Below are 127218 nucleotides of genomic sequence, written 5' to 3'. Positions count from 1 at the left end.
AAGTCCTGGCACAGTCAAGGAATTATGATGTGATTGGAATAACAGACTTGGTGGGATAACTCGCATGACTGGAGTACTGACATGGATGGATATAAGCTGTTCAGGAAGGGCAGAAAAGGTGGGGGAGTTGCACTGTATGTAAGGGAGCAGTATGACTGCTCAGAGCTCCGGTATGAAACTGCAGAAAAACCTGAGAGTCTCTGGATTAAGTTTAGAAGTGTGAGCAACAAGGGTGATGTTGTGGTGGGAGTCTACTGTAGACCACCGGACCAGGGGGATGAGGTGGATGAGGCTTTCTTCCGGCAACACGCAGAAGTTACTAGATCGCAGGCCCTGGTTCTCATGGGAGACTTCAATCACCCTGATATCTGCTGGGAGAGCAATACAGCGGTGCACAGGCAATCCAGGAAGTTTCTGGAAAATATAGGGGACAATTTCCTGGTGCAAGTGCTGGAGGAACCAACTAGGGGCAGAGCTCTTCTTGACCTGCTGCTCACAAACCGGGAAGAATTAGTAGGGGAAGCTAAAGTGGATGGGAACCTGGGAGGCAGTGACCATGAGATGGTCGAGTTCAGGATCCTAACACAAGGAAGAAAGGAGAGCAGCAGAATAGGACCCTGGACTTCAGAAAAGCAGACTTTGACTCCCTCAGGGAACTGATGGGCAAGATCCCCTGGGAGAATAACATGAGGGGGAAAGGAGTCCAGGAGAGCTGGCTGTATTTTAAAGAATCCTTATTGAGGTTACAGGGACAAACCATCCCGATGTGTGGAAAGAATAGTAAATATGGCAGGCGACCAGCTTGGCTTCACAGTGAAATCCTTGCTGATTTTAAATACAAAAAAGAAGCTTACGAGAAGTGGAAGATTGGACAAATGACCAGGGATGAGTATAAAAATATTGCTCGGGCTTGCAGGAGTAAAATCGGGAAGGCCAAATCACACCTGGAGTTGCAGTTAGCAAGAGATGTTAAGAGGAACAAGAAGGGTTTCTTCAGGTATGTTAGCAACAAGAAGGTCAGGGAATGTGTGGGCCCCTTACTGAATGAGGGAGGCAACCTAGTGACAGAGGATGTGGAAAAAGCTAATGTACTCAATGCTTTTTTTTGCCTCTGTCTCCACGAACAAGGTCAGCTCCCAGACTACTGTACTGGGCAGCCCAGCATGGGGAGAAGGTGACCAGCCCTCTGTGGAGAAAAGTGGTTCGGGATTATTTAGAAAAGCTGGACGAGCACAAGTCCATGGGGCCGGATGCATTGCATCCGAGAGTGCTAAAGGAGTTGGCGGATGTGATTGCAGAGCCATTGGCCATTATCTTTGAAAACTCATGGCGATCCGGGGAAGTCCCAGATGACTGGAAAAAGGCTAATGTTGTGCCCATCTTTAAAAAAGGAAGAAGGAGGATCCTGGGAACTACTGGCCAGTCAGCCTCGCCTCAGTCCCTGGAAAAATCATGGAGCAGGTCCTCAAGGAATCAATCCTGAAGCACTTAGAGGAGAGGAAAGTGATCAGGAACAGTCAGCATGGATTCACCAAGGGCAAGTCATGCCTGACTAATCTAATTGCCTTCTATGATGAGATAACTGGCTCTGTGGATGAAGGGAAAGCAGTGGACGTGTTCCTTGACCTTAGGAACGCTTTTGACACGGTCTCCCACAGTATTCTTGCCAGCAGGTTAAAGAAGTATGGGCTGGATGAATGGACGATAAGGTGGATAGAAAGCTGGCTAGATTGTTGGGCTCAATGGGTAGTGATCAATGGCTCCATGTCTAGTTGGCAGCCGGTATCAAGTGGAGTGCCCCAAGGGTCGGTCCTGGGGCCGGTTTTGTTCAATATCTTCATAAATGATCTGGAAGATGGTGTGGATTGCACCCTCAGCAAGTTTGCAGATGACACTAAACTGGGAGGAGTGGTAGATACACTGGAGGGTAGGGATAGGATACAGAGGGACCTAGACAAATTGGAGGATTGGGCCAAAAGAAATCTGAGGTTCAACAAGGACAAGTGCAGAGTCCTGCACTTAGGATGGAAGAATCCCATGCACCGCTACAGACTAGGGACCGAATGGCTCGGCAGCAGTTCTGCAGAAAAGGACCTAGAGGTTACAGTGGATGAGAAGCTGGATATGAGTCAACAGTGTGCCCTTGTTGCCAAGACGGCCAATAAAATTTTGGGATGTATAAGTAGGGGCATTGCCAGCAGATCGAGGGACGTGATCGTTCCCCTCTGCTCGACATTGGTGAGGCCTCATCTGGAGTACTGTGCCCAGTTTTGGGCCCCACACTACAAGAAGGATGTGGAAAAATTGGAGAGAGTCCAGCGGAAGGCAACAAAAATGATTAAGGGACTGGAACACATGACTTATGAGGAGAGGCTGAGGGAACTGGGGAGATTTAGGTTGGATATTAGGAAAAACTTTTTCACTAGGAGGGTGGTGAAACACTGGAATGCGTTACCTAGGGAGGTGGTGGAATCTCCTTCCCTAGAAGTTTTTAAGGTCAGGCTTGACAAAGCCCTGGCTGGGATGATTTAGTCGGGGATTGGCCCTGCTTTGAGCAGGGGGTTGGACTAGATGCCTCCTGAGGTCCTTTCCAACCCTGATATTCTATGACTCAGGACCTTCTGAGCATGGGGGGCCCCAATCCTTCCCGGAAAGGTTTGGAAGGACTTGGTGATGTCTGGGAAACTTATTAGCAGGTTTGGGGTTCTTCTATTGTTTTAATATGTTTTCTTTGTAATGCTTTCACCTTAAGACTAAATGTGCTTTCTTAGAAAGGGCTGAGTAGACCTTAGAACTGTGGGCAATTACAACTGTTCAGACTCTGAGGAGAAAGCAAAGTGCAGACCGCCTGCTTAAGCAGTGTGGCTTGCTGGGGAACTCAGTGTACGCAGGGAACTGTGCAGCCTGGAAAAACCCAGGTCAGAAGAGAGAGGCAGGTTTCTGCCCAAGAGAGATGGCTCCTGGCTTGTCAGCCATCTAGAGTGGGTGCCCTTGCTGGACCATGGATTGGGAATACAAGTGCAGTTGCCCTGAACTGTGACAATCCCATTAAATCAGTGGGTCTGTTCTGAACTTCATGGGTCTACTTGTGTGCTTAAAGTTAATAACAAGGGTCTTGACAGGATTGGGGCTTCAGCTGCCTGTCTTGTATATTTCTGTTTTACTTCACAGCTGCACAACCAGCATCTGGATAAACTGTGAAATGCTAAAAACTGGTCACTGACTGAATCTTGATTAACATGTTTAATTTGCAGCACAGCCTGAGAGAATTGTGAAGGATACTATGTAAAAGAGAACATGGCACAATACCATGTTTTTCATTATTATTAGTTTGGACGAACTTTTCCTCCCCAGCCAATTCTGAATTCTAACAAATGAACAAAATCCAGTGTCTTGGAAGCACGTATTACGGGATGACCAGAAGAGCAAGTTCCAGTTCCAATTTTTTCCCCAGCGCAAAATATAATATAATGCAGTGCCCATGGACATAGTATCCTTCCCAAGTGCCTCAGGGTATGTTGTAAACTACACATACTTTTATCATGGCTTTCAACTTCCAGGGGGTTTACAAAGATTAAAGCAAAACAGTCAATGTTTTAAAAATGTGAGTAAAAGTAGTTTCTGGTCTCATCCCTCCCAACGTGTGGGGCTTTGACATATATTTTCCTCCCCTCTCCACTTCATGTTTTTCTCTCCCCAGCTGCTTTGTGAAAACCCCACACAAATAAAAGGAGAATCTGACAAAGGCCCCAATTCTGCACTCGGATCCCCAACGTGCTTATGCAGAACCCTGCTCATTTCAGCAGGACTTCTCCCACGTTTGAGAATGTCTGTCTGTCCGGTGCACCTGAGGCTCCTGCCCAGTCAGTGGAAGTCAGGGCTTCCCTTACCACCTACTCCTTCAAGGGACTGGGCTGGGCCAGGCAAAGAGGAGGAAGGAAGGGCTGTCTGATTTTTTTGATCTCCAGTCCTGCCCTTGCTGCTAAGCTCATTCACCTTTTGTTTTCGGCTGGCTTCAGGGTGCCTAGGCAGCCAAATGGGCCCTGCAGTGCTGCCCAGGATAGAGGGAGATGAGAACACACTGCAACTGGAACTTGGATCCTGATTTCCCTCCACCCCATCAACCAGAACTCAGATAGTGATCCCTCTCCCTCTCCTGACCTGAACACAGAATGCACACCCTAAATCTCCTCCTGATCTGCACCGAGAATTCGGATACCAATTCCCCTTTGGCCTGCACGCAGAACTTGGATTTTGATTCCTCCCAACCTGCTTGCAGATCCTCCCCTGAAACGTACATGCAGAACCCAGATCCAAATTACCTCCCACCTCATGACCTGCACAGAACTCAGACCCTAATCCCCTCTCCGAATTTGGATACCAACCCTCCCCCCTTCTCTCTCTAATGCACCCAGAATCTGAGAAAGAGTATGGTTGAGTGTGATAGCATCAGATCATGCAGCTATATGTATTAGGGACTGGACAGCTTGGTGGTTCTAAGTCACATGAATTATTTTAAATGAAGAAACATAGTTTTCTCTGATTTGTTAATCAGCAAAGCTGAGGCATTGGCTGGCTTTTGGATCTTGAGTAGGGATTTGAATTTGAGTAACTGCTAGAGATTGGGTGTCAGTCCTTTGTTAAATATGGAAACCATATTGGTTCCGTTTATTGATCAGAGCCATAAGAACTCAAGCAAAACCAAAATGATTTCCACCGCATCTTCTGTAGTCAGTGTTATGGTGGCATATGGCAGAGACTATTGGTCAACAACAGCTACTCTGCTATAAAAGAATGTAGGTGTTACAGATATATATTGTTTGTGCATATAAAATATTTCACCTCTTTTCACCCACATACATTTACCAAACCCAGGCAGAGCCATCTTGACACAACAGGCACTGGCTATTTTGATCCTGAATTTCATCACCTGGCTCACAGCTGGGGACTGTGAGGAATCCTGGCTGAGCTCAGCCCTGGATCTTGTGCACTGACTCCTGCTGGAAGAGGCTGATACTTGAGGAGCTGAGAGCTTCCACTAAAGTCACTACTCTTCTACCCTCCCTTTTAGCACCCACTGCTGGCAATGTCTGCAAACCAGTGCCGTGAGTTCCCGCACAGGTAGCACTTTTACCGCATTCCCTATGTGGCCTCCTGCAGAAAAAGGATAATGGTCCAGTAGCTGTCCTTCACTGCCTTCATGCCAACTCCATCCCCATACAGTGCCTCTTGATGGGGGAGGCAGAGACAAGTAATTGTGAGCTTCTCTAGCTGCCACCCTGTTCTGGGATTGGATCAGCAGCCTCTGCTGGCTACAGAATGTATGACAGAAAGCTAAACCCAAATTCCTGAGCTGCAGGTTATTCCAAGTATGACTGGGAGCATCACAGGAAAGCAACTAATAATCTCTTAAATTCACTATAAAATTGCCAGTGTTGGCAGTCCTGCAATTCTTATCGGATTCTGAGCTGGCAGGAAAACTTGCTTTGACACCAGAAGCCAAAACCATGCCAATATGAACTTTCAGGGCACACGGAATAAAGAGACATGCACCATCCCTTTCATTTTAGATCATTAGATAGGCATTCACCATAAGATACTTAAAGAGAGACTGAGGTTTTCAGTGTTGCAGCATCATGGAGTAGCTGTGACTGTAGGGACTTTTTGCTACAGTGCACTGAGCACTAACATGGGGTTTACCACAGATTGCATACAGCCGAAGAAGGTGTCAGCATCTTGCAGAATTGCCAACCCCAAGCATTCAAAAATCACGAGTCACCTCCCAACCCATCATGAGATGGGCTCAAAATTAATGAGATTTTAATAATAAATATTGGGTTCTTGTTATTTGTTTTCAGGTTTCCGAGTCTTTACGGTTCACGCAGGTCACGTTTCCCCACTTTTTCTCTTTAACCCTCAGCACTATAAACTTACTGCAACAAAACAAAACAAAACAGCTGAGATTTTCATGTAATCATGTGACTGCAGAAGCAGGCCATGTAGGAAACAAACCAAATATCGGTGAGTTGCAATAAAAATCGTAAGAGCGGATACCACTGGGTCGACTGTGCAAAGCTAGATCTTCTGGTGCCTCACTGCACAGAGACATCCGGTACGGTTACATGCCATGGCTGGGCGGCAGAGTAACCATTACCCCCGGCTTCTGCAAGGAGCCGTGCACCCACCAGTGCCAGCCACTGTGAAAGGCCAGTTGACAATGGCGGGGAGGGAGGCTGGGTGGTAGAATACGACCCCGGCTCTCAGACCTGTACTGTGTCCACACGAGGCCTGGCTCCGCTTTTAGAAATTGGGCCCAGCCAGCAACACGACCAGAGGACACCACCGGCGATACTAGTGGCTGCCCCGTGGGCACTATGGCAACAGCGCCCTGGAGATGATGATGAAATTGTGTCATAGCTCTCAATTGGGACACCCCCCATCCCTGCCAGGCCCCAAACCCAGTCATGGGCCCACACCCCCCTGCCAGCCCCTCAAATCCACCCCCCCAGTCCCACAACCCCCCATCAGCCGCCCAAACCCACCCCCAACGCCCTGAACCCACAACAGCACGCCAGTCCCCCAAACCCACCTCCAGCCCCCTGAACCCACAACTCCCTGCCAGCCCCCCAACAGGACCCCAACCCCCCCCCCAGCCCCACGACCCCCCCAACGGTCCCCCAAACCCACATCCGATCCCGTAATCTCCGCCAGCCCCCTGAACCCACAACTCCCCGCCAGCCCCCCAACAGGACTCCGACCCCCTCCCCAGGACCCCAACCCCCCCCCCCAGCCCCACGACCCCCCCCAACGGTCCCCCAAACCCACATCCGATCCCGTAATCTCCGCCAGCCCCCTGAACCCGCCAGGCCCCCCGAAACCTCCCCTCCGCCTGTCCCCCGGCGGAAAGACTTTCCATGGAGGCCCTGCCCCTGCCCCCGCCGGGCGCCGCGAGGCCTCAGTGGTTGCTCGGGGCAACGAGCGTCTTGCCTCCTTCCTGTATTGATTCGAACGGGCCGAGGGGGAGGAGGCTCCCGTGATGCACCGCGCGGGGAGGGGGCGGAGTCTCGGGGAGCGCAGGGGCCGGGCAGGGGCGGACGCCATATTGGGGAGCGCTGAGGGCTGAGGCCGGCGGAGTGACAGGAGGAGGCGGAGCAGGAGCCGGGCTGGCTGGCTGGCTGGGTGGGTAGGTGGGGGGCTGCGTGCGGCCGTCTTGGGGGGAGGCCTCTCTCCCGGGGTGGGGGGCCGGGGCCCCCTTACCACGGGGGCGAGGGGCCCAGGCCTGGGGGGGGCGGAGGGGCCCGGGCCCCCTTACCACGGGGGCGAGGGGCCCAGGCCTGGGGGGGGCGGAGGGGCCCGGGCCCCCTTACCACAGGGGCGAGGGGCCCAGGCCTGGGGGGGTGGAGGGGCCGGGGCCCCCTTACCACGGGGGCGAGGGGCCCAGGCCTGGGGGGGCGGAGGGGCCGGGGCCCCCTAACCACGGGGGCGAGGGGCCCAGGCCTGGGGGGGCGGAGGGTGCAGGGCTCTGGTCTGTGTGCTGCGCGGGGGGGTTAGATCCAGGTTAGCCCCTCTCCCCACTTACATCACGGGTCAGCCTGCGGGAGCGAAGGGGTCAATTGCGCCAGTGCCCTGAGCTCAGGGGGCCCCAGGAATGTCTGGAAGGGAGGTGAAATGGCTGGAGTCGGGCCCCAGCAAGCCGGGGGCCTAGCCAGCCCTCCCCTCGAGCTGGCTCTGGAGACAGTTTGGCTGGCAGATGTGCACAGGGCCTCCTTATTCAGGTTGGCGAAACACAAATCTGCTCCAACAGAGATAATGCAGTGCCTTGTAGTACAGGGGTTCTCAGCCTGGGGGTTGGGATCCCTCAGGGGGTCATTACATGGGGGGTCGTGAGCTGGCAGCCTCCACCCCAAGCCCTGCTTTGCCTCCAGCATTTCTAATAGTGTTAAACATATATTAAAAAGTGTTTTTAATTTATAAGGGGGGGGTCGCACTCAGAGGCTTGCTATGTTAAAAGGGTCACCAGTACAAAAGTTTAAGAACCACTGCTCTAGTACTTTGGGGATGATTTATTTAAGAATTAAAATTTACAGAAGTAGTTCTCATCGCCTTAAGGTAGGGCTGTCAAGCGATTAAAAAAATTAATTGCATTTAATCACGTTAATAGAATACTATTTTAAAAAATATTTTTGGGTATTTTCTACATTTTCAAATATATTGATTTCAATTACAACACAGAATACAAAGTGTACAGCGTTCACTTTATATTTTTTATTACAAATATTTGTGCTGTAAAAAACAAAAAATAGTATTTTTCAATTCACTTCATACAAGTACTGTAATGCAATCTCTTTATCATGAAAGTTGAATTTACAAATGTAGAATTATGTACAAAAAACCTCCATTCAAAAATAAAACAATGTAAAACTTTAGTGTCTACAAGTCCACTCAGTCCTACTTCTTGTTCAGCCAGTCACTAAGGCCTGGTCTACACTGGGGGGGGGAATCGATCTAAGATACATAGACTTCAGCTACGCTATTCTTGTAGCTGAAGTTGCATATCTTAGATTGACTTAGAATCACTTACTTTGCATCCTCGCGGCGCAGGATCAACGGCCACCGCTCCCCCATCGACTCAGCTCTGCCGTCAACTCCGGAACTCCACCATGGCAAGAGGCGGAGCTATCAGGGATCGATTTATCGTGTCTACACTAGACACGATAAATCGATCCCCGATAGATCGATCACTACCGGCCGATCCGGCGGGTAGTGTAGATGTGGCCTCAGACAAACAAGTTTGTTTACATTTGCAGGACATAATGCAGCCCACTTCTTGAAAGTGAGAACAGGCATTCACATGGCACTGTTGTAGCCAGCATTGCAAGATAATTACATGCCAGATGTGCTAAAGATTCATATATCCCTTCATCTTCTGCCACCATTCCAGAGGACATGCGTCCATGCGGGGAGAGGGATAGCTCAGTGGTTTGAGCATAGGCCTGCTAAACCCAGGGTTGTGAGTTCAATCCTTGAGAAGCCCATATAGGATGTGGGGCAAAAAAAATTGGGGATTGGTCCTGCTTTGAGCAAGGGGTTGGACTAGATGACCTCTTGAGCTCCTTTCCAACCCTAATATTCTATGGTTCTATGCTGATGATGGGTTCTGCTCAATAACAATTCAAAGCAGTGCAGACTGATGCATGTTCACTTTCATCATCTTGAGTCTGATGCCACCAGCAGAAGGTTGATTTTCTTTTTTGGTGGTTTGGGTTCTGTAGTTTTTGCATCAGAGTGTTGCTCTTTTAAGACTTCTGAAAGCATGCTCCACATCTCATCCCTCTCAGATTTTGGAAGGCACTTCAGATTCTTAAACCTTGGGTCAGTGCTGTAGCTATCTTTAGAAATCTCACATTGGTACCTTCTTTGCGTTTTGTCAAATCTGTGTGAAGGTGTTCTTAAAACGAACAACATGTGCTGGGTCATCATCCGAGACTGCTATAACATGAAATATATGGCAGAATGTAGGTAAAACAGAGCAGGAGACATACTATTCTCCCCCAAGGAGCTCAGTCACAATTTAATTAACACTTTTTTTTTTTTTTTTTTTTTTTTTTTACAAATGTCATCAGCATGGAAGCATGTCCTGTGGAATGGAGGCCGAAGCATGAAGGGACATGAATGTTTAGCATATCTGGCACATAAATACCTTGAAATACCGGCTACAAAAGTGCCATGCAAACACCTGTTCTCTCTTTCAGGTGACATTGTAAATAAGAAGTGGGCAGCATTATCTCCCGTAAATGTAAACAAACTTGTTTGTCTTAGTGATTGGCTGAATAAGAAGTAGGACTGAATGGACTTGTAGGCTCTAAAGTTTTACATTGTTTTGTTTTGAATGCAGTTATGTAATAAAAAAAAATCTACATTTGTAAGTTGCACTTTCACGATAAAGAGATTGCACTACAGTGCTTGTATGAGGTAAATATATTATTTCTTTTGTCATTGTTTTTAACACAAATATTTGCACTGTAAAAATGAGCACTGTACATGTTGTATTCTGTGTTGTAATTTAAATCAATATATTTGAAAAACATCCAAAATATTTAATACATTTCAGTTGGTGTTCTATTGTTTAACAGTGAGATTAAAACTGCAATTAATCGCAATTAATTTTTTTGAGTTAATCGCATGAGTTAACTGCGATTAATTGACAGCCATACTTTAAGGTAATCGACAAGACTTTTGGTTATAACGGTGCATGATGTATCTGAACATTTTCTTTAACTGCTTATTTCTTATACGCATCAACTGCTTGAGAACGTGTTTTTTGGCAAGTGGTTTTGTGTCACTGGTAGTCAAACCGAGTTTAAGAAGGGGCTGACTTTGATTAGTGTGTCAACACTATTTTCAAACACGGATCCTTCTGAATTGAGCCTGGGAGCCAAAAATCGCTCTCGTGCATTTTCAGCATCCCTTGTGAAATGAATTTGTCCAGGTGCTAGTGTGACAAGTGTCCCCGTTATGAAAAATATCAACACATTTGGCACTGGCTGTCAGTTTAGTTGGCCATCTCAGCAGAAAGACCAAGACTATACTGGGCTATCGGGGACTGAATTTGCTCCTTAGACCTAGAGATGGGGCAGTGTGAGGGGAAACTTGTGCTACTGCTGCCTGTACTGTGTCAATTCTACACACAAATAGAGGATTCTACTCTCCAAGAATATCAAGCCAGCACCATTCAATAACACAAAACTATTTCCTTTTTTATAGGGGGGTTGTCAAAGTGGATAGGCTCAAAATTTAATCTCACTTAAAAACAGCTGTTAAAAATTGTCTCACTGGAATATCTATTAGTCTCCATAACAAGGGCAGCACACTTAGGGTGTGTCTTCACTAGCAGTGTTAAAGCGCTGCTGCAGTTGTGGCACCACGAGGGTGTTTTTTCACACCCCTGAGCAAGAAAGTTGCAGCGCTGTAAAGTGGCAGTGTAGACAAGGCCTTAGTGTGTGGATTTGCTTGACTGCATGCATGTGTCTTCTGCTGTTCTTATTTCTACGCTAATCAGTCCTTATGAACAATGGGTATGATCTTGAAACGTACTACAAGAATCTAGACAGATCCTTGAGCAGAAGTGTGGTGCATCCATGTTCCTAAGGAAATGAAGCGTGGTATATGTACATCTAAACCAAAACAAAGTTCACAGACTTCTATTTTGAGGCTTCCCTACCCAGCCAGTGTACCTCAACCTGACTTGGAAAGCGTCTCTGTTAGAAGCAAAGAGGGTAATTCAGTTTCTGTGGCCTCTTCAATCCTTGGTATCATTGCCAAAACTGCTAACAATGGTGGTAATTGTGATGGTGGTTTTCGTGAGGTGAACACTTTGTCAGCTGGGGACTAGAGCCAAATTCAGTTCCCATAAACCACTGGACAGCCATCGGAAGGCAACAACACAGTGTCATTAGCCCCTAGGCTGTATATAAACAAGCAACCTAGAGGCAAAAGGCTCTATAGCTTTTCCAGACCTGAAGAAGAGCTGTGTGTAAGCTTGATAGCTTGCCTCTTTCACCAGCAGAGGCTATTACAACACCCACCTGGCCTCTAGACCTTATTGTCAGTCTCCTTACTAACCATTCCCCCCTTTCATTTGTTTTAAGATTAGAATGCCTTCTTTTAAGATGGTGGTGCACGTGTTCTGTAATTCATGGGTCTAGAAATCCTAAACTCAGCTTCTTTGGAGGAGAAGGAGGGAGAGTCTTTTCCTTTGGAATAGTCATTAAAATGAAATGAAACCTCTTCGATCGTTTTGGAGGAATTTGACACAGCCCCAATCTTGACATTTTATTGCTTAAATGAATTTTACTTGATTTGTAGCTCTCTGAAGGCACTGTGCTCACACTTTCCTGGGGAGAAGAGCTGAGTCTTATTGAAATAGTGTGTTTGGTGCTAGCACAGTGCTTCATGCTTAAGAGTTCATCACTAATAGTAATTCCCATGCTGATAAGTTTCTCATATTTAAAAATTGTGTTTTATGTACAAATAGAATTTTGTGAAGTTGTGGATTGGGGCTGCTGCATATATGTATAAATGCTATGATTTATTATTTTTCTTTATGGCTGGGCCTGGATTGTATTCTAAGTAGTTAAAACATCAGGTATATTGATCTGTGTTTTGTTGTTTTTAATGGTTTGCTTTTCAGCAAAATTCTGAAAGTATTACAGACTTAGTGCATTTTACAACTTTGGTTTAGATTTGCAGGTGTCTGGTAAGACTCAATTACAATACAGCAGATCTGTTTTTGTAGGCTGGCACTGTTAACAGTTCCGTGTCTTTTTTCTCATGAGGCATTAGAAAACAATAAGTACAAAATATAATTGTCTGAGTAAAAACTCTTGTAGCGCCTTCATGGAGCTCATCTTTTTACAGTATATGCTTGTGAGTATTTGGGATAACTACTATGAGACACATGGGGCTTGTACATAAGACTGCATGTGGGAGTTCATAGAATCATAGAATATCAGGGTTGGAAGGGACCTCAGGAGGTCATCTAGTCCAACCCCCTGCTCAAAGCAGGACCAATCCCCAATCAAATCATCCCAGCCAAGGCTTTGTCAAGCCTGACCTTAAAAACTTCCAAGGAAGGAGATTCTACCACCTCCCTAGGTAACGCATTCCAGTGTTTCACCACCCTCCTAGTGAAAAAGGTTTTCCTAATATCCAACCTAAACCTCCCCCACTGCAACTTGAGACCATTACTCCTTGTCCTGTCCTCTTCTACCACTGAGAATAGTCTAGAACCATCCTCTCTGGAACCACCTCTCAGGTAGTTGAAAGCAGCTATCAAATCCCCCCTCATTCTTCTCTTCCGCAGACTAAACAATCCCAGTTCCCTCAGCCTCTCCTCATAAGTCATGTGTTCCAGTCCCCTAATCATTTTTGTTGCCCTCCGCTGGACGTTTTCCAATTTATCCACATCCTTCTTGTAGTGTGGGGCCCAAAACTGGACACAGTACTCCAGATGAGGCCTCACCAATGTTGAATAGAGGGGAACGATCACGTCCCTCAGTCTGCTCGCTATGCCCCTACTTATACATCCCAAAATGCCATAGGCCTTCTTGGCAACAAGGGCACACTGCTGACTCATATCCAGCTTCTCGTCCACTGTAACCCCTAGGTCCTTTTCCGCAGAACTGCTGCCTAGCCATTCGGTCCCTAGTCTGTAGCTGTGCATTGGGTTCTTCCGTCCTAAGTGCAGGACCCTGCACTTATCCTTATTGAACCTCATCAGGTTTCTTTTGGCCCAATCCTCCAATTTGTCTAGGTCCCTCTGTATTCTATCTCTGCCCTCCAGCATATCTACCACTCCTCCCAGTTTAGTATCATCCGCAAATTTGCTGAGAGTGCAATCCACACCATCCTCCAGATCATTTATGAAGATATTGAACAAAACCGGCCCCAGGACCGACCCCTGGGGCACTCCACTTGACACCGGCTGCCAACTAGACATGGAGCCATTGATCACTACCCGTTGAGCCCGACAATCTAGCCAGCTTTCTACCCACCTTATAGTACATTCATCCAGCCCATACTACTTTAACTTGCTGACAAGAATACTGTGGGAGACCGTGTCAAAAGCTTTGCTAAAGTCAAGAAACAATACATCCACTGCTTTCCCTTCATCCACAGAATCAGTAATCTCATCATAGAAGACGATTAGATTAGTCAGGCATGACCTTCCCTTGGTGAATCCATGCTGACTGTTCCTGATCACTTTCCTCTCGTGTAAGTGCTTCAGGATTGTTTCCTTGAGGACCTGCTCCATGATTTTTCCGGGGACTGAGGTGAGGCTGACTGGCCTGTAGTTCCCAGGATCCTCCTTCTTCCCTTTTTTAAAGATTGGCACTACATTAGCCTTTTTCCAGTCATCTGGGACTTCCCCCGTTCGCCACGAGTTTTCAAAGATAATGGCCAATGGCTCTGCAATCACATCCGCCAATTCCTTTAGCACTCTCGGATGCAACTCGTCCGGCCCCATGGACTTGTGCACGTCCAGCTTTTCTAAATAGTCCCTAACCACCTCTTTCTCCACAGAGGGCTGGCCATCTACTCCCCATGTTGCGAGTTGTGGCATAAAAGAAGCATAGATCAGGGGAGATTCCAGTAAAGCAAGATAATGTAGTCCTGGAATGTACAGGCCAGGAGATAATGTTTCCTTCAAAACATGGCATCTCTAGGATGCTTGGTTATCCATGCAGTAACTGTTTTTCCCCTCAATCTCTGTCAAAGTGCTACTTGAGTATTAGTACACACAATCACCCAATTCTCCTTGGATAAATGGGATTGTACTATATACAGTAGAACCTCAGTTACGAAACCTCAGAAATGGACATTGTTTGTAACTCTGAACAAAACGTTATGGTCTTTTAAAAGCTTAGAACATAAGAACGGCAATACTGGGTCAGAGCAAAGGTCCATCTAGCCCAGTATCCTGTCTTCTGACAGTGGCCAATGCCAGGTGCCACAGAGGGAATGAACAGGTAATCATCAAGTGATCCATCCCCTGTCGCCCATTCCCAGCTTCCGGCAAACAGAGACTAGGGACAACACCCCTACCCATCCTAGCTAATAGCCATTGATGGACCTGTCCTTCATGAATTTATCTAGTTCTTTTTTGAACCCTGTCATAGTCTTGGACTTCACAACGTCCTCTGGCAAGGAGTTCCACAGGTTGACTGTGTGTTGTGTGAAAAAATACTTCCTTTTATTTGTTTTAAACCTGCTGCTTATTAATTTCATTTGGTGGCACCTAGTTCTTGTGTTATGAGAAGGAGTAAATAACACTTCCTTATTTACTTTCTCCACACCAGTCATGATTTTATAGACCTCTATCATATCCCCCCTCAGTTGCCTCTTTTCCAAGCTCAAAAGTCAGATGAGAACAAAGGGCCACCAAATGAAATTAATAGGTAGCTGGTTTAAACCAAACACAAGAAAGTATTTTTTCAAGCAACGCACTGTCAACCTCTGGAACTCCTTGCCAGAGGGTGTTGTGAAGGCCAATACTATAATGGGGTTCAAAAGGGAGCTAGATAGGTCCATTGATGACTATCTTCCATGAATCTATTAGCCAGGATGGGCAGAAATAGTGTCCCTAGCCTCTGTTTGCCAGAAGCTGGGATTGGGTGACAGGGCATCGATCACTCGATGATTACCTGTTCTGTTCATTCCCTTTGGGGCACCTGCCATTGGCCACTGTCAGAGGACAGGATACTGAGCTAGATGGACCTTTGGTCTGATCCAGTATGGCCGTTCTTATGAGTCAAACCCTGAGGTTCTGTGCCACTTTGATGAATGGGGGCTGTGAGACTTCAATGGAAGGTGGAGACGCTTGGCTAATTCTTCAAGGTTTTTCCCCTTTCAGACCAGCATTACGTTGGTCTTTGCTGAGTTCAGATTTAGCCAGCAGCTCATCATGTAAGAGCTGACTTCTTGCAGGCACTGCAATGTTTTAGTGGTGGTTCATTCATCAGCTGAGAATGAGATGTGTAGTTGAGTGTCATCTGCGTCCTGTTGACAGCTGAGCCCATGGCATCTCACTATCTCTGTCAGTAAGAGGAGAGGGGGTATCATGGATCTTGTGGGTAGAGCCCTGCAAATCTGCAGATATCCGCTTTATATCCGTGGACCATGTTTGCAGATCGCAGATTGGATGCGGATACAAATTTTGTATCCACGCAGTGCTCTATTTGTGGGACTCGGCAGGTGAGAGGGCCTTTGGAGAGGAGGAGCAGTTACCTATCCATGCTGAGCTCTGCTGGAGAGTGATGATTGGAGTCATGGTAATGCAAGACCACCTACTCCTGTTGTGTTCTGTAGGTGGGTTAGCTGTACCGTTTGGTGCAGTGTGTCAGAGGCTACAGAGAGGTCCAGCACCGTGGGCATGGAAATATTGCCTGTGCCCATGGCCATAAGAAGGCTGCCTCTTCTGAACCACTAGAGCTGTCTCTGCTGTGCCCTGGTTTGAGGCATCCAGGATGTTAGCTGATGTCATATGTGGCTGAAGCTTGTTACTACTTCCCTCTTCAAATATGCTGTTATAGATCATTTAATTTATGGTGAAGCGTGGGGTATGCAGTGACAAATTCTGTGCCTTGGTAGCCTGGTGAGCTACCCAAAGGCCAGTATTGGTAAAACAGTTACTTGCCAGACACTAGCTTTTTACAAAAGCTGGTAGCACTCGGCATCTTTCAAGGGAAATCAGTAATTTTATTCCATTTCTTTAGAGCAGCGTTTTTCAAACTTCGGATTGGGTCACGGTATGTCAGGCGCTGGGTTGCTCTGGTCAGCACCGCCAGCCGGGATGTTAAAAGTCTGGTCGGCGGTGCTGCCCAGCTAAGGCAGGCTAGAGCCTACCTGTTCCTGCACTGCACTGCACCCTAGAAGCAGCCAGCAGCGGGTCCGACTTCTAGGCAAGGGAACCATGGGGCGTGTGGGTGAGAGTCACACGAAGCCACTTGTGTGCCTCTTCCCAGGAGCTGGACCTGCTACTGGCTGCTTCCAGGGCACAGCACGGTCCGTGGTGTTAGGACAGGTGGGAAGCCTGCCTCTGCCACCCTGGCTGCGTCACTGACCGGGAGCTGCCAGAGGTAAGACCGTGCCCCAATCCCCTGCCCTGAGCCCCCCAAACCTCGAGACCTCTTACTACACCCCAAACCCTCATCCCCAGCCCAGAGCCGTAACCCCCTCCCACACTGCAGCCTTGAGGGCCCCCCCCCAAACCCGGAGCCCCTCCTGCTCCCCAAACCTCTCATCTCTGGCCCCAGCCCAGAGCCTGCACCCAGAGCCCTGACTCCCTCCCTCCCTGCCCCAGCCCAGAGCCCCCTCCCACACCCAGAACCCCTCATTCCTGGCCCCACCCTGCAGCCCTCACCCCAACCCTCTGCCCCAGCCCTGAGCGCCTCCCACACCCTAAACCCCTCATCCCCAGCTCGTTGGGTCGCAGGCATCAACGATTTTCTTCAATTGGGTCCCCAGAAAAAAGTTTTTTAAAACCACTGCTTTAGAGTATCAATTATTAAGACACACAAGTGTAATGCTCCAATTTCAGATTTAAGCCAGAATGATAAATAAGAATATCTCCATTGACTTCCCGAAGAGTCACACTAGTGTAAATCCAGTATATTTTATTAGCAGAATTTCTCTTTTTTTGTAAAACTTGGTTTAAACAATATGGAGCCAGTTTTCAGTTAAACATAAGTTTGTACTTTTATTATTATTATTATTTTATTAAATCCCTACTGGTTGAGATCTTGTTGGCTGTATTTAGCCGATGCTGACTTTTTATGTCCAGTTTCTAAAAATATAAGAGACAGGAGGAGTCAATAATGACCTGATACAATTTTTAACACCACTCTTAATAAAGTTTGCAGTTTAGCCTCATTATTCCAGTTACCTTGCTACACCTTCTTTCATTTTGTTGCCTGATAATAGTCTTGATTGGAGACAGCATTGTCTAGTGATTTTAAAACATGGGATTGGGAGCCTGAAGACTTGAGTTGAACTCTGCTTTGCATGACCTTGGGCAAATCACTTAATCTTTTTCTTACTCAGTTTTCCTCACAGTAAAATATGGGAATCATATTTTGTGGTAAAGCTCTTTGAGAGCTTCAGATGATATTTTGAATTTCTTGCTATTATTCAAGATTTATACTAAGGTATAATTAAACACACTAATTCAAGCCGAGAGCAGTTTTTCTGTTTTTAATTTTTAAAAAAGCTCTGTTTTAAACTTGGTTTTGCTATAAAAATTCTTGGGATGTAAACTGCAAAACATATTTCTTTTGAAGATATAAAAGTGTAATCTGAAGAACAGTGCGTGTTGGTGTATACTCTAATGGGCTGGAGTATTTATTTTTTTCTAATTAAGCAACTGTTAACTTGTACCCAGGCTGACCAGTGCTGCATATGAAAAATAAGTATTGAATTCACTGGGGGGCATTATTATAACTTTTTTTTCCTCTAGTGGCAAAAAAAAAAAAGCAGAAGTTAAAACAGACAACTTTGACTATTTGAAAAGGCTCTTTCTTGACTTAAAATCTGACTGCAATTTCATCTTAACTTCGACAAGAAATATAATATGTTCTGTAGTCAGACATTTGAAATAGGATCCTTTTTCATTGGTATGAAGATCACTTAAATTATAGACCAGGAAAGAGCATATCCATGCATTTAAAACTTTTTCCAATGGTATTTGGAATGCCAGTTTAACTAGCTGACAAAATAACTGCATTTGTTTGAATGCTGTTCTAATTACAGTAGAACTTCAGAGTTACCAACACCTCGGGAAAGGAGGTTGTTCATAACTCTGAACAAAACATTATGGTGGCTTTTTCAAAAGTTTACAACTGAACATTGACTTAATTCAGCTTTGAAACTTTACTATGCAGAGGAAAATTGCTGCTTTCCCTTTGTATTTTTAGTAGCTTACTTTTAACACAGTACTGTATTTACTGTATTTCTCTCTCTCTCTCTCTACACCTCTCTACCTCTCTCTACACCTCTCTACCTCTGCACTGCTGTCTGATTGTGTATTTGCGGTTCCAAATGGGATGTGTGGCTGACTAGCTAGTTCAGGGGTCTCAAACACGCGGCCCGTGGGCCATATGCAGCCTGCAGGGTTATTTTCTGTGGCCCGCCAGCTCCTCCCCCCCCCCCCCCCCAGCATTTACCTAGAGCGGCTCCAGTGCGCACCTAGGGCAGCGGCCAGGACCTGGGGGAGGGGGGACACAGGGGTCTGTGTGTTGCCCTGGCTGCTCCTCCAGGTACCTCCCCCGAAGCTCCCATTGTCCGTGGTTCTCTTTCCCCCGCGCCCCCCCCCCCCCGGTGCTGCTGGGCCAGACCCGCCCCGCAAACCCCTCCTGCACCCCGACCCCCTGCCCTGAGCCCCCTGCTAACCCCACACCCCAGCACCCTGCCCTGAGCCTCCTGCCGCACACGTCCTGCACCCCAACTCCCTGCCCTGAGCCCCCGACGCACCCTGCACCCCCTGGGGGCAGGGAGGGGGCAGAGTTGGGGTGGGGATTTCAGGGAAGGGGTGGGAATGGGGGCAGGGGCAGGGCCTCACGGAAGGGGTGGACTGGGTGTGGGGCTGTGGCAGCGGGTGGGGGGGCAGTCAGTGGTGCGGCCCTTGGGCCAATGTGCTATAGTCCTCATGTGGCTCTCGTGGTCATTTGAGTTTGAGACCCCTGAGTTAGTTCGTAACTCTGGTGTTCGTATCTACTGTATATGCCTTGCTGCCTTGTGGAATATGTATCCTGACACGTGGGCTGTATCTACCCTGGACTCTTTATTCCTGGAGGAATTCTGCGCCACTGCATGTGCGCAGAATTCATGTCCCCAACAGGTTTCTTTGCTTCCCTGCAGAAAAATGACTTTCTGACGGAAGCAAAGGAAGCTGCAAGAGCAGTCACGCACCACTCCCAAGCAGTGGAGGTACATTGTTTAAGGTACCCGGAGCAGCCAGTGGAGAGGTAAATCACTGTGTGGCTGGGGACACCCCAGCCCATGGCTCCTACCCTGAGCCAAGATCACCTAATAGTCCCATCTGGGCTGGAGGTAGGAGAGGACAGGACTTTCTCAGCCCCAGCAACTCCTTGCAGGGGAAATGTCAGATCCATCCCCAGAAACCTCCACCAGCTGCAGGAAGCTCAGCATCCTCCCATTTCCTGTCCCCATCACTCCTCAGCTGTGGGGAGGGGGGAAAGGGGTGACTGTACGGGGAGCTGCTGCCCTTTCCACCCAACCCATATGCGTCCAGACTTCCCATACCCAGACACCCCTGCCAAGCCTCACCCGGTATATCCAGAACTCCCCTAGCCCTCTACACCTGAACCCCAGCCAATGAACCTCAACCCCTGCATCTGGAGCCCCCCTGTACCCAGGCTCCCCTTCCTCTGGACTCCCACCCCTGCACCCAGACCACCTCCCACTCCCTGCACTCAAACCACGACCCTGATGCCCCACCCCCGTACCACCCTGAGCCCCCACATACAGACCCCCATGCCACTGACCCCCAACTAGCTGCACCCAGACCCCACACCCCACCAAGCCCCTCTCCCTCAGCACCCAGACCCCCCCGCTGAGAACCCCATACCCAGAGCCCTCAGCTGAGCCCCAACCACCTTCACCTGGAAGCCCCTGTGGAGTCACATTGCATCTGGAACCCCCACCCAGCCCAATGAGCCTCTGTGCATCCAGAGCCTCCTACACCTGGACCTCTCACACTTGGATCCTGCCTGATTTGAGTCTGTCTGCCCCACACCTGGTGTGTCTGGTGCAAAGGGGCAGGGCTCCAGGGTGTTTCTGGGGTAGGCCCAGCCCTTGTGTTGTGTCGGGGTTGGGTGCAGCCTCACCGCTGAGTCTGTGTCCTGCGGGTGGAGGGGCTGCAGGGAGATCTCCCACTTTTGTGCAGCCAATGGCCTGTGCTCCCCACTGTCATGCTGGAGCCTCTGCATTTATTTACTGACAAATAAAACTTGTAGAATTTTAAAATATTGTGTGCAGAATTTTTAATTTTTTGGTGCAGAATTCCCTCAGGAGTAAATCTTTAGCAATGTTGACATTGGGTATCAAACACAGGTTTCTCCACCGCCTCAGCCACAGTTGAACTCTCTTGACCCTGATCACACCAGCAGGGCAAGAGTTGAACATTTGGCTTTAACAAACCCTGCCTATCCATTTCATTCATATAGAAGTTGGCGGTGATCCTTTTAAAATGGGTACTAAACTGTTTATGTAGGTCCAAACACAGGTTATATTTATGCTATTCTTGACAGTAGGAATACCAAAGCCAGTGGAATTCATAAACTGCACAAGCAGTCTACCTCTATTTATTGTTCTCTTTGTAATTAAAAAAAAAATTCTAGTCAATTAAATGCACACACCTAATGTTATGGTTTTGGTTTCAAGCACACACAAGCTGGAAAGTTAGACAGCTGATTGAGCGCCATTAGCACTTTTTGCCCTGATGCTTCTGTGCAATATTTTCTCTTCTCCCTTCCTTGTAAAATGTGTTAAAGCTACTCTTTTTGTTATTTAAGCGTATCATAAAATACACAAGATGTGAAGTGTGGCTGAGGTGCTGGTTTTTCACAGCCTTAATTTTGTGAACTTCTTCACTGAGTCCCAGGTCTTGCAAACTTAAGTTTACTTTTTGTATTTAACTTGTTATACAACTGACAAATCTTGTGTGTAACAGTGATTTGGATTTAAAATCTTGAACAGTTTTAATACCATGATTAAAAGTAGATGGAGTGTTCTTATGCTGGATTACTCTAGTTTTATTGCTACATATACAGACGATGGTCTCCTACTAAGTAGTGTGAAAAGTGAATATTTTTCTGGAAATCCTTGTTTTGATACTAGAGTGACTGCCATGGAATCTTTCAAACATACCAAGCCAAAAGAAAGCTTAAAGGGACAATGTCAACATAAAGCTTTGAGAAGTGCAGCTTTTTTAACCTATCTTTGTTACAAGTAACACTGAAGATTACTGTAAAGGAAAGATGAGTGAAACATCCATTTTTACAGACTTTATGCAGAAGAGACAAACTCAGTGCTGTCAGATGCAGGCAGTCAGGCTTCCTCTGTTTCTGCTTCTGTACAAAAAAACTGACATGGGAGAAGTATTTTATTGGAAAATGTAATGGTAAAATTGGGCAGTGGAAGGAACTCAAGGCAGATATGGTACCTGGAACAGTTCTGAATTATTTTTAAAGTGACTAGATTTCGAGTAGGCAGTGTCCTAGAATGTAGGTTATAGTCGTTACAGAAGAATTCTTTTGAAATACGTCTAGAAACAGCTATCCTAGTGAAATGTGGGTACTTCAGTAGCAGTAAGACATTGGGGGTTTATTTTTTTAAAGCTTTCGGAAGTTGTTAGTGACTCTTAATTTTGCAAAAAGTATGGCCTCTTCCAAAGTTTTGTGAAGTCAATTGGAGTCTTTCCACTGACTTCAGAGGGTTTTGAATCAGGTCCTGGTGGCCGTACTTTCAAGAGTTCAGCCCCAAGTTGCTGCCACTGAAAACAATGTACCATTTTTACCTGGTTTTATTAAAATAAAAATTCCTTTAATTTCTGGAAGGTTAAAAAGAAATACACAAACTTCTTATTGTTACTGAAAGTAGCAACACATTTTACTTGGGTAATGTTTTCTAGCCTTAATTTTCGGGATCACACAACCTTGAAATGAAAGATTATGATAATTACGGTAATGTTATGAATCTAATGCAATGCTTTATGTGTGCAGAGCGTTACAATACATGCTGAGTGTTGAGTGAACTCAAAAATCTGGCTATATGTTTCAAGGTTTTGGTGTGTTCTGTTAGGCAAACTGACTTTGTTTTTAGAAGTAAATGATGTGTATCCATGATCAAAAATATCTTCCCTTGAATAGCTTTTGTTTGTATGTGTTACAGGTTGAGCACTGTAAATTGGGACATAGCTGATTTCAACAGCAGTGATTGGTTTAAAGTTTAAATTAACCTTATTGATACATATGCATGTGGAAACATGGGTTTATGTTTTCAGACCATTCTCATTTATGTTAAATTCACTTGACACCAAACTAGCAGTGTTTTTTTGGCCTATTTTAAGCAAAGGATAGTAAGTGTGTTAACATTCCCAAATGAAAACCTTCATCTTTCAGTGATTAACTGAAATCATGTTTTCTGCAAAACTTCAACATCTCCGTCTGTATTGAGATTGATCAGTGTATATCGTGCGCAAACAAGATTTCCAGTTTTTGCTTTGGTCAGGATTTAACATAAAATATGAGACTCTGTATGTTCCCAACAAACTGCTATTGCCATTTTCTGTATATTGTAGCCACAGAGTCCTAAAATGCATCCTTTATTCACTGGTCCGTTTAGGAAGCAACATTAGTGTGACAATGCAGTAAATGAGAAAAATTTGTCAGATGAATGATGTCTTTAGTTGTCCTTTCTCATGCCTGAAAGAAAGGGGAGTTCCGTTTAAAAACAGATGATAAAGTGTGATCTTGTAATCTAATGGTATAAATTCTGTAGGTAGCTGAAAAGCTATAAGACTGAGAATAGAACTTGAAAGTTAATGCTATTTTTCAGTGTAAGGCAGGCTAATATGTCTGATTTTTGTATGACACGTTTGATAAAATCTTACCAACCAAATGTAAATGAATATCGGTTGTGAAATCACATTGTTCCTGATCTTATGACTGAAAGATAGTCAGGGCATGGCTACTCTACTGCTGCTACAGCTGTAGCACGTAGTGTGGATACTTCCTCATTGACAGATGAGGTTTTTCCATCAATGTAGTTTAATCCATTTCTCTGAGAGGTGGTAGCTAGATCGACTGAGAAGTTATTCCACTGACCTAGTTGTGTCTATACTGGGAATAAGGTCAACCTAATTGCGGTTTTCAGGGTGTGAAATTTTTCATAGCACTGAGCAACATAGCTAGGTAGATCTAATTTTAAGCATAAACCAGGTCCCAGTGGAGACTGGGACCAACCGTCCGCCCAGAATTGTAGAGGCAAGTGGTATCAGCAGCCATGAGGGTAATAGTGTGGTGTAATGTTCCTAACCAGCTAGTGCGCTGATTCTGTGCTGTGCTTTGCCTATTGAAATTCTGAATACTGTGCGACTGAGAGGCAAAATGGTCTTGTGTCTAAAGCACAAGATTTGGAGTTGGGACATCTAGCTTCCATTTGTGATCCTGCTACTCACTTAGCGTCTCTGTGCTTCCCTTCACAGATTGTGGTAGAAACTTGGTGTGCTTCTCATGTTGGTTGGGTGTAAAGTGCTTTGAGCGTCTCCCGTGGGCAGTGGTATAGAAATTAAATTTGGTGGTGGCAGTGGGTTTGTACATGGGGCTGTGCACCATTTCTTGACTTTCTTCCTGTTTTGTTGCAGCAGACTGATTCCTGGCTAGACTTCATGAACAGAAGGTCCTGCGACCGTTAGACTCCCCAGCCCCCGCCCTTTCCACCATGGACCAGGATTATGAGAGACGTCTCCTGCGCCAGATCAACATCCAGAATGAAAACACAATGCCTTGTGTAAGTCAGCACATTTACACTGTGCTTAATGATTCTCCTAGTGACTTACCCAGTTGCCCCTGCCCCTCCCAGCATCCCCCAACAAAGACCAGACTTTATTCTGTGAGCTGTAATATGCTTTCTTGACTGTCTTTCAGACAGGCTCTCTAGCTTCCTCTATGAGCTACTTAATAGCATGGAGGCCTTTAATTAGAAACTAAACCAAACCTTGGTCTGAAATGCTCTACTGTCGGAGTTTTTGAATTATCTTGGGAAACAATTGCTCCAACAACTTCATAACTTGGCCAGTTTTGTCAGCTAAAATGTGTTTAAATCTCTATATGTATGTAATACTCAGAAGCCTAAGGGGGTTATAATATCTTTATTATTCAGTACTTGACATCAGGAAACTACATAATCTCATTAGGTACTACGGGAATATAGACAGTTGAATTTTTTTAAACGAGCAAATCTTCTGAATGCTGGGGGTATATGATAGGTGGACTTTAGATGCATGCAGATCTTCCAGCTTTTCTGTGGTGTTTTATGTCATAAGAGCATAAGAATGGCCATACTTGGTCAGACCAATGGTCCCTCTAGCCCAGTATCCTGTCTTCTGATGCTGGCTAAGGCCAGATGCTTCAGAGGGAATACTCTGAACAGGGCAATTATCGAGTGATCCAGCCCCAGTCATCCAGTCCCAGTATCTGGCAGTCAGGGGTTTAAGGCCATGTAGAACATAGGGTTGTATCCCTGACCATCTTGGCTAATAGCCATCGATGGACCTATCTTCCATTAACGTATCTAATTGAACCCAATTATAGTTTTGGGCTTCACATCATCTCATGACAATGACTTCCACAGGTTAACCGTGTGTTATGTGAAGTAATTCTCTCTCTTTTAAATCTGCTGCCTATTAATTTTTGTTGAGCGACCCCTAGTTCTTGAGTTATGTCAAAGGGTAGATAATGTTTCCTTATTCACTTTCTCCACACCATTCATGATTTTATAGACCTCTATCCTATCCCTCTTTAGTCATCTCTTTTCTAAGATGAGCAGTCCCAGTCTTTCCTTATATGGAAGCAGATCCTTATCCTTAATTATTTTTATGGCTCTTCTCTGTATGTTTTCCAGTTGTAATCTATCTTTAAGATAGGCCAACCAGAGCTACACTCAGTATTCAAGGTGTGGGCGTACCATGGATTTATATAGTGGCATTATATTATCCTTTCCTTAATGATTCCTAACATTCTGTTTGCTTTCTTAACTACCACTGCAAATTGAGCAGGTGTTTTCAGAGAACTATCAATGATTACTCCAAGATCTTTCTTGAATGGTAACAGCTAATTTAGACCCCATCATTTTGTATGTATAGTTGGGATTATGTTTTCCAGTGTTCATTACTTCTCATTTATCAACACAACACCTGTGCTGAGAGAATTGTCCTCCAGCTAGCCCAGGGGCGGGCAAACTTTTTGGCCTGAGGGCCACATCGGGTTTCTGAAATTGTATGGAGGGCAGGTTGGGGGAGGCTGTGCCTCCCCAAACAGTCAGGAATGGCCTGGCCCTAACCCCCTATCTGACCTCCCGCACCTGCTTCTCGCCCCCTGATCCCCCCCCCCCCCCCGGGACCCCTACCCCATCCACCCCTCCCTGTGCCCTGACTGCCCCCAGACCGACTGCCCCCTGCCACCCCATCCAACCCCTCCTCTCATTCCTGACTGCCCCCGGAACCCTTGCCCCGGAATGTGCCCCCGCTGCCCCATCCAACCCGCCCCATCCTTCCTGACTGCCCCCCTGGGATCCCTGCCCCCATTCAACATCCCTGTTCCCCGCCTTCTGACTGCCCCGACCTCTATCTACACCCTTGACCACCACCCCGAAGTCCTTTGCCCTCTATCCATCCCCGCCCCCTTACTGTGCTGCCTGGAGCATCGGTGGCTGGCGGCGCTACAGCCATGCCGCCCAGAGCACCAGGACAGGCAGCCTGCTGACTGGCTGGAGCCAGCCACGCCACTGCGTGGCACAGAGCACGGGGTCAGGCCGCAACTCTGCAGCTGTGCTGCCTGGCAAGAGCACGCAGCCCTGCCGCCTAGAGCATTGCACCAGAGGCGCAGTGAGCTGAGGCTGCGGGGGAGGAGGAACAGCAGGGGAGGGGCTGGGGGCTACCCTCCCAGGTCAGGAGCTCGGGGGCTGGGCAGGACGTTCCCACGGGCTACACATGGCCTGCGGAGCATAGTTTGCCCACCTCTGAGCTAGCCCCTAGTATTTTAAGGTCCTTCTATGCTGTGAAAGGGCCCCAAATTGCACCCTCTGTCTCTACTTGGATAGGCCTTCAAATCGTTACAAGCCTGTGACACGGTCTAATCCATGTCATCCACTTATTTTGGTATTTCACTGTTCTTGCTTTCTTTGCCTTGGGTAAGGTATGTAAATATTCTAAAGACCGTGATCTCTGATCTTCATATCTTACTGAGTCTTGGAACAACGAGTCCTCAGCTGACATGATGCACGTAAATGGCTTTTAACTGAAGTAAAACTCCCACAGGAGGATTCGTATATTGGTACCGGTGCATATCTGCTACGAACTCCATAATATCTTTTGTCATTACTAAGATCTCAAAATACACACTTAGCTGTAGTTCTGCCAGATTCTACTTGATGTAATTGATTTAGGTTCAGTGCTGAATTTAAATGACTATGCTGAATGCACATTGAAGGGATACTGCTGGGTTACACATGATATCTCTAGTAAAACCAAGAAATATAAAGGAGGTCCCTTTACGTACCCCCCACAAGAACATTAGCATTATGGAGAAAACAAACAAATGTTAGAAAACCAGGAAGTAGTGTTAAGGGGACATTTTCCCACACAACACGGCAGCCATGACTCTACTTCCATAGGAATGCCAAGAGGACCTGGAAGCATTGCTGTACTTATCTGACCTTAATAAAACCTGCTGTCTTCAGTGTGCACACACCCACTCCAAACTCCTGTTCATACGCTGCAGCAGGCCCTTGGCATACTTATGGCAGCAGCATGGCAATGGCAGAGATCACGCTAGCCAAAAAGCTTAGGGAGGAGCAAGATACTGGGATCTCCCTGCGGGACTCTCAGGGATCAACGTGCTCCTGTTCTGGAAGGACAGAAAGAAGACCAGGCTGAGTGCCTGCAACCTTAACTAGAACATGTTTTGTGTGTGAGATATTCTTATAAGGTACCGTACACTGTATGTTTACGTGAGGCTTGAATTGCTAATATTTGGGTCTTTCAGACCAACAGGGGAAGGGATTCCAGTCATACCTATACCTCATAGTGCCCTGCCTCCAGCTGCCCAGATTTCAAACCTCGGGACCATTGGCAAGAGCATACCAGCTGATCTCCACTATTGAGAGGGTGCATGTGGAGAGAGAGGTTCTTTAAGTGCTCCTGTTAGCACTTGTCAGTGGGAATTGTGCCTGTGTAAGGAGTGCTTACTAGGGTTTTAAGGTGACAAACCATGTGTTCTGTCATTCCAGGTTTATTTGGCCCTAATGAAAGCAGATTTCTGGAGTCTGTCTTTCAGAGCCCACTGTGATACAACATTTTTCCTGTCTGGTTCTTGCAGTGTTTCTCCATATGTAACTTTTTAAACTTCAGGTAGTGGAGATGAGACGAACGCTGACACCTTCCAACTCTCCAATGTCCTCCCCCAGTAAACATGGAGACCGTTTCATTCCCTCAAGAGCTGGGGCCAACTGGAGCATTAACTTCCACAGAATAAATGTGAGTATTACCCCCGTGTTACACAGCACAAGGTATTTTTCTTATCAGGAAGGGGGAGTTTGCACGGAGTTAAAGAAGTTTGTTTGGCAGGAAAACTACTTCAGAGGACTAGTAGAGCATTGCCTTCCCCCTCCGCTCCCCACTGCTTCACCTTCTGCTCTCCATCTCTTTTGCTGCTTCAGTATTTGATGCCTCAGCATCACAATTATTGTTGCAGATTTTTCAAGATGGCTGTGCTTTTCCCATTGCTGTGGGGAGTGGGGGAAGAAAAGTAAATTTTGTGAGATCTTTGCAGTGACTGGAGTGTTTGTTAGCATATATTTTCCCCCCCTAGGAAAACGAAAAATCACCAAGTCAAAACAGAAAAGCAAAGGATGCTACCTCAGACAATGGCAAAGGTAGATGTGTTTTGTACCACTTGTTCCTTCGTGTCTAGCTTTTGATTCAACACTGAATTCAAATATAGCATGGGCAACAGCAGTGCAAGCATCTCGCTTGCTGCTCTAGCTATTGGGCCACAGCCCTGACCTGGAGGCACCATCACAGGGAATATGATAACTTGGTCTTCACAGCCCATTCAGATGAGTTGACGTACCCCCCTGCAAGACCACTGCATACCCTGGTTGAGAACCACTAGCGTAGGACTCTGCTCAAGAGCTCGTTTGTATGTTCGTACAGATGGCCTTGCTTACTCGGCCTTGCTGAAGAACGAACTGCTGGGAGCAGGGATTGAGAAAGTGCAGGACCCTCAGACAGAAGACAGGAGACTGCAGCCATCCACACCAGAGAAGAAGAGTCTCTTCACGGTAAGTTTGGCTAACAATTCATTGGTCTGCATTGCTTATGCAAGAGGAGTTGGGCACTCCTCAAATATGCTAGTAGGTGCATAGTGTAGTAGCTTTATTAAGAAGTCTAGCCAAGGTTTAAAGTGGGTCATCAATAGTGTGGAATGACTAGGGTGGGTTGTATTAGTAACAAAATCCAGTGGACGCTGTCCACTGACTCCACAGATAGCAGGAGGAAGTGCTGCTTGCTGCAGAAATCCTTCTTTCCTGAGTTATGACAGAGGCTTTGAAAGACTGTTTTGGAAAAAATGTGGGCAACTTAACACATGGTCTTGATGTGCTCCCTAAATGAAGGAGAGGTTTTGAGATTCAACAGAAGTTAGTTTCTCAGTATTGCTGTAGAGCAAGATTTAAAGGAATCTTTAAGGGAAGGGACTGAAGAGGGTAGAAAGTAAAACACAGTGGGCCACCACAGGGCAGGGTTTGGAGGGACCTCTGACTAGGTAATGTATGTTTAATTAATTACATTGTAGGTGATCTTGTAAACCTCTGGCATGTCAGGACCTGTACTGTGTGGGGTTTTTGTATCCAATGCTTTCTTCTTTGTGCAGTACTCCCTCAGCACCAAACGCTCTAGTCCTGATGATGGCAACGAGGTCTCCCCATATTCCCTGTCACCTGTCAGCAACAAAAGGTAATGCTACCTATGGGTGGGGGAAAAAATGAGGGCTGGGGTTCTTAAGGCGCTCTCTGACTAATGTCATAATTGGTTGCTGTACAGCTATGGGATTTCAGGAGGGGAAGTAGGCAGCAGGAGTTGTCCGACACCTAAGGAGCAAGGATCTTGTCTCTGTGCAGCCAGCCTTAGAAATACAGTAGATTCCACTTGTTAGCAACCTCTTGGTTCCCAGCAACTGCTATTATTATCCAGAGGCTGCCGGTAAGCGAAAGGCAAGTTTGCAGGGCTGCAGCCAGGGAAGGCAGTGCTGGCAGCTGGGAGGGGAGGCTGTGGGCAGGGAATCATGGGGAGGTTTGTGAGGCTCTAGCCAGCTCTAAACCTGCCTGTGGCTGGTGCTCGGCATGTCTCAGTGCTCTCTTCTCTGCCACATCCCTGAAGGCAGGTGTGCAGGGCTATAGCTATAGACAGGGAAGGAAGCACTGGGATGTGCCAAGCCTGAGCCTCTGGTACCAGGGCAGGGCACAGCCTGGAGAGTACAGTGGCACCGTGCAGCCCCTTGGACACACACACACCCCTGCTCCCATGAAAAGCCCGGCATCCTCCTCCCAAACAGCAGGCAGATTTGCAGGCCTACAGCCAGGAAAAGCATGTCAAAAGGCTGTCCGAAAGCAGCATGCCTGTTAGTGTCTGAATCCCATTAACATTTTAGTCTAATGAGACAGGATTGGTCCCCAGCAAAATGTTGCTATTAACCAGAAGTTGTTAATATCAGGAGTGTTATTAAGCAGCCTCCCCTTTTTGGGCACGTGATTATGGTCGGTGGAGGGGCCACACGGAGATCGATCAGTCAGGGCAAACTGCAAAGGATGGGGCAGACAATCCCCAAAACTGGTGTTTTATTCTTATAATTAGATTCACCAAGCCAGTAACAAAACAGCTTCTGTAATACCACACTGGTTACCCAGAAGCTAAAACACAGTTCCCCTTAAGCAATCCAGCCCTGGGCTCCCACCCGGAGAGCCAAATCCAATATAGTGAAGATTACTTAAAATCTTATTCACCATATATAAAGTTCTACCAATCCCAAGAGACCAGACACATTACCCACCAGGTCAATGAATATTTCAGATCTTACCCAAAATACATTCTTACAGCCAATTCTTATTAATTAATTTAAGTTTTATTTTAAAAAAGAGACAGTTGCTATGGTTAAAAGATCATTATACATACAGATTACTCCTGGGGGAATTCTGCTCCCCAAAATTCAAAATTATGCGCACAATATTTTAAAATTCTGCAAAATTCTGCATGTGTTATTTGTCAAAGTAACACAATATAGTCACACCAGTTTCAATTATTTTTGGTCATTTATTTCAAAATACCTGTCAGCAAGTATGTGTGTAACAATACAGACAACAAAAAAGAGTCAGGAAATGTTTTTTGAAAAATAGATTCCTTACTAGGCATATTAATACAGAACTCTGAGTAGTAATTCATTTAAACTATAATACAGAACTGTATTTCTTGCACCCCTCAGAAGCAGTGCAAAGGGTTGGAGAAGTCAGGGATAATGGAGGAGCTGAGGGAGAGGGAAGTAAATTGCTGGGAAGGAGCCTGGGTGTGAACTTGGAGGGTTGTTGGGTATGGCTGGGAAAAGTATGGAACAGGTTTTTTGTGGGGGGTGGCGAGGAGGGATTGTTAGGGAGCTTCCCCGATGCAGACGCTGGTTGTCTCCTAGCCTCTCCCATTCAGTCAGGCACGTCTGCTCCTGTCCACGTGTCCCTCCACTCCCACTCAGACACCACCTCCTCACATCCCCATGTGGCCCTGCACTTCCCTCCCCCTGTGGCTCTGTGCCTCCACTCCCATTCAGCCCCTGCCCCAGTCTGTCCTCTTCCACTAGCCCTTATGAGCCCGTCTGACCCCCTCACCCAGCACCCATGCTGTCTTTTTCCCCATAGTCCCTGTCTCCTGACAAGCTTCGTGAAGAAGGCAGGCTCTTTCTCTTCTCTAGCTAGCTGGGAGCTGCTGCTTTGTTCTATTGCCACATCGCCCTCTGGTGGGCAAAAGGGAACTGCAGCAACATTTCAGCAGAAGCTTTTTTCTGAACAAAAAATTAAAAATGTGTGGCAAATTAATTATGCACATGCACAATAGTGCAGGATTTCTCCCAGAGTAAGATATGAATAAAGTTCTCAGGTCAGTTTCATAGCAAAGATGGCAAGCTGCTCATTTGTAAAAGTCCTTTTGGAATCGGTTCAATAGGTTAGTCCATGTGTAGAATTCCAGGAGAATTTGCAAGGATAGTCCAGGGCGCACCTGGAGACCTCAGTCTTGTGACTTGAACTTCCCCTGACGAAGTTTGAGCAGATCTGAGATGAAAAAGTTTCAGGCCCTAGAGTTATTTTATAGTTCTTTCCACTAAGCTACATCTTGACAGCAAACATCACAGCAGGCATTCCTTGGATGAAGAATAGGTAATATACATTGTTGCTCTGAAGTAAATCTGTTTCTTAGTCACACACTAGTAACTAGCTGCATTCATTAGCATAAGGTAATTAACCATTCAAGCAGTTCATAGACCGTCTACTACACACTTCAAAGAGAAATGTAGACAATGATATTAGTACACCACAAGTTTCCTCTAAATGTTAATATTCCTTTTTGATCTCTTAATCAATAGAATATAGTAACAGACAAGAACAGAAGTTTATCATCTACAAACTCATTAGATCACATTGATAAACTTAACAGATATACGTAAACACAGACAAATACAGTTAGTATCTACTTCTAATTCTCTGACAATATAGGTTTACATTTAAAAGAGTTGAGGCTATATCTACACTACAGACTTTACAGCTGTGCTGCTGTGAGGTCTCCCATGTAGCCGCTCTATGCCGGTGGGAGAGAGCTCTCTTGCTGGCATAATTAAACCACTGCTAACGAGTGGCAGTAGCTATGTTGGCAGGAGAGCGTCTTCCGCCGAGATAACGCTGTCCACACCAGTGCTTTTGTCCGTGAAACTTATGTCAGTGACGGGAGTGAGAGGTTTGCACGTTCCTGACCGACAAAAGTGCTAGTGTAGACAAAGCCTAAATCTACTTAACCTGGCTTTGATAATGATCTACAAAAAATAGCCCTGTTTACCATTTCAGTACTCCTCTAATGTATTATTAAAGGTTGATTTTGGGTCACTTAGCCTGCTGGTTGCTTAACCCTCACTGGCTCAGTGGCACAGGGCGGCTTCCCTCTTTTTCATTTTGTGTCCATTACTTCCCTGTAGCTGCTCACCTCAGTACTATTCCTTCGGAGCTGCAACCCTCCTATCTCTTTGAATCTCTAAATTTCTCTAGAAGGGAAATGATCAAAACAGGAGGAATTTCTCTAAATCTCTTTGTACCTTCAAAACCTCATTAAAAAATCACGTCTCTATTTGTGTGAACAGTCAGAAGTTGCTAAGATCACCTCGAAAACCAACAAGAAAAATCTCCAAGATTCCTTTCAAAGTGCTGGATGCTCCAGAACTGCAGGATGACTTCTACCTGAACCTAGTGGACTGGTCTTCTCTCAATGTTCTCAGTGTTGGCCTCGGTACCTGTGTTTACCTATGGAGTGCTTGTACTAGTCAGGTAAGGCATGGCCCTTTCCTTGCAGCTATGGGAGAAAAATGGACAGCAGGTCAGTTGGATCGGCCTTTCTGTTTCATATTCTGCTGCCGTACTTTTTCCAGTACCCTGGAATGTACCATCTATGCCAGGAGTGGCCAGCCTGAGAAGGAGCCAGAATTTACCAATGGACATTGCCAAAGAGCCACAGTAATACGTCAGCAGCCTCCTATCAGCTCCCCTCCCCCCCCCCCCCCCCCCCCCGCTCCCAGCACTTCCTGCCCACCAGCAGCCCCACTGATCAGCACCTCCCCGTCCATCCCCGCACCTCCCAATGAGCTGTTTCGTGTCGTGCAGGAGGCTCTGGGGGGGAAGGAGCGAGGGCATGGCAGGCTCAGGGGAGGGGTGGGGAAGGGGTGGAGTGGGGACAGGGCCTGTGGCAGAGCCAGGGGTTGAGCAGTGAGCCCCCCTCTGGCACATGGGAAAGTTTGCACCTGTCGCTCCAGCCCCAGAGTCGGTGCCTAGACAAGGAGCCACATACTAACTTCTGAAGAGCCGCATGTGGCTTCGAAGCCACATGTTGGCCACCCCGATCTATGTGGTGCAACATACTAGTGCTCTTAGTTCCAAATACCTAATCTGCTAGGCAGCTAATCTCTTTAGTCCTAATTTCCATCTTATTTCCTAATTTTCAAGGTGACCCGGTTGTGTGATTTGTCTGTGGAAGGCGATTCTGTGACATCAGTGGGCTGGTCAGAACGGGTCAGTATAATACTACCACACAGACCGTTCTGATTCTTTTCAGAGGTTCTGAGCACCCAAAGCTCCTGTTAACTTCAGTTGCATTTGTAAGAGCTCAACATTTCAGAACATCTGATCCTCAACGCTAGAGACCGATAGGAATACACCGTGTCTCATGCTGGAGTGAGAACCACCTAGATTAAGTTCAGTGAGCAGTACGTGACCTCAGTCAAGAGACGCCGAAGAGCATTTCTCTCTCCTTTTTTGTTAAAGCCTAAGATGTATGCGCTTGAGGCATGTGCATCCTCTCCCTCCCCCTCAAAAAAAAAAAAGAAAAAAGCACCTTATCTGGATAGCAGGGATGGACCTGGACTGGTCTGAGTGTAGAACTGCCTCCTAAATTGACTACAAATATATCTGTATGTGAGTGAGCCGTGCTCTTAGAGAGAGGTTATGGTCTACTGCTTGTTCTGGAGAGATGGTCTGCATGAACTGATGTGCTTAGTGTCTTTGCTCCAATTACTCTCCGTAGTCCTGTCATGCCAGATTTGTCTTCCTTGTTCCAGGAAAGGCTTGGGGTAAAAGAGCCCAGAATCCTACTAAAAAGTCTCTTGTGAGGCAGAACCTCCAGGTGCTCTATTTGATGTTCTGCATAGTGCCATGAAATCCTGCCTGGCTGGTTGGTTGAGGCCAAAGTGATGTATCCCATTGCAGAAGAATTCAGCAACATTTCCCCCATCCTGTTTAAACCAATAGCTTCTGTGAACAGGTATTCGCTGTCCCTTTAGCAAGCACTCAAATGGAGTTTAGAGTGGAAGACAATGAGTCAAGACTGCCTCCTGGCTTCTGTTTCCAACTCTGCCAATAGCTCACTGTATGATGTTGGGCAACTTTTTCACTAGGAGGGTGGTGAAACACTGGAATGCATTACCTAGGGAGGTGGTGGAATCTGCTTCCTTAGAAGTTTTTAAGGTCAGGCTTGACAAAGCCCTGGCCGGGATGATTTAGTTGGGGATTGGTCCTGCTTTGAGCAGGGGGTTGGACTAGGTGACCTCCTGAGGTCCCTTCCAACCCTGATGTTCTATGATTCTAAGTCACTTAATGCCGATGCCTCAGTTTACCCTATCTGTTAAAAACGCGTGGGGGTGTAAAAAAGATGTAATTAGGTAATGATTGTAAAAATCTTAGAGGGCCTTGGGGAAAATGTGCACTAGAAAGAAGTGCCAGTATATCTGTCTTTAAAAGGATCTATTGATACTTTTCAGTTTTCATTTCTACAGCAGATCTTCTTTTAATAGTTGTGTCTTAAGTTACTGCAGAAATTGCATCTTCATTCAACTCATTGCTGATTAACAGATGGAGTTCCTTTGAGCAGGACAGATCTTACAAGATGTGTAATCTCCAGAGATGATACTCCTACCCCCATCCGTTTGCCTTTTAGGGACTGAGGGCTAGTCTTCACTATGGGGAGATTGACACTGCTGCAATCAATGCACTATGGATCGTTTTAGAGGGTCTAGTGAAGATCTGCTAAATCAACGGCAGAGATCCCAGAAGAGTAAGGGAAGTCAACTGGAGAGCGTCTCCTGTGGACATAGCACAGTGAAGACACCGGGATAAGTCGACCTAAACTGCATCGACTCCAGCTACGTTATTCACATAGCTGGAGTAGTGTAACTTAGGTCGACTTACCCCATAGTGAAGACAAGCCCTCAGAATCTGTTGTGTGGCTCTTGGATCTCTTTGTACATCTACTTACTGACTTTATTGATTGCAAGTTTTCTTTTTGTGCATTTAGGGGAACTTGGTAGCAGTTGGAACTCACAAGGGCTTTGTACAGATCTGGGACGCAGCTGCAGGGAAGAAATTATCCATGCTTGAGGGTCACACAGCCAGAGTGGGTAAGGAGGAACAGGAGGCAAGAGGGCTGAAATTTACCATTTGAAAGTGGCATTTGCTAACATAGAAGAGGGATCCCTTGAGGCCATGTTAATATTGCAGTATTGCTATAATTTATGATCCAAAAGGGAGCGTGGGAATTGTCAGTCCCGTCCCACCCCCACACGCCATTCCTTCCCCAAGCCTTCTGAAATAGCTTTTTGTTTGTTTATAAGAGTCCTTTTAAATTGCACTTGCCCGCTCTTGGGGGTGGTGATACTATGAATCATCGCCACATACAGTTGCGGAAGGTGTTGTGTGATGAGGCATCCTAGGTGTATCCTGTTAATACACCTTGTTGAATGTCATTGGTTTCAACTTTCCAGGCTGGCTGCTTGAGGATTCCAGTTCATCCTGCTTTTCAGGGAATAGCTTTTACAAGTAGGCAGTGTGGATTGGTGACCAGGTCAGGGGTTGGGAGTCAGGACACCTCATAAGTTCTGTTTTGATGACCTCACACAAGTTGTTACACCATTTGTTCCTCAGTTTACCCTGCTGTAAAGTGGGTATAATATGAACTCCCATAGGTTTTGTATATGTTAAAAGCTTTTTGATCTCCCAACAAAAGTTGCTCAAGAAGAGATTTGTATAGTCCTCCTCTGGTTATAGTGGCTTGATACTTACCCCTAGGAATCCTGCACTAACAGCTGCATGGAATTTTCACTCTGTTCCTTTGCCTGCATTACAGGTGCTTTGGCATGGAATGCAGACCAGCTTTCTTCTGGCAGTCGGGACAGAATGATCCTTCAGAGAGACATCCGGACCCCCCCACTACAGTCTGAGCGACGGCTTCAGGGCCACAGGCAGGAGGTGTGTGGGCTGAAGTGGTCCACAGACCACCAGCTCCTAGCGTCGGGTGGAAATGATAACAAGGTAAAGTACTGATTGCTATTGGTAGAGGCCTTGGCCTCATCTCTGAACCTGCACCCCTAATCTTAAAAGCTGCCTTCTTTCAAAGATATGTCAACTTCTGAATTCCAGCCTCTCTGTTTTTTCTGAAGATGCCTTTTTGTTACTAATGAGACGATTGACAGACCATCCATATTCCCCCCACCCCAATGTGGCTAAATTAGACTATCCTACAACTTTCTAGTATCCGTCTTAAGTAAAAATTAGTAGGGCAACTTAACTATCCTTTGTTGCTCCAAATGTGCTTGGGTACCTACACCTGTATGTTTGGCCTGAAGGGTGTTAGATTTCAGTGAAGCTGGTTTAAACTGTCTCCACTTAAACTTGAAGTTAGGCAGTGTGCAGTGAAGGAAGTTTTCAGTTTTAGATAACTTAGTTTACACTGAAATTCCCTTCTGCACGTTTGTTTTGTTTTAGCAGGCACAACTCAGGTTTACTATTTACCAGCGAACAAATAATGGTTACATATGGTACCAAGAACAATTCTGAGAGCACCTTGGGATAGATTCCTGCACAATTAACTCCCCAGACACTGGTGTGATGGAATATACTGTATCCCAAGCTCTTTCAACTTCTTCTCTCTCTTCCATTCCTTTCCCACTGCCTGCCCACCCCCCACCGGTGAATGAGAACAGATTATGGCTGGATTATTTACAAAGTCTTGCATGTTAAGAGACCAGAGCACTGCACGTAGCCCAGGTGACATGAGTTTGTAGCTCTTAGTCTAGACCCAAAAGGACCCCTGAGTTGAGCAGGTTTGGCGATCCCTGAGGGAGAGGCCCCAGTACAGGAATCGCTAATCATTAAGATGTAGGTGCATTGGCTGAGCTGTGCAGGGCAGTCTTCGCCAGGCTGGGCTTTAGCCGGTGCTGTCTCCTCGGTTTGGAGGGCAGGGGAGCCGAGGTTGGAGTTGTGTGTTAATTAGTCTTGTTTCTTCTCTCCGCCAGCTCCTTGTATGGAATCACTCCAGCTTGAGTCCTGTCCAGCAATATACAGAGCACCTAGCAGCAGTGAAAGCTATTGCGTGGTCTCCACACCAGCATGGTCTGTTGGCCTCTGGTGGTGGGACAGCTGACCGCTGCATTCGGTTCTGGAACACACTAACTGGGCAGCCCTTGCAGTGCATTGATACTGGGTCACAAGTGTGCAATCTGGCTTGGTCCAAACATGCTAATGAACTAGTAAGTTCAACCACGGGGTTGGAGTCCTGCTGCTGAGCTTTCATGGATCAGGAACTGTCAGCGCTGACTCTCTCTTGTAATTCTTGTCTTCCCCCTACAGGTGAGTACCCATGGATACTCGCAGAACCAGATTCTCGTCTGGAAATATCCCTCATTAACCCAAGTAGCAAAACTAACAGGGCATTCGTACAGAGTCTTATACCTGGTAAGCTATAACCCATGCCCTTTGCTTAGTGATCTCTCCTATTGCTTCTGGTTCTGCTGCGACTGGGTTGTGCACTGAGACCGAACCCAGACTGGCTAGTACTGGTATCTGCTGGTTCCTAGCTATCCAGGGTTTGGTTAGTGAAACAAACAAAACTAAACTTCACTGCACTCAACAGGAGCATTTGGGATCTGGCAGTCCCTGCTTGCTGACACTGGAGTAAGGGATTCTTCTGCACTGCTTGACAAAAAGTGACACAAATTAACCTTTGGACAAGCCCCAGGTTGTCAAACTCCAACTCCTCTCACTTCTGAGGAGCACAGATACCTGGTACAGCAAACAGATCTTAAGGGAAATTTATAAAAGCCAAAAGCTTCTTCAGAGTTAGAAGGCTTTTTTTTAATCCTCCCCCAGATTCCACCTGCTATTTTTCCTCTTCATGGTTGTGCATTAAAACATTCAGTTCTGTTTAATCCAGTTCCATCTCTTGATAGCTATGTCTCTTACCTGCTTTGTTCTCCCTTTCATGGTACTTGAGGAAGCTTCAGCACAGAATGGGATCAGCTGAGCTTGTCTCATACTGTTTTAGACACTGTGGCTAGTTCATTTGTTAACAATGTGTAGGGTGATGTTGGCATCTTAACAGCTTACTTCTGGCTTTATAAAGAGAGGTGCAATTCCAGAGATAATGTGAATGACCCTGTGTACTCTATAGCAGCATAAACTGAGACTTGTTTCCATAATTCTGTATCTTACCTGTGGCAATGGTGATGAGGCAGGAGGAAAGCAAAGGCAGGTGAGCCTGGTTCACCTCCATTAGAGAGAAGGAATCGAACGTTTGTATTCTGGTGTGGGGGAGGCCTTCATTTTAAACTACCATTTAGCAACCTGTGAACATGTATTTTGAAGACTGTTTGTGTTTTCTCTCTTGCCTTAGGCAATGTCTCCTGATGGGGAGGCCATAGTTACAGGAGCAGGAGATGAAACCCTGAGGTTCTGGAATGTCTTCAGCAAAACCCGCTCAACAAAGGTAAACTCGCTAGTGTATGTGGATAGTTAGTTCCTGTTTCTGCGGCAAGCGCTGCCCAGTGAGGGAAGCTGTGGATCTTCTATCCAGCTCTAGTCACTTGCTGTGTGACATTGGACAGTCACTTCACTGCTTTTGTATACCTCCACTTACCTATGTGTATAATGATCAGACACCCAATGCTTCTCTCTTAGCAGCTCTGGGGATTGAGTCTTGATCAATTGCTAAGGGGTTTGTGATTCTCACTTGAAAGTAGTGATTTGTGAGGCCTCTGTGCACAGAATACGTGAAGTAACTAGCACAACTAAAGGCACATAGGTCTCCATTTCAGGGTGGGTATGTACATTCTTAAAATTGAACCGTTGGTAGTTATGCTGGTGCCATGCCACACCACTGATTTTAAGTAGCAGTGGTGTAGGGTGTCCACCTTAGCCTATTCCTTGCTAGCATTTTAATACACTGTTGCAGTGTCATTTGTATATGTATTCTTCAGTTCTGGCACAATGGCTTTAGGAGACAGGATCAAACTCCCTTAAGTCCCTGAGAACTGTCACCATTCCAGAGATGACTTCTCAGTGGGGGTCTGGAGGGCTCTTTTTGAAAAGTTAGTCTCCAGGCACCTTGAGCAGATGTGGAGAGACAGCAGAGGATGCCAGGAACCGAGATATTATGTGGAGGGACCACAGAGAGACAGAGACCAGCAGTTTCTTCATCTGGTTTCTGGTGGCTCTGCTGTAGGATATATGCAGCAATCCCTGTTTCACAGAAACTTGTACTGCAAAACTAGCCCATACCATCTTCTGCCATGCTCACACTCACCATGCACCCTGTATACGTGCATGGGCACAGGAAGGTTGATCTCTGACCAAGATCAGACTCGGGCATGCTTATGAATATGGATATGAGTCAGTAGTGTGCCCTTGTTGCCAAGAAGGCCAATGGCATTTTGGGATGTATAAGTAGGGGCATAGCGAGCAGATCGAGGGACGTGATCGTTCCCCTCTATTCGACATTGGTGAGGCCTCATCTGGAGTACTGTGTCCAGTTTTGGGCCCCACACTACAAGAAGGATGTGGATAAATTGGAGAGAGTCCAGCGAAGGGCAACAAAAATGATTAGGGGTCTGGAACACATGACTTATGAGGAGATGCTGAGGGAACTGGGATTGTTTAGTCTGCAGAAGAGAAGAATGAGGGGGGATTTGATAGCTGCTTTCAACTACCTGAGAGGTGGTTCCAAAGAGGATGGTTCTAGACTATTCTCAGTGGTAGAAGATGACAGGACAAGGAGTAATGGTCTCAAGTTGCAGTGGGGGAGGTTTAGGTTGGATATTAGGAAAAACTTTTTCACTAGGAGGGTGGTGAAACACTGGAATGCGTTACCTAGGGAGGTGGTAGAATCTCCTTCCTTAGAAGTTTTTAAGGTCAGGCTTGACAAAGCCCTGGCTGGGATGATTTAATTGGGGATTGGTCCTGCTTTGAGCAGGGGGTTGGACTAGATGACCTCCTGAGGTCCCTTCCAACCCTGATATTCTATGAAGGTTTGTCCTCTAATGTCGGGCAAGCCCCAGACCATTTCCCTTGGCTTGGTTTGCCTCGAGCCCTGGCTTCGTGGCAGAAATGAGTGTGTGGGGGAAAGGGCTGAGGCAGTGTGGTGGAGCTGTCTGCGCTCAACCCATTTTCTCAGTGAATATTTAGAGTGGGGATCTTGGGTTCAAAACTTTTCTCTTCATTTTTTGCAGGAGTCTGTGTCTGTTCTGAATCTCTTCACCAGGATACGGTAAACCCTGTAATTGCACACCAGGGGACCCCGGCACGATGTGCCAGGAACGAACCACTAACTTGGCGTGTATGGAACCTCTCGCTATCAACCAGAAGAGGGGAAGGGGAGTGCCAGTGGGTTTGGAGGCTGGACTTTCAAGATTCTTCTTAAATACATGATTGCGAACCATATTGGACAGTATTTGGGGTGGGGCTGGGAGGGTGATGCAATTATCAAAGGGTTAAGAATTCATTCTTCATAAAGGGGAACAGGTGCAAGAGGGAAAAACTAAAGTATCTAATTTTATACATAGGGTAGAACTTGTGTGATGTGGACCATGATAAGGAAGACTAGGCCAAGGGCATCCCAACTGCAGCTTTGTAACCTCTGTGAGAGATGAGTATTGTGGGGGGTGGGATTTCTTTGTGAGGCGTTTGGAATGCTGCTCTGGGTTCTTCATCATTCTCTGATTTGACACAAGTCTGAGTTAGTCAGACTTGATCAAATTTTATTGGTGGGAGAGGACAAAAGTTAGAGCTGGGAAGAAGCCTCTCAAATGTAGAGTGGGTATTGTTTTTGCTTGGCACTAATATTCCAAGTAAGAAAAAAGAACTGCTTATTTTCCTCAGACACACAGTTTTCTCTTCCGTTTAAAAAAATGACTAATACTTGACATGGACGTTCACCTAAGAGTTTAATTTTCAGCACACTTAGTATCTGGCTAAAAAAATTGAGCTGAGAATTTTTTAAAAGATTTTAATAGCAGCTGCCTCTTCTGAAGGAAAGATTACTGCACAATCCAAAGAGATGATTATTTTTTTTAAAAAGAATTATTGATATTACACATTCAAAGCTGGTCTCAAGACTTTTAGTTTAATGGGGAAACAATGGCTTTTTTTAAAGACCCAGGAGTATTTATTTAGAGCTTTATGCTGTGCCAATTATTGCAGACTGATTGCTGCAGTGTCTTTCTGAGGACAAAAGCAGTTGAGATGGATTTAGAAAGAGAGACTATTGTGGATCTGTTTTCAAAGACAAAGGTTCTGTAAGATTGTTGCCTGTCTTCCACATGGGACAGAAGAAACATCATGTGTTTGGAAGTCTGTGTGCGAGGGGTTCTAGGCAAGGGAGAAATGTTGCTTTTTTTTTTTTTTTTTTTTTTAAACTTCAATTAGGTCAGAGCCAGAGGCCCATTTTTAAGTTTCAGGAAGAGAGAGATCCTGCCAGTTTGTTGAAATAATGCAGTGAGGTGTGATGCTAAGCACTTGTGTGTGTGTGTGTGTGTGTGTGTGTGTGTCTTGCTTTTAATTTAAAGAGACGCTGTTATGCTTGCAGCAGCCAGTTCCTGTCTACTTTGTACATGTGCCAATGCTCGTCTGCTGTGCATCGGGCTGTTCGGCCCACCACCTCACCTCCTTTTGTAAAATGTTTGGATGTAAGTGCTGCCTCTTTCTTCTCTTGGCTGGTGTGTGTGTGTGTGTATATATAGACCTTGTCCTGTTGTACATAGTGTCTAGGCAGATACCTTCTTGTGAAACCATACTGCCCGGGTTGCAGGGGGGGAGGTGTGGGAGGCAGCTGCTTCTCTAGAGCAGCAGTGACCCCTTTAGAAAGGGCAAATTTCAGGTAGCAAGTCTGGCAAAGAGAATTGCCTTGAACTGTGATTCCATTTCACTACAGCCTTGACCAAGCGTGCCCTTTACAGCTAGTGCGTGGATGTTGGTCTCTGGGTGCTACAAGTGCTTCTCAAGGCTTGAGTGTGCCCGGAATATGCTGTGTTCCTTAGCAAAACTGATGGCCTTGGAGCTCTTGAAGCCAAAAATGGGACCTGCATATTCCCATCGCCTCCTTCCCACACTCCTCCGAAAAAGCGTTTCATCACAGATCTGCTTTACTCTGGTTCTCTCCACAAAATTCTGAGGCACTGTAAAAATGTTCTGCAATGGCCTCCTGATTCCTCTCTTGCTGCTTGTTACATGTTTGGCATCCTTAACCATCACATCGCTAACGCACTGAGGAATTGTTACCCTGTCAGATCATTAAGCCAGGCACGCATGTCTGAATTGAAGGCATCACTTGCAGTGAAACATGGTCTGTCACGGGTGCCTGTTCCACCCCCTGGGGCAATTATGATGGAGAAAGGACCAGAGGAAAGTAATGCATGTCTTAAATCAGTGACTGGGAGGAGGGGGAATATGGCTGCAAGTTACTTCTGTGGCTTAGTTTCTCATTTGCGATCTGTGCTTTGGGATAACTGTTCCCCAGTCCCCTAGCTCAATGTCCAAACCACCCACCAAACGTTTTCCTCCTGGAGAAAAATCTGTAAATGGAGAGAAACCAGGAAACCATCCCTGAAAGGGGAGTAAATTTGTCTCTGCTCAAGCTGTGTAAAAGTGCTCACTTAATGAGGAGAGAAACTCGGAAGGTGTCTGATGGTGTGTGCAGGCATGGTGAGGGGCGGGAAGGAGAGGTACAGGCTAGGTTGTGCAATGGTCCTGGTAACTATACTGACAGTAATCCCCTCTGCCCGCCCCAATACCACAAGCTGGAGAGGAGCAAGCTTTACTGTTTGTCAGGCATGTGATCAGCCTAGGCTTGTGCGCCCTACATCAGAGAGCCACCCTTGCTGAAGCAGCTGGTAAAAGGAACATTTGAACCCATGGTGAGACGAGCTTTGCTTTTTATTGGGGAGGATTTGCTTTGGAAAGGAGAGGGGAGCAGACCCTCCCCTTCCTTTAGGCCTGCAGCGTTGGGTTTGGTTTTGAAGTAATCCCCAGGAATATAATGGGGCGTGGAGGGAAATCTAGAAATCTAGGTGCTCTGGCATCTGTGCTGCAGTTACGCATGGGAGCTTTCTTGTGTGTTGCACTGAAATCTCAAGCAGAGAATTGCATTCGACAGAGATCTTGGTCAAGAGGGAGCATCCTTCTGTACGCTCGATTTGTCATTCTCTGCTTCTAACAACATGGCCCTTATTTCTGTCACGCCGTTTCAAAATGATCGCGTCCTAATCCTCCCCCTGCTCGGAAGGCTGGGCTAACGCCTGCCTTGGGAGCAGGACAGGTTACTTTGTGTTCTATTGTTCTGCTTAGCAGGGATGGATAGTTGATTCCTGATCCCATAGCTGGTTTATGGTTGAATGTATCAGCTACCTGGTTGGAGGGGAGGAGAGCAATGTTAAAGACCGTCTTTAGTGGACATAAAAAAATACCAGCACAAATTTCCCCGTTTCCCGTGCAGTTGCCAAAGGAGGTAGTTTGCTGGGGCCAGTGGAGTGTCCTCAAAAGGTATCTTTTGGGGGGGAGGGGGTGCTGGGGGCATTTGTGTCTAGAATCTCATGTATGCAACTCGTGTGAAGCGATTGGCTGTCTGGAGTGTGCTCAATAGTGTTGTAAATGGAAGAAGAAAAACTTGCGTACACTTATTTCAATGTATGAACCATAACGTTTCTGACTTGTACAGTTCAGGCAGTTTGAAAGGTCTCCCCAGAGTTTATGCAGGTAAATTCTAAGAACTTGTGGCATTGTTACATATAATTCATCATATGGTGGGGGGGGGGTGGAATATGGAGACCGTTGTAACTTTTCATGTAAAGCAATGTAACTGGCATTAAATACATTGTGAATTTAAGCCTGGTGTCACTTTCTTTAAAGCTTCATGTGAAACTTGTGAGTGATGTTATGCTTTAAAGTGCTGTGTGGATCCTGGGCTGATGTTCCGAGTCCCGGTGCCCCTCTGGTGGGGCTTCAGCCCTGTGGGAAATGCGCCTGGACTCAGGGCTTCAGCCCCACGCGAAGCACCTCGGGACTGAAGCACCCCCTTGCAGGGCTGAAGCCCTGAGCCTCTGTGAGCCCTGCAGTCCGCTGAAAAGTCTCCAGATTTGGACCGGGGACCACCTATTGACTACCCCCACTGTAGATGTTAAGCAGTGTTTGACAGAGGATTTTTGCATCCACCCTGCATAAAGAAATGAGTGTCACTTTTGTCAAAGGAAAGATTTAAGAGACCAGATGGGCGATACTACTGGGGAAATGGGCAAGTGCCCCGGACAAGGCACCGCACACCGGGAGACAGAGCCTGTGTTGTGGTGGTGGTTGAACACTAAAGGGCGGGTGACATATTAAACAACGTCTGCAGACTAGTTGTAGCCTATTGCGTCCCAGGATATTAGACAGACATGGTGGTAGTGGTCAGGTTATAGATGGTGAGACCTCCCCATATTATCTCACCCACCCTTGTCTTACTAAGAATAGTAATCCATGCAGCTGTGTGCGCCAAGATGGGGATAACCAAATCCTCATGCTTCAGTACATAAACAGATCACAGGGGTCAGGAAGGAATACTTTTCACAGAGGTGCTGCTGGGCACTGTGTATAGATTGGGCCGTTGTCTCCCTTTGAAGGAAGAAGTGCAGATTTCAGTTTGCCCGTTGAGAGCGCGAGCGCCCTTTGTGGAGGAGGGAGGTTTGAAATGGCTGGCTAAAGCACCAGAGCTAAAGGAGGGTTTAATCTTCCCTTGTGAGTTGGTAACTGGCTCAAATACTTTGTGCTTGCAAGAGAGAATTTAGGGAGCTGATTGCTGCTGGAGTCCCCGTACCTCACTTTTCTCCTGTGCTTGGCTTGAGCTGCGCACTATCTGCCCTACTCTGATGGGTGCGATGCCGTACTAGGCGTCCTGTCTAGGCGGGTGGGGTGCTGCCAGGAGGCTTCTCTGCTGGAGGGAGGATCTGGTCATTGGGGTGAAAACTGAATTCCCTGCAGCAAGAAGGCTACCCAGCTATCCTGCCCTCCTGGCTCTGAGGGTTACTGACGGCAGGGGTCTGTGCGTTGCCCCACAGGCAGGAATGGAGCAAGAAAAGCGACTGACCAGAGAGTGTCAGTCAGGTAGGCTGCCCACTGCTATAATACCCCCGACACACACACCTTAGCGGGGGAAGCATTGCAAATCCTAGCGGCCCAGCCAGAAGCGTACATGTGCAGGGGGTGGGAACTGAACGAGGCAAACTCACAAGGTGTAATCGAGCCGGGGGTGGATCTGACAGCCCAGATCGGATCCTAGGGCACCCTGCCTCGTTGTACTGAGAGGAGCCAGAAGAAAATCTTCCCATTCCCCCGGAGGGAATGGTCCTGAATCCCGCCCCCAGGGCGGCTGCCCTAAACCTGCCACTCCTGGCAGAGTCTAGCTGCCTCCTGCTTTGCCAGCGTGGTTGCTAGGGGATGGTTGCCATGCTTTGTGTTGGGCAACAGTAGCCCAGAAGGATGACTGGCAGCAGCAGTGAGCCGGCAGCAGCCCGGGCAGGGGCAGCGTGGCCTGGACGAGGCGGGCACAGGGGACATGGATTTGGGGGCAGACCGACCATACGTCCCTCAGGGGACGCTGGAGACAGACTTCCCGACACCATTGTACAGGTGAGAGGCTTGCCGGCGTCCGACCGCAGGTCTCGGTCTCTTGTAATACCCGGAATCCCTCGCTGGCTGGTGGCAGCGAGAAGCGGGGCTGGGAGCCAGGCCCTCCTGAGTCCCAATCTCAGCTCAGTCACTTTGCCTCTCTGGGCCTCAGTTTCCCTGGTGGTAGAGTGGGGATGATGATCTGCTCCCAGAATGCAGTGAGAGGGTCTGTGACGGAAGGTGAGTAGCACTGAGTCTGCCAGGCAGCCAAGCTGGCGGCCAAGAGGGAACCAAAATACCTCTTTGGGATGGGAAGCAACCCTGAAACCAACGGGCTGCTGTACCCCTCACTGCTGGCTGTTCTCCCTCATTACCAGGTTCTCAATGGACCCCCTGCCCCCATTCCATGTAAATCTTGGGCTCTTGCATGTTGCGTGTGGCTGACAGGCATCCTTTGCCTTCTTTAGACAGCAGTTGGTTACTCACTAGCGTGTGCGTGTGCCCTCTGACCCCTGGCCAAACCTAGGACACGTGTGTGCATGCGTGTTCTGACTGCTAGCTGAGCCCATGTGGGTGTCCTAGGGATCCCCCATTCTCCACTGTGGGGAGCAGCTTTCTCTGAGCTCCTGCCCCAGCTCGCTGAGCCCTGACCCCAGCAGCCTGGCTCTGAGTTCCCTGTGTGCGCTCCCTGGAGCAGGAGCCAGGTTGGCCCCACGTGTTCTCTCCCTGTCCCACTGGCCATGCGATCCCTCCCTCGGCGGGAGATAGTGCAGTGACGGCTCCTTTCCGCCCGCAGTGACGAGTACCTCACGCTGCACGGGCCCCGCAATGCCCCCATCCTGAAGCAGGCCGTGCGTTGGAAGTGCACCCCCATGGGCCGAGATGCCATCTCCCAGACCTGGTACACTGGGCTGACCAACAGCAACAACCGAGACGCCTGGTACACGCTCACCAGCGGCCTGAGCCGCGAGGCCTACCACCGCTGGGCTTGCTCCCATGCCGAGAGGGAGCGGAAGACCTTGCCCCCTGGTAAGGAGGTGGGGCTGGGAGTGGGGGCCGTGTGCGGAGACAGAGAGCGCCGGTGTGCGGAACTTGAAACCCGCCCTCGGTCTCGTGTCCTGCACTCTGCCTGTCTGCAGATCGAGACCGTTCCCAGAGCCGTTCACCACAGCGGGACCCACCAGCCACTAAACCCTGCAGCTGCCCCGTGTCTGCCCGCAGCCCGCGGGAGCCCCTTGCAAAGCCCTGCACAGGGTGACAAGCCACTGTCAAAATGCCTCCCCTGGGGCAGGGCACCAGCCACCTGCTTCCAAAACTCATCCCATTGATACCAACAGCTGGCTCCTGTCATCGCCCGGGACGGTTCTGGGGAAGGTCTTGCTCTGCAGACGGGCCCGGTGCTGAGCAAGGCCAGGCGAGTTTTCCCCCAGTAGAGTGCAGCGCCAAGAACCGTGGGGGTGACCCCAGTGTTCCTAGCACCTTGCCCAGGGGAGTGCAGCCCCAGTGCGGACTCAGTAACTGGGGGTGAATGTGCAGGGTGGCTGCTCACTTCTGGGTCTTGCACTATGGCAGAAATCCTGGGTTCCATTCCTAGCTCTGCCCCCAACTCGCTGTGTGACATGTGGGCCAATCACCTAACCACTCTGTGCCTTGGTTTCCCTCGCTGCCGGGCAAGGGAGTCGTGAAGCTAAATGTTTGTACAGCCCTTTCCATCAGAGGATCTCAAAGGCCGATAATGATTGATAGGAAAGTTTAAATCGTATTTCCACGCCAGTCTCTCTGAATGCTCCCCTCACGCCAGGTTCCCAGCCGGTGCTACGCTGCTCGGCACTGGAATCCAGAGGAGAGCAGGGGCCTAAACAGAACCTTCCTTGAAAGCTTTCTGCTCTGACGCTCATTAGTGCTGTATTCCCTGAGGCATTGGGCTCTTGATCGCAGCTCGCTGGCTGGCTACTTATGTGTATCGTCCTTAAGACGAGTTTGTAGGATGCTGGGAAATAGAACATTGACTAATCATCCTTTTCAAAAAGAAAAGGAGTACTTGTGGCACCTTAGAGACTAACCAAAAGCTTATGCTCAAATAAATTGGTTAGTCTCTTGACCTACGTCCTTTTCAAAAATCTCTGCTGAGGCTTGCGGCGGCAGGGGACTGGCCTCGTGTTCTGTGTCCCCAGCCCCCAGCGCACAGAAACTGCGGTCACGGGCCCGGACTCCAATGGCATGGCAACAAAACCCTGCAGCAGCGAGTCTGAGTCCAGGGCTTCAAACTCAGCCTTGTGCTCCAGGGCTGGAAACAGCTGTACAGATACTCCCATTTGCCTTCTGAGACCCACCCCTTCGCCGGGTCCCAGAGCTGGAGTGGGAACGTCAGCACAGCTGTTTTCGGCCGGGGAGTGCAAACCCTGGGGGCATAGGGCTGTAGATCTGGCCTCTTACACTCACTGCCAGGTGGGGGTGGGAGGATTTGCAGTGGAGACATGCTCCAAGGCACTTCGCTAATTAAAAAAAAACTACTAATAATGTCACTAAGATGTGCTGAAAGAAACCTGACTGATTATCTTGCAGATTCTCCTCCTCTTGTTTGGCTAAATATGTGCTAAACACACGATTGGAGCAGCCATTTAATAACAGCCCCAACCAATGCCCTAAAAGCTCCGGGGGCTGCCTGCTGCCCTGTGTCTGCACAGCACCAGTGCAGGGCAACGGGGCGTCAGGCCAATTAGCTTTCAGCCCAGTTCTGCGCTCGCTCGGCCCTGGCATGAGTGCCGATGGGGTCGGTGCAACGGGGGAATCAAGTCGGTAGTTTTATAGGCCACGGGAGTCTCATCTCTACAATGAATACAGAGGTGATGTGGGTAAATTCAAATTAATGGCATGGGGCATCTTTCCGTGCCAGGCTCCTTTAGGGAGTGAGCCGAGCGTAGCAATGGCAACCTGCCTACATGATGAGTTTTTAGTGAGTGTGTTATCCTAGCACCTGGGACCCCACTGTGATGGGCGCGGAACAAACACCGACCAAGGGGACGCTCCCTGCCCTGAAGAGCTGACTGTCCAAGATGAGACCAGTGGCCTAATTGCTGTCAGGCTTTTTGTAAAGGAACGTCTTGAGCTGACCTTGATTCCCAGGCAGGGCCGATGGGACCCCCTCTAACCATGCGTGTGCGCTGGAGCCTGGCTAACCGGCCCTCGTGGGAGTGGGGGAAGGGATTGCTCCAGAGCTGCTGTAGCTAAGGCCAGGGGAAATGCAGGATTTCCACAGAGGCAGCGTCAAGGCCGCGCCGTACGCAAGCGAGGCTGTGGGCAGTGATTGGGGGAGGGAGGTCGAGGGTGCCCCAAGGTTATGGGAAGTGGGAGCAAGTTGAGGCTTTGATGCTCTGCATGAGTCACACACCCATCGCTGCTTCTGCGCATTTGCCCCTTGTGGGAACGTGCCAGGGCCCTCGGGGGCACGTTGGGGAATCAGGGCCGTGCTGGACACTCGGGGTCAGTATGATGCACCAACAGTCCAGTAGGGGGAGCTCACATTCTTTGTGCAACAGCTGGAAGGACCTGGACAGCTGTGCAGGGAAGGTTGGTACCTGCGTTTTGGAGGTGGAGAAGGAGCTCTCCTCCTCACTGCGGCAGGAGGCCCCGGGGCCAGGACACCACGGATCAGGGCATGAGGCAAGTCAGCACGGACGGATCCATGCTGACAGATGCACGCTGACTGGGTGTGATGCAAAATTGCATCAGCTGGGCCTGAGTTTCTGCAATGCAGGGGCTAAGAACTCCCTCTGCCCCCTTGCCCTGGCTGCTGCTTTGCACATGCCCCAACCTAACCCCATCTTTGCAGAGCCCCGCTCCTCCCTCTTTGGGGAACGCGGGCTCAGCTCGCAAATCTCTTGCGCTTCACGTGGGGGTTGCAAGACACAAAGTCACTCGCTTGTGACCTCCTGGGAAAATCTCCTTGGGGGCTGAAATTTTCCGTGCCAGGCCCTGTCCCCCCTGGTGACTCCTTGGGATGTTTTGGGGAAATCAGTTTTCAAGTAACTGACAAGCTGAGGCAGTGGGGAGAGGGGCCAGGGAAATATCTTTTCTATGCATTTAAAACCAGTATTTTGCACGAGGCTGATTGCACTATGATTGAGGTGTAAAATGTTACCCTTTGCATGTGACGGTGCCTAACCAGCCAGTAGAACCCCTTGCCACAAGACATTAACGAGGCCTGGAGTTTACATGGTTACAAGAAAAGGATCACATTATTAAGACTAGCCAGAGCTGTGTTAAGTAGGATAAATAATTATAAGGCAGGGGAACCTGCGGGTTTCAAGGCACTAGCCCCTCGCTGACTGGCTGAGCTCAGCAGGAACATTGCCTGCTGTGAAGATTATTCCCACACAGTCTGTCGTGGGGTTTGCTGGAACATGCTTTGCATCTCCTCTATCCACGCCTCGGCCCCATCCCGGTGACTCTGCTCAGCTTGCTTTTCTCCAACAGCCTATGCCCAGCACCTGCAGGAGGTATCGTGGTATGACCCAGTGGTCCCAGCTCAGTACTTGGAGCCCAGTACCAGGTGGGGGGCCTTCCTGTGGAAAGACAGACCCATCCTCGGAAAGGAGTATGGTAAGAGCTTGTGGCTTTGATCTCTAGGGCTGGGGGGAGTGAGTGGGCAAAGCAGGTCACTGACTCCCACCCCCTATGGACCTTTTGCTGCTTCTGAGTCTTCTCCTTGTCCCCCACTCCCCATGTCCCCCTCCCCACACACACACGCAGGGGGCCCAGAGCCAGTGTGCTGGGGGACTCCTGGCTTCTGCCCCTCATGCTGCCATCAACTCCCTGCAAGACCTTGGGCAAATCGCTTTCCTTCTCGGGGCAGGGCTAGTGATCTGGCCCCTCCTTTGCCGGGGGGGCAAGGCCCGGAGCAGTGCTAAGTCTCATGTCATTAGCCTGAGTATGTTTGTAAAGGGGGAGGTGGGTTTGGGTGCAGCTTGGCCCCTGTCCTGTTCCCATGGCCTCTCACAGGTGGGGCACGTCCCTTCTCCTGTCCCCCAGCTGCGAAGCAGGGTTAAGATCCGCAGCACCCCGAGCGCCCTGGGGAAGGCGTGTGAAGGGGCCAGCAGCGTTAAATCAATGGGCGAAGCCTGGCTGCTCCCAACGTGGTTCTCGGAGTCTCTCCCATGCCCCCCACTCACTTGTTGTCTTCTCCCCTCGACAGTTGTCAACCGTAACCGCGCCAGCCGTGAGCTGAAGGGACACGCTGGCTACGTCCCCGGCTTGGCCGCCCACAGGCCCGCCTTCACCACCCGGGACCTCCACACCTGGCCGCTCTTCAGTGCCCAGCCCTCCACCGACCAGTAAACGCTGCTCTGCCACAGGCTGCCTCTGGGGGGCTGAGGGGAGCGAGCCGGGCTGGGCGGTGAGCCGCCCCCAGGGGCAGGGCTGCCAGGGGCTCTCCTGGGAGTCCTGCTGCAATGAGCCTGGCTCTGGGCTCGTGGCCAGCAGCCCTGGGGACATGGAGTACCCGCGGCAGGCCTGTGTCTGCGCAGGCTGAGCTGGCAGCAGGCCCTGCCCACCCATGCGCCCGCCTCCAGTGCCATGCCACCCCCAGCGGGCTCCCCCTCCCGCCAGGAGCACACAGCATCGCCACACGGGAAACTCCCGGCTGCCTTCCCTCCTCTGCCCAACCCCTGCCCCTCGGCCGAGCCCTGGGGCCGGAGTGGGCGGCAGCCAGAGGGGTTAACAGCGACCCCCTCCCCCCCCCCCCCCCCCCCGCAACTTTCGTTTCTGCCCTGGGCAGGCACCGGCGCTGCGTGTGGGCAGGGCAAGAGGGCTCCTGGCTGGTTGTGCTCCCAGGCTGGGCCCAGGTTCCCCTTGACATGCACTTACTAGGGTGCTCTTGGGCTCACCCACCACCCCTAGTCCCCTGGCCTCCCTTCCCCTGGCAGAAGGTGCCAAGGGCAGAACCTGCTCTGGGCTCCTCCCCACCCTGGCTTGGGGCCTTGTAGGGGATACAGCTGATGCTGGGCCCCCAGGCTTGCTGCTCTGTTCTTCCTCTGCAGCATCATTGCTGCCCTGAGCTGGCCGTGCCCGGGGCAGGGCTCACCCACCATCTCACCCCTGCTTTGTTCCCGCTCCAGGCAGCCACAGGGGCTGACAACGGTTCTGCCCCAGCCATGAAAGGATGAGCAGGTCCAGCAGCTTCCTGAGACTATCCCCCTCCCCCCCCCCCCCCCAAGGACTCTCCTGCCTGGGCAGCTGGGTTTACCTGGCCCTCCTCCCCACCCCCGCTCTCTCAAGGACCCACTCACTCACCAGCGCCCCCATGCCTGGCTTCTCCCTCCTCAGAGCCAGTCCTGGGAGCCGGCAAGGCAGGGGCCCAACGTCCCCCGGGGTCCAGGCTGGAGGGTCCTGCTGCAGGGCAGGGGAATAGCAGGGATTCAAGTGGCCCCCACCCCATGGGATCCCTCTGTCCTGGGCTCCTAGCCCTCCCTGCAGGCCTAGAGCTTTGCTGCAGACACACGAGTTGGAGCGTGAGGCTGGCTTGTCTTTATTAACAACAGACCCCAGCCCTTTACCCCACCCTCCTCTCATGGCCCCGGGGGCTTGTGGGGGATGGACACAGGCAAGCTGCCGGGGTCGGCCGACAGCAGCACTGGGCTGTAGGAAATGGCTCATCCTGCTGGTTGAACTCCAGGGGTAGGCACAGTGCCCACATGGGCATGGGCAGTGTCTGGCGTTGCCCAGCCTGGGGCATAGCCCTGCGGTGCTGCCCCAGACCCTCCCCAGGCACCACCTGGCTACCCGGACTCTGAGCGCTGGCCTGCAGCACTGGAGGAAGGGACTGTGCCAAGCTCAACGGAGAGCAGGGGAGGGGCTGGCTAGTCTGGCCCATGGGGACAGGGCACGAGTCTGACCTGGATTCTCACCCCAGCCTGGGGCGGGTGGCACCAGCGGGTGGGTTTGGGCCCTTGTTCTGCTCTTGGAGCCAGCTGGGCACCGGGGTGCTGGGCTTGGTTCCTGAAGGAACGGGCGGGGGCCATATCCCCCGGGTTCAGTGCTATGACGCGGACCCCCAGCCCCCTGCCTGTAACTGACCGGAACCCACGGCCCACATGCTGCCACAGTCCTCCCAGCAGCTGCAGGGGCTGTGACCAGCGGTGCTAGGGGACCCCCCCCCCCACGGCTGTAGCAGCAGCCCCATCTCCCCCAGGCCTGGCTGGGGCCCCTGGAGTCTGACAGCAGCAGCCCGTGCCCAAAGGGAGCCCCGAGCGTCCCTGTGCCACTCAGTGCTGGAGGAGTGAAACGCCATAGGGAGGTCAGCAGGAGGCTTGTCCTTGCCTCTGGGCCTGGCAGGCCAGCGCCCTTGCACAGCTTCTGCGACAGCCACGCAACTGCTCACTCGGGACAGGGCTCCCCTCCCGGCCCGGCTGGAGCTGTGATCTATGTTCTCACCAAGGGCCCCAGGCGGAAGCCAAAAACGCCCGTTTCCTTTTTGGCACAAGGATGCAGCAGCCGGACCGATTCCATCACGGTTTTGCTGCCTCAGCTGAGGTTTGTGTGAAAGTTGCTTGCTCAGTGCAGTTCAGTCCCTCGTCCGGTACGGCGGAGGTTGCCAACCGTGTGGCTGAGTGGGAAGCCCAAGTGCAACGAAATCAGCTGCACCAGGGCTTCTGCAGGTTACTATGAAACGCAGCACAGGGGGGTCTTTAAGGCACAGCATTGAAGCTCCCGACCGCTCAGAAGGAGAAGTTCAGCTTGTCCTCTGCATCCGCACTGCTCTGTCTGCATTTCAGCAGCGAGGAGTGGTTCCTGGTCCAGGCCTTGTTGGTTAATTTCCCTCCCCTGGTCTCCTTAAAAATCAGCCCCAGCTCTGCTGAGGGCAAGACACAGCTCAGGATGGGGGGGAGAGCTGATGTGTGGCCATGGGATTCCAGCCCATTTTTAAGGGTGGCATCTGCCAGCAGCAAGCCTGGTCCTTCGGGGGCACAAGGCTCTGGCCCTGAGTGCAGCCTGACTCCGCCCTGGTTTCAGGTTGTCTTGTATCTTCACATAAACAAGAGAAAACTGGTTAAGCAAATGATCGGGGCAAATTACTACAGCTGTGGGGGGCAGCAACATTGTGAAAAGACAGGCTGGCTCAGAGGGCACCTGGCGTGGGTTCAACCCCTCCTCCGTAAACAAATGGAATCCCCCCAGTTACTGGGGGGCCAAGAGCTGAAACTGCAGCCGACTCTCCCCACCAGGGGGTGGTAATGCCACCTTTCGTCCAGCTAACAAATCCCCCAGCAGGGTCCTGAGGCTGCGGCTGGAGAGTAACCCGAGGGCCAGCTGCAGACGAAGCATCCCACTGGTGCCATGCCCGCAGCCCATGTGGGCCAGGGCTCCTGGTGCAGCCAAGCCTGCCAGCCTCGGGCTAGTGGCTGCTCACACGGTGCCACAAGCGGGCGGGCTGTGGTGGCTGCAGGGACACGGCCTCCCAGCCCACTGGGGATAACAGCCCGGTCACTTCTCATCGCTCGCTGCTGACTAAATGGGGTGTAATGACTGCTCCAGTGACGACCCCAGCACCCATCACAGGCGCTGTTCTCAGTCCCACCCTGCCTGCCCCCCACAACCCGGAACTGCCATTGACCAAGGGGCTGGCGTGGGGGGTGATGAGTGCCCCCCTGTTTGGCATGGAGCTGGGGGCACAGCGCAGCAGGCCAGGAGCAGGTCCAGCCCCACCAGTGGGGGCTCTGGGTGCCCCCTCGCCTTTGTTTCCCTACACGGTGATCGGGTGCTAGCGAGGCAACCTCCCGTTAACCCCAAGCAGGTGGTGAATCGCACCCGGAGTGGGGCCGTGGCTCTCTAGGAGGGGACGGGGAGGCAGAAAGCCAATTGCTCTGCAGCTGGGGCCTCCCCCCCCGACACACCCCGTGTGAAATGAGCATAAAGGGAACAGCAGGAAAAGGCCAAGCGGCTCCACAGCCATGGGCCCAGAGCCAGGGACTTGACACTCATTTCCGCCCGGTAAAGAACGACGCAGCCTGCACAGCACTGACAGGAGCATGGCTACCTGCTGCGCCCTGGGCCTGGGAGCCCGGACTCCTGGGTTCCATGCCTGGCCCTGCACCCAGCGCCTGCCCTCCTAGGGCCAACAGCTGCAGGCTCCAGTGAGGCCTGCGTGCCTCGTACCTTGGCGCCCAGTGTCGGTCGGAGACCTGGGGCGGCTCCCTGCCCGTTTGCCTTTGCTGAGCCTCTGCCAAAAGCAGGGGTTAGCGCCCTGGGGAATCCTGCCTGCTGCCAGGGCGTCGGCACTCTCCCCCGTTCGTCCTGCCCCCCTCAGACGCTGGGCTGTGCGCACAGCCCCGCCGGGCTCCCTGCAGCACTGCCCTGGGCCTCGTGATGGTGGCTGGGGGTGTGACTGGGGCTGCGTGTGTCCAGTGGAGGCCCGCAGGAGCTGGTGGATGTGGGAATACAGCGCTGGGCTGGGGGAGCCCCCTCACCACTTCCTGGGGGCAAATCATTAATCTCTGGGCCTCGGTTTCCTCATTTTCCCCTCCCCCTCCCTCATGGGGCCTGTGCCGGGCTGCGGGCCCCGCCCCGGTTCAGGGCCGAGGGCGATGGGGAGGAAGGGTGGCCACTGTTCCCTGCCAGGGCCAGGGCTGAGTTTGGGCCTGTCCCTGGCTGGAGCTGCAGCCAGGTAGCAGGGCCCCAGCAGAGCTTCCAGCTGGGAGCAGGAGCCAGGCACGGGCAGGGGAGGCAGAGACGGGCTGGGCCGGGGGGAGGAATCCCCCTGCTCCCCTGGTCTCTCCCAGCGAACCCCACTCAAGCAAGGGGCTCCCGTCTCTGGCAGCTGCTCCCCTCCCTGCCCCCGGGCCTGGAGGCCCAAGTCCCCAGCTGAGCGTGGAGGGCACATTCAGCAGGGAACCGCCGCGGTGACCTCCTCCAGCGCGGCTGTACCGCCCCCAGCCCTTCCACACTCATCTCCTGGGTCTGTACAGCCCCGCCGGAGGACGGGGCTGGGGGTGGTGTCCGGCACAGCAGGAGGGCAGAGCCCCCCCAGGTAACGCGGGCTGAGGCAGGGATGGGGAGAGCACTGAGGCCCCAGGCTGGGTGGGGAGAAGTCACGGGGGGAAGGCCACGTGCCCCCCTTGGTGTCCCGCTTCCTTGGCTCGTCGGGGAATTGAGATTTGGCTGCATGGACGTTACCGGCCCAGGACCCGATGGCAAACAGAAAATGGCAGGCAGGCAGTTCCTCGCACGCCCCTTACTGCACGCCCAGGCTGCGTGCCACACACCAGGAGACACCCAGCCCTGCGGGGGGCAAAGGACTGAGGGGCTTTCACTGGAGCAGACACCGAGGAGTCCTTTGGCCGACCAGGATCTAGGCATTGCCTTCCCCAGCCCCCCAGCAAAGCCCCCTGCAAACGGTGCAGTGCCACCCCTGGGGTCCAGCTGCCGTGGCTCTGGGTGGGAGTCTTGACTTAAGGGCCCTGTGTTTTCCACCAGGGGGGCTGGGGGTCCCCCAACACGCCCAGCCAGTAGGGGCCGGCTGGCTGCTCTCTCTCCCCTTGTGCCAGGCCCAGCACAGACACCCGAGAGACAGCAGCCGCCCCTCAAACAGCCCGAAGAGGGGACGTGACCTGCCCAAGGGACCCAGGGTTTGGGGTCCCCACTGTTGCCCTGGACCATGGCTGGGAGCGGGGGCTGGGGCCCTCCCCGCTTGCTGGTTCTCTCCTCTCCCAGCTCCCCCCGCGGGGCCCTGCTACTCACTGGTGCTGCAGGTCGAGCTCTGGCCAGGCCCCCATTGACATCAGCTGCTGCTCCAGGGCCACGATCCTGAGGCCGATGTACCCCGAGGACAGCAGCAACACCACCACCCTGCGGGGAGGGCAGTGTGAACAGAGAGAGCCGGGCCAGCTTGGCACACCGGGCAGGGGCATTCACCCTGGCGAAGCTGGGCTGACAAATAGCTGCTTAGTGCCTGGACCCCAGGGCAGGCTGCCCACAGGAGCTGGGCTTAGCCAGAGTAGAATCGCAAACTCCAAGCTCTCATGTGACGGCTGGGGGCCGCCGAGCTCCGTCTGGGAGCTGCTGGGTGTGGCATAGCCCGGCAGGGAGCTAGGGAATGCAGCAGGCTGCTGCCCCCAGGTGCCACGCACACAGTGAGAGGGTCAGTCTATGCAAGGCACAGCAGGAGCCGGCAGCCAGGGCACCAGCCGGCTGGGGCTTCGGCGCACAGAACCGGAGACCGGCACGTTCTGCCCCAGTGCCACATCTCCCCTGTGCCAGGAGCACCAGGCTGAGTCTGCGGGCACTGGAGCTGGGGGGGGGCAGGCACTAGCATATGGTGCCCTGCTATGAGCGCTGCCCAGTGCCACACTTGAATAGGCCCTGTTGGTGCCCGCTGGGCTGACTGCCCCGGGACTCACAGCAGCAGGTAGATGAGGATGATGACGTTGAGGGTGCTCAGTTGCGCCCACCAGCCCCTGGGCGTCTTCTTCGTCTGCCTGCCTGGCCACGCCCCCTCTGCCGGGAAAAGGAGCCGTCACTGATGGGGGGAAGGCAGGGCAGTGGTCCTTAGCTACCCTGGGAGGGATCGGGGGGACCTGCCACTGCACAGCCCCCCAGGACTGCCAGCCCCCCTCAGAAGCCTGCATAGCAGCCACCCTCTGCAGCCAGGAGATGACCCCCTCCAGGGACTGGCTTCCCTGCCTGGTGCCTGGTGTGTGTAACGGGTGGCAGCCAAGGGAGCTGCAGGACAGCCTGCGCCAGGTCCATGCCAAGCGCCTGCAGAGGGGCCAGCTGGCCCAGCTCTGCCCCCGCTGTCAGTCTGGGGTGACTGCAGTGAGGCCAGCCTGGTCAGACTCGCCCTGACCCTGCAGCAGGGCTGGCGAGGAGGCGATGTGCCAATGCCCTGGCAGCAAACACCACAACAGCAGCTCTTTGCCCTATGGGCAGAGGTGTAGCTGGGAGGCACATCTGGGGCCTGCTAGGACCAGCTGGGATGGGGTCTCAGCAGCCAAGGGATGCCAGCTACCTCCCTTCCCAGCTGCCCAGAGCTATAAGGGACACACCTGTCACAATGTCCTGAGTGGCTGCAGACGGGTGCCCGTTGACATGTGCCAGGGATGGCCACCGGGGAGGGCCCATGGAACCACCTTAGCTCTGCATCGGGGCACAGTGCCCACAGGAGAGCAGGCACAGGGGCTCCTGCCTGGGCACCCCCACCCTGAGCTAAGCCAGTGACCCTGAGTGGGCCTGAGGGATCCACTCACCTTTGCTCGGCACTGCCATCTCCTCGCCCTCTCTGCTCTGCTTCGGGCCCAGCCCGTCTGCACACACAATAGGATACCCAGTCACTTGGTGCTGCCTGTGCCCAGCCAGGTGCCAGGCTCCCGTGTGCTGCCCCCAGGGAGGTTGGGGGGCCGTGGCTTGTGGGCCGGGCATGGTGTGTTCTGTCTGCCTTGGGGGGTTCTTGTGTCCCAGACAGGGCAGGAGATTGGGGCCACAGTGCCAGCCGTCACCAGCTCCGCCCCGCCATGGTGCTGGAAGGGGCTGAGTGGAGGCTGGTCAAACTCATTCCACCTAATACAAGCGGCTGTCACTGGAGCCATGCTCCTGGCCGGACGCTGTGACACTCAGAGGCAGGCCGAGGGCGCAGGATGCTGATTGGAACGGAAGAGAAAGGAGGCCCCTAGGGAGCTCCTCGCTGCACGCTCATTTGCACGTGGGCTGCTGAGTGTGCGAGGGCTGCGGGGCCAGGCTCTGGGCAGGGGGCGCGGCTGAGGGCCCTGACTCACCTTGCTGGTCCAGGAGGCCGTCAGACTCGGGTGGGTTCAGCTCCAGGTCCGACTGGCTCGAGGTCTGAAAGGAGAAAAGCTGCAGGTCACAAAAGGGGCCCCGGGCTCTCTCCCCACCGCTCGCTGGTCTCTGCCTCCTCCTGCCATCTCACCAGCCCCAGCTCCAACCTGCTCCCGAGTCGCAGCACCGCTCAGGGCCGGCTGCTTAGAGCAGTTAGACGCCCAAGTCCTCGCTCTGGCCCCTCGGAGGTGCACAGAACTCCTGCTTCACCCTGCCAGTGCCTAGCCTCCCTCAGCACCTCAACTTGCCGGACAAAATTCCCTCGGCACCTAAGTTCCTGGGCCTGGGCACCGCTGCCTCCCTGTGGGCACCTGGATTCCAGCCTCCTGCCTGCACCCCGGAGCGAGTCACAAACCCAGGGGCGGCGGGCGTCTGGCGGGGCCCAGCCGGTGGCATGTTTGGGGGCCCAGGGCCCACTCAAAGCTGCTGCCACCCACCTTAGCCATTACCCCGGGGGTCAGAGCTCCCTGATGGGATGTGGGGGAGCCCCAGGTTCAGTTCCCCCATCTCTGGCCGAGGGGCAGACAGAATCTGAGGAGGGGTCTCGACCCACTGAGCTAGGGGACAGTCTGACATGGGTTGAACTGCAGCCCCCAGTCCTGGGCAGCCCCCGTCCAGCAGCTCCGCCAAGGCTCCCCCCAGCCAGGGCGGCTTCTGAGCCACTCGCGCTGCTCCTGGCGCCCGTGTCTGAGCCAGGCCCTGCCGCGCCCCTCAGGCAGGGCCCTAGTCCGATAACAAGCATGAGGCCAGCTCGCAGCTCCGGGCCAATCAAACCCAGGGTGGGGGTGATTCATGCCCTGTGATCTGGCTGGGATTGCCAGGGGCTTTGTGGCGAAGGGCAGGGGTGCCAGAGCCCTGGGTTACACTGGGCAGGGGGCTGCTGAAAACAATGGGGCCCCTGCTGCATTCAGAAGTGCCCTGCTCAGTGTGCTCCCTGAGCGCTTTGCAAAGACACTGGCAGTGCCAACGGGTTTAAGTGGCAAAGGAGAAGCCTCGGCTTAGGGATCCCCAAGGCAGGGAGGGAGGGGCCGCTGAGGAGCAGGGGGCCAGCTCGGGGGTCTGGCTCAGCCTGGGGCTTGGATTCAGAGCCCCTCCCACTCCTGGGAGTTTAGAACCGGGGTTGGGCTTTGCCCACAGCTCCATGTGCCCTGGGTTCACAGGTCCCAGCTCCAGCTGCCCCACAGGGAGTGTCTGACTGCGGCAGCCCGGCAGAGAGCGGCAGAAGGGGGCACGGAGAAGCCCCAGACAGCCAGGATTGCTGGCCCGCAAGCCACCTCCACCCAGACCAGACAACACGAGTTCTGGGAAAGCCCAAGCCTCTGGAGCTGGGCAGCAGCCGGGTGACCAAGGGCACGTCCAAGCCACCAGGGTGCCCAGGCAGGTGTGTTCCTGCGCACACAGGGCTTAAAGAGTCACCCCCACCCACTTTGTGACCTGGCAGCATGGCGCCAAGTGGGCACTGGGCCGCCTGGCAGCGCAGGCCCAGCCTCGGACCGTGCAGAGCCCCGGGCGCTGTCGGGGCCTCGGGGCAGCTGGCCCAGCTCTCAGGAATCTCCATGGTTTGCTAACAGCGGCACCAGCCCCTCTGCCCTGCTGCCCACAGTCTGTGCCACCAGCCGGGGAGTCAGGGACCTTACCAGAGACTTCTCGCGGAGCTGCTCGGAGCTGTTGTTGGCGGGTGAGGCCAGGGGGCTGGTGCTCGTGCTCCCGTCCTGGACAAGAACAACGAGGAGAGTGAGCCCCCGGCAGGCAGCAGAGCCTGCTAGACGCTGGCCAGCCCAGCCCTGTGATGCACAGTGCACAGGCAGGCCAGGAGACGGAGGCTTCCCCTGACCTGGGGGACGGCTCCCAGGCACAAGCAGGCCCAGGATCGGTCACCTCTGGGACCTTCTTCCTCAGCGTGTACATTAGCTTGACTCACTCCCTCTGGTCTGGAACACAGGGGCCAGGGGCGGAACGAGGGGCATCAGCCCAGTGCTTGGGGGGTGGGGGGAGGGAAGGTCTGGCATGGCCGTGGGGACTGAGGGGCACCGACAGAGCTGCAAGAGTAAGGGGAGCCTGGGATGGACTAGCTGGGGATCAGGATGGGGGGGCATTAGCAGATGGGCATTAGCATTTCAGCCCCTTCAGCCAGAGACATGGGAGAACAGGCACAAAAGCCTGGCACAGTCCCCACCTGCAGGTGTTTGCAGACCGATCGCAGCAGCTGGTACGTGGCCTCCCGGGTCCGCATCGAGACAAAGAGAAACTGCAGGAGGAGAGAGGGAGAAGGGATTGGCCTGATTCCTGGGGAGCGCATAGCCGCAGCGTCCACCCTCCCACCGCTCCCGTGCCCACCCCACCCATGCTGGGAGCTGGTTCCCCACCCATGTGGCTGTCTCTATCCCAGGCTGGTCAGAGGAGCTCGCTTGTCCACCCACTGCCCATCAGTTCACCCCTCCAGCCTCTCACCACTACCGATGCTTTTCACTGCACTCCCCCCGTCCTCAGTGGGGTTCATGCTGCTCCTGGTGCCATGGGCGGGGGGCACTGCATGATCTGCCCTGTGCTTGGGACTCGCTCTGCTCCCGGTGCCAAGCGGGGGAAGGCACCGCATGGGCTACCCCGGGCTCACTCAGCTCCCGGTGCTGTGGGTGGGTAGATGCACCACGTGCCTTGCCCTCTGCTCGCACCTTCTCACCCTCCATGGTCCGAATGCTGAGGGCATTGGGCACCAGCAGCGCCGTGTTGGCCTTCTTGAGGACGGCGATGGAGGAGACGGGGATCACCACCTGCAGGGCGAGAGGGGTCCAGTGGGTGATGGGCCCATCGCTCATGGCATCACGCCTGCTCTGGGAGGGGCGAGGCCCCAAGGCCAGGGACATGCCCCTGATTGCTTCGGTCCCCAGGACCCAGGGCAGGTGGGGTGTTGCACCCCACGGCGGCAGAGACAGGAGCTAGGAGCCGCTGGGGTGCCAGAGCGGCGAGGGTGGGGTCGGGCACATGGGGGTGGGGATTGCCTCCTCCAGCTGTGCCCCGAGGGCTGAGCCATTGACCCATGGTCCCTGCAGGAGTCCCTGACATAGACCCCCCGGGGGCCTCCTCAGCCTCTGACACCAACAGCTAACCTGGGCGCCTGGTAGCCACTGGCATCCCATGCCAACACCAGCCAGCCCCATAGGCCTGATGGGGGGCACTCCTTGGCCTCCAGCCGGGTCCTGAGCCCCTGGCCCGGGCATTGGTGCCAGGCCTGGGGCAGCGCCACAGAAGGCCGGCCACGGCTCAGTAAGGCTGCCTGGCACCTGTGCCAGGGTGGAAGCTCAGAGGGCAGCTGTAGAGAGCCCAGAGGAGCCGGCGCATGGGGCCCAGCTGGGGTGGCCGATGGTGAGCAAACCCGCTGCTGGGCTGGCTTCCCTGGGGGAGGGGAGCGCTGCCCTCGGGGGCTAGAGGGAGAGGACATAAAACATGCACACAGACACCCCCACCCCACACATTGCCCCCCCCCACCAACCACACATCCCAGCCCCCTGCCCCCTACATGCATCCCACCCACCCCCTCCCCCAGCCCACCTCCCCTCCCCCACACACCCCCACCCACTCCCCATCCCATCTCCCCTCCCCCCCACACCTCCACCCCATCCTCCCTCCCCTCCCTCACACAAACCACACATCCCAGCCCCCTGCCCCCTATATGCATCCCTCCCAGCCCCCTGCCCCACACAACCCACACATCCCATGCTTGTCCCCCTTTCCCCTCCCCCCCCCATGCTACCAGCCCACGTGAGCCACCGTGGGGCGCAGGGGCCCTACCTTGACGTCCCGGAGCAGCATGCTGCAGTGGAAGCAGATGTAGTTCTGGGAGACGTAGAGGCGCCCGTGATAGGGGACTTCCCTCTGCCAGGCACAGGAGACACCTGTGGGTGAGGGGCAGAGAGGCGGGTGAGTGGGCAAGGCATGGGGGGGCAGGCAGGAGGCTGGGGGGAATGGCACTCACTGTCCAGTAGGGACTCCTCCTCGGGCATCTCCTTGAAGGCCTTGTGGTAGCTCGCCAGGCGCTTGGCTAACTGGGGAGGGAACAGGGGCAGTGTCAGTCCTGAAGAACGAGCCCTCCCCCCCGCCCTGCCTCCCCCCAACGGGCCCGGGGGTCTGCTGGGGCTGGCAGCAGCTTGGGGCCAGCTCAGAACCCCCATGCTGGGCACCATCCCAAGGACTATCAGCCAACCTTGAGATGTGCCCTGACACTAGGACGGGGCCCCCTGGATCCCATGCGGTGGGGGGGCAGGGAGGAGGCACACGCGGGACCTGATGGAGGCTGTGGGCACACGGGGACTTGTCCCAGATCTCCCCCTGGCTGGCTGGGGGGATGGGTACACCGGGACCTGCCCAACGCTGCCACCCCCTGTCCAGGAGAGCCAGCTCTCCAGCAGCTGGCACAGCCCAGTGCTAATGCCAGCTACCCTGGCAAATGGACGGTGCCAACCCCCCACCCAGCGACCCATCCTAATACCCCTCATACGGGCATCCCACCCCCCCGGCAGGTATCCTAACTCCACCCCCAGCACGCACCCCACCCCCTGCCCTGGCACTCCTCTCAACCCCCCCGGTATCCCAAACCCACCCCCTGCACCCATCCTAAACCACAGTGCCCATCTTCCCATCATTCTTGGGGAAGAAAACTATTAGAGCCTCCCCTGGGATAGTGCTTGGGGTGTGCTATAGACCACCGGGATCTAATTTGGATATGGATAGAGCCCTTTTTAATGAAGTAAATACTAATGGGAACTGTGTGATCATGGGAGACTTTAACTTCCCAGATATAGACTGGAGGACGAGTGCTAGTAATAACAATAGGGCTCAGATTTTCCGAGATGCGATAGCTGATGGATTCCTCCATCAAGTAGTTGCTGAACCGACTAGAGGGGATGCCATCTTAGATTTGGTTTGGTGAGTAGTGAGGACCTCATGGAAGAAATGGTTGTAGGGGACAATCTTGGCTCAAGTGATCATGAGCTAATTCAGTTCAAACTGAACGGAAGGATTAACAAAAATAAATCTGCAACTAGGGTTTTTGATTTCAAAAGGGCTGACTTTCAAAAATTAAGGATATTAGTTAGAAAAGTGGATTGGACTGAAGAATTTATGGATCTAAAGGCAGAGGAGGCCTGGGATTATTTTAAATCAAAGCTGCAGAAGCTATCGGAAGGCTGCATCCCAAGAAAGGGGAAAAATCTCATAGGCAGGAGTTGTAGATCAAGCTCGATGAGCAAGCATCTCGGAGAGGTGATTGAGAAAAAGCAGAAAGCCTACAGGGAGTGGAAGAAGGGAGGGATCAGCAAGGAAAGCTACCTTATTGAGGTCAGAACATGTAGGGATAAAGTGAGACAGGCCAAAAGTCAAGTAGAGTTGGACCTTGCAAAGGGAATTAAAACCAATAGTAAAAGGCTCTATAGCCATATAAATAAGAAGAAAACAAAGAAAGAAGAGGTGGGACCGCTAAACACTGAGGATGGAGTGGAGGTCAATGATAATCTAGGCATGGCCCAATATCTAAACAAATACTTTGCCTCAGTCTTTAATAAGACTAAAGAGGATCTTAGGGATAATGGTAGTGTGACGAAGTGAGACTGTTCTTAATGTTTCCTCTGAATAGTGTGGGGGTGCCTCAGTTTCCCCTATGCAGTTCTTAAGTATCTAGGGGGTGGGATAAGGGTGTATGATCATTGCAGAGCCGTAGAGGGCGGGTGCGTGCAGGGGTCTGGACACAGAGAATGGCCGACACCCTGTTTCCTGGCAACTGATGGCCTGGGCCCTTCCCCCTGCAAGGTGAGAGCTAAAGGGTTGGAGAACAAAGGAATCAGGTGACCTCCTGGCCCAGGAAAGGGACAAAGCCCAGAGGAGGAGGGGCTGGAGGGAGTTTCAGTTTGGGGCTGGCTGGAGACATGGAGTGAAGGGCAAATGTGGTTGTCTGGCTCACTGCCCCCAAAATGGACCCAGCTGAGGAGTCCTGTTCTCTGCACCTGCAAGCTCTGTTTTAGACCATGTTCCTGTCATCTAATAAATCTCTGTTTTACTGGCTGGCTGAGAGTCACATCTGACTGAGGAGTTGGGGTGCAGGGCCCTCTGGCTTCCCCAGGACCCCGCATGGGTGGACTCGCTGTGGGAAGCGCACAGAGGGGCAGAGGATGCTGAATGCTCCAAGGTCAGACCCAGGAAGGTGGAAGCTGTGTGAGCTGTGTGTCCTGCAGACAGGCTGCTCACAGAAAGGAGACTGCCCCAGAGTCCTGCCTGGCTTCGTAGGGAGCAGTTCCAGAGCATCGCCCAGGGACTCCGTGACAGGTAGCATGACAAATGGGAATGAGGATATGGAGGTAGATATTACCATATCTGAGGTAGAAGCGAAACTCAAACAGCTTAATGGGACTAAATCGGGGGGCCCAGATAATCTTCATCCAAGAATATTAAAGGAATTGGCACATGAAATTGCAAGCCCATTAGCAAGAATTTTTAATGAATCTGTAAACTCAGGGGTTGTACCATATGACTGGAGAATTGCTAACATAGTTCCTATTTTAAGAAAGGGAAAAAATGTGATCCAGGTAACTACAGGCCTGTTAGTTTGACATCTGTAACATGCAAGGTCTTGGACAAAATTTTGAAGGAGAAGGTAGTTAAGGACATTGAAGTCAATGGTAAATGGGACAAAATACAACATGGTTTTACAAAAGGTAGATCGTGCCAAACCAACCTGATCTCCTTCTTTGAGAAAGTAACAGATTTTTTAGACAAAGGAAACGCAGTGGATCTAATTTACCTAGATTTCAGTAAGGCGTTTGATACCGTGCCACATGGGGAATTATTAGTTAAATTGGATAAGATGGGGATCAATATGAACATTGAAAGGTGGATAAGGAATTGGTTAAAGGGGAGACTACAACGGGTCCTACTGAAAGGTGAACTGTCAGGCTGGAGGGAGGTTACCAGTGGAGTTCCTCAGGGATCGGTTTTGGGACCAATCTTATTTAATCTTTTTATTACTGACCTCAGCACAAAAAGTGGGAGTGTGCTAATAAAGTTTGCGGATGATACAAAACTGGGAGGTATTGCCAATTTAGAGAAGGACAGGGATATCCTACAGGAGGATCTGGATGACCTTGTAAACTGGAGTAATAGTAATAGGATGAAATTTAATAGTGAGAAGTGTAAGGTCATGCATTTAGGGATTAATAACAAGAATTTTAGTTATTAGCTGGGTACGCATCAATTAGAAGTAACGGAGGAGGAGAAGGACCTTGGAGTATTGGTTGATCATAGGATGATTATGAGCCGCCAATGTGATATGGCCGTGAAAAAAGCTAATGCGGTCTTGGGATGCATCAGGAGAGGTATTTCCGGTAGGGATAAGGAGGATTTAGTACCGTTATACAAGGCACTGGTGAGACCTCACCTGGAATACTGTCTGCAGTTCTGGTCTCCCATGTTTAAGAAGGATGAATTCAAACTGGAACAGGTACAGAGAAGGGCTACTAGGATGATCCGAGGAATGGAAAACTTGTCTTATGAAAGGAGACTCAGGGAGCTTGGCTTGTTTAGCCTAACTAAAAGAAGGTTGAGGGGAGATATGATTGCTCTGTATAAATATATCAGAGGGATAAATACCGGAGAGGGAGAGGAATTATTTAAGCTCAGTACCAATGTGGACACAAGAACAAATGGATATAAACTGGCCACCAGGAAGTTTAGACTTGAAATTAGACAACGGTTTCTAACCATCAGAGGAGTGAAGTTTTAGAATAGCCTTCCAAGGGAAGCAGTGGGGGCAAAAGATCTATTTGGCTTTAAGATTAAACTCGATAAGTTTATGGAGGAGATGGTATGATGGGATAACATGGTTTTGGTAATTAAATATTCATGGTAAATAGGCCCAATGGCCTGTGATGGGATATTAGATGGGGTGGGATCTGAGTTACCCAGGAAAGAATTTTCTGTAGTATCTGGCTGGTGAATCTTGCCCACATGCTCAGGGTTTAGCTGATCACCATATTTGGGGTCGGAAAGGAATTTTCTTCCAGGGCAGATTGGAAGAGGCCCTGGAGGTTTTTCGCCTTCCTCTGTAGCATGGGGCACGGGTCACTTGCTGGAGGATTCTCTGCTCCTTGAAGTCTTTAAACCATGATTTGAGGACTTCAATAGCACAGATATAGGTGAGAGGTTTTTCGCAGGAGCGGTGGGTGAAATTCTGTGGCCTGCGTTGTGCAGGAGGTCAGACTAGATGATCATAATGGTCCCTTCTGACCTAAATATCTATGAATCTATGAATCCCAATCCCCATCCCCACACAGAGCCCAACCCCCCAGCATCCATTCCAACCCCCCCTGCTGCAGGTATCCCAACCCCACCCCCAGCACCCATCCCAACCCCCCTGATATTCCACCCCCCCAGCATCCATCCTAAACCCTGGTTGCCATCTCAACCCCCAACCCCACAGGGATCCCGACCCCCAGAGTCCATCCCCACCCCCCGCGCCCCATGCCAGCTTTGAGGGGACTTACAGAGGACGAGGTGGCCCTCTGCCTGCTCAGAGCTGGCTCCTGTTCGGTCTCTTTGGAGAAAGACAGGTCATAGGTCTTTGATCTGAAATGCACCAGAGGCCAAAAGTGAGAGAGGCAGAGCCCTGGGCAGGGTGGGGAGGGGGAGTCCCCACAGGGCAGGGCTGGCCTCAGGGGGCAGGCAGGTGTCCGCATGGTGACCAGGTGTCCAGTTTTAGACTGGAACACCCAATCGAAAAGGGACCCTGGCGGCTCCGGTCAGCACCACCAACCGGGCCAGTAAAAGACCGGTTGGCGGTGCTGCAGGGCTAAGGCAGGTTAGTCCCTACCTGTCCTGGCTCTGCCCTGTGCCCCGGAAGCGGGCAGGAGGTCCAGCTCCTAGGCAGGGGGGCCACAGGGCTCCGCGCGCTGCCGCTGCCCAGAGCACGGGCTCCGCACTCCCATTGGCTGGGAGGGGCACCGGGGAAGGGGCGGGGCCTCGGGGAAGGGGCAGGGTTAGGGTGTTCGGTTTTGTGTGATTAGAAAGTTGGCAACCCTAGCAGCACAGGGAGGCACTGAGGATGGTCTGGGTGGGGGAGGGGGTGCACTGTGACTGTGCGGCTTTCCAGGGCAGTGTAGCTCGCCTGGGCCCACGTGTGCGGAGTTTGAGAAGGGAATTTCGGGGGTGGTGGGAGCTTGTTCTTGGGGAAGGTCCCTGGGGGAGGGGCAGGGCCTCACCTAGAGAGACTGGGGTGCTTCCTTGGCTGGGGGGCATCGCTCCCCGTCTCCTCCAGGCTCTGCCACTTCTTCAGCTCCAGCATCTTCTTCTTGCTCTTCTTGAGTTTCCCGGAGCTGGCGGCAGGGTCAGCCAGGCCGCTGGGGAGGGCAGAGAGCAGGGTGGGGTGACAGGCGCCCCCAGCAAGGAGCCTCATTCCTGCCCCCTCATCTCCCCAAGATGGAGGGGTGGGGGGGGATTCCATTTTCCTGCTCACCTAGTGCCCCAGCTGGCAGCTACCATCCGTGCAGACTGCCCATCCCCTGCCATCACTCCCGGCGTCCCTGCTGTGACACGGGTGCAATTCCTTCCTGGCCGATGGCCGTCCCCGCCCTCCCCAGCCAGCCCCACTCCGATGTACAGGCTGTTTTCTCCCACAAGCAATGGTGGTGCTACCCCAGGCCATGGAGAAATTCCAGAGACATGTGGGGCAGCTGAGTGATCTCCGCTGGCTCCCTGCCCTCTCTGCCCCCCCTCCCCGGGTCTGGGGGGTCTTTACAGTTGAGTCCCCGGGGAAGAGTTTCTGTGGCTGATCTTAATGGGGAGGGGGCAGGGCTCTCTTCACAGCACAGCCAGCCTGGGGGGCTGCAGCAGGGGGGGTGGGTCCCTGCTCTCCAGTACCCAGCTGCACCTCCTCTAGGACTTGTACCCCCCCTGCCATGGACCGTGGCAAGGCCTTTCCATGGCCAGGTGCAGAATGCGACCTGGTCCCGTTTCTGATGTCCTCCACCCTCCCTTGGTCCCAGACAGGCCGATCAGATGGCCCCGGGGGCAGGGTGGAGTGAGGCACACCCCTGCTGAAAAGCCAGATTCACAGACACAGCAAAGGGGGGAGGGGAACAGAGCAAAAGGGCCAACAAGCTGCGTACAATCCCACAGCCAAGAGAGGGCAGCATCAAACGGCCCCAATCCCAGTGCTGCTGCCACTCAGCTGGGCCCAGCCGAGTCTCGGCCCTCCACAATCTGCACATGAGCTGTATGAGCTTCTCCGTCTCCTGCTTCTCCGCAGAGGGAGGCTGCTGTGAGATCTCACAGAGCACGTCCCATCAGCAGATCCCGAAAGCGCTTTGCATAGGAGAGCAGTATCATTACCCCCATTTTACAGATGGGAAAACTGAGGCACAGGGAGAGGTGGTGACCTGTCCAAGGTCACCCAGCAGGCCCAACCACACTGCATCGGCAGATTCCATCCTCCCAGCACAGCACCAATTAGCGTCAGCGGTGATCAAACCGCCAACCGGTGGAACAAAAGCACAAAGTCCATCTTTCTGCCTTTTCGTTATTTTTTTTAAAGGAGTTTATTCATTTACTTGGTAACTCACAACACGTAATCACTCGCAACAAGCGTCCCTCCCATTAGGGCAGGGGTGGCCAACCTGTGGCTTCGGAGCCACATGCGGCTCCTTGTCTAGGCACCGACTCTGGGGCTGGAGCGACAGGTGCCAACTTTCCCATGTGCCGGAGGGGGGCTCACTGCTCAACCCCTGGCTCTGCCACAGGCCCTGTCCCTACTCCACCCCTTCCCCACCCCTCCCCTGAGCCTGCCGTGCCCTCGCTCCTCCCCCCCAGAGCCTCCTGCATGCCACGAAACAGCTGATCGGGAGGTGTGGGGAGGCGCTGATCCGCGGGGCTGCCGGGGGCTGGGAGGCGCTGGGAGCGGGGGGAGCTGATGGGGGGCTGCTGACATATTCCTGTGGCCCTTTGGCAATGTCCATTGGTAAATTCTGGCTCCTTCTCAGGCTCAGGTTGGCCACCCCTGCCTTAGGGGAATTAACAAGGTTTGGCTGTAATTAGCTGGAAGTTAATAATACTGTGTTGATACAGTGCAAGATCAGTTTCAGTTTGTGTAATACCCTGAATGTCAGATGGTAACAGCATCGGGGCAGATTCTAAAGCCCTGACCCAGAGCAACGGAACTGGAGGGTTCTCAGTAGATTATGGAGCCTTTGATTTTTGCTTCCTAAGGCAAAAGAGAGATAAACCCTCATGCTTCAGGGCATGGCATGACCTGACCTTGAATCATGGGGGTCAGGAGGAAACTTCCCCTGGGGGAATGTTATCTCATCACTGCAGGGATTCTTGCAATTTCCTCTAAAGCAGCTGGAACTGGTCACTGTCGGAGACGGGATACTGGGCGTGATCTCCCCTTGAAGTCAAAGGGAATTTTGCCTGTGCAAGGACTGCAAGGGTGGCCCAACCTGCCTTTACCTTCCTAATGAGGTTTGCAAACACCAATCAATTCATTCCCACAACCCTTTCCATGAAGTAAGGGATGTTCTCCCCCGTATACACACAGCTGGGCAGGGGATCTGAGCAATTCCTGGCCTCCAGCCCAGTGGCCGGACCTGTCACCCCTCCCAGCTCCCTCTCACAGAAACAAAGGACCCAGACAGGAGTTTGCCCCTTGCGCGGTTGTGTTCAGAGCGGGTTAAATCAGGGAGAAGACTGCTTTGTGGAATTGTTCCCTTCCCACTGCCTCTCGCCCTGTGACAGCCTCGTTTGCCTTTAACATCCGATTAACCTCTTCCCCCCACCCCCACAAAACCCTGAACAGCATGAGGCCTGGAGCCTGGGTAATGGGGTGCCCTGTGCTGCCGGGGGGCGGGGAGGAGGAGAGAGCTGGGTTTCCTGCAGCACTGAATAAGCATGTCTTTTCTGTTTGAGCTCTTCATCCCCTCAATCTCCCCAAGCTCGGGCCCCTGTGGGGTGCACAGCATCCTGTGTCAGTGGGGACTTGGGGGTGATCAGCATCTCCCAGGATCAGGCCCATTGAGATGAGGGAACCTCTGGCTGTTCAACCCTGACCATTCCTGCTGCTGCTCTGAGCCCTGCGACACTGCCTGGGAACTCAGGGTTCCAGGCCTCCTGTTGGCGCCAGCACGCAGTGGGAATAGGGAGGCGACATGGGGACCATGGGGAAGTTGAGTCCAGTGGCTAGGGTGCAAGCCTGAGACTTTAAAAATCTGAGTTCAGTTCCCAGCTCTGCCACAAGCTTCCTGTGTGCCCCTGGGCATGTCACTTAGCCTGTCTGTGCCTCACGTCCCCCTCTGGACAATGGAGAGACTAACCCGGCCCAGCCTCGCAGGGGTGCCTGCTGGTGCTAAAACCCTTGCAGGGAATCCCACAGTCAAAAGCCCTGAGCTCTTTAAAATGACTGTGCTGGTTTCCACGGGCATCCTCCCCTCTAGGGCAACACTACACCCCACACGCAGGCATCGCGAAGGCATAACGGTACCCTGAGCACATGCCAACCAGCCGCAGCTCAATCAGTCCACAGCTCTGTCCAAACACCCATCTGGGGCCTGATAGAAACATCCCGGTGTCGTCAAACATGAAAAGAAAAAGAGCTGCCCATTACCCATCCCAGCCTGACCTCTCCTCCTCACCACAATCAAAGGCCCTGCCGGAGTATTTATAGCTCTATGTTAGTGCAGGCCTCTTTGGACAGCGTGGGATTTTATGGGTAAGAGCAGAGGATGGCGAGCCAGGACTCCTGGGTTCTGTTCCCAGGTCTGGCAGGGCAGCCTGTTAATTAGAGAGCGGACTTGGGGACGGAATCCCTAGATTGCCAGCTCTGGGAGGAAAAGTTACCTAGTGGTTAGAGTGAACAGAGTGGCGTGGGGGAGAGGACTCCTGCGTTCGAGTCTCAGCCGTGACACTGGTTTGCCATATGGCTCAGCTTCCCCCATCGCTAACAAGCCCTCGGTGCAATCCCAGGGCACACGAGAGACGCTCTACTGAGAGCAAAGGGATTTTGAGTCTCTGTTGCTGAGTGGGAGTTGGCAGCATGAAGGGGGGAGGGGGAGAGAACAGGAGACGAGCCTCAGCTGCAGAGTGGGGTGCTCAGAGCTGTACCTTGGGGCCCCTTCCCACCTCTGCATGGGGGCCAAAGCACCCCCACCCTGGCTGAGATCAGAGCCCACCGGAGCCAACGCGCACCCTGTACCTCATCACTGAGACAGCTGAGGGGTCGCGTCCCACCCCGGCTCCCATGGGTTCCCACTCGCTCTGCTGGGCTCCGGATCCCTGCTGCACTCCAGCCTGTCTGCCTCACACACTCCTCTCCTGGCTCTGATGCTCCTGCCCCTCAGCCTCCTCCCAGCTGGCTGGGAATGGGAAGGGATGCCTTGTATTCAGCTGGCCCAGCTTGTTGGGACCAGCCCAGTCGAGTTTGTAGGGAGGCGTTGCTCCAAATACCATTTCCTTAAAGGGCCGAGCCCAGAGAATGAACACACTTGCTGCAAGCACATGGCCCTTTGCCCACCAGCACATTCCTCTCGCTTGAGTGTTGACCTCACTTCCCAGTCTCTGCCCAAGCAGATCCTGCTCTGAAAGCAGAGACCAGGTGTGCCTTTAGTGTGTAACCACTGAATCAAACACTCCCCAGCCCAGGGCTACAGCATGGGGGCGCAGTGTCCAAGTCCTGCAAGTCTGGCCATAACTGTTGTTTTGGTTAAAGCCCCAGCCCCTGGAGTCATGTGAATATGAGAGAATCACAGCTTGTAATAAAAAAAGAACAATCATTTCTAGCCCTTGTGGTTGCAGAGAAACACTGGAAAGGTAACCCCTAATGGCCCGAAAGCAAGGCAAACACTGGAAAAGTAACCCCTAATGGCCCGAAAGCAAGGCAAAACCCTGTTTCTTTAAAAGGCAATTTTTAAGCCAGTCTCATGATTTCTGAACACCTGGACTTGGCAGCTCTGATTTACCTGCACAATATTTCCAAAGAATACTGTTGTTTTTCCAGAATGATCAGATATTTTTATCAACATTTTTCATCACTGATCTATTTTCAAAATAAGATTTATTTTTTTTAAAAGGGTTTGGCGTTATTTTAGGGCAGGAAGGGTTTGGTTTTTTTCCCTCTCCCCCCGAAACACAAATTTTATTTTGACACTTAAAAAACAACGTTTTAAAATGTCTCATTTCAGAAAATGGAACCACAGGTAACGCTGCTGATCAAAAATCATTAGGAAATATTTATTCTGTGGTGCTATTTTGAAAAACACCTATTTTGGGGAAAATGGTCCCCAAAAGGGCATTCAATGAAAAATTCTTTAGTTGAAAAAATCCTTTACCTGGTGAATCCTGGGTTGTGCCCCCGAGACCCTCCACCTGATAAAGCTTCACCCTGCAAGGTCTCAGCTCCATCTCCTGGGCAGATTATTGACAAATCCAGAGATTACAGAGCCAAAAGGCACAACTGTGATCCTCTAGCTTGATCTTCCCCATGACAGGGGCCAGAGAACTTCCTCAACATATTTCCTAGAGTAGATCACTTAGAAAAACATCTGAGCGTGATTTAAAAATGGCCAGGGATGGAGACTCCACCACAACCTTCAGTCAATTGTGCCAGTGGTTAATTACCCTCATTGTCAAAAATGTACGCCTTCTCTCCAGTCTGAATTTGTCTAGCTTCAACTTCCAACCATTGGACCACGTTAGCCCTTTCCCTGCTAGACTGAAGCCTCCATTATCAAATATTTGTTCCCCAGACTGTAAACAAGTCACCCCTTAACCTTCTCTTTGTTAAGCTAAATAGATAGAGCTCCTTGGTAAGGCAGGTTTTCAGTCCTTTAGAGAGGCAAGGTTGGTGAGGTAATATCTTTTGTTGGCGAGAGAGACAAGCTTTCAGTCTTACACAGAGCTCTTCTTCAGGGCTGGGAAATGTACTGGACCAGCTAAATACAGATTGTTTAGCATAAGGAGTTAACATATCTCAAGGTGCAGTGGCCCGTAAACACCCCTGTCAAGGTTCCTTCCCCACTCTGAACTCTAGGGTACAGATGTGGGGACCTGCATGAAAGACCCCCTAAGCTTATTCTTACCAGCTTAGGTTAAACGCTGCCACCACCAAAGTGTTACACAAAGAATAGGGGAAGTGCCCACTTGGAAACGTCTCCCCCCGAAAATATCCCCCCAAGCCCTACACCCCCTTTCCTGGGGAAGGCTTGATAAAAATCCTCACCAATTTGCATAGGTGAACACAGACCCAAACCCTTGGATCTTAAGAACAATGAAAAAGCAATCAGGTTCTTAAAAGAAGAATTTTAATTGAAGAAAAAGTAAAAGAATCACGTCTGTAAAATCAGGATGGTAAATACCTTACAGGGTAATCAGATTCAAAGCAGAGAATCCCTCTAGGCAAAACCTTAAGTTACAAAAAGACACAAAAACAGGAATATACATTCCATTCAGCACAGCTTATTTTATCAGCCATTTAAACAAAACAGAATCTAACACATATCTAACTAGATTGCTTATTAGCCCTTTACTGGAGTTCTGACCTGCATTCCTGCTCTGGTCCCGGCAAAAGCATCACACAGACCGAGAGAACCCTTTGTTCCCCCCAGCTTTGAAAGTATCTTGTCTCCTCATTGGTCATTGTGGTCAGGTGCCAGTGAGGTTATCCTAGCTTCTTAACCCTTTACAGGTGAAAGGGTTTTTCCTCTGGCCAGGAGGGATTTAAAGGTGTTTACCCTTCCCTTTATATTTATGACAACCCCTGTAACCACAGGACAAAAAGGAGCAGGGGTTGTTGTAATAAGCCATATACTGGTCCAAGAAAAGCTCTTACCTCTAATATCCTGGGACCGACACAGCTACAACAATGCTGCCTACAACAGTGGAAGATATTCTAATCTTTTAATCACTCCAGTGGCTCTTCTCTGAACCCTCTCCGATTTATCAACATCCTCCGGTCAGCAGTGACAGCTCAGTCATGCTGGATTGACAGCTCTGGACACGGGGGAAAGGGGCTTGGGACTCCTGGGTTCTTTGCCACTGCCTCACTGCATTACCTAATTTCACTTCCCTTTCCTGCCCCTCGGTTTTCTTCCTGATGGAAAGGGGATGGGGATTCCCTCCCTGACCCTTAACTCATTACCGTCTCCAAAGAGCAGTTCGAGAGCCTTACAGATGGCAAAGGATAGCGAAGCATTATTGATTCTACAGGAGTACTGTGTTTTCCCAGCAAAACATGCACTCTCTGTCTGTGGTGGCTTTATCCCCTCTACCGAGGGAAAAATCTCAACAAGCAAGAGCCACAAGCAGAGCATACACGTCTCCTTGGTGTAACGGGGCCGGGCCCAGCTGAGCTGCTGGGAAACAGGGGGGTTTCCCTCAGAAAATGTTGGTGGAAATGAAAATAAATGTCATTTTCTCTTGAGCAGGGAGGAAGGGCATCCTGGGAGATGAAGTCCAGTTGGGGAGCCCAGCCCAGAGAGGATAATAGCGACCGAGGCACCATGGCAGCATTTCGGAGTTTGGGGAACTCTCATCACCCAGAGAATCCGAGTCGAACCCCCATGCGCCGGTCGAACCACGGTTGTTATGGGAAAGTTTGGACCGGCCCCAACACAGCAAAGAAAGGCCTCGCTGTTTCCCAACTTCATGCCCCATAGCGCTTGTGGGAGGGGCTCGGGGCCGAGGGGGTGGCATTTCCCAGGGTGTCTCCAGCAGAGCGGGTGTCGCTCTCCCGGGGCACAGGGTTGCCGGTTTTGCTTGGACGTATCCCTGGAGGTGTCATCACATGACATCATCTTTGATTAAAGATTAATCTTTAATTCCTGGAGACTCCCAGACATCCTAAAGGGTTGGCAACCCTACAGGGAGCTGGACAGTTCCCAGGTGGGCAGGGGAGCACAGGGCTTTCCCTACAGGATCCCACTAGCCGGACGCCGACTCTGGCCCATCATAACCTGCCTTAGCCTTGTTTACACACAAACGTGGGCTCTCTGGGTCTCTATTGGTGGTAAAACACCCTAATGTAGACACAGTTACACCAACATAAGGGAAGGGAAATCAGCTATACCAGTAACAGAAACCTTTATTCTGGTTTAACTGTGTCCACACGATTGGCTATACTGATAAAATTCACACACCCCTAACCAAACCGGCAGGCCAGATTCTGCTCATTGACACAGGCATAAATTCGGAGTCACTCCACTGAAGTGACTCTGGATTCACACTGGTGTAACTGATTAGACGCCATCCAGTGCACGGGCTCCCTGGGAGAAGGTAGCCTCAGAGACACTTATCAGAGGACAGCTCTTCCTCTGAGCAGGGCAGTGAAGATTCTGCCGCCATGCGCCAGACTCTGAGGGAGCCATTGGTCCGTGCGCAGGCAGAAGAGCCAATGGAGTGAAAGAAGCAGACCCATACACCAAGCTTTCCAATCGGCGGAGGGTGGTTTGTGCACACTATGTTCTAGAAGGGGGTGGGGCCGGAGCCCTTTCCAATTTCTCATGCACACGTAGAAGCTGTATCTATCCCTGGTGGCAGGCAGAAGGGGCTGGGAAAAGACACTGGGCTGTGCCAGTTACTTGTTTGCACCTCAGGCATTGGCCAGAGATGGGGATGGCCAACTGTGCCATGGATGATTAGTGCTTTCAGTGTCTGAGGTATACAGCGCAGCACCCACAGGAAGGGGAAATCAGTGCCACTGTCCGAGAGACCGTAGCGTGGGGCTGGTGGAGAAGGCACCGGGGCAGCGAGGTTAAATCCTTCATGCAGGAGAAGCAGCCATGGCTGGAATTCCATCTGCACTGCACTGTTCTACCCCAGAGATGGCCACATTTCAGTGTGGGAAGAGCCTATACATGGTAGCAAAGCTGTGGCCATATAGAGCTTATTCAGAGCTGTTTCTATAGTCACCACAGCTAGATGTCCCAGCAGGAACAATGTCTGGCAAGCAGCTAAATATACCCCTTGTATTTTACACACGTCAAGTCAGAAATGACAGCTCATTTGCACTCAGAATGCCTTTTGCTTTTGCAGCATCTGCTGGGTAGGAGATGAATTCAGGCCCATTCTCTGTGCGTCACGTCCCTTTCCCGACATGAGCGGTATATTTGGACTCCTGCCTTCCCTGGGGAGTTTCTATTTCTGGTGGTATGAGTGGGTCGCATGGCGGATCTGGGCTTTGGGTTTTTAAATCTTAGCTTGTTGAGAAAAGAGGAGAACAACCTGTACTGCTCCGGGCCTCACGCTTATCTTCTGGCTTCCAGCAGAGCTCTAATGGGATCAGGAGGAGCTGGAAATAGTGGTTTGGGCCCATGCTGGCCAGTTTGTGCCATTGTTATTTATTGTTGGCCCCAGCCAAGGACCAGGTCCCACTGCGCCAGGTGCTGTTCAGACGTAACAAAGCAGACAAGCCCAGGTCCTCAAAGGTATTGAGATGCCTAATTCCTATTGGAATCAGTGGCAATTAGGTGCCTAAATACCTTTGAGGTCCCAGCCCCTGGGGGCTTGCAATCTACATGTCAGACAGGCCACAGGAGGGTGAGGTCACCAGCAGGCAGACAGAGTTAAGCAGCAAAGCAGAAGGCCCAACGTGTCCCTGGCAGGAGGGCATTACTGGCAGTGCTGGAAGGCATTCAGGAGGGATTGAGGCAGCTCTGTGTGTTTTGCTGGGGAGTCTTTGCCATGCATGGGTGGGGACAGGCAGGGAGACGCTGGTGGGAGACTTGGGCAGGTGAGGCTGCTGTCCCCAGGAGAGTGCAGGCCGGATCCACGGCTGCACAGCTCAGGGATGTGATCCCTGGGGTGGGCTGGGATGGCAAAGAGCCTTAAAGCAGCTGGTGTGTGAGGTGCTGCATTGCACACAGGCTCCTTGGCTGTACACAAAAAGCCCTCCCCATCATACCCCTGCCCTACAGAGCCACCTATTGCCAACCCACCTTCATGCTTCCCCTGCGAGCGGGCTCAGGAACCACTCCTGGGCAGATGCCACAAAGCCACCACCTTGTCCTGCACAGCCCTCCTCAAAACTCCCCTCCTTGGTAATGTGGAGGGGGAAGTTCAGTGTGAGAATGGTTACGCAAAGGAGAGCTGGGATCTCTCTACTGACTGGCTAGGAATTATCCCCTTTCATTTATTTATCACCCCATCTTCCTCATCTCACCCCACCCCACCTCTCTCATCCACCTATAGCCTCTTGTTTTTTGGAGTGAGATTTTTGGGGTAGGGACTTGTAGCAACTGGCATGGAACCTGGAGGGAGGAACACAGGCTGCAGGAGGGAAGAGTTTGTGGGAAGGCACCCCAGAGTCAGTCTGGGTGCACATGGCTGGAATGTCTGCTGCAGCTCCAACTCCTCTATACATAGTCCTCCTAATAAAGAGCCCCTTTAGTTTTACAGGCATGGAATCTTCTCCTGGTATTATGCAACCCATGAAACATGACTGTCCTTGGTTATATGTTTGTACAGCACCCAGCACAAAAGCCTGGCTGTGGCTTTTAGATGTTGCTGCAACATTAATGTTAAATAATGAAGAATAATGGCATGCAATGCCTTGCTACTACAGGACGAGAGAGACACCGAGATAGAATCTCTTATTACTTGGGGTTTGGCTGGCTTCCACTGAACGATTCACTAACGCAGCCCACAGCTGTGAATTCAGGATGGATGAATATTACTGACCCCAGTCGATCTGTATGTGCTTCACAAGGGAGGTTGGGATCATTATCTCCATTGTACAGCAGGGAAACTGAGGCACAAAGAGGCCAAATGGCTTGCTTAAAGCCTCCCTGCAGGCCAGGGGGACTTTGGGGGAAGCACCCAGACCGGCCAGGGGTTCTCTAGCCCAGCACTCTCCACTGGACCACAGTATTCCTTTGAGCTACTGCACCCTGACAGAGCCCCCTTCTAGTGCTTTGCGGCTGCTGCTTTCTAGCAGCTGGGCCCTGCTACGCATAGCAGCTAGTTCTTCAGCTTGTGTGGGGCAGGGAGGAGGGTCCCCTCTCCTCTGCTGTGTGTAGGGAGGATCGTGTCTGTGGATTCAGGTTCATCACAGCGGCAGGGTAGGAACCTGCCATAAAGGTAGGGCTGGGAGGTGAAAGGACAGCGCAGGGCTGGGGCCGAGCCGGGATTCGGAATCCACCTGCCCCTCTCACGCCCGACAAAACGTCCGACTTCTCCCAGCATTACAGGGAAAAGAAAAAACAAGCTGCCCCTCCCCAGGGTTACCCACGTCTGCCACAAGGTTGTTTCCTCTTTCCCCAGCCTTGAGCTTTTATGGTGGTTTGCACCTTGCTCCCAAGCTCTCTGGCCCCTCCGAGATGATGATTAGCTGGAAAGGCTCCAGAAACGCATGTTCCTGCTGGGAGTGAGCTCAGCACAGGGCCCATCTGCATGTTCTGGGGGCCTGGATACCCCGCCCGGGTAACCGCACCCACCCGTGGACAGGGGAGAGGAGGAGAAACCCCTCCCCCCAGCAGAGGGAGGAAGAGGGTGTCTGACCCCAGGGTCGTTGAGTTGTCAAGCTGCTGCTGGGTGTTTTGCTGATCAGCAAGACCACGCACAGACCCCGCTGTGGACAAATGATCAACCCTCTGCCATGGCAGGCTTGGCCAGTTCTTTTCCTGGAGATAGGGAGCTTTGCTGGTCTTGGGGGATGCTGGCCACTGCCCAAGGCAGGGTGCTAGGCTAGATGGCCCCCAGCCTGAATCTGCCTGGCCTTTCCGATGGTTACCTGACCGCTGCTTCCTTGTCCGGGGGGAAAGTGGTCGAAAGCGGGAAGGCCCAGCAAGGGAGTCCTTACATGTAGTGCTTTTCGTTGTGTGAACCCAAACTCTACAGTCTAGTGCCTAGAGCAAGAGCAAGGGAGTGGGGCCAGGACTCCTGGGTTCTATTCCCAGCTCCGTTGCAGACTCAGTGGGTGACCTTGGGCAAGTCACACCCCTTTCCATGCCTCAGTTTTCCCAGCTGTGATCCAGGGGAGATTATACTCCTGCCCCATTGCAAATAGCACAGGGCTGTGTAAGTGCAGCGATTTCCCTTTGCGCGCACACACACTTCCAGCAGCAGGCCTCTGACACGAGTCAGTGACTGAAGCCCTACAGCATGCCCGGGGTGGAGATATCGTTCTCCCTCCTTGACAGATGGGGAAACTGAGGCACGGGGTGGGGGCATCACTTACTCAGGGTCATCCCAGGAGCATGTGGCAGGGCTGGGAACAGAGCCCAGGTCTCATGCCTCACCCACAAGGTCATGCTCTGTGCCCTGTGGAGACACCCAGGACCGAGCAGGCATGTCCAGGCCACCAGGGTCCCTACTCCGACCAGCTCGCTGATCTCCCTGTGCCAGGTCAGGCCCTGTGATGCTGGCAAGTGCTAGGCTCACAGCAAAGCCCAGCCCAGGCTGCCGGAGGGGAGTGACTGGCTGTGACTGGTGCCCTCCCCTCCTGGCTCTGGCCGCTGCACAGGCACCCCCGGCACAATGGGGTGATGCCAGTGGAGAGGTGGGTGGGGGTTCATATCACCCCACAGCAGACGAGGCAGGCCAGCACTGCTGAATGTCTGGGGAGGAGAGAGCTGTGCTGTGCGTGTTACAGCTGAGCTGCCCCAGCCCCGGCCCACAGAGGGGGGCAGCGCTCAGACACCGGGTGGGGGACATGGATAGCCCAGGGCACACACTCCTTCCCTGTACACTCCACCTCCCTCAGACACCCCCTCCCACCACCGTTCCCGCAAACTACAGCCCCACTCGCACCCTGCCCCCCAAACCATGCACCCCACTTCCTCCCTACCTCCACCCCAACACCCACAGCTCCTGGGACGCCCACACCTGCCGCAGAACCAAGCAGCCACAGCCACCGGCCCCTGGATCAAGTCTGCTGCAGGACCACGCTGCAGGCACCGAGAGCAAGACAAACTCTCCAGGAACACACCCCAGCCCTGCCACCCCAGGGGCTCTGAAGAGCTTTACAGCCGTTAGCAGGTTCCATGGCCCAGCCTTCCCAGGTGGTGGCCTAGCCTTGCAGCCACCCCCGGGGAGGAAACTCAGGCATGGAGCCGGTAACAGATTTACTCAAGGTTACATCGGGAGTCTGTAGCCAAGACAGGAACTGAACCCAGGACATGTACGGTGACAGAGTTCCTCCCCTGCCTTGGTGGGTCTTGCGCTTATTGGCGAATTTGCTCGCCTCAGAGATTCACGGCATCCCTCAGTTTGGCCACTTTTAGTAGTGGCTCAAACCTGCTGTTCACTCAGCTAACCTCATCACTGGCCAGCATGGGGAAAGGGAGGAGAACAATCCCTGCAGTCTCTGCTGATCCACGATGTGGGTCGGGAAACAGCCCAGAGACCTTCCCCTCTGGTGGGACCCCACAGTACAGGTCAACTCCTCCTACGTTGGAACGTTTGGGGGGAGCCCGGGCCCACCCTCTACTCCGGGTTCCAGCCCAGGGCCCTGTGGAGTACAGCTGTCGAGTGCCTCCTGGAACAGCTGTGCGACAGCTACAACTCCCTGGGCTACTTCCCCAGGGCCTCCTCCCAACACCTTCTTTATCCTCACCATAGGACCTTCCTCCTGGTGTCTGATGATGCTTGTACACCTCAGTCCTCCAACAGTCCGCGTTCTCACTCTCAGCTCCTAGTGCCTCTTGCTCCCAGCTCCTCACACGCACACCACAAACTGAAGTGAGCTCCTTTTTAAACTCAGGTGCCCTGATTAGCCAGGCTGCCCTAATTGAGTCTAGCAGCTTCTTAACTGGCTCCAGGTGTCCTAATTAGCCTGCCTGCCTGAATTTGTTCCAGCAAGTTCCTTCTTGTTCTGGAACTGCCCGTTACCTTACCCAGGGAAAATGTACCTGCTTAATCTGGGACTAATATATCTGCCTTCAATCTCCTGTCGCCATCTGGCCTGGCCCTGTCACAGCACAAAGAGGAATCAAACCCAATACACCCCTGGACACACCCCCAGAGGAATCCCCAGGGAGTCTGGGTTAGTTTAGCCTGGAGAGGACAGACTGGACCAAGATCTCTCTCCATACATGCGCGTGCAGGGGCGCTGGAACTAGGGGTGACAGCATCCGAACATCTGACACAGGGGTTACAGGTGTGTTCAGTGGCATGCAGCTCCCCCACTGCAAACGCTGTCCCAACGCCTCTGCCGCGTAGTGTTTAATTCATGCCAGGGCTGAGCCCCGGAACCCTGGTTGGCAGTTCAGAGCCCCGGCACCTCTGGGCTTGGCGGGGCTGGTCCCTGATACCTCTGGGCTTGGCCATTCAGAGCCCCGACACCTCTGGGCTTGGCGGGGCTGGTCCCTGATACCTCTGGGCTTGGCCATTCAGAGCCCCGACACCTCTGGGCTTGGCGCATCAGTTATGAAAATAAAAAAATTGCTTGAGCCCCAACATGTCTTTCATTACAAGTTAAGCCCTGTGCCCGTACGCTAGCAGTGCCTGCATGCGGGTGGCTGGGTGCCGAGAGACACTGCAGGCCCCCTCCCGAAGGCTGCTCCTCAGGGCACGGGGGTGGGGGGGTCCCTCAGGGGCAGGCTGATGGAAGGGTTGGGGCCAGCCCTAGGGCCCCAGGGACAGCCCGCTCCTAAACGCCTGGAAGGAGAAATCCACTTACGGCTCCCGCGCCTCGCCCAGGGCATTGTCCGCTCCATTGAGCTGGGGCTCCATCGGACACGCTTCCCTCATCCCCTGGCCACGCTCCTGTCTGTCCGTCTGCAACTCGGCAGAGGGCGAGTTCAAAGCTCAGAGTCCGGCGCTGGCTGGGACTGGGCTGGCCCGGGGGACTTGCCCGCAGGAAGCCTGCGCTGATGTCGACGCTGAGAGGCCCTGGCGCACCAAGGGCTGCTCGTTCCCAGCCACAGTGACTCCAGACTCTGTTCCTCGTGACGGTTTCCCCGGCGACCGGCCAGCAGGTGTTTTCTGCCTTCAAGGAAATCCAAGCATGGCAAACCTGCCTCTGCACCACTGCCGGCTCTGAGATCATCTTTATATTCCTTCCTCCCGTCGCCCACAGCCGTGCACAAACACGCATGGCACATGCCAGCACACGCCAAAGCCAGGCTGGCAGCCAGGCTGATAATCAGACGGCAGCTTACGCCCACAAAAGCTTCCGACGCCCCTTCCACCCCGGGCGCTGCGCAGACGTTCCTAAACTGAGCTGTGACAGCCCTCGGTGCTGGGATGAAGGCACAGTCACGCTGTTGCGCACCCAGAACCCCACAGCCATGCTGGGGCCAGAACCCAGAGTCCCCATATACAAAAGCAGGGATGGAAGGGAGAATCACTGCTAGCAGTGTTGGGCCTATGACACACAGCTGAGCTATTCAGGTTCCAGCCAGCAGGGGGCAATAGCAGTGGCAGAGGGGTTTTGGGAATGGGAAGGAGCAGGGCAGGAGTGGGCGGGAATTGGGAGGATGCGGGGGGTGCAGCTAGTGCCTCACTGGGTGACCTCAGCCGAGTAACTGCCCTGCTCTGTGCCTCAGTTTCTCCTGCAGGGATGATACTTTGCTCCCTCCCCAGGGTGTGAGGCTTAGTGCATGTCTGGGAAGTGCTTTCAGATCCCCATCTGTCAAGTTACTCGTGTTGTCCTCCCTCCCCCCACTTCCTCTTGACTCCCCCGTACGCTGTAACCATGGCCGCAGCACCCACGGTTAACCCTCATTACCTTGTCCCTGGAGGGGTGTGAGGGGGCGTCACACTCAGCCCCAGGGGGGCGGTACCCCGGCACTAGTGTTGGGATGCCCATGGGAGTAGCCGGGGAGCTGGGAAACCTCCTGCCCTTGAAGGGAAGGGCGGGTGGGGGGGTGCAGAGCGGAACCAGGGCCCCTCACCCACAGAGCCCCTCACCCTGGGTTCAGGGCCCAGGTCCCCTCCCATTTGACTTTCCCTGCCTGACCCCCCTAGGTCCCCTTCACCCTCAGCCAGTGCCCGCCAGCGCAGGCTGCTCCCCGCCGCCTGGGGCACCCGCCCTCCTGAAATAGCGGCTGCTTGCTCCGCACTGCCCAGGGGGCGGCGAGTAGACGCCAGCCATTGCCCGGAGACGCCGTGTCCAACAAGCCCCCGGTCTCCTGCCACCAGTGCCCCCGTCAGCCAGTCGCTGGCACCTGGACGCTTCTCCTGGGAATGGGGCTGGCGGTGGGGAAGCTCAGATACTGCAGCCCGAGCTGCTCCCAGCAGGAGGGTCACCCCCCATCCCAGCCTCTCCTCTCCCAGCAGGGGGTGCTGTGAGGTATGGGGCAGGAGTGCTGATTGTGGGGGAGCCAGTCCCAGCAGGGGTGCTGTGGGGGACAGGGCAGGAGCACCGGCTGTGGGGGACCCCCCCAGCTCCCTCAATCCCAACACAGGTGCTGTGGGGGACAGGGCAGGAGTGCTGGTTGTGGGGGACCCCCCAGCTCCCTCAGTCCCAGCAGGGGTGCTGTGGGGGACAGGGCAGGAGTGCTGGCTGTGGGGAACCCCCATCTCACCCAGTCCCAGCAGGGGTGCTGTGGAGTAAAACATGTTGCCATTGTATTCACTGGACACTTAGTGGAGGGCCCAAGATTCGCATCAGGCAGCGTCCGGGTAGCTGAGGGTTCCAGAGCCCCTGGCCAGGGGTGGATCCCCGCCCACGTTGTGGGGCGGTAAGATCCCTTCGTGACCTCCGGGCTGTCTTCCCCAGCTCGCTGTTTGCCAGACGCCCGGGCTGGCTGAGCTCACCCCTCTGGGACCGTGCCCTGCAGAGCTACAGGGTGTGTAAGGAGCACCCTGCCCCACGGTTTGCATTTCACCAAAAGCAGCCTGTCCACCCCCTTCTCCAGTCGCTGCCCTGTCCCCCCAGCCAGGCTGGAAAGGCCATGGGAGAGGCAGAGCCTGGACTTCCTAATGCCTCAAGGGCAGGCTGGGAATGATTCACCAGGCCACAGCTCAGCAAATTACTCCAGCTCTGCCCCACTTCCTAACTGCTACCGGTACAAGCTCCTGCCCAGTTCTGTCAGCCAGGCCTGCAGGCCCGGCCGGGGCAAGGGCATGTCATCACGACCGGGGCCCATGGCCTGTGCGTCCCCTCAGGCCCAGCCCTGGCAATCCAGCATGTCTGTGTGGCAAGGGCATGCACACGGCCCCCTGAGCGCCCGTCCCTCATGCACTGGGCCCCGCACAGCACCTGCACGGGGTGAGCTGCTGGAATAAACGGGACCAGAGAGTCCAAGAGGTTCACAAGACCCTGCTGCTGCAAAACAATGGATGGTGAAATGTGGACCAAGAACAGAGCTCTCAGTCCGCTCAGTCCCATGGCAAGAGCCCCATCATCCTTCAACCTGTTATTAAACATACAGGAAAAGCAATGAACACAGTCCACGCCTGGGAAGTGTACAGTGTTCTCCCTTCTTCCCTTTTCCTGTAGCTGGAGAGTGTCTGCAGGGAGCCCCGTTTGACAGTCTCTTAGATACTGTTAACAATGGCAATAACTGTCCTTTCCAGGGAAGAGCCGGCGTCGTGGTTCCTGACCCTCTGATCCCGTTTCCTCAAAGACAGAGCAAGTCAAACACATCCAAACGGGGAGCGGAAAGTCCAGCCATGTCTCCGCCTCTCGCTGCAGCCTTTCTGCTGCAGATCCCTGGCCCACCACACACTCCAAACCTGTCCCACTGACACTTGCCTCCCGCAGACACAGATTAGATGGACTCGAAGGAACGGGCTGGTGCCTCAACGCTTTTGACAGAGACCAGGCCAGCCCGGGCCAGTTTCTGGCCAACCCGGGCTCCCCGCTTCCTGGGCAGCTGCCCCCGCAAAGGCTGTTACACAGACCACAGACGGAGGTGCTGGCAGAACAGCCCATCCCCTCGTTACTTTGTCCACCAGTTAGGCTTAATTTTCAGCACTAATTTTGGTTCATTCATTGCCGATTCCATTCTCTTGCTTGGTAGTCGGGATCTGACCTAGCCACTGGCTGATAACAGACCTTTGTTTTGGACTGAGTCAGTCTCTGGCTGTCACTTTTGCTGACTTTTATCACCAATTTTCTGTCACAGGCTGAGCTGGACTTCTGTTGCCTTGGATGCTTTAGCGCACAGGCCTCCCTGGGCCGTGGGGTCCCCATTCTGTGCCCCTTTAGCATCTGGCCTGGCTGGGCGTTCCCAGTGCATGAGGCCCGGGCTGTGGGAACGCCACACGGCTTTGCTGTAAAGAGAGGTCACAGCACAGGGAAGGAAGCCAGGCAGCTCTTTGATCAGCTGGGGAAGGTGTGGCTCCTCTCTGGTGCAGCTCAGTGCCCAAATTCACAGCCACACGCACACATGTACACGGAGGGGAGACATTCACACCTAGATCCAGACCAGTGCAGACACAGAGCATGCAGCTCAGCGAGCACGAGCACGAGCACAGACAGGCAGACATTCTCGCACACACATTGACACGCTGAAGATACACGCACATGCTCTGTTGGGTGTCCACAGCTGTATCCATGGTGATCACCTCGATGAGTTAGCAGCAGCGTTCGAACCCAGCACTGCGGCCCGAACCTCTGCCACCTGCCTGCTGGCTGTGTGGGATGGTGTCAGGGCGTGCTGTAAGAATTGCTTGCCACCCACGCAGCGCTTCCAAGCCGTAGATGGTCAAGCCCATCACAGAGGTGGGTGAGTGTCATTATCTATGTTATATAGATGGGGAAACAGAGGTAAACTCACCCAGGATCCCCCAGCAGAGCCTTGGACTCCTGCTGCCCGTCCTGGGTCCTAGCACTGCTTTCCACAGCTGCTGGGCAGGGGCCTGAAGGGCCCTGAATGTGTCTGTGGTTGTGTTCATGATTTTCTTTCCAATGGGTTTTCCTAAGATTTCAGGGGGGCAGGAGAGGCACCCCTGAAATAACCCACCAGCCGGGTTCCTCCCAGCAGTTCCATCATCCAAGAAGTGAAATACGAGAGTCCTGTTAGCTCAGGCCTGTAAGTGGCTGGCTGAGGTGTTAAGCTGCAAAACATATGAATTCAAATAGACACCAGTGCATGACCCTGGGTCTGTCCTTGGTGTGTGCAGTGCGAGGGTGTCTTATATCCCACCCAGCTGGAGGACAACAGTCGGCTACTGCCGCCAGCTGAAGGAGTCACGCTGTCCACTTGGGCCTGGGTCCAAACGCTCCTGACGATTTAAGATTATCACACAGCAGAGCAGTCACGCGTCTCATCAGCACGTCAGTGCGTGTGTGAGCAATTCATCACGCTGGTGTGCGCTCTGAGCTGCATGTTGTGGTGTGCATAGGTCAGTGGTTCTCACACTTTTGTACTGGTGACCCCTTTCACATAGCAAGTCTCTGAGTACAACCTCCCCCCCTTATAAATTAAAACCACTTTTTATATATTTAACACCATTATAAATGCTGGAGGCAAAGCAGGGTTTGAGATGCAGGCTGAAAACTCGCGACCCCCCCATGTAATAACCTCAGGGGTCCCGACTCCCAGTTTGAGAACCCCTGGCATAGGTGTACACAGTGGTGAGCTGCCAAAAGCTGAAGAACCGGTTCCTTCAGTCGCTCCGGGTCTTTGACGGCACTGAAGGACCCACTGCCGAAATGCCGCCGAAGACCCGGAGCGCCGCTGGGTGAGTAAAATTAAAAAGGGATTCTCAGGGGAGCCTCCCCAGCCGAGAGCTCAGGCAGGCCAGAGAGGACGGTCCCGGGGGCCGGATGTGGCCTGCGGGCCGGAGTTTGCCCCCCCTTTAACCACTGGTTCTAAACCGGCTTCAAAATTTAACAACCGGTTCACGTGAACCGGTGCAAACCAGCTCCAGTTCACCACTGGGTGTACGCGAGTGTGCGAATGTTGCTGCACATACCCACAGGCGGTGAGTTAGATGGGCCCGGGGTGCCCATGCTCTACCAATATTCAGGAACATGGGCCCAGCTCCACAAAAGTTTGGGCTTATATTTAATCAGAGCCGTCCCATCCATAGGATGGACCGAGACAACTGCCCCGGGCCCCATGCTTTGCGGGGCCCTGCGCTTCAGGGGGACGCGGGATCCAGGGGGATCTGGGGGGCTAGTGGGGGGCCTGGTGCCAGCAGCAGCGAGCAACACGGCCCCAGCCCACCCTGCTCCTCCCCACCTCTTCCCGCCCCTTTCCCTAAGCCCCCACCCCGCTTCTTTCTGGCTTCCACTTCCCTCCCCTGAGAGACACCAGGAGCTGGTGGGGCAGGGTGGAGCAGGGCAGTCTGGGTTGCTCACTGCTGCCGGTACCAGGCCCCCCGCTAACCCTCCAGGTTACCCTGGACCCCACATCCCCCTGAAGTGTGGGGCCCCCCAAAGCACGGGGCCTGGGGCTGTTGCCCCAGTCTGTCCTACGGACAGGACGTCTCTGCTTGGACCCGTTCTGGGCACCACCAAAAATTATACAAACCTGGCACCCCTGACCTCCCCGTGTGCATGGCAGAGTGACTGCAGAGCAGGTGGGGCTCTGCGGGTCCCTGCCAGTCGTTAGCGGGGGCGTGTGCGCGTGCCTGAAGGGGGTGGGGCAGGCCTGAGAATGGAAGCAGGTATTCACGTTATTGCCCTACAAAGCTCTTGCTGCGGCAGGCTCAGGGCTTCCCTAAGCAGAGCAGGTACAAGGACACTGGACCACTTCCCTGTGTAACACGGAACACAACCCGTGAGCCTGAGCCGGCCCGGGGCGGCCTGGAGGAGGCAGGCCAGCTCTCAGCCACCTGTGCAGTTTACAGCTGTCACCTGAGCCTTGATTAACGCTTTTATGAGTGGTAATTGTGTAGCCCCGTTGGCTGGGATGAAGGCCACTCTGCAATCAACTGAGCTTCCCACACACCTGGGCCCTAGAGAACTATTAACCCCTTCCCAGCCTGTCAGCACTGTAAATGCAGCAAAGAGAGTGAGAGCTCTGGGTGAAATGGGGATTCATGTGGGATGTGGTCTGAGCACCAGGCTGGCAGCCAGTGACTCACTGTGCCTCAGTTTCCTCCATTCTATGGGGTTAATGATCCCGCCCGCCGACTGCACACAGAAGAGTATGTGGGAGGGGGGAATTGATCAGTTAGTGGTCGCAAAGCACATCATCTAATGCGGCTGCTCCTTCTAACTTGGCAGACGGCTTGAGGACTGGAGTAGCAATGAAGGATGAGAACAGGGCCGTCACACAGAGCGAATTGGACTGCTTGGGAAACTGAGCCCAATCAAACAAAATGCGTTTTAATATGACAAGGACATACAACTAGGAGCCAGAAATGCTGGGTACACCCGCAGGCTGGGGACAGCCCTGGAAAGCAGGGACTCTGGAAAGGAGTTAGAGGTCAGAGTGGACAAGCACCTTACCCTGAGCGCTCAGTGCCATGCTTGTGGCTTGTGATGCAACCCTTGGCTGGATAAATGGGGCAGTGGTGAGCCAGAGCAGGGAGGTGATTTTACCTCTGCGTCCAGCCTAGGTGAGACCGCTCCTGGACACTGCGTCTAGTTCTGGGTCCACATTTTAAAGAGGACAGTGAAAAATAGGTGGGTGTGGGTAAGAGCCACAGAACTGATCTGAGGGCTGGAGAGAAAGCCCAACAGCGAGCGATGTAAAGAGCTCAGGCTGATTAGCTTGTCAAAAAGCCGATCAAGAGGTGAGCTGATTACAGTGTCTAAGCACCTCACCGGGAGAAAACACCAGGCCTAAAGGGCTCTTTAAAGCAAGAACCAACAGCTGGAGCTGGAGTCAGACACAGTCAAATTAGAAATTAGGCACAAACTTTTCACAGTCATGAACCTCTGGAGCAAACTCCTGAGGGACGTGGTGGATTCCCCGTCTCTAGAGCCATGCTGGCTGCCCTTCTGGAAGCTGCTTCAGCCAAACGCTGGTGATGAGTCTCGCTGCAGGGTACCTGGCCTGGGCGATGCAGGTGTGGAGAGTAGATGAGCGAATGGTCCCGGCTGGAGGCTAGGTGGAGCCAGGCAGGTTAGAGACACTGAGCTGCAGCATCCATTGCTAAAGGCACCAGACCTGGGCACCCCTCACCACTGCAAAGGAGCAACTCTCCTGGCAGCGCATGGCGCAGCCCCGCAGTCACTGAATGGTGAATGCACGTGACAGGTTTGAAAAGTGGAACTACGCCCCCCCCCCCCCCCCACACACACACTAGTGTGGCCAGTTTTGGACCAGAAAGTCCAGTCAAAAAGGGAACCTGACCGTGTCCGGTCAATACTACTGACCAGACACCCAAAGTCCGGGTACTGTGGGCGAGGGGGGTGGCAGGGACACACACACACACAGCAGGGCTCATCCCCTCCAACAGAGGGTGGCAGGGACATGGACTAACACACACACACACACACACACACACACAGCAGGGGGTGGCAGGGACATGGACACACACAGAGGCCCGTCCCTTTCAGCAGGGGATGGTAGGGACACGTGTGAGCATACACACACACACTCTTTACCGGGAAGCCAGAGTCCTGTATACAACAGTTCTCCGGCATTCTCCAGTCACTGTACTTTCCACTAACAACCTGACAGGATTTTGGCCTCAGCCCGTGGCTTCCCTTAGCCCTCTCCTCTAGGTGGGGTGCACCAACACTGGTGATGTTATAGGGACGGGGATCTGTGACCTGGCTGAGGCAATTGTTACCCCTGAGGAAACGTCTCCCTCAATTGCCAGTTCAAATCCAGCCCTTGTTGGTAACGCCTGGGACTGTGTGAACGACCCTGTTTGCACCAAGATGTCAGGGCGGAAATAGTCTCATGCTCTTGAGCTAGGACGCCTGGGTTCTGTTCCCAACTCTGCCACAGATTTGTCTAGGCAATTCCCTTGCCGCCTCTGACTTAGTTTACTGTGTGTTACCGCACCGCCCGGGAGCCTAGACCCGGTTGTATCAGGCGCTGTACAAACATCTCACAAGGACACAGCCCCTGCCCGAAGAGTTCACAATCTACATTTACAGATGGAGCGAATGATGCAGTTCCTGCCTGCCATGTTCTGGTCAAGACCCGATCAGATCAGCGGCTCCGGGGAGTCCTGGGGAGGCTGCACGGCCCAGGGGCCTGGAACACAGGGCTCTCAGGTGGATCCTGCTGTTCCTCCTCTCCGCCCGCCCCCCGTCCATGCAGAGCCCCAGGGAGCGGCCCAGGCTGTAGACTCTGTCCAGGGCCCTCAGCAGCCCAGGGTCGGGGGGGGGGGGGGGGTTACAGCCCCCCGTGAGGTAGGGAGGCCTGGGGGAGATCCAGGCCTTGTCTGCACGTCGTGCTCGTGGAACAAACACATTTGAGAACGGTGGTGAATTCGGCACAAACCCATGTGGAAGCTCAGACTTGGTTTAGCTTAAACTGCGCCCCAATCGACTTTAACCAGCCTGCTTCAACCCCCCGAGAGAGTCCAGAGAGCCTCCTTCCCCTCCCAGTTCTGGGCCTCAGAGGGCAGCAGGAACGCGCAGTGCGCCCCCGTGGACGAGGTGCCAGCAGGGAGCACGCACCTGTCCAGCTCAGCAAGCAGGGCTCAGACTCTTGTGGGGGCCACAGCCCCACTTTCCAGCCTCATCCCTGTGCCGGCGTGCGGTCCTGGCCCAGTCCCAGCCCTGGCTGCTGGGTGATGCAGACGGAGGTGGCCTAGGACAGGGTCTTTCAGAACAGACTATGGGTGACTGGGAGCAGCCCTGCAAGGAGCCAGCTGGGCGAGGGCACGTCCCCTTCCAGCTCACAGGAAGCAGAGCCTGGCCATGCAATTAGGGCTCCGGGCTGGGAGCTCAAGGCAGATGCTTGGCTGAGGTTTTTCTCCATACTCCATTTACTCAGCCGTGTGCAGTTCCTCGTGCGATTTTAGGGCTGCTGGGAAACCAGCTGCTGGTTTATCCACTGAAAGAGGAGGGGGAGACACTGCAAAATGAAGCTCAGAGCTCCTGGGGCAGCCGGGAGAGCAGCGAGCCGGGGAAGAGCCTGGGGGGATGGGATGAAAGAGCAGGACACAGCCCCGCACGGGCAGGCTGGTGTGTACACCACAAATAGCACAGGCTTGAGCTAACTGACTGGCTCTAGGCAGCCCCAATGCCCTGTGAGCTCAGTGAGGATGGGTGCTAAGCTGCTTCCAGCTGGTCACCCCAGTGGGGACCACGCCCTGCCCCCCCCCTCCCCCTGGCCTCTATTTCCCCTGTTATGGGCTTGCATTGGGGTAGTGCCTGGAGCAGGCCCCACTGCACCAGGTGCTGCACACACACAATGAGGAGAACTGCTGCCTGGGTCTAGCAGTCATGGAATCTTGCCCAACCGGCCTGCTGGGCTGAGAAAGCAGCAAGTACCATCTCCCCCTCCTCCACGCCCCCAGGGTACCATCTCCCACCTGCCCCCCATGCCCCCAGGAGGGGCAGTGCAGGGCCAGGCCCTGCCAGCCACAGCCTTTGGAGTGAGGCTGGGAGCAGCTCGTCTGGTTCTTCCCCCCTGCTGGCAGCCAAAGCCCCTGGGAGGTGGAGGTCTGGAGCAGTGGGACTGTCCCACCACTTAATGCTCCTCTGCACCCCGCACTTTAGCCAGCCTGGCATTAACCCAGGACAGGGGACATGCTACCACAAGCACCCCCGGCCTCATGAGATCCCGGCCCAGGGCTGGGGAACCTGTCACCCAGCGGCACAGAGACCAAGTCAGACAGCAGCTGCACAGCTGGGAGGGGCAGCCGCCACTGAAGGAGGCAGTCGCTTGGGAGAAGGCACATGAGCAGCGCCCTGGGAAGGGGGTGGGGGAGAGGAGGCCAGGGACAGGCTGGCGCTGTGGGCCCAAGTGTTAAAGACAAAAACCACAAGCAGCCACCCCCAAATCCTGAGATTAAAGAGTTGTGATTTTTAGCCCGAGTAGCACTGTATGGGTTCCCCTTCTGGGGGCAGAGCCTTAAGGGTTTCACACCTCTCTGCAGCCACAAGAGCTGGAAACTTGCTTCAAACAAAATCAAAACCAAAATGCCCATTAGTCACCTGACTCCAGGAGCTGGGACTTTAAATCTCACCAGTGCTGGCTTTGCTGTGATGCTGAAGCCAGATCCCCTGTGCAGAGGCCAATCAGCAGAATTTCTAAGGGGTAAAGAAGGGGCAGGTCCCCGCCCCCAGTTGGAAATGCAGTTTGCAGGAGAGTTGCCAGTGGTGAGGCAGATCGGAATCCCCCGCACACAGCGCTGCTGTCCTTCAGAATGTTGTCTCTTTACTCAGGATGGTCCTCATTTAAAAAGAAGTGTTATTTCACAGACACAGATTGCACAAAACGTGTTAAAAACGTACAGGTTTTCTTTAGTGCCCCCTTCCCACAGTGCATGGGGCGGATCCAATTCGTGCCGCCGCCCAGCAAGTCCTAGGGTTAGACACGTGCAAAGACATGGGATTTGCCCCTGCTGCCAGCAGGGGGTGATATTACGCAGTGACGGGGGGAAGGAAAGTCTGTGCAAAGTGGCGTGAGGGAGATGCAAAGGAACAGGCCGACGTGCTGCACGACCTCAGCGCCGGCCCTGCCCCGGGTCCCTTCCTTCGGAGCATTCCAGGTGGAAAGTGCAAGTGGCGCAGTCCTGGTTCCAAGTGCGAGCGCCCAGCTCAGTTGACCGTGCTGCTTCGGCTCCTTTCCTCTGCGCTGCCAGCCTCGTCCGGCACCGCCCCAGCCAGCGGCAGCACCGAGACGTCATCTGCAGCAGAGAGAGAAGCAGCCGCAGGTTGGCCTTTGGGTTAACAGGTCCCCAGGCCCTGAGGTGCCCCCTCCAGGCGTGGGACATGGGCCAGAAAAGCACGAAGCAGCTGACTGCCAAGAACCCAGTCTGCATCCCGTGGCCCCGCCCCCTAGTGTCCATCTTAACCCAGGGGGCCCCTGGGCTTCCACCAGGGAGCGGGGGTATGACTAACAGGAGGCTGTGTTTTCTCCTGCCCCAGACACCCTCCCTGCAGAGAAGCATGAAGCACTCTGGGCCTGTGGTGGTCTAAGCTGTTACAAGAACTGTACCCTCATTCCCTGCTCATCCTCAGAGCAGCTGGGTGCACAAATCCTTTGGGCAGCTTTGAAAGGTCTCAGCCCGCATCTGCCAGCCCTGCTGGAGAGCACCTAGGCAAGGCCAGCTACACACCAACTGAACCATCCAGCACTGAACACAGCCACCTGATGCCCAGCCCTGTGCTCTGACCACTAGCCCCCGCTGCCTCCCACCAGGTCTTGGCCAAGAGGCACCAGCTTCCCATGAGCGAGGGCACGTCTACGCTGAGAGCGCCATGCTGCTGCAGCGCGTTGACGAAGGGGCGGTAGCAGCTCTCCCATGGACAGCACTGTCTACACGGGGGTCAGGTCGGTATAACTACCCCACTCGGGGCTGGGGGGTCTGTAGTGTAGACCAGACCTCAGAGAGCAGCAGGAGCAGAGGCTGCGCAGCACCCCCAGTGCCCCCCAAAATCACCTTACCGGTGCCCCATAGTCATATTAGAGCCCCCAGCCCTCCAGGACATTGCAGATGCTTCCCCTCAGCAGAGCTGCCACCGAGTCAGTGGGGTGGGGGAGGTGCATGGGGTGGGGGGAGCATCTGCTAACAGGCCTGGCCCCCTAGCTCAGCTTAAGCCTCTTCATTTTACCCCCCAGTGGTTCGGTGTAAGTCACCATGTCAGAGGATCTTGCACACACAGCCCCACCCCAGGGTCAGCTGGGTCTCCTGGAGACGGGATGGGGGGTGAGCTCTAGGGCTGCTTGGAGAACGGCCAGTCACCCAGCACGATGCCTGCGAGAGAGAACCCCAGGGAAAGGGCAGGTGCAATAGCTAGAGATGGGGAGAGCGGGTTTTCTAGCTCATTTAAATGCTGTTATCTGGCTCCCCTACAGTGCCTCCTGGTGGAAGTGGCTGGAACTGGAGCAGCTGTGAGCTTCCCCACAGCCAGCTTTTCTACACCACCACCTGCTGGGACCGGGGTAGCGGAAAATGCCCCCCACAGCCAGCAGGATCTGAAGACAGACGCCCTCCCTCACAAACCAGCCCCTCCTGTGCAGAGATTTCACTGCAGCCCCTGCTAGCCCCCCTCCCGGATACAGGACTCACGGAATCGGACCCGGATCGGCCAGATCATAATGCAGCACAGACACACAGCGGCGACCACAGCAATGCCCCCGGTGACTACCACCATCACCCAGTGGTAGAACTCAACGCAGCCGGCGCAGCAGAGCTGGGTGCTGAAGGCAAAAGGGACAAGTGAGGCTCCAGCTCCCCCAGCCCGGCCCCCCCAGCCCCACGCATGCACCGGAGGGGGGACAGAGCCGCTGAAGTCTGGGACGGCACAGAGCAGTCACTGCAGGTGGAAGGCAGGATGGCAACTGCCCCCAGTGGAGCAGGGAAGGGGCACGTGCTGGCTCTGGGAATGGCACAGTGCAGTGGTAAGGCACCGCCAGAGTGTCCCGCATCCCCCCGCTGGTTGGCTTACTACAGCTGGCAGCCAGGGCAGCTACTCTTCAGCTCAAGCAGCAGGGGACTGTGCTGGGAGTTGGAAGGTCTCGGGTTCTCCCATGGGGTGAGGGGAAGGGCTGGTAGATACTCCGGACTGGGTGACTGGCTTGTTGCCTAGAGGGGAACAGAGGTGCCTGCCGCAGGGGTCTTCTCCAGCAGCCCCAGGCCAGCCATGACACTTACGGGCACGGATGCAGGTTCTGGATGGCCATCACCACCACCCCGTTGGCCACTTTGTCCGTGAAGCTCATGGCCCCGTAGACGAAGGCTCCGCTGTGCTGCAGGGAAACCAACAGCATCAGCCTCATTCCACACCCACATCTGCCTCCTCTGGCATCTCCCGCAGCTGCCCCAGCTCAGGCCCCCTGCAGACGTACACTGGGACCCCCTAGTCCTCTCTCACCCAGCTCAGGGCGGGCGCAGCTCGGCTCAGCCATGTACAGAATCAGGGAGCCATGTGCTCTCTTGTGGGCAAACTCGTTCCTGCAGCAGAAGTTAATCCCTGTCTGGTACCAGCGCCAGCACCCCGTTCTGAAACAGACCCACAGGCGCTCTAAAGCCACTTCCAACACTCAGGAAGGGTGACTGCCCCTCAAGCCCAGAGAGCCTGCGGCGCCCGTGCCGGACCACGTTGTGCAGAAGGAAGGCAGCCCTGTTCAGTGACCCGCAAGGGCACCAGAGCGCCTTTCCAAGTCTGGATTAGCCGTTCCCTGCAGGGCATGGCAAAGGGGTGGTGGTACCCAGTGCTCTACCCCCAGGGGCACTAGCTGGGCAGCAGCTGTGCCCGGCCCATCACTTGCCCACGTAGGAACCTACCGTGTTGCTCCCAATGAGGTCAGCCGTCATGGAGAGGGATGTGACCAAGATGGTGGCCGAGCCAGCCCCGAGCAGCACAGCTGCTCCATACACCTCTGCTCCCAGCTGGATGTCCAGGGCCACCCAGGAGGCGAAGGCCAGGATAATGAGTAACCCCATGAAGTAGGTCAGCTGCTCGGAGGCGAAGGGCAGGGAGAGAAGGGGGTGGGAGGAAAAACACTCATTAAACCCAGGACTCCACATAGGATCATGTGTAGGAAGGATGTAGAGAAACTGGAAAGGATCCAGAGGTGAGCGACAAGGATGATCAAAGGGGTGGAAGGCAACCATAGAAGCAAAGGCTGAAGGGAGGGGGTATGTTAGTCTGGAAAAGAGGAAATTGAGGGGGAACATGGTAGCAGTCTTCAAATACTTTAAAGGCTGCCATAAGAAAGATGGAGAAACATTCTCTCTTGCCACAGATGGCAGGACAAGAGGCAGTGGGTTCAAACGACGGCAGATTTAGAGTCTATCTCAGTAAGAACAGTAGGACAGTGGACCAGACCTGCCTCAGGACTTTGTGGAAGCTCCTTCACTGGAGATTTTCGAGAGGAGGCTGGATAACCACCTGGTTTGGACGGTGTAGACACAGCAAATCCTGCCTCTGGGCAGGGGTTACACCAGTTCAGGCCGCTACCAGCCTTTCCTGTGGACTCTGTCTCCTGAATCTCAGCTGGAAACGTTTTCCAAGGTGGGGCCTGAGTCTATCAAATGAGGGACAAGCCCCCCACAGCCTCCCTGCCCTTCACACTCTCTGCCCATCGATTCGCTGCACCAGAAGGAACAAAGGAAGCAGCCAGAGAACAGAAGATGGGCTCCTGGCCCAAGGAGTCTGGCCAGGAAGGCTGTTGAGAGCACGTAGTGAGAAAGACTTTGCCTGGCGTTTAGCCTAGTTTGGTAAGTGAGGCACCAGCTGCACTTTGGCTTTGTTTTCCTTGTAACCATTTCTGACTTTTCTACCCCATGGCTTGTACTCAATGATAATCTCACTGTAGTTAATAAACTGTTGATTTATCTAATCGAGTGTGTCTGAACTGACGTGGCTGGGAAACTCCATTGGGGGGGAAGTTATGGGATATTGTTTCTGTTCATAAAATGGCAGGCTTTAGATAAGCTTGTATTGTCCAGGAGAAGGCTGGGCGGCACTGGACACGCATTGCTGGTGGGAAAGCTAGTGCTGGGAGCATGTTATGATCACCCTGTGATATAACCCAGGCTGGGGAGAGCCAGGGCATGGCCAGCTGCAGCACACAGACATGGCTGGGAGGGACTCACATGCTGGAGTCTACAGCAGCAAAGCTGTGTAAACGGTCCCCCAGCGTGGAGGGCAGGGGTGTCACAGTGACTCCGTCTGGATTGTACCCTGGGCACATCACCCCCACCCTGCATGGTGCGTTCACCTCCTAGGGTCACTCCTGCCAATGGGCATCTCCCCGCAGGCCCAGATGTGTGCGGTTACAGTGGGACGCTGCCCCCCATCTCCCCAAGCTACTCACGTTTCGGCCGATCCACCTGTTGATGGGCTTCATGAGGAAGGAGGAGAGGAAGCCGCTGATGTACATCACCAGGGGGATGGTGGCGATGAATTTCTGGGGAGGAGAGAGACAGAGCAGAGTGCTTGGCTCACAGACATCCCAAGGGTCTGTGTCCCCCCACCACTGCTGGGACCCCCTGCTCTATTTTGCCTTCCACAAGTCACACAGGGTGTTCCCCACTCATAACCCACTCCCCTCCAGCGACACAGGGACCCCCCCATGGGCGTCACCGGATTGTCCTGGTCGAGTTGGTGCCCGGTGTGAAGTGACCCCCAGTGTGGCACGCCCAGAGCTGGGCAGGACCTGCCCACTGGCACCCCCTGCTGCTCACTCACCTTGGGCAGCATCAGCGAGTTGGTCAGGTACATGGCGATGTAGGTCTGGGACAGGTTGACAATCAGCCGCGTGGCCATGTACAGCATCGCCACCTAGCGGGAGACACGCCAGCCAGTTATGCCAGCCACCCCCCTGCCCTCCAGCCCAGCTCAGAGTGCTCTGTGCTGGAATGAACGGAGACCCCGAGGCTCATGGCCCTGGTCCTCCACCCGCCTGGGGAAGAGATGGGACATCGCAGCCACAGGACGCAGAGCCAAAGTGCCCAGCACAGGCCAGTCCCGCAGGCCCATGTAGAAAGCTGTGGGGCAGAAGACAGAGGTTCCTGTACCAAAGGGGAGGGGTCTCTCCTACCCCCCCCCCAGTGTCCCTCCCCCAATAATGAGCCCCTTTTAATCTAGAGTCATCACCTGCCTCGCTGGGGTGCCCAGAGGCCTGGCTGGCTGGGCATAGGGCCAGCTGGGCACAGTGACATGTGGGTAGGTCTGAGCGTCCCAAGTGGGGCGTCTCTCTGCCCTCGGGTCACCTGTGCTGCTCATGGAACCCCCCAGCACCCCTCCCCCTCAGCACCCACTCAGCAGTGCTCCTCCTGCCTTGGCCTGAGGGGGTGCTGTTGAGCCACCCAAAGCTTTGCTTCTCCCCAGCCCCAGCGGGCGACAGTCCAGGCCCAGCAATATGCCCAGGGTGCCACACAGCTGTGTTAAGCCCCAGAGAGTCGCAGTGGCAGACAGCTGCTGGCCACACTCCCGCGCTCCCCGGCAGGTCCTGGAGGGGCGGGCAGCCTGTCACACCCAGGACAGGACGCTCCTGACCCAGCACCAGGTGCTGAGCTGCGGGGACAATGCAGGGGCCAGGGCTCAGTAGCCATTTGGGGGCTCCTGTGTCCCGGGGGGGTGGGGTGTGGCCACGGCAAAAGCCACCAACACCACTGGCATGACTGGGGAGGCCAAGCCTGGAGACTGGCCTCCCCCCCAGCAGGGCACTGCCAAGGCAGGGGTCAGAGAGGGTGTATGGCTGGGGGCATCAGGCGCCTGACCGCGCCGTACCTGTCCTGTGGATACCGAGATCCAGCTGCCAGGCCTGCCACCCAGCAATGCCCACATCTTGGGAGGCCCCCCCGCTCCCCACACACCTGTCCCCCTCATGGGACTGCCCTGCCCCAGCTCCCCTCACTGGGCACACCCTGTACCTGGTAGAAGGCAGGCTCCCACAGCCAGTGTTTCCACAGCAGCAGTGGGCGTGGGGGGCTTTTGTGCCCCTTCTTCAGCAGCGGCGTGTGCTCCTCGGGCTCGAGCAGCCTGGCCTGAGGGTTGTGCCGCTCCTTGGTGCCCAGGTGGAACAGGAGCGAGAACACAGCGCCCACTGCCACCACGATCAGGGACAGGTTCTGATGGGACAGGAAGGAGACTCAGCAAATCCTCAAGAAGCCAGGGAGACGGGGCGCCAGCCAGTCGTGCACGGCTTAATCCTCTCCAGCCCCTTCCGAGCAGATCGGGGGCACTTGGAGAGGGGAAGGCCAGTCTGATCCCAGTCTCTGCCGAGAGACCCACAACTGCCCCATAAGCCCTGCGCTGCCTCACGCCGTCTCCCAGCCTTCACACCCCACATTTAACATCCAGAACATGTGAATTGCACGTACCCCACAAGGCTCCCCACCTCTCCCCGTCCATGCAGTGGAGAAACAGGAAACATCAATCTCAACCAACCCCCCACCCCCTGCAGGAGCCCAGGCCCCCCATCCCAGCTCTGCTGCTTGGGGCCTGGCTCCACCGCACTCACCCGGAAGACACTGATGTCAGACTTGCCCAGGTGCTCCACTGGCCCCGAGAGTCCGAGCTGGAAGTGCAGAAGCAGCCAGGCCATGCCGTACACGGTGATGTTGGCCGCGACGGTGAAGGCGTACCTGGGGGAGAGGATGCAGCGCGTCACGGGGCGCTCCCAGCTGGGGCGCCCGGGTGCACGAGAGGGTTGCGAGAGGGAGGGGAAAACACGGCATGTTGGTGCAGGACAAGATCTGGCACCTGTGCCGGGCACATCCCCCCTACATTGCACAGCCAGCGTCAGGCACGTTCACAGCACAAACCCGCCCTGGTGTGTGTGTGTGTGGGGGGGGGTGAAGAAAGAGAACTGGTGAGTGTGAACACACCCATGGGGGTGAATTTGCACAGACAAGCAATGCTGCCCCCTGCTGGAGGGAGCCAGACTGGCCGGGGCAGTTGGGATTATGCTGTAGGGAGAACAGAGACCCCGGACAGCTGGAGACTCTTCTTCAGACCAGGTGGAGGTGCTCCTGGGACGTAGACCACAGTGGTGACACTGGGCAGGGCCTGCCGGGAGCTAGACCCCCCACAGGGTCCGTGTCCAGCAGCCGCGGTCCCAACCCCCCTTTAGAGCCCAGTCTCTCCTCTTCCCCACAAGACCTCCCAGCCCCGCCCCGGTGCCTGTGGTTTAACAGGTGGCCCTGGGGGCTGTACGGGGCAGACGGTTTGACAGACGGCAGCTTCTCACAGAGGCAGTGAGGCCTCCCGCAGCCCTAGCATGGCTCCACATCCTTCCTGTGGTGAGTTATCTGCCGGGTGCAGACACAGTGCGGAGGGGACTTCTGCCCGCTGACGACAGATAACTGGGCCGTTTGCCACTCGCCTGCTGATAAGAGACGCTTCCTCACCTGCTGACTCAGCACCGCGCAGGCTGGAGGGGGCCCGTAATGCTCCACCTGCCAAGCCATGGGGCCGTTTCCTCCGCTCCAGGGCTTGCTGGGGGGCAGCCCTGGGCCCTGTTTACCCGCAGAGCCGGTCGCCAGTGGGTGACGTGAGCGACTGACTCTTCTTGCTGAGTACAGCCAGGGGCAGCCCCCCACCCCTCCAGCTAGAATCACAGCCAGGACCCCAGACCCAACCATCCCCACGTTCCTGGGCAGCTCCGATCCTTCACCAGCCCCTCTAGCCAGGCCGTGGGGTGACAGGTGCTTCGGTGTTTGAAACAGAGCCATCCGTCCCCCAGTCCTGCACATCCCCTCCTGCAGCTGCCAGCCCGGGGTGTGTGCGTGTGTTTACAACGTGCCCGGCGCTGCGGATGCCCTCTGGATACGGGTTTGTGCAGGCACTCAGGGGCTTATCTACGCCAAGGGGCTTGCTGGGAGCGGGGGCCATGGAGACAGCTACAAGTGGCACGGAGCCTCCCCAGGCCCTGCCCCTCGCCTGGCAATGTTGGGAGGCTGCAGAGCAGGACAAGGCCTGTCCAGCTCTCCTGGAGGCAGGGAATGCCAGGTAGCAGCTGGGCCCTCATGTTCCTGAGCCAGACGAGGAGAGGGCACCACTGCCTGGACACTGAACCAGGGACAGAACTGGGGAGGGAGGGAAGAAGTCATCTGTTTGCAGCTCCCAAACCTGGGGTATCACTGGCCAGCCCTCCTGCCATGGAGCAGCTGGTGCCCTGTCACACCCTGAGCCCCAGGAGCTGCTGTGGGGCGGGCAGGAAGGGGGCGGAGCCCGAGTGCTCCCAAGACACTGGTTCTCATGCCCACTGAGATCTGATGCACCCCGGCTTGGAGCCAGGCAGCTTTCAGGGTGCTGGGGGGGTTCAGAGCTCGGGCAGCTCTGAGCATGGGTCACTCTCTACAGGCCTGACCCAAAGCCGGGGGGCTGAGGAGAAGTGCCACAGCGAGGTCGGGCTCACAGCTGTTGGGGGCAGGGAGGCCGGCAGGACACTCGCAAGGGGGGAGCAATTTAAAGAATGATTGACAGGCTTGGGCTCAGTACCAGCCAGACCTGGGGACTGCTGGGCTTTAACAGACAAGCCCTGCAGGAGAAATTAACCCTCTCAGCCCCAGAGGGGACTGGGCACGAGCAGCAGCCATAGGGCTGAGAGGAAGCCGGGCCAGCCCTGTAGGGGAGTCTGAAGGGGGCAGGGAGCGGTGTGCATGAAACGGCTTTCAGCCCAGTGGGGTCCAGCAGCTTGGCGGGGCCTCCCTGCACCCATCTCCATGGGCATGACCCTGCCCAGGTACTGGGAGCTGGGCAAGGCACGGAGTGATGGGCAGGAAGCCACACAGCCCGGCACCTCAGCATCCCACGGGCAGAATTAGCCGGCGTCTCCTCGGATGCAGCTGCACCTCCTCCCGCCGTGCTTGGTCCCCGGTGCTCCCAAGCGCCCTTCAGAGCCGGACACAGCCCTGGGTCTCACTCAGAAGATGAGTGCATGGGGGGCTCTCACAGTCCCAGTGAGCAGCATGATCCGGCCTCAGGAGAGGAGGGGTGCGCGTGCCAGGGGTGGGGTGTGTACAGAGAGGTAGCAGCTGCCCTGCTCCCCATGTGGCCAGGCAGGTGCACAGTTCACACTGCAGCATGCAGGCGAGTGACCCCCAGCCGGGCCATTCACACGGCACAGCTGCCTGCGGAGATCTTGGGTCCCAGCAGGCAGCTCTGCGAGGGAGGCTCCAGGACCCAAACCTCCACCCTGGAAGCATCAGGTCCCAGCCTTTGCTGCACTGCTACCTCGGGGCAGGGGCATGTGTGCGCGCCATCTGCTCTGGCTGCTGCCAGGCAGGGGTGACGCTCAGTCACAGAGTTCAGACACGCTCCCCACTACGCTATTCGAGCAGTGCTGGTAACAGAGGGGGCAGTCGGAAAAATCACCCACGCTAAGTGGGGATAACAGCCCACTACTGGCTCACAGCTGATGGTGCTGCTCCTTTAGCTGCAGGAGAAGCAGCCTGTGCTGTCGTCACCAAGCGCCCAGTTCGAGGCCCGCCAGCACCCGTGGCTGCCTACAGGGCGCACCACCCTCTCACCTGAACGCTGTGAGCTCCACTTTCTCATGGTCGGTGGTCACCAGCTCGGGGATGAGCGACAGGTGGGAGATCTGGGTGGCCGCCCAGCCAAACTGGAAGAGGACTACGAAGGGGATGTAGTAGATGAGCGCGGCCCACTGGGGCGTGGCCTCTGTGCAGCCCAGGCAGGGGTTGAATATGAAGGGGAAGGACAGCAGGACGCAGACAGTCCCTGGGGAGACAAGAGACAGGAGTTAACGCTGGGCCCGGCTGGACGTGAGGCCAGGAGCAGGGGAGGGACACACACCAGTCCCGAGGTTCTTGGGCACTGCATGGCAGCTCAGAGCCCAAGGGGCACAGCAGATGTGGCCGCCTCTCACAGCGGGATCTACGCTGCGGGCAGTGCGTCTGTGCAAGGCACTGGCCTGTAAAGCCAACTCCTCTCGTCTTCCTGCTCCTACTCCGTGGGTACTCGGAGCTAGCAGCCCTCTGCCAGGGCAGTCAGCAAGTCCCTCTCCCCGGGGACTCCCAAGCTTACTCTGGTGGGGCTCCTGTCTCCAGCCAGGCTGCCTTGGGGGTGCCCGCCCGGCCTTCTGCTAGAGCCAAGCTCCTAGCCGGATTACAGACACTTAGCAGCCGGGAGCAGCAGTCAGCCCTGCCGGCCAGATCTGCACCGGGATGCTGTCCGGCCCAGAGACACCAGCAAGGTTCATTGTCAGCCCATTGTTATGCCATTCGTTCCTGCGGGGGGTGTCTGTGTGTGTGAAAGACATGAAGACAGAGCCATGCCCAGCCCCAGAGTCAGCCAGTCTGTGTAGGACCCAGGAGACGTGAGGCTGGGCCCTGAGCTAAACACTGGACCGTGCTCCTTAGGGCGCAGGCACGGTGAGCCACCAGTGCCAGAACAAGGGCCCCCTTTGCACAGATCTCGGCCAGAGACAGCTGCTGGCTCACTTGCCGTGACGACTGAGGAGCCAGCCCCATGGCCGGGGAGAGCTGGACTCTGCCCTTGGCGAGCTGGGCAGCCCTAGAGCAGCGTCCTGCCCTTGCAACGCTGCCTGGGCCAGTGAGGGCTCAGGGGGATTCTCCAAACCTAGGGGAGTTGGCAGAGCCAGGGGCAGGGGAAAAGGGTCCAGGAGAGCCTGTCTACAACCCAGCGCAGCCCCGCCAGCCACCTGGCTCCAATCCAAGCAAGCGCCGGTACCCCAGTGCCATGGGTCACACCAGGGGGAACCGACGCGGCACCACTTGGGTCTAGTGAGGCGAGAATGGTGCTTAGCCCCGACGGCTGCTCTCTGTGCACCTGAGCCCATGGATTGCTCAGGGCTTCGCCATTTCTAGCACCACGCGACAGCTGAACGTTCTCCGCGGAACAGACCCACTGGCTGATTATTGCCCCTGTCCCCACAGGGCGCTGGCTGCAGCCCCTCCACGAGCCCATTCACAGGCACTGCACTAGAGGGGATTTTGGAGAACGCCCCCCACCCCCTCAGGCAGGTTTGTGGCCTTTACTGGCCAGAGAAGCCCACAGAGTTTGGGGTCTGACCCCTCAGCATCTGGTGGTAGTTGAGGGCTGGTCTCCCCACCCAGCCCCCCATGCCCTGCCTACGCCCCCCCTCTCTGCATGCCCCAGCCCATCCCCCCAGAGCAGGCTTTGCTACTGTCAAGAAGCCAGCGCTGGGAGGGACAAGGGCACACACGCCGTCCCCAGGAGACGGCAAAAGGCGAGCAAGGGCTGGCCAGGAGAGACAGCCCAGAGTGGCTAATGGGCCATTTCCATCAGCTGCTGGAGCTGGCGGATGCCTCCATCCCTTGGCTGGAGGAAAACGACCATGCCAAGAACAGGGAAGCCAGCAGGCAGCACAAGCCGTGCCCTTGTGCATTCGCTGGGGCCCAAGATCAGCACATCAAAGGTGCTGACGGCTCAGCAGGCCTAGGAACCTAGCAGCACGTCTGCAAGCCGGCTCCCCCGCGTCCCAGCCCAGCGCCGGGCACCAGAGTCACCATTCTGCCCAGCGGCTTTCTCCACACGGGGCAGTGGTTTCCATTTCCTAAAAAGCTCAGCAGGGCCAGAAACCAATTCCAGGCAGAGTCAGAGCGAAACCAGAGACGCTCCTCACAGCTCCCGTTCCCCCCGCCAGCCTCTCAGTCAGCAAACACATCAGAGCCAAAAGTGCCCCCAGCTTCAAGTTACCAGCATCGCGTCTGCTGGGCCACTGCCCTTCACGCGTGGCCTGCTGCCTAACACGCGTCCCGGAGCGCGCAGAGCCGCCCCTGCCCTGCCACGGAAACCAGCCCAGGTTCTCACAGCCAGAGATGCCAAAAGGGCCCCCGTTGTATGTTGGGGCTCCTGGTTGCTCATGGGCACCGCAGCTGGCGCAAACTGGTCAACAAACCGGCCGAGGAAACCCCAGCTCTCCCCAGCTCCTTCAGCTGTCAAATGGTCTCCTAACAAGACAGTGTTTTCTAACCTGTCTCCAGAGCTGTGCGGAGAAGGCAGAGATCTTCCCCTCTGGGGTGCGCCTACGGAAGGGGTTCTCCCCGGGCGGTGGCAGCTGGAATTCTTCCATCCACCCAGCGGTGACCACTTGGGGCTGAAGTCGTGACATCGCACAGGACGGGAAATGTTTCCCATCCCTGAGCGGTGTGGTTAAGCCAACCTACCCTCACCGTGCAGACCAAGCCTCAGTCCATCTGCCTGCCCTCCCGCAGCCTGCTCTCTCTGTGCAGGGGCTTATTGTACTGCTTAGAGGCCTTCCCCCCGATAAGGCCCCTGTCGCGCCAGGCGCTGCAGACCCTTGGCGCGAGTCCCTGCCCTGCAGGCCCAACAATCTCAGGCCTTGTCTAAACAGGAAAGTGGCACCAGTTCAGGCTACCAGTGTGAAGCTGAACCCATTCAGGGCTTGTCCACATGAAAACTAATCCAGATTAAGGCAGGATAGGAATGGAAAGCAGATTAGCCATTCCTGATTAATGCCACGTGTAGACAAACCCTTAGACCTTGGTCTATACCTGAAACTTAGGTCAATCCAACTAAGATGCTCAGGGGTGTGAAAATTCCACCCGAGAGATGTAGTTAAACTGAACGAAGACCTGGTGTCGGCCTAGCTGCTGCCTCGAGGGGGTGGATCGACTACAGCATCGAACTCCCCTTCCGCCACTGTAGCACGTCTACACTACAGAGGCCGAGCTGCAGCGCCCAGCTGTGCTGCTGAAACACCGTAGAGTTGGCACACGCCAAGTCAGCGTGGCGCATGCCCACCCCCAGCCCCGGGTGAATGCTCTTCAGCTCAAGGGGAGCTTGTTTCACTTTAACATAATCCTGTTCCCAATCAACTCAGAGATATTTTCCTTTAGCCTCTTACACCAGAGCCAGGGCATCCACACTGGGGCTGGGGGGTTAATTTCCCCTTAAATTAAACCAGCTCAACTCTCACATACATGAGCCCCAAGACAAAGGGAATGCTCCCCCCCGCCTCTCCCCTACCCTCTGTAAAATGGGGAACTGAGGCTCAGCAAGGACAAAATGACTCAGGAAGTCGGGGGGGGGGGGTAGAGCCCGGGAATCCACCCAAATCTCACGAGCCCCAGTTCAACGCTTCAACAACAAGCTCCTCTCTCCTCCCTGGCACCACCAATCCCCCATCACAACAGGGGGCACAGCTTCCCTGCAGAACCGACTCATTAACTGGAAGAGGAACGCACTTGCGGGGGGGAAAGGGGAGGGAGTCACTCGTATTTTGCAACCAATATTACGGACCCATATTTAGTGCCGCGCTAGACCTGTTCTTCCATCGCTCCTTGCAGGCCTGGTCCGCTTTGAACAAGTTACCTGTTGCCAACAACAGATTCTGCAGCAATTTGAGCAACAGTGCAGCTGGCGCTATCCACAACCTCCTAACATGGTCGGGACACATTTTTCCCTGCAACCATCACTGCCAATGGGCAGATTTCCTAGCCTAAGCCTCTGTCCCCAATACATTTACTCATCTGTGATCAACTCCAAGCTACGTGCCTCGGCTGTCCATCCCGGAGCACAAAGAGATCAGTCTTTGTGGAATTGGTAGGAAGTTGGCCTCATGACAGGACCCACAAGCTTTGAGTGGATTTTGACATGCCTTTCACGACAGCCCACATCAAACGCACTAATCTTGGGACATGATCAGCTCTGCACTAGCTTGAAAACGTCCCCTTACTCCAGCCTGGGGATCAAAAGCCTGAACTCAAAGACCAAGACTGGGGCCATACTCTGCCCTCGAGTGTGGACATCAATGGGGGTTCTGTCTGAAGGCAGGTCAGGACGTGCCCCCAGAGCTGGGGTAGAGCTGCAATGGCAAGAAAGGATTCAGACCCGCTGTGCTTTTCATCTGGGCCCTCTGCAGCTCCTGGACTCCTGCAGCTCAAGCCAGAAGCCCCAGGAAGCTCTGGTCCCCAACGTGTCCCCATGACAGGTTCATGTGAATAACGGCTTTGCACAAGATGAAAGAGGTTCCTGTCATCTTGAGATAAAAGAGCTCTCAGAAGATTTCATCAGACAGTCTGGGGCTGAGGGCTGTTTGCAACCCACAAGGGTTTCATTTAGAGATGGGCCCAAACCTAAACCATGTTTGGGGGCAATTGAGATGACAGGGCTCAAGCCCCCAGTTCTGCTCCATGCTAGTAGCCAGATGCTACATATGGAGGGGCCCATGGATTAGCTGCAAGTGCTAGCAGTGGTCAAATTCTCCGTTAACAATAGCCAGGGAGGTTTGGTTGCACCGTCACCTCCCCCTACCTCTTCCAGGGGCTGATCCAAAACCCACCAAGTCCATGGGAGTCCTCACACTGGGCTTTGGATCAGGCTGCAGAGCCTCAGGTATTCTGGGGGAGGCCAGTTTCCACACTGCCCGGTTCTTGAGCCAGATTATCAGCAGTTGGATCACTGGGGGTGTGACAGCAACACCAACGCAGATCACAGCCCCCTTGGGTGGGGCACTGCACAAGCACAAAGAAAGACAGTCCCGGCCCCAAAGAGCTCGCACTCTAAACAGACCAGACTAACAATGTGTGGGAGGGGAAACTGAGGCAGCTAGAAGGGAAAGGACTTGCCCAAGGTCACCCAGCAGGTCAGTGGCAGAGCCAGGGGCAAAATCTGCTCCTCGGAGTCTCAGTCTGGGGCACTAACCCTGGCCCACACTGCCCATTATGAATCCCAACTGCAGGGGGAAGACCGTGTCTCAGGGTTAGCTGGCAGCAGCCATTATAGACTCAGACATTAAGGTCAGAAGGGACCATTCTAATCATCTAGTCTGATCTCCTGCACAACGCAGGCCACAGAATCTCACCCACCCACTCCGCGATAAACCTCTCACCTATGTCTGAGCTATTGAAATCCTCAAATCATGGTTTAAAGACTTCAAGGTGCAGAGAATCCTCCAGCAAGTGACCTGTGCCCCACACTACAGAGGAAGGCAAAAAACCCCCAGGGCCTCTTCCAATCTGCCATGAAGGAAAATTCCTTCCCAACCCCAAATATGGCTTGGAAGGGCATGTCCCCTAACGCTCCGCTTGGGATGCTAGTCCCACATCCGAGTCTGGGGAGGTGAGCCTGACAGCCTCCCCGAGCGCTGCCAGTAAAGACAACAGTACGTCCAGTCCAGAGCAGGGACAGGCTCCCTCTGCATGGGCATCATTTGTGCCCACCTGCTCTAGCTCTGGCCTTTCAGAACAAAGGAGCCACCGGCAGGGAACACTATGACCCACCAGTCCCAGATGCTCCTTGAGGGACTCTTCTAGATGCCTGGAAGCTAGAGCTGTGACAGCGTCCCAGGAGAAGTGCAAATGCTGTGTGGGGGGGAAGGGGGGGCGGGACTCCTCTTCCAGCAGCCTAGGAAACAAGGGCCCCCCACTCAAAGGGACCAGCCCCTGGCTATGCACTGCCCTCAGATCAGCGGGAGACCTGTGCATGAATGGAGGGCAGGATGTGCCCTAGGCAGCCAGCCAGGGAACTGGCGTGCAACGGCTGGTCACCATTCAAGGCTCTAGGGCCAAAGGCAGAGAGTGGCTGCTCGCCAGGCAGGTTATGGAGAGAAAGTGGTCACTGTGGACTCCTGGGCTCAGCCTACATGCTGTCCCGTTTCCCAGCTCTCCTGCTAGCTGGTGCTGTGGTGTGAGCAGGGGAAGGGTGGCCCACCAGTGAGTGCATCAGCCTTGGCCTCCAGTAATTTGGGTTTGATTCTTTTCTCCGCCACAGGCTCACTGGGTAACTGTGGGCAAGTCACTAGGGGTGCGTTTACACTGCGTTGTAAACCAGGGCGTGTGGGACCCAGGCTTGTGGACTTGCTGTTTCCAAGCCCGTGCGTAAGAGTCCACACTGCATTGTCAACCTGGGTTTACCATTGTAGGACCTGGGTCTCACGGCTGTGACAACACATGCACACTGCACAGATCTGCTGGTTCAGGTCTGCGGCTTGAGCTGTGTCCACACTACAAAATGACAGGGCTTGGACCTGATTCTCAGCAGGACTCTGATCCCTCCCCAGCAGGGTCCTAGGACCCAGATCCTGTGTGTTTGCTGACCCGAGTCAGAATGATTTGTGTGGATGGAGGTGGGGGCTTGGGCTCAAACCGGAGTCAGAGCCCAGCCTCAGCGTACAGTGTAGACGTATCTGCTCGGTGCCCCCTCTGTACAACGGGGTGCGGGGGGAAAGATAGCGGTGCCTGGTTTCCCAGTGGTGCTGTGGGTGTGAGGAGCTCAGATATGATGGCGATGAAAGTACAAGAGATGAGACAAGGAGAAAGCAGCTTCCACCTGACAGCCCAGCCTGGCAAAAGGCCACGTGTCCTCTACACCCACTGAGCAGGGGACTCAGATCACACCCCTGGCTCTCACGGGATCGGGGCCAGCCAAGTGCCAGCCAAACATACAGAACAGAGTAGGCAACTTACGAACTAGACGGTGCAACTGTGGCGTCTTAATTCCTCCACATCACGTGGCTCTTTGTAACCTTCTTCTAACAGCACAGGAGGAGTCTGGCTCCTGGAATCTATTTCTGGCTTTGCCACAAGCTCTTGAGTGAATCTCTTCCCTCTTGTGCGTCTAAAAAGTTCACCCACTAAAACGGGGAGAGGCCTTCGCTTACGCTGGGCGGCTGCAAAGGTTCCATGAGATGCTCAGGCTGGAGTCTGACTAGCATCCCAAGAGGAGCATCAGGGGACATGCCCTTCCAAGCCAAGTCTCTGGGGCCCACCTGACTACATCTCTCTTCATAAGTATCTACCTGTCTGTACCCTGCCACCCTGCAGCGATGAAGCTGGGAATCGAGGAGGAAGATGTGTCCCAAGGGTTAACTCAGCGCTTCTCCCCAGCAGCTCCAGGGTTCTGCCTTCACAGCAGGAGAGGGGCTGGTCCATAACCATTACTGCCCTGTCATCAGAGGGGAGGGCCTGGGGTGTTCTCTCTCAGACGTACTAGGTGCCCATTTCTTCATCTTAACAACCACCCCAGGAGCCTGAATTGCTGGAGTCTACCCTGTGCCCATTTGAGAAGGCTCCAGGGCAGCGCCTCCAGGAGTAGCAACAGCAGGGGTCAGTGGTAGACTATGCATTTAATCACATCCCCTCCAAGGCCTGCTCCACACTAGGAACTTGCATCAGTATGGCCAGAGCTCTCAGGGGTGTGAAAAATTCCCCGAGAACCACAGCTACACAGACTTGACCCCTGATATAGACAGCACCGCCTCCAGGGCAGGTGGATTACCTACGCCAATGGGAGAACCCATCCCCTCGGCTTAGGTGGTGTCTATACTGAAGAGCTGCAGCTGTGCGGCTGTACTGTTTGAAGTGTGGACATACCCCAGGAGGAGAAGACACCTGGGCCACATGTAGCAGAAGGTTCAACCTGGCCTACATGGCACAGTTTTGTCAACAAAACAGTGGAGGTGCACACACTGAAATTCTCCTCCCGCTGATGTAGCTCCCCTTCTATGCGGACATAATAAAACCAGCTCAACGAAAGGCGTAGGGCTTATGTCAGTGTAGTTAGGGCGAAGTCTGTCGGCGGTCATTCTTGTCAATGTCACTGGTCCACTGGAGCCATGAAATTGACAAGAAAGCTGGCTCCTGGATCTCTCAAGCTGGATTACCGCCTGGTCTCCACTCCAAACTGGGCTGCCACCCAGGCTCCCAGCTTGGACTGCCACCCTGGGCTACCCCCTCCCCGCTGGAAGCCCTGCTCCTCCCCTGGGTTCCCAGCTCCCCACTCACTGCTGGGGACACAGCTGCCGACTGGACTCTGGGTGTGGATCTCCCTGCCGCAGGTGAAAAGCCCTAGGCGGCTGCCCCCCACTCCGAGCTGGGAGCACAGAGGCAAGAAACCCTGGGTGGCAGCTGGCTTCCAGTGCCGAGCTGTGAGCCCTGGCTCTCAGTCCCCCACACTGCCCCTCTTCAGTCTGTGGAAGCGCTCCTGGCTAAGGAAGCGTCCACGCTACCCTCCTCTCGGTGGTGCATCAGCCACCGGCGGCTGCAAGTCAACCTAAAGTGGATCGACTTATCTTCGTAGTGCAGATGTAGCCTCTGATAAGAGCAGACTGTCACCCTGGTTGTCACAGGAGACTGAACCCATAGCCTCAGAGTTAAATGTGAGCCTGAGGACTCAGTGCCCTAGGTGGGAGCTATGGTAGACTCATGCCAGGTTCAGAGCAGTACACATCACACCAGGCATGGCCCGTCTGCATAGAGCCATTTGAACCAGGGTAGCCGCCCCAGCGGTATTTCCCAGGCCAGCACACTTGCGAAAGCTTATGCTCAAATAGATTGGTTAGTCTCTAAGGTGCCACAAGTCCTCCTTTTCTTTTTGCAAATACAGACTAACACGGCTGTTACTCTGACACCTATGGTGCACCATCATCGGCATGGCTCATAACTGTGCCAGCCCCAGGATACAGAGTCTGTGACAATTCAAACCAAGCTTGTACTGTTACTTATTCATACACAAACTCCAGCAGCTTTGATTAGCCCAGACATCATTAACCCAGGCACCCCAGTGGTCTCCCAGCAGGAGTTATTATCCCCCAGCCCCTCATGCAGACAGGCTCCCAACCCCTTTACGTGGCCACCTGTGCAGATGAGCCCTACTCCCAGGAGCAAAGCTCTGCAGGATCAGGCCCTCCATTGCCCCGAGCCATTTCAATGGCTAATCATGCACTGTCCCAAGCTGACAGGGAGCTTTTCTGCGCTCTGCTTAACAGCTGCCACATTCCACCCCAGAAGTGGCTGCATGTCCCTGGTGGGAGAGCGATCCCTGCTGACAGGTTGTACCTGTCAGTTTCCAGGGTGCTTTGGAGTCCCCGTGCAATGATTTGGGGTCCTTAGCCAGGAGCGCTTCCACAGACTGAAGAGGGGCAGTGTGGGGGACTGAGAGCCAGGGCTTGCAGCTGCCACCCAGGGTTTCTCGCCTCTGTGCTCCCAGCTGGGAGTGGGGGGAGCCGCCCAGGGCTTTTCACCTGTGGCAGGGAGATCCACACCCAGAGTCCAGTCGGCTGCTGTGTCCCCAGCAGGGAGTGGGGAGCTGGGAACCCGGGGAGGGGGACTCCTGCGATCATCTGCTCTGGCCTCCTGTATAGCCCAGGCATCTGCGGGGATGAGAGGCATCCTGCAATTCCCTTTGGTCGGTTCCCCCCGCTGGTGGCTGGGAAGGGGCTTTAGGGTCAGTTTGACCTGGAGTCCTGGAAGGCCTCACCTGACCTTTCTCCAGAGAGGAGAGAACTTCAGCCTCCCAGCACAGCAGGGAGGGCCCCGGCCTCTGGGAGCTCTCCTGTACCCAAAGCCCTGGCCCTGGAAGGATGCTCAGAGGGGACGTCGGGGGGCCCACACTGTGCAGGGCAGGGCTGGGCAGCAAAGCAGCGGCCAGGGAACGGAGACAGCCGGGGAGCTGCTGTGATACTGGGGGCGGCCAGTCCGGCCGGTGGGAGCAGCGCAGGGACAGTGGCGTTCAAACGCCTCGCCGGCTTCGCCTTCCTTCTCGCCTCTGCTCAGCCACCGGCTCATCTGGGGGGTCCCCCCCATCACCTGCAAAGCGGGTGGGGGGCTCCCAAAATCGCTTTGAGATGGGGGGCCGCACAGCTCTTCTCCAGCCCCGGTGCAAGGGCTGCCTCGGAAGGGGGCTCACAGACCCGTGCCCGCTTAGCCCAGCCCCCCTGTCCCCAGGGCGCAGGACCCCCCAGCCCGGCCGGGGCAGAGCCTTACCCACGAGGTGCCAGGATTTCCGCCGGCCGTAGCGGCCGCAGCCGGCCGAGCGGTCGGACTCGTAGCCCACCAGCGGCGTGCAGACCCCGTCGGCCACCTGGCCCACGAGCAGCAGGGTCCCCGCGTGGGTGCTGCTGTAGCCCAGCACGGCGTGGAAATAGACCAGCAGGTAGGTGAACCACATGGAGGCGCACAGGTCGTTCAGGAAGTGCCCCAGGGAGTAGCTGAGCCGGGCCGGGCCGGAGAGCGGCGGCGGGGGCTCGGCCATGGCGGGGCTCCCGAGGCGGGGCGCGCAGCAGCTCCCCGCAGCTGCATCCAAGGGCGGGAGCGGGGGCGGGGGCCAGGGAGCCGGCTGGCGGCGGAGCGCCCGGCGCGGGGGTTTTACGGCCCGGCGCCCGCCCCGCTCAGCCGAGCCCCCCGCCTGCCAGCCATGGAGCGGCCGGGGCCAAGCGCCCGGGGCAGGGCTCTGCCGGCGGCCGGGGCCAATCGGGAGGGCGGCGGGGAGGGGCCGGGCCAGGCTCGCCCCGCCCCGGGGCCGCGCCGAGCCGCGTGGATCGCTGGGGCTGCAGCGGGCTGTGATTGCTTGCAGAGCGAGCGCCGCCTCGGGTCTCTCGGCCGTTGGCCCGCTCCGTGCCTCAGTTTCCCCACCTGTTAAAGGGGGGCAGTGACACAGAGCCGCTTGGGGAAGCGCTTTGAGGCGGAACGAGCCGGGTGTTGTTAGCAGCGCGGCCCTGGCACCCGGCTCAGGAGCTCCCAGTGCTTTCCTGAGGCCCCCCCCCCGGCGCTCGGCAAGGGCGATGTTACCCCTCTCACCAGGAGCCTGGCCTAGCTCGCTGCGCCGATTTGACAGGGGAAAGTAAAACCTGCAGCTTGCTGGGTTGTTGTTGTTTTGCTCAACACCCCAAATTGCTCCATCAAAACAGAGAGCAGCTGCTCCCTGCGCACCCTGGAAAGCCAGGCCCCTGACAGACCCTGGGGTCACAGCGGGGCATCTGACAGGCCCTAGAGGAAGCAGAGCGAGGTTGCGGTGGGGCCCAGATTTAGTTGTGGTGGGAGGAGCTGCACGGCTCCCTATTTCGCCAGTGGAATGGTTGTTTGTACGTTGTGGTGTCAGCTGTGTCAGGCGTTACTCATCCCCTGGAGTTTGGGGTTGGGCCCAAAAATTGGCTGGATCCGGTGAGGTTTGGCAGGAGAACAACTGAGGGTACAAATGCGGAAACAAACTTGTGCGAGGAAGTGCCCAAAGCCAGCCAGTCAGCTAAGCAGCTGCCTTGCAATTAATCCATCGGTGAAGGAGTCTCTTACCGAAGAAGGGAGATTCTGTAGAGCTGAGGCAGAAGGTGAAGGAGTAAAAATCACGGGGGCCTTTGAAAGCAAGTGGTCCCAGTTCTCGGAATCCAATGGGCACGGTGGGTGTTCACTCCTCTTACCCTTGCGACCCAAACGGGGCCCTGGGAGTTGGTTCCATTAGGAGGAGAAATTGATGGTAGAGCCAGATAGAGCCAAAATTGATGGAATTTTGTTTACTTACAAAGATTAGACATGAAGGCCTATTTCATAGGGGGAGGGATAGCTCAGTGGTTTGAGCACTGGCCTGCTAAACCCAGGGTTATGAGTTCAATCCTTGAGAGGATCTGGGCCAGAAACTGGCGGTTGATCCTGCTTTAAGCAAGGTGTTGGGGTCCCTTCCAACCCTGAGATTCTACAATTCCCTGAACACAGGGCTCACCCAGCAGCAGAAGATGGACCGCACTCACTGTTCCAAGCCAGGTTTCAGAGTAGCAGCTGTGTTAGTCTGTATCTTGTTCCTAAGCCAGTTTTTCCAGCTAGCGCTGGGCTCCAAAACCTTCCTCTCAGGACCATGTTACCAGCGCTTCTGTTAATGTTTGCCTGTCTTCCCGGACTGTCTGTGCCCCTCAGACAAAAACAGTCCCACCCCGCAGAGCCACAGCCTCTACATTTGAAACCCCTCAGCCCACGTGTTCATCTTAGATGCACAGATTCTGAGGCCAGAAGAGCCCACTGTGATCATCTGGTCTGGCCTCCTCCATTGAGCTGCTACTCAGGCATGTCTGTATGGTGGCTATTTTAGTTGCTCCTGCTGTTCTTACAGTCCTACAATATCAGGGCTGGAAGGAACCTCAGGAGGTCATCTAGTCCAACCCCCTGCTCAAAGCAGGACCAGTCCCCAATTTTTGCCCCCATCCCCTAAATGGTCCCCTCAAGGATTGAACTCACAACCCTGGGTTTAGCAGGCCAATGCTCAAACCACTGAGCTCTCCCTCTCCCCCTCCCCATCCTGTCCCCTTATACATTGCTCCTGAATGAAAGATGGCGGCTACGCACCACCCACAACAGTGCTTTGCAAACTGGGCTGTAAATGTCAAACTCTAACTGCTCCCATCTCTCAAGCACTTATGGAAGCCGTTAACCTAATTGAAATCAATGTGACTAGTCCATGAGTCAAGTTACTCAAGTGACTGATGTTTGATCCTGCAAACACATGGATAATTTTGGGCCCTACCACAGTACCACATGTGAGCAGGGGGCTCTCGATGGGAGAGTGTTTCTGCAATGAAAAAAAACATGGCACAACAGTTCTAATTAAATGAGTAATTGTTTTGCCCTATGACTCACTTGTTATTCATCCAGAGCCAGAGGTATACAACAGAGAGAAAGGGCACAATCAAAGAGACAAGGGGTTTGATCCTGCCCTAATTCTTGTACATCCATGCGAAGCGAGTGCTAAACACCGAAGCAGGAATCCCTACGCTCACCAGCACTTGACACCCACTGACTCTGGTATAAATTACAGAAGGTGCAAGGCAGGCAAGAATCAAGCCAGATGTGTCTTTTCCAACAGAGTTACAATCTAAGGGCCCAGTCCTGGAAACACTACCAGGCATCTGGGCCCAGATCCTCAAAGGTATTTAGGATCCTAATTCCCTTATGCACCTAACTACTACTGAGGGCCTGGGCCATGTTTACCACAGTGAGTAACTGTACTGCGTTCAATGAGCCAGCTGATGGGAGTGAGCTCTACACACCGATGTTTGCAGGATCAGGCCCGAAATAAATACATCCAAGATTTAATTTCATTTAAAAAATGTTAAGGACAGTTTTCAACCACGGGTGCCTACAGATGGAAAGGGCCACATAAGAGCAAGGTATTATTTGTATTATTAAAATCAGGTACTTAAATCCATTGTTAGGCATCCAATGGCTTCTCTGTACTCGGGGTTTTGCACCAGTGCACACCCATCGGGTAGATACACCAGTGTCAAAAGTGATTTGGCTGCCTTTGAGACACCCAGGTGTGCAAATGCAGGCTTCACTTTTTAACATTTCCCTGCAGCAGCCAGGAACGTGCATGTCCCAGGGATGGTTTGACTTAATTAGCCTTGGTCTAGCTGAGCCAAGTTACCCGATTCCAGAGGCACTGAGAGATTTCTGTGGATTTCACCATTCACAGCAGCGGTAGTGTCATTCAGTTTTTAAGGAATGCGGCCAGCTCGGGTTCTTGCTGCTGCTCTGACCTTTGGATCCCTCTAACCCTTTCGGGACATGGGGCAAATCTCCCTAGGCTGGGAAGACTTTTCTGCACTAGCCCAAGGTCATGTGAAGCCCTGCCCAGCAGGTGCAGAAGAAAGGAACACGGTGTTCTGTTGGTTCCCCACAGGGGCTTTGGAGGTCCCACGCTCTATAGGGTGACAGCTCCAACCCACTCTAATTGTCTAACTCCCCCTCCTGCCTGCTCACCGGGACCCTCCTGTGACGATGTGACGCAGCAGGGAGAGGGGAGTGTTGACCTGGGAATGTGCCCTGGGGATGGGAGGAAGGTCAGTGGATACTGGGATACGGGCGCGGAGGTGTACCCTGGCCACGGGCACCTTAAATGGGGTCCCACCCACCCCCGTCAGGGTCAGGTAGGTGTTGGGCACTACCCGATCTGGGGCCACCACCTCAGGCCGGGCCAGCGTCACCTCCGCGCCCGTATCCCAGTATCCATTGACCTTCCTAGCACGCCTGGTCCCCATCAATCCCCCTTCGTTTTACTGTTCTCCAGTCACTTACTGCAGGAAGCGCCGTTCACGGGGTGCAGTACATCCCACCATTGCCACCAGTTGTCACAGAGTGTGGGGGAGTCCAGGCCCTGCACCCCTCTTCCTGGGATTCACTGAGACTCTCAGCCAGCCAGTAAAACAGAAGGTTTATTGGACAACAGGAACACAGTCCAAAACAGAGCTTGTGGGTACAACCAGGACCCCTCAGTCAAGTCCTTCTGGGGGAGCAGGGAGCTTAGACCCCAGCCCTGGGGTTCCCTGCGTTCCTCCACCCAGCACCAAACTGAAACTAACCCCCCCCAGCAGGCTCCCTCCTGCAGCCTCTGTTCACATTCCTGGGCAGAGGTGTCACCTCCCCCTCCCCCTCCCCCTCCTGGCTCAGGTTACAGGCTCTCAGGTCTCCCGTCCCCAGGGCACATTCCCAGGTCAACACTCCCCTCTCCCTGCTGCATCACATCGTCACATCTCTCCCCCCTTCGAGACTGAACTGAGCGGGGTCACTGTGACCAGTGACCTGGAGAAGTTCGGGGCCCCCTCTCCGGGACAGCGCATCCGCTATCATGCTGGCACTTCCCTTCACATGGACCACGTCGTAATCCTGCAGGAGCAGGCTCCACCTCAGGAGTTTGGTGTTGGCTCCTTTCATCTGGTGCAGCCAGGTCAGGGGAGAGTGGTCGGTGTACACGGTGAAGTTTAGGGCTCTAGTTTCTTGAGGGCCCACACCATGGCCGAAGAGATAGGGCTCTAGTTTCTTGAGGGCCCACACCATGGCCAGGCACTCCTTCTCGATGGCCGCACAGTGTTGCTCCCGGGGTAGCAACTTCTTGCTCAGGTGCACGATGGGGTGTCTCTCCCCCTTTTCATCCTCCTGCATTAACACCACCCCCACTCCCATCTCTGAGGCATCGGTGAACACCACAAAGGGCTTGTCAAAGTCTGGGTTTGCCAGAACTGGGCCACTGACCAGAGCCTCCTTCAGCGCCCGGAAAGCCTCCTGGCACTGCTTGGTCCAGACCACCTTGTCTGGCTTCCCCTTCTTGCATAGCTCAGTGATGGGGGTGGCTATGGCGCTAAAGTGGGGCACAAATCTTCGGTAGTATCCTGCCATCCCAATAAAGGCGTGGACCTGCTTTTTGGTGTGGGGAGCGGGCCAGTCTCTGATCACCTCCACCTTGGCTGGTTCCGGCTTTAGGCGGCTGCTCCCCACCCGATGGCCCAGGTAAGATACTTCAGCCATCCCCACCTTGCACTTCTCTGCTTTTACAGTCAGCCCAGCCCCCTGGAGTCGGTCCAGCACTTGTCTAACCTAGGACACATGGTCCTCCCAGGTCTGGCTAAAGACACAGATGTCATCAATATATGCCACGGCAAAACTCTCCATACCCCTCCGTAGCTGGTCCACCAGGTGCTGGAAGGTGGCCAACGCTCCCTTGAGGCCGAAAGGCAGGGCAGGAACTCATAGAGCCCCAGAGGGGTGATAAAGGCCGATTTCAGCCGAGCATCTGCATCCAGCGGCACTTGCCAGTAGCCCTTTGTAAGATCCATGGTGGTAAGGTACCGAGCTCCTCCCAGCTGGTCTAGGAGCTCGTCAGGCCTGGGCATGGGGTAGGCATCGGATACAGTGATGGCATTGAGCTTCCGATAGTCCACACAGAACCGGACCGACCGGTCCTTTTTGGGGACCAGCACCACCGGCGAGGCCCAAGGGCTGGCAGATGGCTGGATCACCCCCAAAGCCAGCGTGTCCTGGACCTCTCTTTCCAGGTCCTGAGCAGACTGTGACTCGGAACGGGGAGCATCTTATCAGCGGGTGCGACCCTGTCTGCACCCGGTGGACAGTCAGATTAGTGCGTCCAGGCTGGTTGGAAAACAGCTGTCGGTATGGATGCAACACCCCCCTGATCTCAGCTTGCTGGGCAGGGATTAGCTGATCCGAGAGGGGAATTGTTTCCAGGGGGGAACCAGCTCTGGTCCCAGGGAATAGATCTACTAAAGGGTCATCTCCCTGCTCCTCCCACTGTCCACACACGGCCAACACCACATTCCCCCTGGCATAATATGGCTTCATCATATTCACATGGTACACCCGGCGGTGGTGCGCCCGGTTAGACAGCTCCACCACATAGTTTACCTCATTGAGCTGCTTGACAACCTTGAAAGGGCCCTCCCAGGTGGCCTGTAGTTTATTCTTTCTCACAGGGATGAGAACCATCACCTGATCCCCAGTGGCGTAGGCACGGGCCCTCGCCGTGCGGTCATACCAGACCTTCTGCTTCTTCTGTGCTCTGGCCAGATTCTCCCTGGCCAGGCCCATGAGTTCAGCCAGTCTCTCTCGGAAGATCAGGACATACTCCACCACTGACTTTCCATCGGGAGTGGCCTTCCCCTCCCACTCGTCTCTCATCAGGTCCAGGGGGCCCCTTACCCTCCTTCCATATAACAGTTGGAAAGGCGAAAATCTGGTAGACTCCTGGGGCACCTCCCTGTAAGCGAACAGCAGGTGAGGTAAGTACTTGTCCCAGTCCTGCGGGTGCTGGTTCATAAAGGTTTTCAGCATCATCTTTAGCGTCCCATTGAACCTCTCCACCAGCCCATTGGACTGGGGGTGATAAGCTGAGGCCCAGTTGTGCCGGACCCCACATTTCTCCCACAAGCACCGGAGCAGGGCCGACATGAAGTTGGACCCTTGGTCTGTCAAGACTTCCTTGGGGAACCCCACTCGGCTGAAAATGGTCAGGAGCGCATCTGCCACGGTGTCTGCTTCAATGGAAGCTAAGGGCACTGCCTCGGGGTAGCGGGTGGCAAAATCTACCACCACCAGAATGTATTTCTTCCCTGACCGGGTCGTCTTGCTGAGAGGCCCCACGATGTCCATGGCCACCTTCTGGAAAGGCTCCTCTATGATGGGCAAAGGTCTCAAAGCCGCTTTCCCCTTGTCCCGGGCCGTCCCCACCCTCTGACAGGGGTCACAGGATCGGCAATACTGCCGGACCGTGGTAAAGACCCCGGGCCAGTAAAAGTTCTGTAGCAACCTCTGCCGGGTGCGCCGGATTCCCTGGTGCCCTGCGAGGGGGATGTCATGGGCCAGGGACAGGAGCTTGCGGCGATACTTCTGGGGGACCACCAGCTGCCTCCTGATCCCACAGGACTCTACTTCCCTTGTGGGATCCCAGTCTCGGTACAGGAACCCCTTCTCCCACAGGAACCTCTCCTGGCAACCTCTCCTCATGGTCCGTACCACCCTGAGGTTGGCCAGGTCCCTGAGCTTCCGCAAGGAGGGATCTTTCCTCAACTCGGCCTGGAAGTCAGCGGCTGGGGAAGGGATGGGGCCCGGTTCCCTCTCATTGGCCAGGTCTGAGGCCACAGCCTCTCTGAACCATGCCCCTCGGCGCCCCCTCCCCACCAGGGTAGGGTCCTGCACCTCCGGTGTGGTACCCTCCCCAAGGTCAGGGCGCAGTGCCCCTCGCCGGCTCTGGCTACGGGTCACAACCAGGGCGGTCTGGGGCTTGCTTGGCCAGTCCTCTAGGTCTCCCCCCATCAAAACCTCAGTGGGCAAATGGTGGTGTACCCCCACATCCTTGGGGCCCTCCTTGGCCCCCCATTTCAGGTGTATCCTGGCTACGGGCACCTTAAATGGGGTCCTGCCCACCCCCGTCAGGGTCAGGTAGGTGTTGGGCACCACCCAATCTGGGGCCACCACCTCGGGCCGGGCCAGCATCACCTCCGCGCCCGTATCCCAGTATCCATTGACCTTCCTAGCACGCCTGGTCCCCATCAATCCCCCTTCGTTTTACTGTTCCCCAGTCACTTACTGCAGGAAGTGCCGTTCACGGGGTGCAGTACATCCCACCGCTACCACCAGTTGTCACGGAGTGTGGGGGAGTCCAGGCCCTGCACCCCTCTTCCTGGGATTCACTGAGACTCTCAGCCAGCCAGTAAAACAGAAGGTTTATTGGACAACAGGAACACAGACCAAAACAGAGGTTGTGGGTACAACCAGGACCCCTCAGTCAAGTCCTTCTGGGGGAGCAGGGAGCTTAGACCCCAGCCCTGGGGTTCCCTGCGTTCCTCCACCCAGCACCAAACTGAAACTAACCCCCCCCAGCAGGCTCCCTCCTGCAGCCTCTGTTCACATTCCTGGGCAGAGGTGTCACCTCCCCCTCCCCCTCCTGGCTCAGGTTACAGGCTCTCAGGTCTCCCATCCCCAGGGCACATTCCCAGGTCAACACTCCCCTCTCCCTGTTGCGTCACATCGTCACACCTCCCCCTGCCAGATCCTGTTTACTCTGCACAGACATCCTGATATTAACATGGATGCTCTCTGTGCAGGTTTGTTTTTCATGTTATTTCCCGTCCGAAAGACCAAGCTATGACCTGCCTTGCACGTAGACTAAAAACCGAGGCTCTGACCTTTGATCCCTCTAACCCTTTCGGGGCATGGGGCAAATCTCCCTAGGCTGGGAAGACTTTTCTGCGCTAGCCCAAGGTCATGTGAAGCCCTGCCCAGCAGGTGCAGAAGAAAGGAACACGGTGTTCTGTCGGTTCCTCACAGGGGCTTTGGAGGTCCCACGCTTTATAGGGTGACAGCCCCAACCCGCTCTAATTGTCTAAGGGTATGTCTATACTACGAAATTAGGTCGAATTTATAGAAGTCAGTTTTGTATGTAACCCTTCTGCCCGTCAGCGTTGGCAGCAACAAGGGCCGGGTTCAATATCTAGGGGATCCATTCCAATAGCAGAATGCAAACCGGCTCGAGCCCCCACCCAGTGACCAGGGACAAATATATACCACCCCCGCGGGGCGCCTCCAAGAGGCAGTACTTCCCCTCTCGCAAGCACATAATCTGAGTGTAGCAAAAAGCCTTTTAATAACAGAGAGAAACAATGTGGCATTATGTTGGGAAAACACCACCAACAGGATTCATAACACAACCCATGAGCAAAAACCCACCCCAAGCAAATTAGGGCATGCCCTTTCCCTTTGGTTCTTGAGTCCAGCAACCCCAAATCACCCAAAGTCCCAAAAGTCCAATGACCCAAAAGTCTCTGTCCCTGGTCAGGGCAGCCCCAGAGTTCGAAAGTTTATCTGCAGAGCTTTCCCTCCCAACCTGGGTGGAGATGCGGGGGGGGGGGGGGGGGGGAGAGAGGTAAGGGGCACCTTACATGATCTGAAGCTCACCGCCCCACAGCTCCGTAGGCCTTCGCTCTGCCAGCCACCCCACGAACTGCTTCGCTCAGCTCCGCGGCCCACACGCAGCTCCCGCCATCCCACGAACTTCTCCACCAGCCGATCCATGAACTGCTCCGTGTCCCACCAGCCGCTCTCGCTGTCCTATGAACTGCTCCACCAGCCTGTCCACTAGGCACTCCAGCCGTCCCGCAAACTGCTCCACAATATATCTTCAGGCTCCCCCACTACTTAACACAACGCTCCGTGACTTCAGCTCTTAGTCAGTTCAGCTCTTTGGTGAATTCAGCTCGTAGTAGGGGAGCCTCAGTGCTGGTGCACGATTAGCCCAAAGTGAGCACAGCAGCCTGTAACCAGGCTCCTAATAGAATCAAAATTAGCTCTGATATGCCACAGTGGAGAGAGGAGGAAGTGCAATTAGCATGTAGGGCCCTCACCAAGAGGCCCGTGTCACCAAGTATTAATACTCATCCCCAGCCTCTCTCCATTCACAGAGTTTTGGAACCCATGACCCTTGCCTAGCGAGTGCTATTTAGTTGATGGTGAGTCCCTCCATCATAACAAAAGGCCAAGTACGGTTCCAAGCACAGTTCCCATAATCAGGGTAATAACAATTTATTCTTCCTGCCCCAATAACAGAGACCCTGGGGATCCCACAGCAGCCAAAGTGACCATTTGGGCAGCTATGGCCTCATTCTAGGCAGGGTGGGTGTGCCTATGCAAATGAGATTGGCCCCTGAAGTTCTTTTCCACAACTTGCCACACCTCACCACCAGATGTCAGGGTGGAGCTCATCCTGACACTGCTTACATCCTCCCCCCAGCCGAGAATTTGTCCTCCTGACAAATCACACTCCCTTTATACCAACTCATGGGTTTCCTCCAAAGGGCCTCAGGAAGCCCACTTTAGCTTCCACAAGCCTGTGTGCTAAATGTATTGGCTCCTCACTAGTCACCCCAGGTGCATCATAAGTTAACCGTTTTACTGGTCTTATCACCCTGTCTCGTCTATTGAGACTCTCTGTTGCCGAGGTAGGGGGAACATCCTCTTGAGTGACGGATGGAGAGGCTTCCCTGGAGGGTTCCTCGGCTACTGGCGTAGGCCCCTGCACTCCTAGTTCTAATGCTGGAGGGTCCAAGGTGCCCAGGGCATCCTCTACCTGTGTGTCTCCACTGTCCAATAACCTGTGTGTGTCATCACACGAGGGTCTCATCAGTAGCACAGGGGTGTCAGAAATGGGCCTAAATAATTCCGCCATGGGGTTTAGGGCGGAAGAGGGAAAACTCTCGTTTGGTTCAGCTGATCGAGACTGAAATCTTGTCTCCATCCCAGGATACACCAGGGTTATGTCTTCCTCCTCAGACTCACTCTCAGATGTGCAGAATAGGGGTAAGTTAGCTGCACGGAGCCCGCTGTCTGTGTTGGATGGCGGCTTTGGTCTAGCACCTCTGTTCTGCCCGGCTGCCCTGTCGTGGCCCATCTCATAAGGGGTGCTTACCAATTCCCCCACAGGGAGCAAAAGATTTCTATGCACCGTCTTTATTTGCCCTGGACCGTCTTCAGGTTTGATCTTGTAGACCGGCAGATCTCCCAGCTTTTCCATCACCAGGTAAGGTATTGCCTTCCATCTGTCAGCTATCTTGTGTTTGCCAGCAATACCCAAATTTCGCAGCAGGACTCTGTCCCCCGGCTGGAGCTCCTGCGAACGCACTCTAGCATCATATCGATGTTTGTTGCGCTCTGCGTTCTTCCGAGCCGCAGCGGTAGCTAAGGGATAAGCATCCCGCAGCTTTTCTCTTAGTCGGGATACATATTGCTGATGAGTTTCATAGCTATCTCCATCCTCTGATACACCAAAGCACAAGTCTATGGGTAATCTTGGTTCTCGCCCAAACATCAGGAGATATGGGGTGACTCCCGTAGCATCGTTCTTTGTGGCATTGTAGGCATGCACCAGAAATGTGACATGCTGGCTCCAGGTTGCCTTCTGCTCTGGTCGCAAAGTTCCCAACATATCTAATAGGGTTCGGTTGAACCTCTCTGGCTGAGGATCACCTTGGGGGTGATAAGGCGTTGTCCTAGACTTTTTAATTCCTACTATCTTCAGCACCTCCTTCAGAAGGTGACTCTCAAAATCCCGCCCCTGATCAGAGTGTATCCGAGCCGGGAATCCATAGACTGAGAAATATTTGTCCCACAATACTTGAGTGACGGTGGTGGCCCTCTGATCACGTGTGGGATATGCCTGTGCATACCGTGTAAAATGGTTAGTCACTACCTGATGGGGCTAAAACATTGTCGCGGGTGGTTCTAGGTACATATCATCAGGCCCCCGTTCCCTCCCTCCCTCCATGAAAGCAATGGCAGACAATTGTTTCACGCCTTTTTTCCTGAGTTACCTGTGCAGACGCCATACCACGGCAAGCATGGAGCTCAGCTCACCGTCACCGTATGTTTCCTGGGTGCTGGCAGGCGCGGTACTGCATTGCTACACAGCAGCAGCAACCCATTGCCTTGTGGCAGCAGATGGTGCAATAGGCCTGAAAAACATCCTCATCATGTCCCAGGTGCTCCTGGCCGCCTCGGTAAGGTCGGTCAGGAGTGCCTGGGCAGATATGGGTGCAGGGACTAGAGTGACTCGACCAGGTCTTCTTTTTCATGGAGCATGTCCTCAAGGAATCAATTCTGAAGCACTTAGACGAGAGGAAAGTGATCAGGAACAGTCAGCATGGATTCACCAAGGGAAAGTCATGCCTGACTAATCTAATTGCCTTCTATGATGAGATAACTGGTTCTGTGGATGAAGGGAAAGCAGTGGACGTGTTATTCCTCGACTTTAGCAAAGCTTTTGACATGGTCTCCCACAGTATTCTTGTCAGCAAGTTAAAGAAGTATGGGCTGGATGGATGCACTACAAGGTGGGTAGAAAGTTGGCTAGACTGTCAGGCTCAACGGGTAGTGATCAATGGCTCCATGTCTAGTTGGCAGCTGGTATCTAGCAGAGTGCCCCAGGGGTCGGTCCTGGGGCCGGTTTTGTTCAATATCTTCATTAATGATCTGGAGGATGGTGTGGATTGCACCCTCAGCAAGTCTGCGGATGACACTAAACTGGGAGGAGTGATAAATACTCTGGAGGGTAGGGATAGGATACAGAGGGACCTAGACAAATGAGAAGATTGGGCCAAAAGAAATCTGATGAGGTTCAACAAGGACAAGTGCAGAGTCCTGCACTTAGGACGGAAGAATCCAATGCACCGCTACAGACTAGGGACCGAATGGCTAGGCAGCAGTTCTGCAGAGAAGGGCCTAGGGGTGACAGTGGACGAGAAGCTGGATATGAGTCAACAGTGTGCCCTTGTTGCCAAGAAGGTCAATGGCATTTTGGGCTGTATAAGTAGGGGCATTGCCAGCAGATTGAGGGACGTGATCGTTCCCCTCTATTCGACATTGGTGAGGCCTCATCTGGAGTACTGTGTCCAGTTTTGGGCCCCACACTGCAAGAAAGATGTGGAGAAATTGGAGAGAGTCCAGCGAAGGGCAACAAAAATGATTAGGGGACTGGAACACATGAGTTATGAGGAGAGGCTGAGGGAACTGGGATTGTTTAGTCTACGGAAGAGAAGAATGAGGGGGGATTTGATAGCTGCTTTCAACTACCTGAAAGGTGGATCCAAAGAGGATGGATCTAGACTATTCTCAGTGATAGCAGATGACAGGACAAGGAGTAATGGTCTCAAGTTGCAGTGGGGGAGTGTTAGAGAGCTTATTCCTTCACTCTCCCACTTCCCTGGTCCTTCTCGCATGAACAGAGAGCAACAATACCCGAAGTCCGAAGGTGCAAACAATTCGATGTTTATTGGGGTGAACTTCCAGCAAGCTTAAATACAAGTTCCTTTTTCCTTATTTTCGAATCCCAACTTACTTCCTGTTTGCCCCTAATTTATATAGTAATATTCTTAGCTATACCTTAACCAATCATTCTACTGAAATTTAACTAACCAATCCTAACATATTGTAACATGATTAGCTAACCAATTATATCCCACCACCTTAATTAGATTACACCCAGCAAAATTAATTATACAGCAGACAGAAACAATCACAGAACCAGACAGAGATTATACAGACAAACAATAGCAAAGTTGGAACTCTAATGACAAAACAATACAGAAGTGAGGATTTCACATCCCAGCTATTGATAAGTGAGTTCTTGCCAGACAGGATGCTCTCAAACTAAGTTTCCTTTTACATTTTCTAGGCACTTCCCTTTCTCTGGAGGTGATAGGCACTATCAGGACACGACTGTATTCCTAACAGCCCAATAGCACCTTCTTTCAATGTGACTAGTTTGGAATGTGAGGATGTGACTGTTCGCTTCCTGGCTTATGGCTGCCTCTGCTGCTTAGCCAAAGGCCTTAGCCTAAGAACAGGGCCTCAAACAGTCACAGTAAGAGAGGGCCCTTACACCAGCAGACAGTGATTTTGATTCTTTCTTTTATACCTCTAGAACTAGCCAAGTGATAAGAATACCCCTAAATTCTTAAAGTACAGGCTTTTGCAGACAGGCCTGAATATCTATATCCTAACAGGGAGGTTTAGGTTGGATATTAGGAAAAACTTTTTCACTAGGAGGGTGGTGAAACATTGGAATGCGTTACCTAGGGAGGTGGTGGAATTCCCTTCCTTAGAAGTTTTTAAGGTCAGGCTTGACAAAGCCCTGGTTGGGATGATTTGATTGGGGATTGGTCCTGCTCTGGGCAGGGGGTTGGACTAGATGGCCTCCAGAGGTCCCTTCCAACTCTGTTATTCTATGATTCTATGATTCTATGATCCTATGATTCTATGATTCTTTAGTCCTGCAGGCAGTCCTATTGCACCATCTTCTGCCAAGCAGCCATGAGATGTGGATGGCTTGCAGTCCTTCTGCACCGACTGCTGCCAGCCAAAGATGCAAAA

At 53.8% G+C, this 127218-nt stretch overlaps 4 protein-coding genes and 1 long non-coding RNA gene across 13 annotated transcripts; 3 read left to right on the top strand and 2 right to left on the bottom strand.

Moving 5' to 3' along the window:
- The first annotated feature begins 7063 nt into the window (after nucleotides 1-7063).
- FZR1 (fizzy and cell division cycle 20 related 1) lies at nucleotides 7064-41826 on the top strand. 6 transcript variants are annotated; one of them, XM_074939196.1, is made up of 15 exons: nucleotides 7117-7179; nucleotides 16524-16637; nucleotides 23942-24087; nucleotides 27707-27832; nucleotides 28167-28230; nucleotides 28511-28638; nucleotides 29229-29311; nucleotides 32745-32928; nucleotides 33601-33666; nucleotides 35444-35546; nucleotides 36272-36456; nucleotides 37440-37673; nucleotides 37774-37878; nucleotides 38816-38908; nucleotides 40647-41826. In XM_074939196.1, exons 3-15 carry the CDS (start codon nucleotides 24019-24021, stop codon nucleotides 40686-40688), a joined length of 1482 nt encoding a protein of 493 aa, XP_074795297.1. In that variant the 5' UTR covers nucleotides 7117-7179; nucleotides 16524-16637; nucleotides 23942-24018; the 3' UTR covers nucleotides 40689-41826. The 6 variants fall into 6 exon arrangements, with proteins under 6 accessions (XP_074795296.1, XP_074795300.1, XP_074795298.1 ...); XM_074939195.1 differs by lacking the exon at nucleotides 16524-16637 and having other exon boundaries at nucleotides 7064-7183; XM_074939199.1 differs by lacking the exon at nucleotides 16524-16637 and having other exon boundaries at nucleotides 7087-7175; nucleotides 23945-24087.
- A 4090-nt stretch (nucleotides 41827-45916) lies between these two features.
- TEKTIP1 (tektin bundle interacting protein 1) lies at nucleotides 45917-51779 on the top strand. Its single transcript, XM_074939486.1, has 4 exons — nucleotides 45917-46074; nucleotides 46850-47082; nucleotides 50530-50655; nucleotides 51248-51779. Exons 1-4 carry the CDS (start codon nucleotides 46001-46003, stop codon nucleotides 51388-51390), a joined length of 576 nt encoding a protein of 191 aa, XP_074795587.1. The 5' UTR covers nucleotides 45917-46000; the 3' UTR covers nucleotides 51391-51779.
- Nucleotides 51780-52572: 793 nt separating this feature from the next.
- On the bottom strand, nucleotides 52573-83023 carry LOC141977803 (GRAM domain-containing protein 2A-like). 4 transcript variants are annotated; one of them, XM_074939490.1, is made up of 13 exons: nucleotides 82520-83007; nucleotides 68121-68258; nucleotides 67407-67488; nucleotides 62852-62921; nucleotides 62668-62771; nucleotides 61551-61649; nucleotides 61055-61126; nucleotides 60516-60590; nucleotides 58818-58881; nucleotides 58293-58349; nucleotides 57447-57543; nucleotides 56788-56895; nucleotides 52573-54075 (listed from the first exon to the last, which is right to left on the bottom strand). In XM_074939490.1, the coding sequence occupies exons 1-13, from the start codon at nucleotides 82588-82590 to the stop codon at nucleotides 54060-54062; spliced, it is 1053 nt and encodes a 350-aa protein (XP_074795591.1). In that variant the 5' UTR covers nucleotides 82591-83007; the 3' UTR covers nucleotides 52573-54059. The 4 variants fall into 4 exon arrangements, with proteins under 4 accessions (XP_074795591.1, XP_074795594.1, XP_074795592.1 ...); XM_074939493.1 differs by lacking the exon at nucleotides 82520-83007 and adding an exon at nucleotides 81455-82251; XM_074939491.1 differs by lacking the exon at nucleotides 82520-83007 and adding an exon at nucleotides 72104-72383.
- Nucleotides 83024-86288: 3265 nt separating this feature from the next.
- LOC141977798 (uncharacterized) lies at nucleotides 86289-97003 on the top strand. The gene is made up of 3 exons (XR_012636285.1): nucleotides 86289-86512; nucleotides 94020-94151; nucleotides 94677-97003. It is a non-coding gene; the product is annotated as an uncharacterized LOC141977798 (long non-coding RNA).
- Nucleotides 92858-113297, bottom strand: MFSD12 (major facilitator superfamily domain containing 12). Its single transcript, XM_074939481.1, has 10 exons — nucleotides 113011-113297; nucleotides 102808-103018; nucleotides 99795-99918; nucleotides 99205-99402; nucleotides 98018-98110; nucleotides 97644-97736; nucleotides 96109-96279; nucleotides 95476-95570; nucleotides 94891-95021; nucleotides 92858-93504 (listed from the first exon to the last, which is right to left on the bottom strand). Exons 1-10 carry the CDS (start codon nucleotides 113276-113278, stop codon nucleotides 93416-93418), a joined length of 1473 nt encoding a protein of 490 aa, XP_074795582.1. The 5' UTR covers nucleotides 113279-113297; the 3' UTR covers nucleotides 92858-93415.
- Between the last annotated feature and the right edge of the window lie 13921 nt (nucleotides 113298-127218).

Source organism: Natator depressus, chromosome 25 (assembly GCF_965152275.1).
Source record: "Natator depressus isolate rNatDep1 chromosome 25, rNatDep2.hap1, whole genome shotgun sequence".
NCBI lineage: Eukaryota > Metazoa > Chordata > Testudines > Cheloniidae > Natator > Natator depressus.
The sequence above is the reverse complement of the archived record's forward strand: the minus strand, read 5'-3'. Positions and strand labels throughout refer to the sequence as shown.

Excerpts from the sequence above, each read along its gene's own strand:
- FZR1 (XM_074939195.1), top strand. The coding sequence starts at position 24,019 with ATGGACCAGGATTATGAGAGACGTCTCCTGCGCCAGATCAACATCCAG. Across the intron at positions 27,833-28,166 it reads TTAACTTCCACAGAATAAAT|GAAAACGAAAAATCACCAAG; the intron begins GTGAGTATTACC and ends TTCCCCCCCTAG. Across the intron at positions 28,231-28,510 it reads TACCTCAGACAATGGCAAAG|ATGGCCTTGCTTACTCGGCC; the intron begins GTAGATGTGTTT and ends ATGTTCGTACAG.
- TEKTIP1 (XM_074939486.1), top strand. The coding sequence starts at position 46,001 with ATGGATTTGGGGGCAGACCGACCATACGTCCCTCAGGGGACGCTGGAG. Across the intron at positions 46,075-46,849 it reads TTCCCGACACCATTGTACAG|TGACGAGTACCTCACGCTGC; the intron begins GTGAGAGGCTTG and ends TTCCGCCCGCAG. Across the intron at positions 47,083-50,529 it reads GCGGAAGACCTTGCCCCCTG|CCTATGCCCAGCACCTGCAG; the intron begins GTAAGGAGGTGG and ends TTTCTCCAACAG.
- LOC141977803 (XM_074939490.1), bottom strand. The coding sequence starts at position 82,590 with ATGAGGGAAGCGTGTCCGATGGAGCCCCAGCTCAATGGAGCGGACAAT. Across the intron at positions 62,922-67,406 it reads AGAGGGCCACCTCGTCCTCT|TTAGCCAAGCGCCTGGCGAG; the intron begins GTAAGTCCCCTC and ends TTCCCTCCCCAG. Across the intron at positions 57,544-58,292 it reads GATGGCAGTGCCGAGCAAAG|AGGGGGCGTGGCCAGGCAGG; the intron begins GTGAGTGGATCC and ends TTTTCCCGGCAG.
- MFSD12 (XM_074939481.1), bottom strand. The coding sequence starts at position 113,278 with ATGGCCGAGCCCCCGCCGCCGCTCTCCGGCCCGGCCCGGCTCAGCTAC. Across the intron at positions 99,919-102,807 it reads GTGGAGCTCACAGCGTTCAG|GTACGCCTTCACCGTCGCGG; the intron begins GTGAGAGGGTGG and ends CCTCTCCCCCAG. Across the intron at positions 93,505-94,890 it reads GCCGATCCGGGTCCGATTCC|ATGACGTCTCGGTGCTGCCG; the intron begins GTGAGTCCTGTA and ends TCTCTGCTGCAG.